The sequence below is a fragment of the Sceloporus occidentalis genome, unplaced genomic scaffold (assembly GCF_023333645.1).
Source record: "Sceloporus occidentalis isolate IW3139 unplaced genomic scaffold, rSceOcc1.0.p SCAF_31, whole genome shotgun sequence".
Classification (NCBI taxonomy): Eukaryota; Metazoa; Chordata; class Lepidosauria; order Squamata; family Phrynosomatidae; genus Sceloporus; species Sceloporus occidentalis.
Window position 1 is genome coordinate 10,638,422 of NW_028317011.1, and position 144,179 is coordinate 10,782,600.

Sequence of the window (144,179 nt, forward strand, 5' to 3'; positions counted from 1 at the left end):
AAAAAGCAGGACTGTCCCTGAAAAAGTTGGGTCTGTTGGCAGGTATGTGGATGGAAAAATGTTATAGTATGAAGTGTGAGTTATAGCGTTAATGCTAGTGAGTGTAGAAATGAAGGCCAGGACAAATAACAATAGGAAAGGTCCTTTGTGATTTTTGCATTGTACGTGTATGTGTTATGTGTGTTATGTGTGTTGTCACTTGTCACTGTGTTATATGTGTTATGTGTGTTATGTGTTATGTCACTGTGTTATTTGTGTTATTGTGTGTGTTATGTTTGGTTGGTTGTGTATCAGAAGGAAAATAATGAAATGGAAATGGAAAAGGAAATGGGAAAGGCGAATGAGTGGGCAATTGGCGACCCACTCACCTGTTTCACCCCAGGGCAAAGCACCCAAACACTGTCAGTCCTAGACGTTTGGCAGCAGACTTCCAGAGCTCAGACACTAGGCCCTAGCGTAAGCTGGCCACTCCGGCGGAGGTAGCAGGCGTTGCCACACCGCAAACAGACGCAGCCAGGGGGGAGAAACTGCCCTTACCATTAGGGACATTTAAGGCATGACACTAGCCAGGAAGCGAACTGGCAGAGAAGAGACGCTGGCACCACCACCAGCAGCAGCAGCAGCAGCAGAATTGGGTAAGGCGAATGAGTGGGCAATTGGCGACCCGCTCACCTGTTCCACCCCAGAGCAAAGCATCCAAACACTGTCAGTCCTAGACGTTTGGCAGCAGACTTCTAGAGCTCAGACACTAGGCTCTAGCGTAAGCTGGCTACATTGGCGGAGGTAGCAGGCGTTGCCACACCGCAGCAAGTGCAACCAGGGGGGGAGAAACTACCCTCTCCATTAGGGACATTTAAGGCATGACACTAGCCAGGAAGCGAACTGGCAGAGAAGAGACGCTGGCACCACCACCAGCAGCAGCAGCAGCAGCAGCATAGGAAAAGGCGAATGAGTGGGCAATTGACGACCCGCTCACCTGTTTCACCCCAGGGCAAAGCATCCAAAAACTGTCAGTCCTTGGCGTTTGGGAGCGGACTTCCAGAACTCAGACACAACGCCCTAGCGTAAGCTGGCTACATTGGCGGAGGTAGCAGGCGTTGCCACACCGCAGCAAGTGCAACCAGGGGGGGAGAAACTACCCTTTCCATTAGGGACATTTAAGGCATGACACTAGCCAGAAAGCGAACTGGCAGAGAAGAGACGCTGGCACCACCAGCAGCAGCAGCAGCATTGGAAAAGGCGAATGAGTGGGCAATTGACGACCCGCTCACCTGTTTCACCCCAGGGCAAAGCATCCAAAGACTGTCAGTCCTTGGCGTTTGGGAGCAGACTTCCAGAACTCAGACACTAGGCCCTAGCGTAAATTGGCTACACCGGCGGAGGTAGCAGGCATTGCCACACCGCAGCAAGTGCAACCAGGGGGAGAAACTACCCTTTCCATTAGGGACATTTGAGGCATGATTTCAGCCAGGAAGCGAACTGGCAAAAGATGCTGGCACCACCACCAGCAGCACCGTTGGAAAAGGAAAAAGGTGAATGAGTGGGCAATTGACGACCCGCTCACCTGTTTCACCCCAGGGCAAAGCATGAAAGTCTGTCAGTCCATGGCGTTTGGGAGCGGACTTCCAGAACTCAGACACTAGGCCCTAGCGTAAATTGGCTACACCGGCGGAGGTAGCAGACGTTGCCACACCGCAAACACGTGCAACCAGGGGGAGAAACTACCTTAAACATTACAGATAAAAAAAATTAACTTTCCAAGCTAAGAGCTGGGTAACCCAACTTGGGCAGATTGAATTTAAGGAAGGCAATCTGCTCCATCAGATGAGGTGCCATGCGTGAGCGCTGTGGACTCAGTATGTTTCCAGTCATAGAAAACACGCGCTCACTTTGAACAGTGGTTGGCGGACATGATAGTAGCTGCTGCGCAACCCATGAGAGTGCAGGCCACACACTCTTCTTTTCATCCCAGTAGCTAAGAGGATCAACATTAGGCGCAGAAGGAACTTCACAGAGGTAAAGTTTGACCATTTCAGCAGCACTACTCTCCTTTCTGCTGCTAGCTCTGTCAGATGGTCCAACTATACTCCCAAGTGCCTCTTCCCAAAACGCAGCTGCTCCACTCAGCTGTGTTGTGCTGCTTGTGGCACTGCTGCTGATGCTGCTGCTATGAGTAGCAGACCACATCATCTCTTCCTCCTCCTGCACCTCTCCCTCCTCGGACAGCATTCCCATTTTACGCTGCCAGTCACGCACCTTGTTGACCAATTGCTCCCGGTAGCTACTGAGAACATTAAATTTCAAAGCTAGCTTTCCCTTAATTCTTGGATCGCAAAGGCACGCTAGCATCATTTCGGGACTCTCTTCCATTCGTTTGCGAAGGTGTACTTTTAGCAGATCCTTCAGCTTCCTGACTATGGCTGCTATGTCAGGATGTAGAGTGCCACCTTGAACAGCCTCACGGTTTCCAAGGAACACATCCATCTTGCTGCCTAGATGGGAGAACACTGGGATTACCTGGGCCAGACTGGCAGTGTTTGAGCTTAAATTTTCTGTGGCATCCCTGAATGGTTTAAGGACTGCCACTAGCTGGGCGATCACTGTCCAATCCTCCCTATTCAATGGAGAGGTAATCCCAATATTGTGCTCTGAGGCAAGATTATGGATTGCCCTCTCCAAAATCCTCTCGAGCATGTCTAACGTGGAGTTCCACCGTGTACTGATATCCTGACGTAGGCAGTGTACGGGAAGACCTGCCCTCTCTTGCTCTTCCCTCAAAAGTTGGCTAGCCTTAACACTATGGTGAAAGTGCCCAGCGATCTTTCTGCAGCGGGACAGAACTACTGCTGCCACATTAGTTCCTTCTGACATCGCTGCCTTCACTACAAGATGGATGATGTGGGCTGCACAGCGCACACCAACAATATGACCATCTCGCAGCGCTTTCACCATATTGGCACCTCCGTCAGTTACCACAAAACCAACTTCAACATTGGTGCCCGCCTCTGCTCCCACCCAAAGGCTAAACATTTTCCTCATCGCATGCAGAATGTTTTGGGAAGTGTGCTTTTCATCCATCACTTCTGCATGGAGAAGGAAAGATCGGTAGCCTGCTGCAGCAGCTTCCTTAGACACACCGGGCTGCCACCAGTGTGCTGTCAAAGAAAGAAAGGCATGCTGGCCGCTAGGTGCACTCCACAAATCTGTAGTGAAATGAACAGACTGACCAGCAGCCTTGGAAAGCTCCTCTTTCACTGCTGCAACACAGGACCGATACAATGAGGGGACAATGTTCCTGCTGAAAGTGGAACGTGACGGAACTGTATATTGTGGAGCCACAGCCGCCATCAATTGTTTGAAAGGCTCCCCTTCGATCATAGAGAAGGATGCCCCTCCAACAGCAATGAACTGACCAATCAGTCGCGTTACTTTATTGGCCTGCTGTTTGGGCATTGACCTTTTGGATTGGAATGCCACAAATTGTTCCAGGGTGGGCTGGACATGCAGTGCTCCAACCTGCCTTGGTCTCTGGCTGCCAGCACTAGTTGCTGCTGCTGCTGCTGCTGCTATTGGCTCAGAAGAAGAAGCTGTTGGGGTTTTTCCACGGCCACCAGCTATGCTGCCTGCACTAAGTTTTCCCTCTGCATCTTTCCCCAATAGCACAGCGTTGTGTTGAGTGCTGAGGTGATGCTTCATGCTAGCACTGGTAAAATGGCCAGACACTTTCCCTCTGCTTATTAGCTTCCCACAATGTTTGCACTTTCCATAGCGCCCTTCTTCAACATTTTCAAAGTGCTCCCAAATTGGGGCGCGCATAGCCTTGGAGTGTGCCTTGGGTGCTGCTCCTACTGCTCGGGGTGGATGAACAGAGGCAGAACTAGTGGTGGTGGGACTGGTGGTAACAGTACTGGCCATAGTGGGACTGCTAATTGCTTTAGATTTGCTAGGTTTTGCTGCTGCTGCTGGTGGTGGTGGTGGTGGTGATGATCGTAGCGGAGAAGGTGGAGGCTCAGGGGAAAATTGTGCACTAGTCATTTGGACACTGCTCCCTGAGGAATCTGATTCCTGACCACTCATCTCCTCTACTTCCTCTGGCTCATAGTCTAGCTCTTCATTAGCCAGATCGAATGGAATTCCTGCTAGGCTGGAGCTAAGACTGATATCGTCGTGAGACTCGTGACTAGTAGTAGTGCGAGCAGGAAGAATAGACTCTGCACTTGGCCTCTCAGTCTCAGGCTCCTCTGCTACCTCGCTAGGTGGAGTTCCACTATGTGTAGCCCTCTCTCTAACTGTCTTTACAAAAATTTTGTAAGTACTTGGTGGCTTGCTAGAGGTACTAGGAGGACATGGCGTGGCGGTACCAGTGGGAACAGTAGGCACAGCACTAGTGGTGGTAGAGGCGGTAGAGGTGGGGGTGGTGGTGGTGGTGGTTTTCCCTACAAAGGAATGAGATCGCTTTGGTTTGGGACCCCTCTGAGTCTTGCTGCTAATTTGGCTCTGCTTGGTACCTTGCATGCTGCTGGTGGATGGGGAAGATGCTGCTTGGGGCAAAAGGCACTTCTTTTTAGTCACTGGGCTGGTACTACTTGTGCTACCCTTTAACTTTGAACGTGCTTCTGGTGCTTTAGGCTTTCCGTAAAAAACCATAGAGCTTGTGGGCCTAGCCGCACTACTACTGCCTGCTTTTGGTGCCTTTCCTTTACTTGATGATCCTTCAAGCAATGCTTCCCCAAATGATAAGCGAGAGCTTGGCCTACTTGGCCGACTAGACTGACGCAAAGGCTGCATCTTAGAACTGGTGGTGGTGGTGGTGCTGGTGGTGGTGCTGGTGGTGGCGGTGGTAGATGGAGCTTGTCCCTCCTTAGTCCCAAAAGGAGGATCCATTTCAAATTTTGTGTTGTGTGTGTAGTGTAGTGTAGTGTTTAAAAAACTATAAAAAAAATAAAAAAAAATAAAAATAAAAAAAAAAGGAAAAACGAATTAAAGACAAAAAATTAGAGGAAGTTCTCTTCAGTGCTACTGCTTAAAAAGTAAAACTATGCACTACTGCACTGTGCTGTGTGCAATCTGCCAAAGTGCTAAAGTTATTTAAATTATTAACTCAAGATTAACTATTTAATAACTAGCAGTATTTTATTTTTAATTTGAATTTACACGGGCCTAAGAGCTTAGCCTACTACTATGCTAGCCTAAAGCTATATTTCCTTACTATAAGTCTACCTCTAGGCAGACGCTCTCAAACCCACTAAGCTAAAGTGAGGTTAAATCAGATTCAGTATATGATTTATTAATTAATATTAAGTTATATAATATTAATAGATTAGAAATAATTTACTTATATATTATGTATTATAGATAGAAGAATATAGATTATGAATTAGAATTTAGAATTAGAATTATTTATATTATAGATTATGAATTAGAATTTATATTGTTATATATTATTTATAATATATTATAGATTAAGATTAAAGAAGATTAGAATTATTTTAGTACTACAGCTAGTAGCTTGAAGCTTTGCTTAGTACAGCTCGTCACAGTCAATTGTTCTTGAAAAGAATTAGAAATAAAATAAAATGTCACAGCAAAACAGTTAGCTTCACTGCTGGCTGCACTCACTAGCCCAACAAGTTCACTTCACTGATGGACTGAGGTGAGCAAAACACTAAGGGTACTTTTAATAAAATTGAAATAAAATGTAAAATAAATGAGAAAATCTTTGCAAAACAGTTAACGTCACTGCTTGCTGATAAAAAAAAAACACAGCACTTATGCGGCTGCACTCACTAGCCCAACAAGTTCACTTCACTGATGGACTGAGGTGAGCAAAACAAATGAAATAAAATGAAAGATTAATTAAGAAAAATTGACTTGGTCTCTTGCTGTTGCTAAAACAAAGCACAAACTATAGAGCTGCAGCACCAGTACTAATAAGATTAGCTGAACTATACGCTAGTAGTAATTATTTAATATTATTACTTTTATTTATAGCTAATTTAATTAACTATTAAGACAAGAAAGAATTATAGAATTATTGATATTACTGATTTTAGATTAGACACTAGTAGATGTCTTGAATGTCTACAGTACACTCTACACTAGTATACTATTACTAACTATAACTGACAAATATATATATAATTTTATAATGAATGCAATTATTAATTATATTAATTAATATTACTGATTTTAAATTAGACACTAGTAGATGAATGTCTACAGTACACTCTACACTAGTATACTATAGAATATATATATATATATATGACTGACAAATATATATATATATATAATAATGAACTATTAAATTATAGATTCTATTAAATTATTATTTATAAATTCTATTTAATTTATTTAAGCAGGACAGGCAATAGGCACTAGTGCCAGCCCAGGGCAAGGGCACCCCAGTGCCACTGAGGCACTGGGTGCACTGTCAACTCAACAGCACTTACACTACAGTTGATGACAAATTAAATAAAAAAAATTAAATTAATCAAATTATTATTATTAATTATATTAAGTAGCACTGAAGTGAGGATGAAGTACACTGTGAGAAATGGCAGGCTAAGGCTTACCAGTCTCACACAGAACAGAACAATCTCTCTCTGTAACGCTCGGATGCAGCACAGCAGTGTTGCCAAAGCAGTCACAGCGAAAAATGAATGGATCTCTCAGGCAAGCTCTGGTCTTATAAAGGCGCCTTCAGAATTCAAAAAACAGCAGCACAGGCATTGGACGAGACCCTTAGCGTGACGTCACAAGAGTGAGCTGATTGGACAGACGAGATCAGCTCACTCCTGTTTGAAATTTTGGCGGCTGCGCAGCAAAAACGAAGACGATCACGAAGAATCTTCGATTCTTCGTGGTTGTGAGTCTTCGTCTTCTCCTACGTTTTGCCGGCACTGTATTCTCTTCGGCGTGTCTTCGGAACGAACAAAAAAACGGCCTCTTCGTGCTCGTTTTCATGTTCGCCCGAAGACGAATGCGCAAGTCTACTTTATACCCTCCTATATGCTCCTCTGCCCCATGATATACCTTTTAACCCCCTTTATGCCACTCTGCATCCAGAAATGTCTTATACCCCTATATGCCACTCTGGCATATAGGGGGTTAAAAGGCATATCATGGGACAGAGTGGCATATAGGGGGGTATAAGGCATTTCTGGAGGCAGAGTGGCATATAGGGGGACACACTTACATACACACACATGCCGATTTTTTTTGTTTTTAACAAATACAAAAAACATTATACAGTACAAAAAATACATTATTTTACTCACCTTCTACTTCTCTTGACTTCCTGGTAGCTGCACACTGTTCTCCTCTATGCTGACAGGATGCCACTGACCTGACATCCGGTGCTGCAGCAGTCTGAGTGCGAGGGGGCGGAGCTTCCACCTCACGCTGCTCCCATCACTATGCAGCCATCAGACTGCTGGGAATGTAATCTAAACGGCCGATGCGTGCTGATGCCGCCGGCCGGAGCTACTTTAACACTTTTTTTTTATTTATATGGTAAGCTGGATCAGCTTGCCATATAAAGTAAGAAAAAAAGTATTGAAGCAGAGGCGGCCGGCGGCATCAGCACGCATCGGCCGTTCAGATTACATTCCCAGCAGTCTGATGGCCGCATAGTGATGGGAGCAGCGTGAGGGGTGAAAGGTCAGTGCGAGGGGGCGGAGCTTTCACCCCTCACACTGCTCCCATCACTAGACGGCCATCGCACACAGTGGCCGCTTTGATTAGATTTCGGGCAGCCTGGGGGGCAATTGCCCCCCTGCCCAGCCCGCCCCTGGCACCGAGGGAGGCGTTCAATGCCATTTGCAGCCGCTCAGCGGCTGTCTTCATGGTTAGTCTGCCGGCCGCCCAGCCCACGGACCTTCCGGCCCACCGGGAAATTTCCCGGTATCCCGGTGGGCCAGTCCGGCCCTGGTGAAGGCAGCCTATTCCCCTCAAATCCCAATTGTTATTTGCCTACATTCTACTACTTTTGTGCTCAAGGGGCATAGAATCTATCCCTGCACACACCATTCGAACTCGCCACCGCTTCTGCATCTTCCGTACTAACACAAACTATCGCAATCCATTTAATCTCAAACCAATCTGCTTTAATCGCAGCACTCCATTCTCCTGCTCCCTCTGGAATGCATGCTCTGTGTGCAACAAATTCATTGCTGTTCACACTGTTTAACCAACTCAACCTCCTTGCACTCACTGAAACATGATTAACATCTTCTGACACTACTTCTTCTGCTGCTCTCTCTTACAGTGGTCTACACTTTAGCCACACAACTAGACCTAGGGACTGCAGCTTTCAATTTCTGCCACAAATTCCCCTCTCTCTCTATCTCATCTTTTGAAGTACAGTCTGTCCATCTCTTCTCCCCAATTGCCACGCATGTAACTGTGATCTATCGGCCACTTGGCCCTACTTCCCAATTCTTTGACCACTTTGACAGATGGCTCTCCCACTTTCTTTCCTCCACCATCCCTACACTAATCTTGGGAGACCTCAATATACCGATTAATGACGCGTCCTCACCTACTGTCACTCTCCTCCATTCTTGGTCTCTCACAATGGACCACCTCCCTCACTCATTGCGACGTTCATCAACTTGACCTGGTGTTCTCACACCAAATATCCAATTTGTCAGATGACAACCTAACCAAACCTCTGTGACCTTAACACTCTACAGCTTACTAACATACCTCTGCAACTTTTCTCATAGCATCTCTACCTCCTCCTGTCCTGATGTATAACTATACAACAGCCTCAGTACTGGTTGCTCCTGTAACTGTGCAGCACATCCCACCTCAGCTATAGCATTCCAAAAGCGTTTACGTACCACTGAGAGCCTTTGAAGGAAGTCTCACTCACCTGAATACTTTACACATTACAAACTCATGCTCTGTTCTTATACATCAGCCCTCCATCTCTCCAAACAAACCTATTTTAATTCATTAATCTATTCACATTCGCATAACACTAAGTGTCTATTCTCCACATTTAACATCCTTCTCTGTCCTCCAGCACCTCCCTCACCTTGCAACTTTTCTGCCCAAGAACTCACCACCTGTAAGAACTGACCACCTGTAATAAAAAAACAAAATTGACACTATCAGGGATAACATCTTCGGGATTTTACACAAACTCTATGCTTTCTCTGGAATATCCTACTTGTTATATAAATAAACGTACAGTAATGTAATTATATACAGCTGACATAGCTATTTATGGTAGATCTGGTATTATCATCTGTTACAATAAAACATTTTTAAAAAGCAACTAAATCTCTTGTAGGAATTTGAAACTGTCTATTGAGGGATTTTCACATTGTAATAGCACACACGGAAATAGTTTTTTGTAACATTGTTGCTAATACTGGAAGATATCTGTACAATTCTACAACATAAAAAGCCACGAGATAAACCATAATCATTATATGAATAAAGGAAAAAAGAAAAAAAGGCTTTTTTCAATGGTTTCCACAAGTCCTTTGAAGTACTGTTTGATAAAATATCTAAATCTGTTCTTAATTATTGTGTCTGGCATTAAAAATAAACTGTAGTGGTTTTTAAAAAAAAAAGAAAATAATATCAAATATTTGTTCATTGACCTTCACTAGCTAATACAATTTATAATTAAAAATACTGAATGAATCATCTCCCTGTTTAGAAATTTACACATTAACCTTTTAATAGATGGAAATTTGAATGCTATGTTAAATAAATGTAAACATTTGCAATAGATGAGACAGATGAGTTCATATGAATTATGTATTCAATGAATAGTAAAATCACTTTCTACTTTTTGAACATATTTTACAAAGTGTTTCATTCTGCTGTGAGAAGAAAATCTATGGAAATACAAAAAATAGCCAATAAAATATCGATCAGACTGCAAAAATGCTGTTAATATGCTCTTTTTTTCTTTGTAGAAAAGAAAGGATTATGGCTTCTGCTGTCCCATCTGCCCCCCCCGTTGATACCAACAAGTAGTTTTTCAAAGCTTGTGGTTGATATAATGGGCAAACAAAGGAAGAAATCTTTTGGGCAGAAGTTTAATTTGACAAATGATATGGGGCAAGCAGCCAGAGTACAAATGCCACTGCCTGTTGGGTATCAATCACATTGCTATCATGTGCAAGTTATAAGGGTGCTCTGTACCACTAACCTATCAACTGTAAGTCCTACAGCCTCTCAAAAAGATTGAGTCATGTTGCTTAAGGAAGAACCAATATACTCCCCTCATGTTCTTGTTGCAATAAATACTGCTACACCACTTAGTACTAAAACAATGACAACATACAGGTGTGTGAACCTCCATATTTAATAGCCTTGAAAATCATTAAGGCCTACAGCCTGGCATGTCATCTGGACCTCAATTTAAAACTAAGTTAATCAATTTGTTTAAAGTCTTAAGAAGGAGTCTATTTAGGATTTGTTGGGGCCATACATATAAGTCCTGATACTATAACTAGAGATTTGCATACACGTGGATGAAAAACTCCAATGTATGGGCACACTGAGCAGCAGCCACAACAAGCGTAAGCAGAGTATACAAAGGCAACAACACCAATAACATTGTGTAGATCAAGAAAATCTACAGGTAGCATGTTACTGAAATTAACCTCATTACCTTTTAGAGCTGCTGATAGACGCTGTGATGGCTCAGGTGTAGACTGTGCAACTCCTTCCTATAATATGCCTACATCAGTCACTCAGAAGGACATTTATGGAGTGATCCAAAAGCAGTCGACATGGTAGCTGCTTACGTAATTGTTCACTAAGCAAATCATAATTTCCCTGGCAGCAATGCCAACAAACGTCTTTTCAGAGAGGGTCTTCAGTGCAGCAGACTTACTTTGTTACCAACTGCAGAATGTATCTTTCCAACTGTAAAGCTTCTCAAATTGAGGAAGCTAGGCTGGAGGACTAACAGGAGAGTGGCAATTAGACTATAGGGAGATGGATGATTAATGAACATCAGCTAGTGAAGCAAACTAGTTCTGTCACAGACACAAGAGGCAGACTCGGCTTGCGGTGGTATTGCTGTGGCAGGCTGGAACTTTTAAACATTGGTAGACATGACCAGCAACATTGCACAGAGATAATGTAAGTCAATAATGCAAAAGGTAAAAAGAAATGTAAAAAATCACATTTCAATTGAACTGAAGACTCATTCTTTACATTTCCGTTATACAAGAGGGGTTGTTGAAATGTGTGGTCAAAACTTATTGTAAGTAAGAAAACACCCATGGTTTTTAAAATAGTGTTTTAAGATAGTCACATCCAAATCCATTTAGAATGTAACATTTAAAATGTGCATGTAACAGCTGGGGATTTTCTTTTTAACATTTGTTAGATACTGTTAGTTTGTTTAGTGAGGTATCACACATATATGGCTATACTTATTATGTAGTGATATTAGGATATAAAATGTTGAATTATATTAAATGTGCGTATATAAAATAAATTACATTCATTTGCTGTCAGCATTTACTATACTTTATGTGTCTTTTGCCAGAGCATATGTGATGGGTAATTTTCTAATGATTTCTATTAGTAAAAGGTTTATATAACCACTTATATTATATAAGTGGTTTTATTATTTTTAGAATCATTGCATTAAACAAATATGCACCATAATGATTTCTCTATCCGATGTATTTTGCAAATGAATTAGACATAAAGAGACTCCTGCATCTTGAACGATGCTACTGAAATATCAGTGCTTGATTACTATGGTCCCATTCTTAAAAATCTGAAAAGTTTTTTATGAGATTTTCCATTCAACTTAAAATAATATTTTTAGATTCTGCATATGTTAGAATAGAGCCATCACTCAGTTCCCATCAATAAATTCATCAACGTCAAGCACAAAAAAGACACAAAAAGTGTCCATGCTGCAGACCTTCTGTATTTCTTCTTCTATCATTTAGGTGAGGTTAAAAGACAAAATGCATATTGGATAAGCAATATGTTCATCAGACCATGTCAAAATGTAATGATCTGTCTAGGTAGAGTAATGGAAGTTTAAGTTATCACTATAGGCAGTCTTGCTATTTGATTTGCCTCATTAAGTTTAAGAAATTGCTGGTTTGTAATACTCAATGTACAACATCCAGATGGCAAAATTGCTGTGTATAGCAAGATCGGAATTGTGTTTCCCTCTGTGATTCTTTGCGCTTTAAAAATTTCTGTATCACAAGAGACTGAAAGAGAGAAATTGTAGTTACATTGGTATTATAGTGCTATGTGAAATGAACAATGATAGACAAATTTAATGCTGGAACAAATTTATTCTAATTGCATTGGTGGTGTCCTTTGTTCTGTTCATCACATTGACATTATGTCACCTCCCTGGATGTGTGTTGGTTGCAACATAATAATTCCTAATAATTGTTATCCTGAAAATCATTCACAATTTTAGTAGCCCTTATCTGAACTCTCTCCAAAATATCTATATTCTCATGGTCTCCAGAACTGTACACAATAGCATTAAACTGCTGGTGCCACACTCCTGTCCATTTATCTACTTTACTTGAATCATTTGCCAATTATTCCACCACAATAATTAGTTTCGGACCATTGTATCACCTGCAAAGGACATGTGTTACATTTGATAGCTTTTGTAATATTGCTAATGAAACTATTAAGATGAATCGCTTCCAGTACTGATCCCTGAGTAGACATCCCACTGAATATACATAATTAACTACATCATTGTACTCCAAAGGAAGGATCCAATTATGTCACCAATAATAGGCCCATATCTCTGATTAACCTAGATGCTAAGATCTTCTCGAAAAATATGGCAGACAGACTTAAGTTAGTATTTGCAGACATAATTTATCCTGATTAAACAACTTTATCTTAGGCAGAGCTAGAGAGGACAATTCCCTAATTTCTGACATACAATGCACTGCTACTCCCTCGGTTTTCATAGTGCTTGATGCTGAGAAAACCTTTGATCTGGTTAACTGGAGATTTTTGTCAGAAATTCTGAACATATTTGGTTTACAAAGATTTTTTAAGAATAGTACTATGACTCTTTACGTAACACTGCAAGCCAATGTTATCGGTCCATTAATGAAATCTGAATTTTTTAGTGTTAATAATGGCACTAGACAAGGATGTCCTCCGGCCCTGAAGTTGGATCCCCAATCTATTGAACCTTTGTCAGCCTTAATAAGGAACTCAGGCTAGTTGAGAGGTATTGAGTTTTGAAGCACAGACATATAAGGTTGCCTTATATGCCGATGATATCTTGGTTACCTTGACCTCTCCGTGTACTTCTATACCAGCTTTGCTTTCCATTACTGATGAATATAGTAGATATTCAAATTACAAGTTAAACCCAGCCAAAACCCTACTTTCTTTCTTCCTTTCACCAGAACAGGTTAATCTTCTAGAGTTTTCTTATTAACTTAATTGATTATCTTGGAATTAATGCAATGTTTGACTTAAAATACTTATAAGCTCTGAATTGTTCATTTTTAATCCATGATCTGAAGGCATGCATAGACAAATGGAAGGACGTTGAAACCTCCTTGTATGGATGAATAAACATGTAAATGCTTACCTTGTTCCAAAGATTTTATATTTGTACAGAATTATTCATTTACGATCCCTAGTATTATTATGAATATCCTGAATAAATTGCTTGCAACATATGTCTGGCACTTTAAAGAACAGAGACTATCAATAAGAAGCAACTTTGTCTGGGTTTTCCTGATCTTCAAAAACTACATGAGGCATCTGTGTTTGCTTATGTCTTAGCTGATATAAACTTGAGATGGTCCAGACAAAAAATCGAAACCCCTTTTACCTTGGTTTAAATCATCTACTTGTAAATTGATAAATACATAATAACCAGTTACAAATAATGCTTTAAGGACTTTAAATAAATGCAGAAGTAAAGTAAATTCAAAGCACTTTGTATGTATAACCCAGGCATTCATTTAAATACTTGGTAGCAAAATTAAATAACAACATTGGTTGATATAACTAAGGAACATATTATTTTCTCATTCTAGGACATTCATCTTAAATTCCCTTCTATAAACCATGAGATATATGCATATATATATATAAGAAAGAATGTGCAAAGGAAGGCCTGATGGAGAACTATGTGTGGTTTGCTGTGACTATTGTATGTAAATTACCCCCTTGTACTAAAATACTGGTTATCCTGGTTATTAAATACACCTCATCATTGGTGCTGTCTGATGCTTAGGGTGGGCTCCTGTAATAACTCACTGTCCTTTTCAGGACAGTACATGCGCTGAATACGTTAAGCTATAGCTAGCCACAGCACCAACACAGCTCTGGTGCAGCACCATCCCCTCTCTTCAACATGGGTTCTGTTTGGCACCGAAGAGGTTAATCACTGGTGTTTATGCAAAAGTGCAGTTTGACGGGAGTAACCAGTCGGGGTACAGGGCGTCCCATCACAATGTTAGCAATGGAATGGTTTTACAAGTAATGGGTAATGATGGAAAATTTACAAATAATGCCCTGGTAATACCTTTAGTAGAGGCAGATGTGACATTAGAGGTGAACTATATGTAATCTGGATTATTTAAAATAGATGAGTAAACATAATACGTGATATATGGTTTTCATCGGTATATTTATGTATGATTAATTTATGATTTTAGTGTTTCAATTAAACTAGTTATGAGTGTAGCATGTATTGCACATTCAATTTAGTATATTACTTGTATATAAATATTCCCTTATAAACATTCTTAAAAACACAAATCTTTCTTGCATCCATCTGTGCATTTGTAAATGATTTAAGGGTTATGCCTTCATTGGCTACGTTTTAAATAAGTCTGTTGGAAGGAAATACATTCAAATTCCTGTTGTTTTTTAATATTATAATAGGGCAAAGTGGGGAAGAAATAAAGTCAGGAGTAATCAGGATCAGGAACACAAATATCCGCTACAGCAAGTAATTGGCAATTCAGTAAAAGGTTTTGTACATATTTTTTGATCTACTGTTGTATGCAGACTGTTTTCATGACAAGTTAATTTAAAATGCAAACCAAAAGATCATTCATCAGTGAATGTACATAATTATTTTCCACTGTTAATATTTCTCTGAATGACACATTATTAATTAAACCCATATCTTATAGTTAAAATTGCTGTAACGTGATGAAGTACAATACATAATAGTGCAGTTATTTATAGATCTTCTGTATTAAAGAATCTTCCATGAGTTTGTAGAAGATACAAGATAGTTCTATAAATGAGTTGCTCTAATTAAAGGGAAACTCCCACCATTTAGTTTCATATTAGAAAATATGTTGTCAAAAGTCACTCGAACACCATAAATGTACACATACATAAACATACTCTTTCTCCCACTTCTCATCTCCTTCTTTCTTGTGCCAGTAACCCCCACTCACCTCTGACACCATACATTAATATATACAGATATGTGTGCAAATGGGCCAATACATTTTTCAGTTTGTTTTTGGCTCATTCGTTTTCGGGCAGCTATTTTCATTCCCTAACCATTCGGTTTGGCTGAAAATTCAGGAGCATTTTTCATTCAGGAACCAAATTAGTTGCCCAGCGCCCACATTCACTCTCATTCTCGTTTATTCTCTTTCTCACCCTCTCTAAATATTTCCCAACTACTTCTGCTTCTGCCAACACTTCCGCATCTTCTTCTATCTTCTCCCTTCTCTTCTATCTTTAATCTTTGAATCTTAAATTTTCTTTCTTTGTCCACATCTCCTCAAACATAACCCGTCAACTTCCACCAATATGGCGGCGCTGCAGTGACATCATCTCCCCGATCCTCCAATCGGAGAATTGGACGTCACAGTAAGCACAGTCATTTTGCCCTCACGTGAACTAAGGGCAATATTGCGGCACTTGCAGTGATATCCTCTCCCCCGATTGCAGGACTGGGAGGACGTCACCATTTTGGCAGAAGTTGCCAAGTTATGTCCACAGAGATGTGGACGATGAAAGAAGATTAAGGATTGAAGATTAAAGATAGAAGAGAAGGAAGAAGACAGAAGATGCAGAAGAAGAAGCAGAAGTGGTCGGCAGAGAAGGTAGGGAAACGTTTAGAGAGCATGAGAGAGAGTGAACGAGAATGAGAGTGTGAGTGAATGTGGACCCACAAATGTCGGACGAAAATTCAGAACTTTGAAGTTTGTTTCCATCCGATTTGTGGGGGTCTGGCCTTGCTTCTAGGGCTTTGTACGAATACACAAATTTACCAAAATTCTGTAAATTTGCAATTGGTACGAATCGGAATGCACAAGTTTAACAGATATTTAGACACCATACTGTACTTTACATGACCACACTGGATGCTTCGATTACCAGACACTTGGGTGCAATGTACCTGTGGCACCTTTCTTGGTGGGCCCCTAATTCATCATACAGGCTCTTCATAAGCAAAAGAATGGTTCAGTCTTAATCAACCAGCTTGAGACTATGAGTAAGGAAAGTCTATGAAAGAAAGTATTTCATTGTACAGTCAGGACTTCATTAGTATTACTATAAAGACTAGGCTCAATGTGGTGTTTGAGTAGGGGGAAGTCATCCAAAATATCACTACCAGGCCAGCCTCTTTTGCCGTAAAGTAAAATAAAACCATTTTTTTTTGTTAATGCTAACTTACTGTACATTTTACTTGGAACTTGTGGAATCCAAATGTATGCAGACTTCAGTCAGTGGTGTTCATCAAGGTGTGTTTATTCCTGCATCAGTGATCCACATTTCCATGACAGATTACCAAGTAATCTCTTGCACACTATGCACATTGTACACACTTGTGCTCATTATACTGTATGTTTGCCATGTTTGAAATGAGATAAAGCCTGCGGTATCACAGACACAGTAGACTGGATGACAATTCTTACATATCAACTAGACTTGTGCATGGCTAGCAAAATAGTTTCAGACAAAATTTCTGTTGCAAAATTCTGTTGCATGAGATCGGCATGTCTGGCCCCTCCCCGAAGCGTCAACTTCTCTCCAGACCAGGCAAAGCACGGCCCGCGGGCCACATCCGGCCCGCTGAATAGCTCGGACCGGCCCGCAAAGAGTGTCCTGGTGACTCACCAATGAGTCCGGTGTCCCCCCCCGCCCCGGTCACTTACCTTAAACTCCTGTGTTGGAAGCGTTTGTCTCGGGTGCCGGCGCTTTACGCTGGGCGCCGGCATATGACGTCAGACGCCGGCGATCAGCAGTGAAGCGCCGGCACCCGAGACAAACGCCTCACGCTTCCAACACAGGAGTTTAAGGTAAGTGACCGGGGCGGGGGGGGGGGATCCTGAGAAGGGGGGGTTAGGGAGTTAGAGGGGAGATACTGAGAAGGGGGGGTTAGGGAGTTAGAGGGGAGATACTGAGAAGGGGGGTTAGGGAGGGAGGTCTTACTGTGTGTGTGTGTCTTACTGTGTTTGTGTGTGTGTGTCTTACTGTGTGTGTGTATCTTACTGTGTCTGTGTGTGTCTCACTGTGTCTGTGTGTGTCTCACTGTGTCTGTGTGTGTCTTACTGTGTCTGTGTGTGTCTCACTGTGTCTGTGTGTGTCTTACTGTGTCTGTGTGTGTCTTACTGTGTCTGTGTGTGTCTTACTGTGTCTGTGTGTGTCTTACTGTGTCTGTGTGTGTCTCACTGTGTCTGTGTGTGTCTTACTGTGTCTGTGTGTGTCTTACTGTGTCTGTGTGTGTCTCACTGTGTCTGTGTGTGTCTTACTGTGTCTGTGTGTGTCTTACTGTGTCTGTGTGTGTCTTACTGTGTCTGTGTGTGTCTTACTGTGTCTGTGTGTGTCTCACTGTGTCTGTGTGTGTCTTACTGTGTCTGTGTGTGTCTTACTGTGTCTGTGTGTGTCTCACTGTGTCTGTGTGTATCTTACTGTGTCTGTGTGTGTCTCACTGTGTCTGTGTGTGTCTTACTGTGTCTGTGTGTGTCTTACTGTGTCTGTGTGTGTCTCACTGTGTCTGTGTGTGTCTTACTGTGTCTGTGTGTGTCTTACTGTGTCTGTGTGTGTCTTACTGCGTGTGTCTTACTGTGTTCATAGCTTATTCAGTTATTGTAATAAATATTTTAGCCCATTTTTTAGCTCAAAATATTTTTTCCTTTTTTTTCTCCTCTAAAATCTAGGTGCGTCTTATCAGCAGGTGCGTCTTATAGAGCGAAAAATACGGTATGCACTCCGAAGCCTTGTTCATTTTGTTCACTTCTGTGCTGTGCTAATAGTTATTCAGGCCTTACTTATTCAAGCACCTCTACCAATGACGTAGGCTTGAATAACTTTATTAAACAGCACATAAGTTAACAAAATGGACAAGGCTTCGGAGTTTGTAGTTTGTAGAGGTCTGGCCCTCTAAAACCATTCCAATTTCTCATGTGGCCCCATGGGAAAATTAATTGCCCACCCCTGCTCCAGACCCTCCTGAGAACTCTGGCTCCACTTGCAGGTTGAATACAGGTACTGTACGAAAATGAAACGAAGTCTAATATCACCCATCTCTTTGTTAAGAACATTTTGGGTTTTCAGGGTATAAGCTGTTTTACTTGAGGGCACCAAGCAACCCTGAGAGAGAGTATAAAGAATTTTCACATTGACTCTTTTTTCAGCTGTACCTCTAGAAAAGCTGACATACAAGTGTCCATGACTATATACTGGTGGGGACAACTATATTCCAATCTTACTTAAAGTTAGAACCTGACTTTTGTTTATGCTCATTGCAACACTTAAACATATTGGAATCTGCCTTCATTTCAAAATGAAAGGAAATTCACAATCCGACATGGTATCCATGCTACTGAAAACAACAGTGCTGCCGGCCACAGGTTGTGCATCATTTAGATTACTTGACATTTGCGACAATGAACAATATGTACTTACAACCGAAAGTTTTTTAGCCTAAAGGGCTAATCACGGTATTATGCCTGTAAAATTGGCTCAAGTACCTAAGGGCAAAATGCCAGTAACATTGTCTTTAGACCATAATACTGGTTATTAATCAATTATATTTAATAGTGTATTTTACTTTGAAGGTAAGGGCATTTTGCTGTTAATTTAGCTTTAAAAAGCCTATAATAACCCAATGACATACCGCCCCCACCCATTCCTTGGCTCCACCATGTGTTACTCAGTTACCCAAGTCAGTTTAATTATGTAGAGAAAATTTCCGAAATTCTATAACGACAGTAGCACGGCTGAGATGGAGTTTTGCACTGTAACAAAACTGCTAAATGTAATTATTGCAACACAAATATGATGTAGGTGTTGTTTTCCTAATATCCAGAAAGGTTACAGGTTAGCATTTGTCTTTAATCTAATTGATTGCATTCAAATTACAGCAAATTACTATGGATGTATCTGCAAAATGTTTCTGTAGTAGCATAATTGTTAAGGCATTCAAGCAATTAATTTTCATTACATAAAGAAGATTAATAATGTTCACATTTGGATACCTAGCTGATAAAACTTAATAAGATTATTGAAAGACCCAATTGGTGATGCAACATTTTTTAGGCATCAGTGAAGGACTAGTGTGTCCCCCCCCCCGTTATGGGTGTCAGTTGCATCCAATTTATTCTGCTGATGTAGAAGCCCATAAACAGGGCTGGACTGGAGAAGAGAAGTGAACCTGGAAGTCCTCCAGTGGATAATTAGCATACAGGCCACTGGCGACTGAAATGTTGGTTAATAGTACTTTGCTAAGACCTTTTATTTACAATCATTGGTTATATGTGTGCATGCTTAGAGTGTATCAAAAGAATGAAACTCTACAAGTCTCACATCAGTAGTTGGCCAATTGGTGGAATCTATGTGAAAAGATGGGATTGTTAAATATCTGAAAGTAAATGGTTTGCATGATCAGAAATGGCAAGTGTTTACTACAGGGAGATGCTGTCAAACTAACTTATTTTTTTAAATGGGTAACTAAGATAATAGACCACAGAGAAGCTGTTGATATAGCCTCGATATAGTCTCGATTTCAGCAAGGCTTTCAACACAGTCCTCCATAAAAAACTTAGACATTTATTTCAGTCTTTGGATTAGGGTGTCCAAAAAGTTGAATGATTAAGGCAATGGTTGAGTGACAGAAGGCAGAAAATGGTAGTTAATGGTGTATATTTTGAGGATGGACACATTATTAGTGGGTACATCAAGGATCAGTATTGGGACCTGTACTTTTTATGATTTATTTTTTTATCACAGAAGGTCTTAATGGTAAAGTATGTCATTTTGCAGATGATACACAGATTTGCAACAGGGTAGACTTTCTGGGTGAAACAAGTCAAGTGGCAAATTAGTAAATTAGAAGAATGGTCGTGAGTGTGGCAGCTGTAGTTGAATGTTGATAAATGTAAAATAATGCACTTGGGATGTAAAATATAGCATTGGGGACACTGTTTTGTCATTGCCAATAGAAAGGAAGGACTTAGGAGTAATTATTTCTGATTGCTTAAAGGTAAGCAAGCAGGGTGTGAGGCTGTATAGCAACGTCTCCTTGATAGTTGGAAGTGGAGGTGGTTCTGCCACTTTATAGATCCTTGGTCAGGCTTCACCTAGAGTATTGTGTATAGTTCTGGAGACCTCATCTGCAGAAGTATATTGACACATTGGAGAGAGTTTAGAAGAGGGCTCCTAATATGTATAGCTTGGAGGAAAGAAGAGAGAGAGGACAGATGCAATAAAAAAAATTAAATACGTATTTGAAAAAATAAGCAATCTTAGAACAATAAATCAGAGGCTTAGAGATAAACATAATGTAAGAAAATGATACTTTACTGAGAGGGTAGCAGATAAATTAATCCCTTACATTCAGGGCTGGACTGGCCTAGCAGGATACAGGGAATTTTCCTTTTAGGCCATCTCTCCTAGGGCTGGTCTTGAGCCCAGCCACCTTATAATACATGTGCCCGTGTCCACAGCCACCAATGAAGCTACAGAAGCAAAATAGATCTTGTCCCTGTAGCTGCTGTGGCAGCCACAGATATGGACACACATATAAAAGCGAGCACTCTTGCTTTTACCTTGGGGTCATGTATGTCAGTCAGTGTATCATATGACAAATGACTTCATATTCGGTACAGCACTGACTGGCAGCTGTGCAGTGGGAATCGCTATGCGTATGCCAGATGCTGGTTGGCAGACATGATCACACACAGAGTGTATGAGTGCCAGATTTAAAGTTGCGGATAAGGTAAGGGTATGCAGTAGGGAGGGAGCTAGCGAGTGGAAGGGCAAGGGAGGGAGCATGTATGAATGTACAGCATGTTAGAATTAGAATTTATGAAGTCTATGGTGAACATGAATGTGTATGTGTACTTGTGTAGGCAATTTTGTGTGAGAGCATGGATGTGTAAGTGTTTGGGGGAAAAGGTGGAACAGACAGGCAGTGTGCCTAAAAACCAAGCTACAGTGCAGAAATGCAAAATGTTTTCAAGAATAACACAAAGTTTGAGTGATAACAATATCCTTTAACCCTGGGATACCCGGTGAAATGGGGCAAATGCACACCTGTAGCACACCAGAGGAATGGATGAGAGGCCTGAGAGAATGAAACATGGCAGTGACAGACGAATCCATGCAGAGGAAAACCAGGGAATACCAATTTATCTACACTACTAAATCAGGATTGGAAGATGACAGCCAGGAAAAAATAATAAAGTACGCCGGCTTAAAATACTATCAGAAATTTCTGTTAAAGTAAACCATGGGAAAAATATCCACACAACTGTGGGTGAACTGGAAAAAAATGAGTGCAATTGGACGAAGATACCGTGTTTCCACAAATGAAGAATCTGATGCATTCACTCTCCAAATACGTTACAATAAGTGTTAAACATTATTTTCTGGTTGTAAAGATGTTTCCCCATTTTTTTCTACCGTCATAATTTTTTTTTGCTTTTCTTATAAGTAAGAAATAGCTACATACTCTTTGAGCTGTGAAGATTTAGTAGATAGACAGACCCAATACAAATAATTTATATGGGGGTTAAATGGGTGTACTGAAACTTGTGTCCTGAAATGTAAAGTACCCTAACACACCGCAGAAACTTAGGTTGGTGCTCGAGGAAGCACAAAAATGTGGGCGTCAAAACTAAAGCGAATGAAGTTCTTAAATAATCCTAAAGTTAATTCTAGCCATATTTAATTGTATTACACATGTTTTGTCCAGAGTAAAAAAAAATGCAATGCAATCCCATTAATTCAGCTCCTAGATAAGCAATATAGTCATGAAAGAGTAGATAGGACTCACCAAACTTGGGGTACTTTGACATAGTGGCGGGCTAGGCAATATACGGTAATATAGTGTGACAGAATCCACAGTATTTGTGCCTTATATAGGCTTTATGAATGGTATTCGCTGGGTATGCACTGAATTCTTGCTTTGTTTTATGGAATTAAAAATGCATATGTATAATCAAATTATTGATGCACCACAGAAATAAACTGTTAAATTATGAATCAATGAATCAACTGCGCTAAAAGACTAACAACCAAAAACCCTCTAACAAAACTTTAAGTGCCGTGCCATGATACAATTAGGTTTTTTTTTAACATGTTTTTCACATTTAGTCAATATAATGTATACACACTAAGTCAGTAAAAATATACTTTAAGGTAAAGACATGCGGAAACTAATGCTGGTACATAGGTCAAAATCCTAGCCAACATCCATGTACCCATACAAACCTTGTGGTAGGCTATCCAGAGCTCTCCCACTTCTTAGTGGCTTAGTGTGGATGCAGAACTATCTGCACAAGGCAAAGTGCTACCCATAGCTGGAAACATGGCTTACCCTAAATAGCCTTAAGTTGATTGGAAGTAGGAGCAGAAGTGGGCAGAGGGGGTGAGGAGTGGGCAGAGGGCATGGCCAGACGCTGCACCTGCCCACAGAAAGAAATGATTCAGAGACCTGTTTGATCAACTGCCATTAAATACACCTGCAAAACTATCAGATAATTTAGATAATATTAATATTAATTGTGTTACTAAGATGCTGGAGACTCCGGTTTCCTGTAATATTATGGCACATTACAATGGAAAAATTCATTGTCTTCACTTTCTGGAAACAGATCTATTGAATCAATCTCCTAGAAAAGGCATTCTTAACCATTTATTACTTCAGTTGGAATCCACATGAATTTACCATATGAAGACTTTGTCACCGGATGGTTTAAATGAGAGGTTTAACTATTCCTCATTTATTTCATTCATATACATACATAGTGGAATTTTTCATGTAATGTGCTGATCTCTAGAGTTTGTGGAGTATACAACTTTATCAAATTGACCCAGTTAATCCATCCATATATTAGAGCTGATCAACAATATGTAGAACATACTAGATGTGTATTCTGGAAATATTGGGGGATGTTGTCATCGCATCTAGGATCTTCCCACCATGTCCAGTTCTCTTCTATACTTTATATGGAAATCACTAGTCCAGCAGCTCTAACACAAGTATATGTTAAAGATTTCATCATCTATCCGATATGCATAGTGGGTCAACCCTCCTCGATCGAAGGTTTAAGTATTGGGCCCTCCTCCAAGCCTTCTGGTTGTTGAGAGAAGGAAGAGGTTGTATATCAATTTGGGGAGTGCGGCCCCCAAAGAAAAGAAGAAGGGGCCTGGTATCCATGGTGGTCTTATCTTCACATTTTTGGCACTTGAAGCACCTTATTTCTTACAGTAGCATCACTGTCCTTGGGGCGTCAATAAAAAGAAAATATAAGAAACTGTATGAGGCTTTGAATATATACTATATATATATATATATATATATATATATATATATATATGCACAATTGTTAAAGGAAATACTAACTTTGAACGGTTTTATTTCCTTCTTGCTTATTTGTAGGCTGTCAGGGATATTCAGTGTTAAGCAATGCGTATAAAGCTGGTGGCATTCATTTTCAACTTAGAGGTGACAGTCATCTAGTTATACATTCTGTTAAAACACTTACATTATGTGCTGTGGGCCTTCAAATCACAGCTTGTTAATAACAGGAGATGGGGAAAAACTATATTTAAACTACAACACAAGAAATTGGTGCTTAAAGGATTAAAGAAGACTGAAGCCTGGCGCTGTGGAGGAATTTTCCACACATGTATTATTTCATTTTCACCTTCTTGTTAAAACCCTGTAGTTGACTAAATGTAGGAAAGTAATTGAACACAGTTAAAACAAATGGAAGGTATTTTTTTTATAATGGATGGGTGTTTATTAGATTTGTGTAAACCACAAATGGCTTAAAATCTATCTTTTGTAGAGCCAGAAATATAAAGTGAAGACTTAACAGCCTTGAAATGGTAATCAAATATACACCACATCAAAGAAAAAGCATACTTTGACATGAGACATGTAAAGGTCTCACCTGGTTGTGCTGAAGGATGATGACATCCAAAAAGGGTATTTGAGGATCAAGAAGCACATCAGACAATTACAACAACAGGGACTTTTATGACATTGTATTGTAAATACTAGACTTGTGCGTTTGCATTTGTACAAAATGCAAATTTACCAAATTTTGGTAAATTCAACAATTTGTATAAACCACTGAAAGAAATACTTCCGCTTATGCTGACCACTTCCACTTCTGTTAACCACTTCCTCTCCCATCATACCATTTTCATGGAAGTTGCCGTCGGATTATGTCCGAGGAGATGCAGACGAAGATAGCATATTAAAGACTGAAGATAGAATATGAAGCTAGAAGAGAAGGGAGAAGATAGAGTACAGATGATGAAGAAGAAGATATGGAAGCAGAAGTAGTCGGCAGAGAAGGTAGGGAAATAGGGAAACGTTTAGAGAGCGCGAGAGAGAGAGAGTGAACAAGAGTGTTAGAGAGTGAATGTGATCACTCGGCAACAGATTCCTTTCCTGAATGAAGAATGCCCCATAATTTTGCGTTGGAGGGAATTTTAGCCCATTCATCCGTGAGAACACTAGTAAGGTTAGCCACTGATGTTGGGAGAGAAGGCTTGGCTCACTATCTCCCTTCCAGTTAATTTCTAAGGTGTTCGGAGGTCAGGGATCTGTATTAACCAGTCAAGTTCTTTCACACCAAGCTCATCCAACCATGTCTTTATGGACCTTGCTTTGTGCACTGAAATAGAAAATACTGTTCCCACTAAGTTGGAAGCATAGCATTGTCCAAAATGTCTTGGTATGCTGAAGTACCGTATTTGCTCGATTATAAGACAAGGTTTTTTCAGAGCAAATAGAGGTCTGACTATGAGACTAAGATCCAGATCCCCCGCAGCGCTGCTCAGGACCTGGATCCTCCTGTCTGGTAACCCCCCCAAACTTACCGGTGCTTCTGACTCCCCGGTGTGTTGTCTGGACAGCTGCAGCCAGAAGGAGGTGCGGTTAGCAGCGGGGGTTGTCATATCTCTTCTCCATCAAAGTTTACAGTTGGCACAATTCTCCTGGCATATGCCAAACTTAGACTCGCCCATCAGACTGCTAAAACAGAGAAGCGTGATTCAACAATCCACAGAACACTGCTCCGGAGTTCAGTGGCCGCGTGCTTTACACCACTCAACCTGACTCTTGGCATTGTACTTGGTGATGTGAGGCCTGCATGCAGCTGATCACCCATGGAAACCCATTTCATCAAGCTCACGCTGCACAGTTTTGGTGCTGATATTAATTTTAGTGGATTTTAGAACACTTCGGCTATGGAATCAGCAGAGCGTTGGCGACTTTTATGCACTTTATGTGACTTTATGTGACTTTACGTGGTCTTCCACTTTGTGACTGAGTTGCTACTGTTCTTAAATGCTTCCACTTTCCAATAATACCAAAAACAGTTATCTTGCAGGAATTAAATTTCACAAACTGACTTATTGCAAAGGTGGCATTCTATCAGAATATAGTGTATAACATAAAGGAAATACTTTAATACACAATATATCAACAATTTTACCATTAGTATCTAATCATTAATATGCCTTATTAAAATAGTCATATTATCAATTATGTCGTACGAAACTCCTTTTTTTCTAAAGAATTGTTTGGGGACTTATGTCCTTTTGCTAGACAATGCAAAATATAATTATTTTCCAAAAAGTATCTAGATTATATTTAAGTGCAAATGTGCTCTGAAAAATTACTAATTTTAAAAGGTTCTACCTTTGGGCACAATATGTATTATAGTAAATAATATGAGAAACCTATAAAGAAGTGATAGAGGTGGACATCTGCCGTCCATGCAATAGACATTTCTCTGGGGCAACTCAACAAATATGTTGATTTTGATATTGTAGAAAGCTATGAGTGATAGTAAGACTGCTAGCTGCATCCCGTTGAGACAAAATGTAAGTGTTTAAAGTAGGTAGCACAAAAATACTGCCTGTAAAGCAAATAGTGCAAGCTTCAAGCTGTTTTGATATATGAATTTAGTTAAACCCTGCAAGCAGGGCAGCAGTTTTCACATTTAAAGGACTATTGTATAACACACAATCTATAGACATAAGGAGTTAAAATGAATAATAATGACATAAGTGAAATGGAGAAGCTTCTCCCTCTTGACATATTTTAAGTGTTAATTTACAAAAGGGTGGTGAAAGGGAAAGATCTGAAACTTGTTAAGTAGTATATGCTCACAGCAAAAAGATCAGCCAAAATTTAACAGAAAACAGGTTCCTAATTCAGGTTAAGCCCATTAAATGATGCTGATTTATATTCAGATTTAAACCTCTGCCTTATGGCTCAGTGCACATAATATTCTTCATATGCAAACTCTGCTCTGACTAGAAAGGAAAGCTTCACTGTGGATCATCAGTCACCTCAGACACAGTTTTTTTTCCCCTTCAAATATTTACACACCAGACATGCCTAGGGAACTGCTGTGTATTATCGGTAAAATAATGCAAAACTTGGAGTTACCTGCACTTCTAACAATGAATAATGATCGATACCATTTTTAGATATCAAGTTATTTCAGGCAAATAGCAAGTTGAGTTTTACCTTGTTTCATAAATCTACTGATCAGAACTGACTGTTACATTCCACTAACTACCACCAGAATTCCCTGAAGAAGTCACTTCCATATTTACAATTCCTAAGCCATTATGTTATTATTTAGTTGTGTGACAGTCTTGGACAAAGTCAACCTGGAAGGTGTCAAGTGCCAGATTGTTGTTATTGTATCAAGTGTATCAAGTTAGCCATAAGTCTTGATACATTTTCTGTATTTGGGTTACTTTATTTATGATATACTGTATGTTTAGGTCAGGGGTAGGCAATCTTCGGCTCTCCAGATGTTGTGGACTACATTTCCCGTGATGCTTTGCCAGCATTATGACTGTAAGAGCATTATGGGAGCTGTAGTCCACAACATCAGGAGATCATGACTGGGTAATTTTGCTGTACGAGGGAGGGGTATTTAAAATTATGATGTGCATATGCTGTGTATCTTGACAAGGGACCTGTCAACAACAATTTATTGCAACAATAAAGTGAATAATTATTTATTAAGAAGCCACATGAGTTATTATAAGCTGAAGGGCTGAAGGGCTTTAAATGAATAGTGAATGTCTGCATGCTCTTTGGGTGTTATTTGGGTATTCCAAGGTAAATGTCAGCATCTGTCCTTTAAAAAAATGTGTACCTATAATCTCTGACACATTTACATATCATAAAAATTGTCAATAACCAAACTTTCACACTTTGATACCTTTTGAGAGTTGATTTCTTTGTTGTGCTTATGATAGAGAGACCTCATTCCACTCAGAGCCTATGATGCATTTTTTTATACAGAAATGAAACAATGACACAAAAAATAGTCAATAAGTTAAAATAAACATTGTCCAAAAAGTGTTTTTACTGATGTCATCACCCAGGGAAGTTTAGCTAAAATACTGAATAAGCTGGGAGTTTTTTGTATATATTTTTTAACCCATACTTTCTGTTCAAAAAGAAAAACAAGAAAGTTTTAAGAAACAAATGTATATATCAAGTTGTGTCTGTCTTTAACTCTCATCAATATTCAGTAACACTCCTTTTTATACAATATTTTGTAATGCAAACAAAGGTATACTATACCAAGAGCAAAATAATTAAAACCTTTAAAAAATTTGAAGATCTGTAGTATTACTAAATTGGTAAATAATTTTCTTCTTACTCCCACTAGGCATCTATTTTTTTTACCTAGAAAGTAACCTCTTGACACTAATGTAACACATGCACATAGGTTAAATAGTTTTCTATCACTTGATTAGTAGTTATTTTTCACAGCTTGAAACATTTGTTTTATTTGAGGTTTGTATTACAGATTGTTATTATATGAGCAATTTTTTAGGATATTTGGATATCTGAGCTCTGACCATTTTTTTGATAATTCAACCATCAATTTCTCATCATAGTCCCATGTGACTTTATTAAGCATACAGAATGCTGGGTAGGTTTAGGATCATATTCTTGCTTTTCATAATAGCGACCATTTAGGGTGAAAGGGTCAATACACTTTAATCTAGTATTCCTTTATTCTTTTTAAGTGTCATTTTTTCTTTAAGAACATTAACAACACAGTTATTCAGCCATAATTCCCAAACTTTATTATATAAGTAAGATCATTCACATTCTGTAATATGGTCCATATGGCTAGCTGTTTGATGTCTACTTAGTTCTCCATTTGGGATTCATGATTTGTACTTCTAAATCTGATTTATATAAGACACAGGTTTTCTTCAGTGGCCTGACCTGGTACAAACACATTATGGATTAATGCAACCATAAATTATACTGGCAGTAAAGTTCTCTGAATATTTTACCTATGATTTTTTTTTTATGTTGTCCGACTCTGTATTTGTTTTAGGTTTTGAATATATTTTCTTCTGTGCTTTATTTAAGCTATGATATATGTTCATTTAAATAAAGGGTTTAAACAGTGTTAGGGTTTTTATTAAGTGCATAAATAAATATGGGAATAAAAAGTCCACAGTTTGATTATGGTTATTAAGCAGTCTATAAAATGGAGATTTTCAAATCAATCTTTTTGCTCTTGTTAAGCTAAGTGTAACTTGATAGAAAATACCCTAACAGCGCCAAAATTGTGAATACTATTTCATGTAACAAATTTTTCGTTTCCTTCATTTTACTAGAATACTACTTCAGACAAGATGTCAGTAACTATTTTGAGGTTATTTTTTTCTAAGGATAAGTGCATACAAATAAATAGGAAATAACAAGAAGAATGCATAATACATAATACATATATATACCTCTCTTCTTCAAACATGTCTTTAGTTCCAGAACATGGTATCCACATTTTTGCAAATAGGAAAAACAATTTTAACTAGATTGAGTTATAAGAATATCTGTTTACATTTATACATATAAACCAGCAGGCAATTGTACTACATTTTTCATACTTTATGTGATAAGTACATTATACCCAAGACAACTTTTCTTGGATATGACACATATTCAGTGTCATGTAATGGTCTGTTAAATAGCACTGTGTTTCTCAAAAGAGCAATTATGACAAAATGCACTGCAAAAAATAATATATTATATTTATTTAGGGAAAGATGTTAACATTCATTAGCACAATGAGCACTTCAAGTCATGCAGATATGGTTGCTGATTCTTATTGAATGGTAACAAGCTTGGCAATTTTAAATTTAGGATGCAGGTGTTCACCTCTAAAAAAGGAAGTACACGTGTTCCTTCCATAGTAACTTGTAATATATTACCAACCTATGCCTTCGGAAGTCCTCAAAAATACCTAACAAGAATAGGGATGTTACTGCTATAAGTCATTTCCTGTTTGATAATGACTACTGTAAATCTTATGTGCGTAATAAAGATAGGATGTTTACGTAAAATGACTGTCACAGAGACCTCTAGACTGTGAGCCCATTCTCTTGTGTTTTGATTTGTCTTTGTCCATTTATAAAAGCACAATACATAGTGTTTTTGCTTTTCTAGCAGGCTACATTGGATCTCGTTCAATGCTATCACCAACATTTTTCATGTCATTATTGTGAGGTGTTAGCTAAATGGATCCTAATCTGGACAAGGAAGCTCATACTTAAACCCTGTTGCTGCCTTGTCAATTTAGCCATAAAATATGAGCATTTTGCTATATGTTAATTTATATTATTATATATAAAGTAGACTTGGACGCCAGCCAACTCTTCCTGTTCGTCTTCGTGGGGAAAAAATCTTCGCATTCCATTAATATTCACACGTTCCTATGTTCGGTTCGGGAGAACATTCGTGTACATTCTTCGTGTTCGGTTTTTTTCGTAGTTTTTTGCCATTTTTTGTAGGGGTTTATACGGGGTTAATGCGGCACGCACTATGCAGCAGCTTTGGCACCAGGATTTAAAAGGTCCATACGAGCAACTCTATTGGTCGCCAGCAGGGGGCTCGTCTGCCATCGGAACTTAACTCCTTACGGTGAACCTAGGGATTTCTGCTTCCGTTAACCCCTGCATTGCTGCGTAGATAAGGTAGGCTACATGGGGAAGGGACCAGGGAGATTAGTTAACGAAGTCGAAGACGAAGATTCTCTGTGTTGTGTGTCTTCGTATACTTATTGCCGCTGCCATGTTCGTTTCTTCGGTATTCTGGCTGAACAATGAAAATGCAGAAGGGCCAATGTTTTTCTTGGTAAAAGCGTGTTTTATAGAATTGAGCTAAGATGTCTGAAAATGTGATGTCATCAAATTGTTTACATTTATGAAAAAGGAGGCCCTCTGGACCAATAGATATGGGGGAACTTGACTGCTGGCTCATGCATGTGGCTGCAGTAAGTCCCCTTACCATTGGTGGGTAACTGAGGGTGAGAGGTGACTCTTTCCTCTTTTCTTGTGCCACCAGCAAGCTGTCAGACATTTTAGCCTCCCTTGGGTTGCATCTAATAAGTTTACGTATTCTTTTGTATTTTGTGTGTCGTCATTTGTTCTGTTTTCTCCGTTAGGTTCAATATCATTTGGGTTGTCACAGCTGTGGTCTGGCTCCACTGCCCAGCGCAGTTTGCAGGTAACTTTGGATAATTTTGCCCATAACAGGCTTGGGGAGGCGTGTCCTGTGGGTGGCTTATGGCACATGCAGGGCTAGGACTCTTGGTAAATTGGTGGTTATTAACTGCCTGTTGGGCTTAGGGCTCAACAACTGGCAGGCAGTTTTTGGAATGTGGAAAATGTTGGTTATTCCACTAGCCCGGGGAATGGATATGTGAATGTTTAATAAAAGATGTGGCCAAATGCCGTATCCCACAAAAATGGTGTTCAGTGTCTTTATTTCACATGGGTTCTTCCAGGGTGGGGTGTTTTTTTTGGTTTTTTTTTTCAGGCCAACCAGCATCGAATGGTTCCAGTTATACATATACAGTACATACATGATATACATAGAGCACTTTAAGGTCAGTAACCTCTAAATGACTACTGGAGTGGATACACACATATTACAGTTTTATATTTACATTGTGTACAGGCACACGTGTCCAGCCAGTGGCCGCACACTGCATGATTCAATCTGATTCTGGAATGGCAGTATAGGGTGTTATCAACAGCTGGCCCACCATGCATTTGCCTGGTGTGCTAGGTGGCTAGTTCATGCCGCGTTTATATGATTGACAGTACTATACAGGTTCCATGGTGTTTCACAAAAGCATACAAGATATGAAATATGGGTCATGAGTATTGCATCTAAGCACACAACAATAAAATGTATACTTCCTGAAATATGACAACCTGAACCAGAACTGCTCGCAAGGCAGTGCAGTCAAACTGATTCAGCTCCTTTGGTAAGCAATATAGCCATGAAAAATTAGATATGACTCGCCAAACGTGAAGTATTTTTAGGGCTAAGCAAAATATGGCCATATAGTGTGACAGAATCCACAATATTTATGGCTTAAATAGGTGTTTTTGAAAGGTGTTCACTTGGTATGAGCTGAATTCTTAGTTTGTTTTGTGTACGTATTGGTTATTAATATTCAAGCAGCAATCCAGGAATTTGAATGTGTATGCCTTTTATGCTTTTTTAGGTTGCCCACTCCCCTTTCTGTATATACATGATGTTATATTTGTATAAAGCACAGAAACACTAACTGTATGCAGGTTTTTCCATATCTGGTCATATATTTATATTATCCTTACCATCATACCTTTTATCATATTTAAAATTCTCAGCAACTGGAGTGCCAAAGATTAGGTGTCCTGCTAACACATAGGTTAATAAAGACACTGATAGAACAGGAGAAGAAATCCTAAACTACTCTAGTGATCAGGTCATCCATGTTATCTGGGTGCTTGTGTAGCTTTTGGTATGTCATCTAGAGGTCTAGAACTGTCCCCATGAATCCAGTAGTCAGATATTGGCTCCTGCATTGAGGTGCTGATATGATCATAGGGAACACTCAGTTGAGGGATTATTTCCCTTATAAGAGCCACCATGCTTCTAGAGTAGATGTAGTAACATAGAAGGTAGGTGCTGTTCAGATACTTATTTGTTACTTCTGTTGGGAACATGACAGTATTGTGCACAATGTGTATTATGCCAAATGGATTGTTGCCCACGTTATTATCAGACCATCTGGCTAGGTTTGTCTCTGCAAATGGAAACCCTCCCAGTTGAGACTCTTAGTCAGTGTGTTTCTTATAATTTAGAAACAATAAAACAAACATAAGAGAATCCACCATGTGTGAAGTTACTCTGAATCAGCCAGAAGGGCAGGACAATAACAGCAAATGGATATAGCAAGCTGTAAAAACAAGACATGGGCTTACACAGATAATTCATAATCCCACATGTAATTGGTGACATACACCCATAATTAAAAAAATATATATTTTTATACTATAATTCTTTTGTGGGGCTTTTGGTTATTATATACCGTATTTGCTTGATTATAAGACAAGGTTTTTTTCAGAAACAATACCATTCATCTTATAATCAAGGGCGTCTTATAATCAGACCTCAAATAAAATCCAGATCCCCCGCAGCGCTGCAGGGCAGAGTGGCAAGCCTGGGGGCATAACTGGGGGGGGGGCAGGTTGGCAAATAAAAGGAAATAAAAACAAAACAAAAAATAATATTTACTAGTAAAACTTTTTTCCTATAGGGTCGTCTTATAGTCTTATATTCAGGCTTTTTCTTTTTTCCTAAATTAATATTCGTCTTATATTCGAGCAAATACGGTGTATATATACACCTGACACCTGAAATGTTATGGGTTTTGAAATACATACACACATGCATTCATGCTAGCTAACCCATAAACACAGATCTATTCTCCTACCAGCAGAATCCTTTGAAGACCATCCCTTGGGACCATCTTTTCACTTGAAGCTGTAGTTTGTTGGCTAGGTAATCCTGACACAGTAACTCTGACCCTTGCCTTTCCCTTACTAGCAGAGCCAAGATGCTTCCAATGCAGTCAATGTCTCTGTGTGTACCACTGCAAAAAAGAAAGGGATCCTATGCAGAAGATGAGCCCCTTTCTGGGCTCCCACATCACCCAGTACAACCAATACTGTATTCCGGCTGTGTAAAGCAGACAAATCTGTAAATTACAGCTAGTAAACAACAAGTAGTTGCTCCTTGCTACTAGAGGTCTTGGGGCAAATGATCCATTTGTCACATAGGTAATCCACTCCAGTCTTCCTGTAAGAGATGGGGACAGAGGCTTATACTTAATATGTATATGTAACAGTGAAAGCTAAATGCCATTCATTGTAAATATGAGTGTCTTCCTACTTTAGGCTTGCAGTCTCCAACAGCAAGAAAATGTAGTTGTAAAATAGCCAAAGGAAAGAAGAATAACTTTTGAACTCTGCAGTGGGGAACAATACTTCTTTCAAACAATGTACTTCATCTGAAAGAGAATTCCCATTTAAAGAAGGAAAGAGTTAAGTTGAAACATAACTCATAATATTTTACATTGCCATGGAAACAAAATGTAAGTTGTTAACTTACACTGCTTTGTTTCAAGTTTATTTTAGGAGCAGATAAAAAATAGGAATTATATGATGCACATGTAAACTGTAGTGTGATTTCTGAATGTTTACAAACATATAAATATGAATTTAGGATGAAAGACATAATTGGTTATGAACCATATATTCTATTTAAAATAAATGTATAATGAGGCAGTATATATCTTACTAGCAACAAAGTTTTACACATCGCTTATACAATATATAGAATATATAGATCATTGAAAAAACAATATTATTCCTGAAAATCATGTCATGAACCATACTGATTTGATTCTAGCATTTCTCTACCCTTGGTTGCTACGATGAAAAATTGGAAGCTGCCAACAGCTGTCACTCCTCTGCTAGGCTGTCCTCCTCTGGTGTTTTCCTAAAAAGAGAAGGGTCCAGAGGGCTGTTCCACTGTATATGAATAGCCCCTTCCTATGAATTGAGAGCAATGTGATTGTGCTTGCAGTGACGTCCTCTCTCCCGATTGGAAGATCGAGGAGATGACTTCACCGGAAGCGTCACCATATTGCCTTCAGTTGGTGCTTTCAGTGATGTCCTCTTCCCCAATTGAAGGATTGGGGAGGACGTCACTGCAGCGCCGACATTGTGGTAGAAGCTGCCGGGTATGTCCACGGAGATGCGGATGAAGAAAGAAGATACCAGATTAAGGATTGAAGATAAAACGGAGAAGCGAGTTTAGAAGGGAGAAAATAGAAGATGCAGAATAAGATGCATAAGCGGAAGTGGTTGGCAGAGAAGGTATGGAAACATTTAGAGAGCAGGAAAGAGAGAGTGAAGGAGAATGAGAGTGATAGTGTGTACCGGTTTTACAGTTACTTATTAAGTTCTCTGTAATCCACACAGGGTCACAGCCCCCCGTCTTTTTTTCCTACAAAGAAAATACTGGCAGCTGCAGTGGAGGTGGATTGCCAAATTAAGCCTTTCTGTAGGTTCTTGGAAATGTGTTACTTAAGAGCTTTAAGTTCTGGTTCAACTTGTGGATATATGTGTCACTGCACTTTTGGTAATTGAAGGACACTGAACCTGTGGTCCAATCGATATGAGGATTGTGTTTATGTAACCAAAGGAGTGCCAATATAAGCAGAAATAAGGGAGAGTGGATTATGTCAAAAGTTATTTTCTCAGTGTGTATCCCACCATAGACATGTGTAAGTAACTGGGTTTTCCTCGTCTCTGTTTTCTATAGTCTATTCTGAGAATAGGCACTTGTGTCCAGCAAGTGCTGTACGCATAGTTGAACTTGCTCTAGAAGCCTGCAGGGAAGGCCGCAAATGCTCCCCTGGACATTCGGGAGGTAAGATGCGGACGGCGATTGGAACAGCATCAATACGTTGGACCTGAGTGGAGCCCTTTGTACAATCATCAAGTAAAGAAGCAGCTTTGCTCACCACACTACTGATCACTTCCTGCTACACCTCATTCAAACACTGGTTTTCATTTAAGTAATATTTCCTTAATCCTTTTCTAAAATGCTAAAAATAAAGTTTACTGGCTTCTTAATGTGGCTGAACCCATGGTATATACAAAACATTGAATTATAATAGATTTGTATTGCTTATTTTAACCTGCACATGTTTATTTAGGGAACGTAACCGTGTAATATAGGATTTAGGTAATGGACAAATCCACTCCTGCATATATAAACTAAAATAGGCACTACTGAACATTCTGGACTGATTTGAGTGTTTGTTTTTATTTAAATCCAACATACAATTTAAGCTAGCATTATATTTTTCATGGTACGCAAGTTTAGCAATTGAGTACTGTTTTAAAATCATTTAAGTCAGTGAAGACCACATGTTAACATCTAATGACTCTGGCAGAGATCCAGTAAAGTCAGGAAGTTTCCTTAAGAAAGCCGATCAATACTTGAGACCTTTAGGTGCTGTACAGCTTATTGCAATAGTGTGAAAGCTCTTATATTTAGAAGCATTGAACTTTCTGTCAGTTTTTTTTCTATTTAGACTGAATAGAAAACTAACTTTAACCATGTAGTGTTCCTAATGAAACAGACATTAATTCATTAAACATTTATTAAAGCGAAAGTGTATATGTTTTAATTGTAAATATTACACACACACACATTTGATGACATTAATTGTTGGTATGGTGACTGTCTGAAAAATACGTAGATGGATAAATCATATTACCTATAATAGCATATTCCAACCTGGCAAATCACATGTGGCATCCACACGAGTTACCATAGATGCAATTTTGAACACTTTATCGAGCTCTAATATATATATATATAAAATGTGGCTCAAATCGATTTCACAATTAAAAAATACCTTATATATATAACAAATTAGTAATGCATTTCTTAATAGCTTTTCTTTACCTTCTACTACTACTAAGTATAGAGTAACTCTCATACTTTTGAAATATAGATTCTTCAAATTGTTTTGGTTATACAAGGGTTTGCAAGTGTTGGAAACATAAGCACAGGAGATTCAAATGCAAAATAACACCCCTATAAAATGCTTGCAGGAGTTTTATAAGTGCATTTGGCCTCCTTATTTGAGGGGTACATCCTGAATGAGCCAATGCATTATGGGGCCAATAATTAAGCAATGTTTTGTTTGCAGTATTTAATTGTGTCTTCCTGAGGAAATCAAGAAAACAAACAAAAACATGAATGCATGATGATGATCATAACATACCAGAGCAAAGTTGGCTGCAATTGTTGGATCTGTTTTGGTTCCAAGTGCTAAAGTTTCAACAGATGACAAGTTCACAGAGGAAGGTAATATATTATGGTGCCAATTCGATGTTGAGATCTTTATTTCATTCTGGCATTCAGCAAACAGGTGCATCTGAATATCTTCACATCTAATTACATGATTTGCATAGATCATATTTTTAAACATAGTTACCGTATTTGCTCGATTATAAGACGACCCCCCAAATCTGAATATTAATTTATGAAAAAAAGAAAAAGCCTGAATATAAGACGACCCTATAGGAAAAAAGTTTTACCAGTAAATGTTAATTCATGTAAACTATGTGAACAATTTTTTTTTAATAAAAGCAATGATTGAAAAAATATTTTGTTTTTATAAACTTTTTTTTCAACCTGCCCCCCCCAGTTATGCACATCTGCCCCCTGGCTTGCCACTCTGCCCCAGAAATGCCTTGTACCCCTATATGCCACTGTGCCTCCAGAATTGCCTTATACCCCTATATGCCACTCTGGCATTTAGGGGGTTAAAAGGCATATTATGGGGCAGAGTGGCATATAGGGAGGTATAAGGCATTTCAGGAGGCAGAGTGGTGTATAGAGGGTTAAAAGGCATTTCTGGAGGCAGAGTGGCATTAAGGGGGTTAAAAGGCATTTCACAGAGCACTCTGCCTCCAGAAATGCCTTATGCCCCCCATTTAACACTCCCTCCCCCTCCCTCCTCCAAACTTACCGGAGTCCCCGGTGCAAAGTCCGGACAGCGTGTAGAGCTCTACGTGATTCGCGTAGACAAGTTCCGCTGCAGTCGGGAGGAGGTGCGGCTAGCAGCGGGGGTTGTCTGCGTCCATCGCGCAGACCTTCCCTGGCTGTCAGAGATCACGGGGAACTCTGATCGCTGACAGCTGGGGAAGGTCTGCGCGATGGACGCAGACGACCCCGCCGCTAACCGCACCTCCTCCTGGCTGCAGCGGAAGTTGTCTACGCGAATTGCGTAGAGCTCTACACGCTGCCCGGACTAAGCATCGGGGACTCAGAAGTACCGGTAAGTTTGGGGGGGGGCAGGAGGATCCAGGTCATGTTGTTTGGCAAAGTCTAGTTTGTCCTTTCTATTCTTGAGGCTTATGAACGGTTTGCACCTTCTGGTGAACCCTCTGTATTGGCTCTCATGAAGCCTTCTCTTTATAGTAGACTTGGATAATGATACTTACCTTCTGGAGTGTGTTCTTCGCTTGGCTGGATGTTGTGAAGGGATTTTCTTTACCATGGAAATGATCCTATGATCATCCACCACTGTTGTTTTCCATGTTGCCTTTTCATGTTGCAGAGCTCAACAGTGCATTCCTTTTTTCTCAGAATGTACCAAACTTTTGATTTGGCCACTCCTAATGTTCCCGCTATCTCTCTGATGGATTTTTTTACAGCCTGTTTCACTTGCATTGAGAGCTTATTTGACCACATGTTGTGGATTCACAGACATTTTACCTGCTTAATTAATGAAGAAATAAAAAAGGAATAGCCCACAGCTGTCCTTGAAACAGCTTTTGAGTCAATTGTCTAATTACTTTTGGTCCCTTGAAAAAGAGAGATCTGCACTAAAAAGGTGGGTCCTAGCACTAAACCCTGCCTACTGAATTACGAATAAGCTAAACACAGAACCATGAAGGACATACCTTTAGAAATTATATCACGGTTTCTATCCTGATGCTCTTTCTGCTCATTAATACCGTATTATTAATTAATTATATTAATGCCGCACTTTTTTCCCTTAATTTAAATCTTTAAAGTGGGGATGCTGCCTATAATAGGGGTTTAGCATTTTTACCTTCTCTAGGGTGTCTGGAAGGCGTTTTCAGTAGTGCGGTCTGGCAAAAATGCGGTCCCTTGGCAACGCGAGCAAAAACTTTAGTTCTGCCCTGATTCTTGATTCTCAACCTTGATATAGATGAGGCAAAGTGGTGCAGGAAGTGGAGGTCACGTCTACCACATCTACATCAACATTGCAAGACTAAAGTTTAGGTAAGGAGGGTGTGAGCCTCCTACCATACATTAAATGTAAAAAAAAAAATATATATATATATATATTTTTTTTTTATTTATTTTTTCCCTTTAAAATAGCACCAAACTATAAGGGTGCAGCCTATAATCGAGTGCAGCCTATATTTGAGCCCATACGGTACTGTCCCTAAGTAGCCAGCTTATAAGTACAAAAATATATCAGTTTGTTAACTTCTGGTGCCTATATTGACTTCGCTACAGTCAGCCACACTCAGCTAACAATGTCTTGAGTCCTAATTAAAGTAATAATTTGCATTTTGTAATTTCTATGTGGATCATCTAATTGTGCTCTAATAAGTTATTAATTTTCTTCTTTTTTATCCTGTTATATTATCAAGTTTAATAAAATGGCTAATCATTTTGAGAACCAAGAACTTAAGGTATGATATAAGATTTCTATTTTCTTGTATTAAAGAAGAACTCCCACCAATCTGCCCCATTTTGTTTATTAGGCATTAGGTATGTAAGTAATACATACGTGTTTTTCAATATTTTATTTACCTATAGCTTTAACAGGAAACTCAACCACACACGATTCCCTGGCACATTTCAGCATCTTCCCTCATGACCATAAATCGGTATACTGCATTAGTAATGCTGACTGTGGCATTTTCTATGCTTTAAAGAAAGCACTTTTAAAACATTTTATTGGCTTTTGTCATTTATTTCTGATTGGCTAATTCAGTTTGGCTTTAATTTGATCCAAAATGTTAATGTTCTCGCAATGGCAATGGCGCAACATTGGGTACGTTCTATCCCAAATTTACTATGCACGTATATAACTTTATCTATATGAAAGTCAAAGGTCATACATTTTAGACATCTTGAATGTTGAACTTAAAAATGAATAAATATTAAAAATGATAAATATTACTATGGCTATTCCTATGAAAAATATACTGTTGTAAGAGAAATGAACCTAGTGTTGCATTTATGATAATCTCTAAAAAATAAACTGAGCTAAGAGCAATGGATTTGATGTATAAATAATTGTTAACTTGACATTCTGAGCTATAATTTGTTAAGATAAAAAGTAATTCTACTTCTTATTTTTGTAAAGATAATGTACAAATATTAGACAAAGTATTCAACAGCCTATCTAGTTTTCAGGGTAAACTCCCTTAATTAGTTGGATAGATAACATTTTAAATAAGTCTGATAATGAGTTAGATTGATAGTTATTTAAAAGGAATTTGGCTATTTAAAGTGCCAGAAGGAAGGACAAACAAAGTTCAAAACTGAACTATCTAGATATATTTTAAGCCATGAAAAAATGGTTTTGTATACTTTCCTATACAGATTATATTTCCTTCTGGTATGTGTGAAATACTGCAAAAATACATTTTCACCAGTTTTTCCTCCAGCTTAGATATTAAAAGAAACTTGTCTATTCAAAACAAGTTGAGTCATGTGCCCTTAAGTTAGACATTGCAGGTCTCCAGTCATGTGAACTTGAGCTGTTGCAAAGTCCAGCTTAATAACTGTTCAGTTGACTATGGAGTATATTGGTTGAGTTGGTCTTAGCTGCTGATGTCATGAAAGTCTGCAAGTCAATAAGCAGTCAATTTGGTCTTTACCTTTTAGCATGTTTAATGGCATTCTGGGTTTACTCTGAATTTTGAATAGGACAGTTGATTTTGCACCCCATAGATGCAAATTATCAAAGTAAATTAAGTTGTTTGTGTTTTTTTGGGGGGTGTCACTTTATATACCACAACATAATTAGAACATATATTATTCTACATAGTCAAATATTTAAACACATCTCCCATAACAATATAACTAAGATTACTTAAGTCAGCAGTCTTTGATTAATTGATTTATAAACAGACTACAACAAATGACCATTTTTTTTCTCTTTCAAGTAACCATAATAGACAAATAAGCTGCTGGTTACCGGACCCAACAGCTGGTTAGCTCTTTACATGCCTCAAAGTAGTCAAGCTTGTATAAGCAAGCCTCCTGCTGGGCTCCACCTGTTATAAATCACATTAATCAGTCATCTTTTTTTGTGATGTGAACCTGCTGGTCACTGATGCTTGCTGGCAGTTTTCACATGTTTACAATCTGTTGAGTCACTTATCAGCTCTGATTAGCTATCTGAGTTGAACTCTCATTCACCCAGCTTATTTGTGAGTTCAGTTGCTTTGTCGTCCCTAAGTCTGGCACCCTCAAAGGTATGGCAGTGTCTGCATAAACAAACATTTAACAATATTGAAGAAAAGACGAAGAAAAGAGGACAACACAGATCATATCAGACACAAAATTGACTGGCACCTCGCCAAGGGTCAACTTAATTGACCATAGAGAACATAAGTGGGAAGAGCACAATGATGAGGGTTTCTATATAACATGTTTCATAAGCCTGTGTAAAATAGTATTCCATGTATATTAATGAGTTTGCAAATATTATGCAGGGAAACATACAGAGAGTAAAAAAATAGACACTTGAGTAAACACTATATTTGCAGGAGTAATAAGAACAGGAATAATAAGGTTTTCTACTTTAGCACACTTAATCCATACTTGTCTATTGTACACCTCTTTAGATCATGTGTTTTCCAGTAATATCTGCGCACCACTAATAAAGTCTTTTAAGCTAAGGGTTCCATCCGTCTTTGTACCTGAGAACCCAAAATACTTTATGTTTAATAACCAGATAACTAACCACCAGCTACTTCTGTTTTACAGAACATACTTAGCAGTACATCTGATCTGATATGCATTGTTGCTTAAATAGTAATACAATCTCTATTATTAATTCAATATACCTAGATATGACACACATTCCATTATAATTAATACAGGATAAACATGTTGAGATGTATTTAAAAAACTAGACACATACATGTGAAATGTACAGTATGTGGAAATTATTTTATACAATGCGCATTTGTTTCTGGTGATATTCCATACTCCTTTCAAAATATATCTTTTGTCATGATAATGATATTCAAAATGTCCATTTATTTATTTTACTTTGTTTCTTCTAAGAAAAGAGTATGGAATGTTTTTTAAAATTTTTATTTGAAATAGATCCAACTTTCTATAGTGATGAGAAAAGCTAGAGAAAAGCAGGTTATCTAGACCTGACCTACTGTTGTTTTACACACACACCAAAAAAAGAAATGTTCTATATAATTAGGAGTACTTCTATGTTTAATAAAGGATGAGCTTATGTTATAGTAAATTTAACAAAATGTGAAATATATTATTCACGTGTATGGTAACCAAATTCTTAGGATGCCAAGTATGCCATGGTTATGTATAAAGAAAACTAACTTTGTAGTAAGCTCAACATTAGAAATGATGCTCATTGCAAAAAAGTGGTAGATCTCATTGCAGTGGCAAAACAAGACAGCAGAGGTCCCATAAGTTCCTTGGTGCCATTATTCAGCTTTTTACCTCAGTTTCCTCTCTCAGTCTCCCTCTGCTTTTATTTTACTAATCTTTTCCACCTCCATTTATTTTATTTGACCTTTACTTCTATATCACTGCACCGTGTAAGGTAATACTAAAGCCACCATAGCCAGTATGGTAAGGTGGAAGAGGCCCTGATAAAGACTGGAGATAAAACTATCAGTGAATATAGTTTGAGGGGATATTATTGACTGCTGGGATATAAATGGGCCATAGGTGTATGCTAAGCATGACTAACTTGAGATCTGAGTGTCATTTTCATATCTGCCAAATATTCATAGCTACCAAATACCGGTTTCACCAAAATGACATGAGCAGCATTGTGATTTTACATGAAGGCATAACCACAGACACAATAGGGCAATCAGTTTGGGAGTTGCAGGAGTTAGATTTTTTTCTAAATACTTGTAGATATTTCAGGGTTTTGTTATGTATTCTTTATAGTTTTTTTTTATCTTGAAAGGTTATATAGTTTTCTCCTTATTTCAAATAAAAACAAAAAAAAAAATAGTGCTTTACTGTCCATTAAATGTAGGTAAACATTTGTACTCTTTCCAAATGTACCATTCATAATTAATATGACTACTTAGCATATCGTTCGCATATGTTTACACTCTAAAAACAAATTCCATTTCCAATGTTTTTAATACTAAACAGCCCTTTATCAAAAAGTATATTACTGTGTTCGCGTCTGGATGTCTTGTCGATTTTACTTTTCAAAGACGTGTCGAAGAAACAAAATACATTTAGATTCCTCATTATCATTCTGAACAAGTACACTCTTTGTCTACATTTAGTGTAATGTAAATTATAATATCTAATTTAACTGCACACAGGAATAAGCGCTGCCTGATTGTACAGTCAAATACATACAAATATGTTAAACATATGAAGGAAAGGTAACCGAGAAGCAGAAATATAAAATTTCCTAGATCCTAATAAAACTATGACAATTTACTTGAGCTTGAATTATGAATTACAGCATTTCCTTGTTCCAGGTCTGGTCCGTTTATAAAAACAGCTCCAGCCAACAATGCCTGATTGTATGCTGGATTTGTGATGTAAGATATCACTCGTTGGAGACCAAACTGAAAACACTAAACTCATTTTCACTCTTGAATTAAACCAGTTAAATTCCCATGTCTATGGGAATAACAAAAACTGCATGACTTAGTGCTGTTGTTGGACGTTACAACCAGCACACTTTTCATGAAAACAAAATCCTTATTATTCCCAGCGTAAGTAAGCTTGTATTTTAGATTTTTATTAAACCTGCATCTTGCTTATTCTGGTAAAATTTGCATTTGCTTTGCCAGAAGTATAATAATGAAACATAATAAAAGGTAAGGTTTTATGTTACTTGTATTACTTTATTTTAGCAAATGGTTGAAAATCCATCATACATTTTCTTAATGTCCATTATTCATTTACTACATTTGCTTTCACTAGAAAAGTTGCCAGAATGTATTTGATAATATTTAATAAAGAAAAACATACATACATATCATACGATCTCATCAGAGATTTAAATAAGCTTTTTTTAATATTCATATCATGAGAGATGCATTGAGCATACTAATGTGCATATGAATAACATACAAATGCACAGCAAGATGTAAACATTTCATAGAATTTATTTAGAGGGTGAAAAGTGATAAATTGGCGATGTTTTAGTTTAGACAATCTTTAGCATTCAGTTCTTGATTGGCATAATATATTTTACATACTATGAAAAAATCTTCAAAATTGTAATAGTTAAAGCATAATTAAAATATCTACATGATTGATAGGCTACACTCGAGCTATATGCATAAAACACTTCATAAGTGCATTTCACCCCAGCCAAAATGGCTCTTTATGGAGCACCTTCACCTAGGGTAATGAATACAGGCTTTATGTCAGAACCCTTCGAAATACAATTGGAAGGCGTCAGGGGTGTCCTCTATCTCCCCTGCTCTTTGTACTAGCCCTGGAACCTGGAAAGCCTGCCACAAATGTGGGCAGGGTAGAGCACAAAATTGGACTCTTTGCAGATGATATAATGCGTCAACCAGAAACATCAGTATAGAGATTGAAATCTCATATTTTAAAAACAATTAAGGTAAAACCCAAGCCTCCTGATCTGTTTTGAAGCAGGCTTTCTGCATAAAGTTAAACGTCAGAATAAATTTGACCGGAGAATGGATTTGATTACTTACCTGGGTATCCAACTCTCTAAGAATCCAACTCATTTGTTCCGTTATAATTTCACAAAGCTCTGGAAAATACTAAAAACCTAGTTAGATGAATGGTCCAAATATGAGCGGACAGAGTGGAAGCTATAAAGATGATGACCTTACCTCAGTTTTTGTTTTGTACAGAAAAGAACTTTACAGGTGGTACTATGTCTCTATCCGCCTACACTACGCTGTAGACAGAAAGATTGGATGGACCATATTTGGTGGAGTTGCACACTTATTCAGTCATGGTGGATGTTCACTCATTAATGGAGAAAATTTTGAATTGCAAGTTGGATATGGACAATGAAAAGGCATCGCTAGACATTCTTCTGAATCATCTGAATTTGTATTAAAAGCTCCTCTTTTTACATATTACATAAACCGTAAAGTTATAAGTTGCTAAAAACTGGAAGGAGACGAGGGCCCCACAAATGTTAAAGTTGATCAGCCTGCTTGACTCCATAATGCAATGTGAGAAAAACATATACAGATTCACAAACAGCACAACTACATACAGGTGCATTTTGAGCTCTTGGAATAAATGAATGCTCCTGAACACTTCACTCTGATGGTGTTTAATAACTGAAATGAATAGACTCTGCATTATCGCAAGATTAGCCCAGGAACTATACGCATTTATCACTCAGGGTCCAACTGCAAGACACGTTATCTACTACCTTTATCTCTTTCCCAAGAAACTTGGATAGAAGCATCAAGATTGTCATACTTCAATAATTCCTGGAGTACTCTTTTTCTTTGTATCTATGAATTTGTGGCTGGATGATACACCCAATATAATTTTAAGTATATTATTTGGAGTCTATGTTCTTAATTCCTCTTTACCATTTCCATTGGGAAAATGTTTTGTTTGGATTGTGTGGTGGTGCAATTGGAGAGCAAGGTAGTCCAATACTCCATCCCTCTTCAGTTTACAGCAGGCCAGAAATTTGGGCCACCCGGGGCGGATCATATATTTGCCTCCCTACTTTAAAATGCAAAAACGCCAACACTTTCACTCACTCTTACTCTTACTCTCATACACTCACTGAACCTCTCATGCTATCTTACACTCTCTTATTCTCTCTCTCAATGTCTCCCTACCTTCTCCACGCTTCCAAGTCCTTTTCTCCTTTCAGCAGTTGGGAGACATTGTAAGAGTGGGAATTTCCAAGAGATTTGGGACCTCTGTGTGCCAGTGTGGCACTCCCTGATGAGTGGTACCTGGGGTGGAGCGCCCCCCAATTACACTACTGCCCATGTACCCAGGGCATGATGAGGCTCACGGAACAAAATTAGGCATTATCCACATGGACCTGTGTATATTGTCTGCGGGATGTTTTCCAGAGCCTGGTTTAGCTGCATCTGGCAGGGAGGTTTGTGAACCAAACCATGTGAGTTTTGCTCTTTCCTATTTACAGGCAAGGAAATATTTGTTTAAATAAAGTTTATACGAGTCATCTTTATTACTACTGAACTTAAGATGAATAGTGTGTTTATTTTATAATTTATTACTTTGTTTTTAAAAATCTAATGCTTACTTTCTACTTCGTTAATGTATGCCTTTTAGCTGCACAAGTAAAGTAAGGATAAGATTAATTCAAGAAACACAATTAAAATCAGATTTGTAATGTGATCTATATTTTTAAATTATAGTCTGTTGTACCTTAATCCTATCAAAGAGAGATTAAATACAAAAGGATCTGTAGAAGGGTTTAGTTGAACTTGAGCTCAGCACAAGATAATGTTTCCAATATTGTAAGAATGATTATTTGAAGTAATTGAAATAAAGCATTATCAACACTTACTGACGGTATTCTCACATTAATGATCCGTTTTAAAAATTGGAATAAGAAAATTTGCATGATATGAATAGATGGAGTCTTTATCTTAAGTCAATATCTTTTATAGGGCCAGCATAGAAAAATATGCCACATCAGTTGTCGGGATTTAAGTGGTCCCTCCATCTGAGGAAACATCCTGTAGACTTTGACAGCAGATAAGAACCAGTCGACCCATTTAGTTCTTCCTTTAAAGACTTTGACCTTAATCAGTCCTTGGTATTGTCATATTTGAAGGATAGCCATATACCTATGCCATGCACGTATAAATACCCTTACTGTGTTAAACTCTAGCACTTCTGCTGGGAGGCTGTTCTACTTATCTACCAGCATCTCAGTAAACTAAAATAAATGTACATTACATCTAAGCCTCTGACCCTCTAGTTTTAGATTATTGTGCCTTGTTCTAACATGCCTCCTCATTTGACATAAACCTCCCTTTTGTTCTTTTTAAAATTACTTTAAGAATTTAAATGTTTCTGTCACATCTCATCCATCTCTCTTTCATTTTCTCTCTCTTTCTCTCTCTCTTTCTCTCGCTCTCTCTTTCCCTCTCTCATCCAAGCTACTCATATTTTGATTGATTTGATTTTGCAAAACATCTACCATTTTAATACTGTTTCTAGAATGTGATTATCTTTCTGGAGATGGGGGGGTCACCAAAACTGTACACAGTACTCTAGGTAAGTTCAGACCAGAGAGCTGTAAAATGGCACACACACTTAAACTGACATAACATGACATACAATCATACATTCACTAACATACACATCTCATTTAAACTGTAAAGTCTCATGCTGTCTTTAGTGAAGCGGGATACTACAGGTAGGACACACAATGTGACAGGCCCCCGCTCAACTCCGCCTTCTTGAAATTAGGGAGTTAAAGAGGTAAATTGAGGACTCAGGATTTACCTCCTTATCCCTATTCCCAAAGCATGCTGATGTTTGTCATGGGACCCCCCTCCCCAGATCCACCCACCATTTAATTCCTGTTAAACCTTAAATAGTTTTTTCTAATATTATAATACTTTTTTTTTTTAAGTGTTTTTGCTACACAGTTCTCTGGGGTTAATGCTGTTGTTCTCAGATTGGCTTGTGATTTTTTTGAGGTTGGTGGCTCGCACATTTTGTGAGCAGCCAGACAGAAAGCTGCAGGACAGAAGGCTGCAAGAGCGGTGAGAAGTAAGAGGGGCGGGTGGGATGTATGTATATGAGCATGGATGTGTACTTGTGTGTGTGAGAGCATGGATGTGTACTTGTGTGTGTGTATGTGAGCATTGATGTGTACTTGTGTGCATGAGCATGGTTGTGTAATTGTGTGTGAGCATGGATGTGTACTTGTATGTGAGCATGGATGTATAAATGGGGTGAGATGGAGTGTGTTAGTGAATATGAGTAAGTGTGTGTAAGTTGTGTGTGTTTACATATGTTGTATGTCAAGGGGCAAAGAAGGCACAGACAAGTTGTTTGGGGGCAATGATGGCACAGACTATTGAAGTTGGGGGACCCGGGGCAATTTTCGTACCATTGCCCTGTGGTTTCTAGTTAAGCCCGTGCTCAAGGTTATGGAAGAGATCCACAGCAGACCTGTACCAATGGATACACATATCCAGCAGCATGCTATGGGACTCAATTCCTCCAAAAAATGAGCCATTTTGGTTGGTAATAAAGGTGATATGGCAGCAGTAGTGGCAGGGTACTGGAAGTAGGTCGACACTGGCACATATACATCCCCACCGTACAGGACACGGAATTTCCCTCAAAATTAGAAAACTATTTAAGTAAGTAAGGAAGGAAGATGTAGTACACTACAGCTTGACCAATCCACCCCACACCAGTAAGTTGATTGCACTAAAACTATTATTAAAAAATAATTTTTGATTTGGCTCCTCCAGCATCTCCTGGTGCTGACCTGGCTTGCCTGACTACGTGTGCCTTGCCTGAGGGCTCCCTGCCGTGTGCCCTGCCCTGAGTCCAGTGCCCTGTCTGTGGGCTTCTAGCCATATTCCAGCTGTGTTCCAGCCATGTTCCATTGTCTGAGGAGTTCCAGCCTTGTGCCTTGTCAGAGGACCTTGTCCACTCCGTAGTCCCCTATCCGAAGTCCGCTCCGTGGTCTCCTATCCGAAGTCTGCATCCTGCCGTGTTGCATCTTTACCCCATCATTGAGCGCCTAAACGCCTTGTAATGGCAGTTTCATCAGGGATCATCCTCATTATAGGAGATTCATACAAACGAACGAAACGGGTACTTTTCTTTAGAAAAAGTCTAGTATATCCTTGTCAATTGTATCATATTTTCAACAGTGAAGGATACAAGAAGCTCAGTTACCCTTATAGCCTAGTTACGATGTAAACTGTTAGTTAGTCATCAAAGGTAAAAATGTAAACCACAAACTGCACTTAGAATTAAATAATGTTTATTGATATTTGTAAGTAAAATAATGTGTTTTGCATCTCTGCATCTTAACAAAACATCTTCACCTGCTCCGCAATGAAGAATCATTGTCATACATGAGGATGTGTGCAGTATATTACTCAGTATTATTAAATGTTAAGACCCCCACAGTTTGTAGTTTTCTGTGGTCTGGAAAATAACTTGTTTATGCTAGCTTTACCTTTATATAAGTTCTTACATATGTTCTTTTAAGACATGAATTTTTGGGTAGGTAATATTGTTTGTTATGTGTTTTTTTTGGTAAGATTTGGGGTTGTATGTCAATGTTAATCTTGAAACAGGCTATTGACGTAATCCTACCTATGTACTGCAATGTGTTTGACACACACACTTGAGCAACCCATGCTGTATTATTAAAAGGGAATCAATATAATTGCTTAAAATTCTTGCTGAGAATCGAGAATAATAGCCCTTGGCACTTAAATTTTAGTGGTTTAACATTATCTGTACAAATAAAGGCTCTTTGTGCACTAAGAATATATTTATAGAGGCTGGGATCCATAGTTTATCAGGTGTGTTAGCATTGGCTGTATTTCAGGTTTAAATTTCCTGACACCTCTCATTCTTACCATGTCTCCTGTAGTTAAAGAAAGGACGCTATTGTTAAAGTCCTATCCACGAGACATAGTGCAAAGTGTGACTCTACAAATAAAGATGAGAAATTAAAAACATTAGATTAATACAGCACTATATATATATATATATATATATATATATATATTTACTCACAGAGTCCATTGCACACCATTCCAAATATTCCAAGCCCGGTGCTAGTAACCAGCAGTTTCCATACAAAACACTTTCAAAAAGATGGTCAGCACTCCAGGTCTTTAAATTGACAATTTCATTTTATTCAAAGTCAAGTTGACGTTTCAGTCATTGAATTGAGAATGACTGAAACGTCGACTTGACTTTGAATAAAATGAAATTGTCAATTTAAAGACCTGGAGTGCTGACCATCTTTTTGAAAGTGTTTTATATATATATATATATATATGGAATCATTTCATCCTATAAGACTCCAATACATTTTTATTCCATTTTATAGTGGCTGTAAGTAATAGGTTAGATTTTAGTTCATTTAAATGGCTCTTTCATTGACCTGTAAGGGAATGATCAGTTTAGTTGGCTGAAGGGAACCTGTAGTCATCATACACATATTAGTTGAGTGTCCCCTTAAAGTTAACACCTTTTGCTTCTTGCAAATACATGGAGGGTGTAATGGAATCCCTTTCAAAGCGATTGCCTTTTTTTCTTGACACCCAGCTCCTTGGCTTAGGGAAGCTTTTTGGATGAACACTATGCCTGCCAGCACACATGCACAATACACTTCATTGTCATTTAGCAAGACACCATTCATGCATGCACAGGAAGTACTCTTATAGATTTCAGTGGCAGCACTTTCCTGCCAGACCATGATGGGGCAGTGCTTAGCAGCTCTGGAACTGCAGCTTTTAAAGGTAAGTCGTTTTATTTATTTTTCTAAAAAATATGTTTTACTTATAAAGTGCTTTCAAATGCAATCCTCATTGATGGGGCTGCATAGGGGAACAGAAATATCCCTTTAAAAAATGTTTTTGTTCATTGCCAACAACATGTTTCCCAGGGAATGCTTTAAACACATACAATTGTGCTACTTAACATCTCTATATCAGGAACAATTGTTTTCACGATGACTGATCCGATTAATATTTTGCCGACGGCTGTTCTAGACGCTTAAATTATATTCATATATTGAATTTGTTGTTTAAATTTAATGTGAGGAGAATATGTCATCTAATACCAAGTAAATAAAACATTTTTAAGTTGCTAATTTTGTTATAGTTTTCTCCGTTGCTTGGAGAAATGGCTTTAGGCACAAACATTTTATGGCTTGTTTCAAAACTTAACTTTGCTGTCATCAAAATCGTGCCTTTGCAATTTGCCCTCATGCTATTCACTAGAGATGATCTCTAGATAAAAGGTTTTCTCATACAAGATTATAATTTAAACGAAATGCTAACACGCATAATGTCCCCCACCTCAATGGGGGCACAAGCAGGCCTTACAAGCAAACAGTTATGATTTTAAATATTTCCTTGTTTAACAGGGAACAGAATGTTACCAAAAATTTTCATTATGCATGTATAACCATCATACATATTTGTAGATGATGACAGAAAACTATGAAAGAACTTTATGACATTAAACCATTTACTTAAAAAAATGTTATAAGGATAGTAAGTTTACTAGTATAAGAGATAAAGTTAGAAAATGCCATTGGTCAACAATACACTGAGTGGATGATATTCTGTTGTGACTAGCAATCTCTCTAAAACGAGCTGTGGATCTCATAAAAAGGTACAAAAAGCATCCAGTCAATGTTTAAATAGTGCCCACAAACCTTATTAACCCCTTCATTCCCCTAAAGACGTACCGGTACGTCTATAAAACGCATCTCAAGAATCCCCTATGGACCTACCAGTATGTCTTGACAGCCTGGACTCCCCCCTGCCAGCCTGATCTCCTGTAGCAGCTACCGTCGCGAACGCCGGAAAACTGTTACAGGTTTAAATCCCTGATCGGGTGATCGGGCATTCCCTTCCGGGTCGCGCCACTGCTGACATCACCCGAAAGGTCATCGGAAGACAGGATATCCCCTGCAGGGTCTTTCTAGACCCTACTGGGATATCTGATCGCTCTGATGATGTACTGATCACAGACACTGTGGGGACTTGCATAGTGATCACAGTGTGATCGGTGCATGGGGATCGCAGGGAGTACATTTAAAAAAATAATTTAAAAAAACCCCTTACATCCCATTTCCCTAACACAATATTTAAAAGGTATAACCCTCCTGCCACTGTTCACAACCCCCAAATCCGTTAAGCCATAAGTATGAAAAATACTACCCTATAGGGTACTATATGTGAGGGATGGATATGGCCCTCTAGAAAGAAAAAAACTAAGGATGTGGGGTATTTCCGTTATCAGGAGATGCAGCTAAACAATTTTGGCCGTAACACATATCCTGTGCAAAAAAATCTAAGCAACACATAAGTGTTGGTGAAAAAAACGCAGGAAATAGTTTCTGCGGCCACCTTTGACAGTGATTGGTGGCCAAATAGTATGGGTTGTCTGCTTTACAGAAATATATACTTTTGTGGGTATTTATTTCAAATTAGAGTTGCAATCCCATCACACATAATGTAAAAATTATATGAATAATGTACAATTTATAGTTTGTTCCCTATAAGTGCTGGGAAAGTACTAAAATTCTATATAAATTAGGTATTTCTTAAATCAGGACACCTGAATTGATAAACTTAGAGTTGATTTTCCATCACTTTACCTAATTTTGTGAGGATTCAGAGGGGAAAAATATATAAAAAATGTGTTTTTTTTCTAATTTTCAATAGTTTTTACTAAATTTCTCCCCTGAGACTGATGGGGTTAAACCAGATCTCCTGGTTTCTGTTTGTGGGAAAGCTAGTATGGCATACAATAATGCTCCCAAATCAGAGCAGAGCAGTTCTTTTCCTCCACCATCATTGCAGGGCCTCCCCTGCTAGATTCTTTAGACCTCTCCATCAATTGTCCTTCCTATGATTTACCCCTTGGTTTGGCACCTAGAATGTTTAAATAACTATTATCAACCATTTGACTCAATTTAGCAAATAGGTCTTCACTATTGTGCCAGTCATGTGTATACCAGAATAAATATAATTTCAGTTAATTACATTTAAAGATAAACCATTTTAATTTTCTCCATGACACATTGCAGATTGTGTTCCTGGTTTAATTCGTAACAGTTGGAAATACTGAAAATGTTAACATTTAAAACTATGTATGAACTATCAAAGCATCTTTTTTTCTCAGGAAAATGGCATTCATTTATTGTGTTTATCCTCTATAACTTGTCTTTGGGAACAAAACACTCTCTTTCAAACTGTGATTACAATATGGAAGATGTGTTTGAATTTGTACAAAAAAAATGAAACAAATACATTACATGGTTGAAAATCAGCTATTCAATGCCCTCTTTATTGGAGAGTTAATCTTAGTGAAATTAAGTTTTGTTTAGCCTGGATTTTGGCTTTAAATAGAATTTACACTGGCTACAAAAACTACCTTTTAATTTCCTGCACATAGAAAAATTTTATAATTTCAACACACAAATAATTTAGGAGGTTGAGTTGGATGAATTTAATCAAATCAACATAGAAGCTATTATATTAACCTAACCTTTGTTTTTATTTGAATGTTTAATGTTCCATCATACTCACGAATAATATATTTATTTTTGGAAATGCACTTTTGATGCACTTATGCTTTTTAATGTTATTTATCATCTATAAATGCTGAATTTTATAGAGTTTTCAGTTACAACAAAAACATGTTAAGGGCTGTTCATAACTGTTAAAGTGAAGGTGGTGGTCTAGCACATAGCTCACCATGAAAACGTTCCACTATGCTGTCTGTGTGTGCCTGCTGCTGCTTGCTGGGAAATGACTGTGCAGGTGTTCCACACCAGCAGGTGATGCTATTGCCACAAGTACCAGAGGAGCTTTTCTTTCCCACTTCTGCCCAAGCTTACCTTCCCCTTTGTCTTTGCTATAACGGTGTCCATTATGTAGTAGCATGGATACCCACTAAAAACTTCCAAGGATGAAATGCTGCCCCTCCCCCCAAAACCATTATTATGCTATACAAGGATTAATAAATTCACTCTTTCATGCTCTGTCTCACATGGCCGCCACCACTGGGGTACAACTATTACAATTGTAAGGCGCCCAGCTGTCCTGGGGGTCCAACTCAGAAAACAAAGTCTCCTTTCTCTAAAAGAAAAAAAGCTCGGCTGCAGGACCACTGTGCTTGTGATCTTGATACTACAGGACTGGAGGACGAGCCTTCATGGTGGTTGAAAAATGGTAAGGTAAGGTGGTGTCAGGCCCTATCTAGGCTGCGGAGCTGCTTATCTCTGTTTTTTCTTTTTTTGCTAAAGTTCCCCTGACTGGCTACAGTTCCCCTGTCTTGATACAGTTCCCCCTTTGCTGTGGTCCATTCCTGGATTTCCTTGTTCTCTGCCGTTGGCTTCTGATTCTTGAATTCCGGTCCTGCTCTTAGGTTCAGCTTCTGTTTCATTTATAAATTGTGCCCCACCCATTTCTTATGTTTGTTTCAGTGTGCAGTCTTTATCTCTGTTCTGTGTTTAGATTTAATGTTTTACTTCAGCTTATTGGTAATGCAGTAGGCAGAGTTAAGTGCTAGGACCCACCGAATATTGGAGTACTCTGGCGTAGTGGTGGGCTAACCATACTATGGCCATATGATGTTACTAAATCTTCAATTGTTATCATATAATCCTAGGCTAGTCCTGTGTTTATGTATGTCGGTATTTTATGTATCTTTGCCCTCTTTTCCCTTAATCATTTGAGGATCTCGGTTCCTCTTCCTATGTCCCAGTTAAGATATCCTATCTTTGCTTAAAGGAAAAGTGTTAGAGGAGCTCAGCTCCTCACTAGATCCCGTGTACTGTACCATGTATGTCTTGTCACAGTGTTCTGTGTATTCTTATTTATGTTCGACTTGGTTGGTTATGCTTTCTTCTGTTTCCCATGTATTTCTCTCGCTATGTTTCTTGCTCGGTCTCCCTGTTTTTTGCTAAGTCCCACTTGCTCGCTCTGTCCCTCTTACTTGTTATGTTTCTCTATACCCTCTGCTTTTACTCTGCTTACCTTCCCTAATCCCTGCCTGCAGCATCCTGTACATTTCTCTGTAGAGCTATGTCTCATGGCTGCTCCAGGGTGCCTGCAGGATATTACCAAGTTTTGTTTTGTTCTGGACAACATCTGCTACTATGTCAGGGCCCTGGTATGTGGCCACACAACCCTGATGCTCAACACCCAGGAGAGTGCAATCGCCCTGCACCAGGCCCTGTCCGACTCTGCTACTGTGCAATAACTCCTGTATACCATCATTGGTCATTCTGGGTCATTACAATCATCTGTATGGACCCCACCCCTGATAGGTGGATTCTTGAAAAAATATATTTACAATTTGTAATGAGACCCCAGTACCATCTTTGCCCTCAAACAGCTTATCAGTGCCATCTTTGTCCTCACACAGCTTGTCTGTGTCCCCAAACAGATTATCTGTACCATCTTTGCCCTTTTGTGGAAGTTCACAAGAAGGCCTGGCTCACAGAGAAGAGGAAAGAAGACAAAAGAAAGAAGACATGAGGAGAAGCAGATATAGAAAGAAGACAGAAGCATGAGGCAAGAATAATGCAGATAGATTCACGGAGAAAGAGATGTGGAAACACTTCTCCCTCTCCACAAATCTATACCAAAAGAACATGTCTTCAGATATGCAAAAGAAGATATGCTCTGCATATAAAAACCTTGCACATTAACATGACATCATGGCCCTTCCAAGAAGGACCTTATATGAAAAAGATTTGAAATGTCAACCAATCATTTCCAAGTAGTGTTGAATAGCACATTCAACACTACTTGGAAATGATTGGTTGACATTTCAAATCTTTTTCATATAAGGTCCTTCTTGGAAGGGCCATGATGTCATGTTTTTATGTGCAAGGTTTTTATATGCAGGTTAGTCTTGGCAGGCGACCAAGTCGTTCGCATGGCCCTTTCACTCCTGATGGCGAACCCATAGATTTCAGTTCCCGTTAACCCCTGCGATGCTGCGTAGATAAGGTAGGCTAGGTGGCAAAGGGACCAGGGAGATTAGTAAACGAAGACGAACACGAAGATTCTTCGTGTTGTGTGTCTTCGTCTTCGTATACATCTTGCCGCCACCATGTTCTTATGTTCGGTATTTGGGCTGAACAACGAAAACTCACCCTTCCTGTTCGTTTTCATGTTTGCTTGAATACGAATGCACAAGTCTAGTTTCCATTGAAAACTATATCTATTTGAATGAATACTATAATTACACATTATTTATAGGATGCCAGCAGATGCCATAGTGCTATTACAACCAGAAGATAATTTAATTTTACATACTGGGACAAAAGGAGAAGAGCATCCTTATGTTCTATGAGACAGCTTTATACCTTGGGCAACTGACACCAGCATTTTATGAGATTACGGTCATAAATGAAATTAACATCAACTCATATAAAATTCATATTCTTTCCAATTAAAAAAACAATTTCAGGCATGCAGATATTTGTAACAACATATACATATTAAAATGCTGTTCTAAATATTGATACCGGATTATTTTTAAATTCTCAAATCCCTTAGCAATAATTTATATTTTATTTTGTCTGAATCAAGTAACCTAAAACCATTTTCTTCCATTATATAGACACTTGCTACTGTGCATAACAACAACATACTAATTTATCAAGAAAATGAAATAGTAATTTTATTGGCAATAAATGTGCTACCTTGCATCCTTGTTAGCTTTTACCCACCATTATTTTGTATTAACAAAATAAAGAATGATGCATTCTTATTTCCCCTGGGAAATATTTTTTTCTTTTGGTAGTAAGGGTTTATGGAAAAGAAAGATTACATTTTGAATACAACATACCACCCCTGATTTAATGTGAAAAAAACAAGTGTTAGTTGTTGGCTCCTTTGATTTATTAGGTGCCAAAACATAAGCCCGTAAACCACAAGATAGAAAGAAAACAGAATTCAAATGGTCAGCCCAGGCTTCCTGCTAGGTTTAAAGACTGCTAAATTCATTAGAGAAACTAACAAAATCAAACAGTGTGTACAAAATCTTCAGTTATTCAAGAAAGGAAGTCAGTAAAAACATCAGTTGTTGTTTGTTTTGATGATTGCTATATACATGGCAATGTGTACTTTTGGTGACCTTCATTTAAATAATAGATTAAGGATACTAACACTCTCCCAACCCAACTCTGGCTCGCTTTAATCTTTTAAGAGTGCTTAGTCCTAATTAATATTGGTATAATTTGTGCATATTTAAATAATATTTATACTTGTCACAGGCTTGTTATTTATGAGATACTTCCACTATTTATTCTTACTATGTGATATAATGGAAACATCTCTTGGATATGTTTCTGTATTAAAATGGCTAAAATACAAGCTTATTAGGGAGGCTGCAAGCTGTGCATATCTTAAAAACTGGTAAGTAATATTAATATAATAGTTGCATTATTATTTAAATGTAACTATTTATTATTATTTTTATTGATACCTGCTCTGATTTTCTGATGGGTCTTTGGATGTACAGATGTACATTTGTGCTTTGTATGTCATTGTTTTTAAAGCATGGAATTAAGAGAAATATATTTTTATATATATATAAATATCTTAAAGACTAATACAAATTGAAACCCTGGTTGTTAGATGTAACCTGTAATACAATGCCTTGAAGACTATATTTGTAATAAGTGGGAAGATGGATTAAAGTAAGGCAATAGATTATCTTTATGAAAGTTAAACATTCTAGGCAAAATTTATATATGTGTGTATATACATATAAATAAATTAATATTTATATATTTTTATACATGATTATGTATAAAAAGTCATAAGTACCATTGTGAAATTATATTATTCAACTAGAATGCTTAATTGTTCTAGCGCTACATCCTGTATTATGTACAAGAAGCCACAATATGAACGCAATACTTTCAACCATTTCAATATTTTTGAACGTCCATCTCTATATGCTTTACACATAGAGTTAAGCTCCAAAGGCATAAAGACTATAAGACTATGGAAATAAATGTAGGAGTTGCATCGGTTTTTGACATGCTACAATATTTGACTGGTGTGGAAAATGGCATGTGGAAAATAAGTTATATATCTCTTAGTATATCTCTTTATTCACACACACATGCTGCCTATGTTGCATTTCTGTTGATTGACCCTAGTATCTCACTAGCAATAGCATTGCAGGAGCACATGTTTTATTTTGTTCTGTAGAACTTTACTAATTGCACACAACACAAAAGTAATTAACATCTGGGGGGTCCAAAGTCTCTTAAAAGTTTACTAGAATTTTGTAGTTAAAGTTGTGCCTGCAACCTTACATTTTCTATGTGTGTTCTAACACCTCATAAGCTCCAGATCTGACCCATTTATAACCAGGCTAGTAATCCTTAATAAAAGTGGACATGTTCACCTTTGGGTATAATTTGCATATACATTCTAAAACAATTATCTCTGCAATATATATTTTGGATATCTCTTTAAAGCATACACACATTATGGGAAGCAGGATATTTTTTGGCTACTTATTATTAAGTAAAACTAAAGCCGTCATCCTGACACAAGCACTTCAACCTTAATTTCAATAAATAGAGAGGTAGTACAAAAGTGTGGATGAAAGAGTGAAAGGTAATAAATATATGTGATCCAGATGTTGGTTTTGTTACCCATGAACTTCACAACTTTCTCTTTTAAAGGTTCTGTTCCATCTATTCTGTTGGATTTATTACGTTTACCTGCATAATCAAATGCTACATTAGAAAACGTATATGAATACAGTTCAAGTCTTTCCAGAAATTGTTCATTAACCATGCCCTCCAGTGTTTTATTCTTACCAATTGATGGTACTATTTAAACTTTGTTTATTGAGGCCACCTTTACTTCATTTAGAAATTCACAGCAACCTTTTGTCTCCCAGCTTTGATATACCTGAGGTCCATAGTTCCATTCTTTTGAGGCCTATAAACTTGATGCTAGCAGATCCCATAAAACAGCATGTGAGGTTCCATGTTATTCTGCTTTGATCTTGTATCTAGAAATCTAACCATTGTATTAAAAAAAATGTAACACAAGAGTTACACGCTAAGCCTTGCACATTTTATGTATAAAACATTCATATAATCCTTGTATATACAGTACAAATAATTTACACCTCCTGTTGTTATTATGACTGCTACCAGTAATGTTCTGCCTGTCACCTACAGGCATAAATCTATTGTGTCTGTAACAAACTTAGAATATACCCAAAACATACCATTTCACATCGGCAAATGTCCAAAAAACTCCCACTTTTAATTTTTTAGACTAATGACTCCTGGGAGTTTCATTTTAGTTAAAAAAATCTAAAACAGTACAAATACTATCAATAGGACAGAACAGGAATTATTGGCATTTAGCAACATTAATGCAATGGATCTCTTTAAATAGTTGATCGTTTTTAAAGTTATTTCATTTTTTATACTTTTTGTAACATGATATATTGTTCTGTATAAAGATCTCATAATACTGGAATGTACCCACATATTTGTGCAGCACATATCCATTATGAATACCAGGTGCCCCTTAGAACTGATGTCAACCCATATTTAATGTTGTTTTTTCAGGAAACATTTTGACCGTAAGTTATAACTAATAGGAACTGGTATACTGTGTGAAATATACCCATTGCAATTTGACAATACATTTTATAAAACGCTGCATGATTTGTGCTATGCTAGCTTACTCATAGTGGTTCTATTCTATAAAGTATATCCCTGAATGGACCCCAGCTACTCTTTTAGGTAACTTTTTATTTGACATATTTAATACAGCTGGGATGTGACATAGTATTTCTAACTCTGGGAATATTAACATTTTAAATGATACTGTTTATAGTCTTTATACTTCAAATAATATCTAAACACCAACATATCATGTGCTCATTACTAACAAATGAAATGAATCTTTGTGATATCAGCTGAACACAAATTAGCAATAATTATGTGGGAGCTGAAAGAGAGAAACATTTATATCACAAGGTAACCATTTCCAGTGGAATCATTTTGGAACTGGTTTGCTAACATCCAGATAATAATATTTTAAGAAACATAAAAAAACCTAGAATTCATGGGATCCCTTACATTTAAACAAAACAAAAAAGAGAAGGGCGCTATTACATTAATCTAGTCTGCCTTTTTTGTACTTTCTGTAAGACCTCAAATCTTTCTCCTTGACCTTGTCATCTGCTCAAGAGAGGCTTATCCACCACTCCTTAGTGGTAAATGACATGTTATCCTCCAGTCTACAACTTAAATAATATTTCATAATTTGATTCAATACTGTAGCTGGATTCAATGTGTGCGTATTGTTTTATGCTAAGATTTTTGAAGTAAATGAAAAATGCTAATGTTTATTTGATATAAGCATCACAAAGCTGTCTGTATATCAAAGTTGGAAGCGTATATACAGTGAGATATCATATTTGTCTTAGCATGACTTGTCCTCCTGTATACTGTCAAATGCTGTGTATGTTTTGGACACATCTGCGTGGCAGATTGCTTTTGCTAACAATCACAAAATCCTGGAAAAGGCTCTGTAATACGAACCAATTGAAACAATACGAAAAATCCTGACAATATGTACCCAAGCTTTTTTCTTGTTTTGATCAAGACATGATCTGACGCAGTTATGTTTCAACACAGGAAAAAGCCATGACTTCTGCACCAATTTGTATTAAAAATACATGTGGGTTTCTTTTATTAGTTTTAAAACGAAATAGTGAAAATAGGAACTCTCTCTAGAAGTGCTCAATTGAAAATGGAACCGTCCTGTTGATATACAGGTGCCACATATTTATATTTCTATGTTTAATATGCATTCTTCTTCGATGAGGCTACATTGGCATTTATTGGCTATGTTACTGGCTCATTATAATTAAGATAACACAATATATTTAGCCCTGATTAAATATTCTTACAGTAGAAAAGTAGTAACGTTTTCTTCTACTAAAAAGTATTCCCAAACTATATTTAGCAAAACTCACACTTGTTTTATGTATGGTAACGATGATACCTTTATTGTCTAAGTGATGTACATTATAATAGATTGCAAGCTTTCAAGACTATCTGCGTCTTTTCTTCAGGCATATTCATATAATATGCCTGAAAAAGAGACCTAGATTCAGGGCCGGCCCGACAATGGAGCCGAGTGGGGCAACCGCTCCAGGCGGCACTTTTGAAGGGGCGGCACTTTTTTTTTAAGCGAAAGAGAGAGAAAGGGGCGCCGAGTGGTTTTCGCTTACCAAGCTGTCAGTACCCGCTCGGCGCCCCTCTCTCTCTCCTCTGCGGTGAGTCTTCCTGTTCGTTCTCGATGCCGGCTTGTAATGCTGAGTGCCGGAAGATTTCCGGTGCTCAGCATTACAAGCAGGCACCGAGACCGAACAGGGAGACTCGCCGCAGGACTGCTGAGAGGCAAGTACAAGGGGGGGGGGCGGCAGGGACGGAGGGAGAGGAAGGGTAGATAAGGGGGGGGCGGCATTTTAAAATTCGCCCCAGGCGGAATTTTGCCTTGGGCGGGCCCTGCCTAGATTGTCTCAAAAGCTTGCAATCCATTCATTACATGCTAGTTTGCCTATAAAGGTATCATCTTTAACAAATTTTACTTACCCTCTTTCTTTGGCTAACACGGTACAACTCTATACTTTTATTTATAGGGTCATTAAAAAAGTTATAACAAGTGTTTATTTAGAGTGAATGATGGTAAACAGATGCAGATATGTTCAACTTTGTCTTATTGATGTGTGCATTAACATAGATTACACTTTGTCTAATAAACAATACAAGCATAAAAAATAAAAAATCCCATATGCTGCAAATTCCATCCTTTACAAAGGTTTTTGAGATTGTACTGCTCCATCTCTCCAGTCTGTCATGTTTATTGTAGTTAATCTTTTATGTGGTATGCAGAAAGAGACAATAAACTTTGAGATGTGAGGCAGCAGTGAAATGTATGCACAATCAAAATTTTGTTTCCAAAAGAATACTCATGGCTACAGCTTGCAGAGATCACAGATAGAAGCCCTTAAAGTGTCACCATCTACATGATATGTGGTCAGCACTAGCTGTTTTTTTTATTTTGTTGCTGACCACGTATGTATTTGGTCCAAGGGTTAAAGGGTTAAAATAAGGATACGTGCTTGGATCAGAAATCACAAGAGGGTGCTATCACTCACTGATTTCTACTATTTGGATGTTGGTGGGCATTAAGGTTGTTTAAAGCAGTCACTGCAACACCAGATTTTTTTTCTAGAATGAATAGTTTCTCAGGTGCATTTATTTTTTTCTGTCTCCATTTTATTCAATTTGGGTGTGCGCAACAAAATTAGTTACATTTGTTCTCGGTTTAAAAAAAAAAAAAGTACTTAGAATGGAAAAATCTACTAGAGAGAGCTGGGTTATCATGCAAGTTTAATTGTTATGGAAAAAATGAACAAGTAAAAACAGAAGAAATATATAGTTTAAGTAGAGTAGTCCGACTCTGATGTTGGCAAGATACAGTATTTTTTCCATTACTAATACAAAGAATAAATTTGCACAATTCTCTGAATATAGTAATGAAGTATACTGAAAATGGAATGACATTTTAACAATTAATAATTTGCATTAGAATGATTTTATATGCACTCTAGTTAACATCCTTTATTTAGGAGGCTACATTCAACACTTTTAATCGTGTTAAATCTGCATGGTATCATCTTTTTATTACCTTTCTTTTGTTCTTTTCCACTTAATTTGTTAGCTCTTGTGTTTTTTTTCCCGTTATATTTCATTCTAAGTCCACAGAGATTTATTGTTTGTACAACGTCTTGCTTAAAGTGTTTCATGAACCATAAAAACTGACTTATAAGTTCTCTTTTTACTTTTAAACAGCCAAATATGATTTTGTTGCTGAAGCAGCATTGAAGAAAGAAGGTTGTAAAATCTAGACAAATTGACTCATAATCCCGCACAAAAATCGAGCGCAGCAAGTTAACGTCCCAGACAACTATACTGGTGGAATTTTAAGACACAATGTGCTCTGATAGATTTGAAACAGCCTTTGAAAATTACAAACAGCCATTTCTCTTTAAACTCTTCACAGATGTGTCATACCTAAGGACCAAACAGCCAGCACACCTATATTCTAAAATGAAAGGAACATGCAGTATAATAAGTAATTTGATTTCCACAAAAAGCTTTTAACTACTTTTGTGTATTTTTTTGGGAAAAAATCACATCATCTGGAGAAGTAATATGTTCATATTGCCATTATTTAAACTACTCAAATAGTGCATGTTAATGCATATCCAAAACAGTTGATCTATTAAGTCTTAAGTGATAAGAAACGTATTGTACAATTCAAGGGTCATTTATCAAGGTTCCACTTCATTAAGTCTTGCAAAGTGGCACAAGCACCTTTTATCAATTTCTAGTGGTAACCAGTGTAACAGTCTACTGTTCATTGTAATTTTATACCTCATTTAACCAAAATGATGTTAAATATCATGGTAATTTTTAGCTGAAAGCACATTGGGTCTAGTTGAATGCCTCTCTTGGAGAAAATACTTTTTAAAAATACATTTTAAACAATATTTCAGCTGTATGCAAAATATTAAAGGAGAATGCAGTGATGAAGGTGTTGAATCTATATCAATGTGATACAGAGATTTGCAGATGACTACTGTGCAAGGAGGTACATCAGTAAGGTTAGAACACAATGTGTTATGCCTTTTCAGTAGTCTTTAGTCTGTCTATTAAGTAATAGCCAATACAAAGGGGAAAATGTTGTTGATGTTTCTTAGTTTAGCCTTAGAAACTCGATCATTAGACTTGAGCCTATATTCTCCAAAAAGGAATAATATGCCAGCAAAAGAGAATGAAACAAAACCAAATTAGAGGTTGGACCTTTAGTTTAAGACAACTAGGGGTTAACTACCGGAGAAGGTTTTCTGCCTATAACAATCATTCCCCTCTTGATGGAGCCTTCAGGTACCATGACCACAGTGACCACAGGCTGCTTCTTGCAGAGCAAGCAAAACACAAGGACAAAATCTATCTCAAAGGCTAAAGGGTTAGGGCAGGCTGTGGTATGTACATCCTAGTTACTGAGATGTTAATTTGTATCAAAACAATGTATTTATTTCTGTTATGGTTTAGTATGTTAATTCAAATCTATGAATTGTTACTGAAGTAATGATAACACCAAGGAAGCAAATCCAGAGTAATTCACCAACTGCCCCAGTAAAGGCCTTACGTTTGTGCGGTCAATAGACTTTGATGATCCAGTAGGAACAATAAACTAACATAAAAGTCAACAGTAGACAAAAACTAAATATAGAAAAAAAATTGTGGGAATAAGGCTAAACCCTGGGGCATAAACTAATAAAACTAATGGGCAGGAGAAGATTCTGATACGTTTAGAACCATACAAGGCACATAAGTGAACATGATCACAGGGGGGTTATGTGACTTTAGTCTAACTGTGTAGAAATATTAACAATATCAGCATGTGTATTCTTATAGATATAATCTTCTTGTCCCCATGAATAGTTTTGTCATTTTAGATGATTTACATATGTTCTTCAAAAATCCCATTACAATTCAGAGTGGCAGCAGAGTTCCACATGGAAAACAGTAGGCAAGATAAATATGCCAGTGTTTTCATAATGTTAATCAGATTCTTCAAGTATTTCCAGGTTCTCCCATTCAACTAGAAGCAGCTGTAACTAAAATACCATTACATTATACCTTAAGCTACAAACTCATTTTAATGGCACCGTTTTATTTTTATCGTATGTTCTTGCATTTGACTCTGTCTGCATCGGTAAACTAAATGGAAATTTTATCTGGATGAAATCATTAGAAGGTGAAAGCATATGATTATGAACATTTTCTTTGTGTTACAAGCAATTGAAGCAGCAGGAAAACAGGGAGTATATTTAAAAGGGAATCTTTATGTGTTTTTCCACTGCACTAATACTGTTATAGCATGAGCTTTACCTGTGCTTAGTAAAAATAAAATGTCCTTGTGTTTTTGGCAATTCTGCTAAAGTGATTGTACAAAAACTTTGAAAGTCACCAGACCTCATTATTGATCCTGATGCGATTGCTATAAAAACAGGACTAGTTTGTGGAGGCCAGGTACAAAATAACCAGATAGCTGGTTTGTCCCCTGTGGGTCTGTGGGCATTGGCGATAACTTGATGTTTCGGGTTACAAGGTAGAGTTTCGGCTGCAAGTGACTTTAACAGCTAGTCTGTGCCATCATTGCCCCCACACAGCTGGTCTGTGCCCTCTTTGACGCTTGCCCCCTTCCAACATACAACATATGTAAACGCACTAATTACACACACTTATTTATACTCACTAGCACACACTCCATCTCACCCCACTTACATATCCATGCTCACACACACACACAAGTACACATCCAAGCTTACACACACACACACACATACATCCCACCTCCTTTATAGTGTGTGTGTGTAAGGGCAGTGTATGTATGTATATGTCTGTATAACAACCAGCCAATCACCGGTTGGCTGGTTGTTGTATACTGGGTAGAGGGGTAGTCTTATACGGCGAGTATAGCCCAAACTCTATATTTTAACTGGAAAAGTTAAAGTTGGGGGTCGTCTTATACGCCCAGTCGTCTTATACGCTGGACTATACGGTACCACCCTATCTCTCTGCTTCCATTTACCTCTAACTTGCTTGAACGGATTGTGTACAATCACCTTACTAACTTCCTCTACTCTAATTCCCTCCTTGACAATCTATAGTTTGGTTTCAAACCCCTTCACCCTACTGAATCAGCTCTAACAAAAGTCTCCAATTACTTGTTCTCTGCCAAAGCAAAAGGTCAATTTCTCCATCATAATACTATTGGACCTCTTTGCTGCTTTTGATACTGTTGATCACCACCTTCTTCTTGCCTCACTTGCTTCTACAGATATTTGAGATACAGCTCTCTCCTGGATCTCCTCATATCTGTCTAACCGCTCCTTCTCTGTCAGCTTCTCTGGCAAGACGTCATCACCCCTTCCACTTTCCCCCAAGGTTCAATCCTTGGCTTTCTGCTGTTCTGCTGTGTGCCTTGACGTGGCGGGTGAGCTTAATTATGCTTTGGACAATTCATATAACCAAAACCTCTCATTTATATTATGTTTATATATTTGTTGCCAACTTTATTAGGGTGAGAAGCGCAGACAGTATTTTGTTTTTTGTATACATTGTACAGCCAACACATTGTATTTGCAGCATGCTCACACTGTTTGGTAGGCCTCATATTATACATTTGTATTATTTGAGCCTGAGACTAGCTTAGTGCACCGACATTTTTTCTTTTCCCTGTTTGCACATATTTGAGGTTGTTGGCTCCTCATCAGTCTGGTTGCAGCTTGCTGTCCAGGGGTTAAATGGGAGGAGGTTTAATTGCACTTCCCCCAACACATTAATAAGGTTTTGGTAGCAGTATAAACTGCTTTGTGTGCCCACTATGTAGGAGGTGAGAGTAGGATCTCACCCTATTGAGAGTGTGCCTTGACGTGGCGGGTGAGCTTAATTATGCTTTGGCCAATTCATATAACCAAAACCTCTCATTTATATTATGTTTATATATTTGTTGCCAACTTTATTAGGGTGAGAAGCGCAGACAGTATTTTGTTTTTTGTAACCGCTCCTTCTCTGTCAGCTTCTCTGGCAAGACGTCATCACCCCTTCCACTTTCCCCCAAGGTTCAATCCTTGGCTTTCTGCTGTTCTCTCTTTATACTACCACCCACTCTGTGAAATCCTCCACTGGCTCCGTATTACCTTTAGAATTACATTTAAAATCCTGGTACTAACATATAAGGGCCTCCATACATTTCTGCCCTCATAAGCAAATACTCTCCTACTCTATCCTTACGTTCTTCCCATGGGCTAAGGCTCTCCTCCTAACTTATCACTTCTTCCTTCTCCCATCTACAAGATTCAGCATTCACCCTCCCAACATACAAGAAACATCTAAAAACGTACTTCTACAGAAAAGCATATCCTCTTAGCTGCTAGAACTTCCTTGTCACTGACACAACCACCAGACTACCTCTCACCCTTTTTCTGTGCCTTATGTTTGTCACCCTATTCCATCAAGATTGTACGCTTGCAAGCAGGGCTGTCTCCACCTAATGTATCGGTTTGCCTTAGTTTGTCAATTCTTGTCTTGTCATACCCCTTGAATATATGTATTGTATTAAGCACTGTGTAAATTGTTGGGGCTATATAAATAAAAGATAATAATAATATAAAGCCTGTTTTAGGTCAAGTGTGTTAACATAGGCTGTGGAGAAGAGTTCAACGCCAGGCAGACCTCTTAAAGGGGTGGCCATGCCTGGCAGTTTGCAGGGCTGGGGCTGAATCCTGACAACAGGCAAGTGTGGAGGATGGCCAGGTATTTGGTTGCAGTTAATACAACCAGGAAAAGTCAACAAGGCAGTATCCTGTTTTGTGGCTCGGAATGGAGGTGTGGTCGTGTGCTATTTCATGGTGGAAGATGGTGTTTACGTTAATTAAATCAGTTTAGATATCCTTTGCGGTGGTTTCCAAGATGGTGTTTACGTTTGACTCCCTACAGGCAGAGTTATATTCCATAGCCATGAGTGGTAAAGGGGAAGTTTATAGATATTACCCACTCACGTTGTTTCTCTGATCCTTTGCTTATTTCTGTATTCAATAAAGCTGTGACCTTCTCAATTGATACCCTTGTCTGTCTGGTTTATTTCATTGATAAAGTGAGGGTAAGGAAGAAGGAGTAATTTGCCTGTGCCCTAGTCATGATTTTCTACTTCATATTTATTATTTTCCATATATTTTAAAACATATTCTCCCCTGATTTGTTCATTTAACCACTTTATGGGCACTGTCCATTTTTATTATAAGATAATGTTTATAAAACAATATATTTGGTATGTGGAGAATTAGCTTTATTTTTGGGGGGTTTTTGGGGGGAGTTATAGAAGTCCCACAGTCTAGGAGGCTTATGAACACAAACTATTAAAAGTACATTGTGATGGTGGCAATATATATACAGTGGTAATTCAATATTATTAACATTAATACATAAAACATTTTTTTGTACTGCTTTTAAGTCTATGTGCTTTCGATTTTGAAAAAAGGACTCTCACTATTGCAGATTATGTCTAAAATATGTCTTAACACAATGAAGAAGAAAGTTAACAAAAGCAGAGATTTGTCAGTGAAAGGTATATCAGGAAGCTAATGCGGCTGAGAAACAGAAACATACTCCAGTTGGAAAGGATTGTTGAAAAGTGCTATTGTACCACTACAGACATAGTTTTGTAGTACTATGACACTCATTGGTTCAATTCAACAGGCAAGAATAATAGAACCATTCAGGTCTAAACAAGTAGATTTCAACACACATTGATGTACTGGAGACACAAGGTAGCTTTGACTTTAGCTTGAGCGATGATATCAAAATGAATTACTGAAAAGGTTGTTGATGGGATGTTATGTTGATGTGGTACAGAGGCAGTGCATTCTATATGCTTGGTAAACTGTTGATGAGTGAAGAGAACTGAAAGGATGACAGAATATTTTGTGCAAAACATGGAGTTGCAATATTAAACCTACTAGTATTGTTATTAAAAGATGGTTTACTCAAAGATATAATATATATATATATATATATATATATATTACAATTAATAGGCATAATGCTAAATGTACAACAAAAATAATCTTATAGAATAATTTTACTTTATTGCGTACAATATTTTATGCATATCTAGTTGGTAAAGCACCTATCCACGTATCAAGGGTATCTTGGCTTTTACGTTTGTTACATTTACATTTACGTATACTTTATTATGATTATTCCTTTACTTATATAACACCAAAAATGCATGCAGCACTTCTTAATGTACATACAAACAAAGTGTGTAACAAAAATAGGACTGATAGACTAAGACATACCAATACATTAGGTAAAGAGGGTCCTGCTAGCAAGCTTATGTTTCTAAAATAATTTTGTAAAAGAAAAAATAGCGTGTATAAAAAATAAGCACATCTTCCTTGTTTCTGTAAATATCTCATTAGAGTAATTTAAAGTACAGGTTTGCACTGTCCATCGGTGCACAGTGGGGCTGTACCCTTCATGCCTCCTACCATATGTGCCTTCCCCATGACTTATTAATGTTATCTAATACATACTAAGTACTGATAACGACAACTTGGACTCTCATGTATAAATAAATTGCATAATAACAATGCCTGATTTTAACCTCTGAGAGTAATTCTGAATTAGAGAAATTCAACGGTTACAAAAACATATAATCCTTTTTGCAATTTAGTTATTAGCTTGTGGAAAAAAAAGTTTTATTGATCAGTTTTACTCTCTCCATAACCATAATACACTATACAACAAATAACTCCTAATGTATTAATTGCTCTCTAATTCTGTGTTTATGTGATACAAAGTATCCTAAAGGAAATTAAGAAAATGGGGCCATTAGTACATTTTGACAGCTATTTGGAAATAATATGTGAATATTTGAGTTAAAAGGTAGTATATCCTAGATAGACATGAAGATATAATTATTACAGTATTTTTTCTCAGCAAGATACCTTAGTACAATGTCCAACAAAAGCATTGTATCATAAACTCTACCAGAGATCTCTGCCTAATTTCCATATCTTAAGCAATGATAATATAGTTTGGTATTTTACAGATAAAAAGTATAACATGGATTTAACTACAACATATGTAAGCATTGCTAAAATAAAATAAAAAAAAAAGCAGTTACTTTTCCATCCTATTTTTCCCATGATAGAGTATTTTTTCAGAAAATACTGAAAAAACAATTTCAAGTACAAGAACATAATGGCTTGCTTGCTCTCCAAATACATCATTCTGCAAGATAGCCTTCTCCAACAGCTTGGGCATGTTCATTCAGCATGTTGTAGTGTGTAAACATTGTCTAAAACAAATATAAGCCAGGTAATAGGATCAATGGAAGTTAGCAGAGATTTACTTCCACATTCTTATTTACTTTTCTCTAATAACCTACCAGCAAATTAGATACTTGAAAAACTACTACAAAGGTAAAAATAAAATGGCACCTTTGGCAATATGTTGTTGAACTTTGAACCCGTTACTTGCTCAAATAATGAGTTTCCAAAGGTAGCGCATGATCACACAATGCATTTATTTTAACAAGGTAGATGGACGCACAGCCATATTACAAGTGTATAATAGCAGCCTGTCTGTGATGTGTATGTGAACCTCAAACATATACAGTATTCAGCTAAACTTAAAAGTGGAGCTAATGTTACTGAATTCATTTTGTAAATATATGTATCTGGTTTATGACCTCTGGGTCATACCTGCTCAGTTTACCATTTAACTTAAAAGATTTTTTTACATTATTAGTGACAGCACAGTGAAAATGAAACATGTTACTCAGGAGGGATACTGTCTGAAGTTAATAGCATTAGTCAATTTGTCGACATTTTGATTTATGTCTGTATGTAAGATATCATTTAAATAAAATGTGTGGTTTACATTTTATTGTAAGCACGGGTTCACTATGTGTGGATATATATGTTTAACTGTTTACATTATATTTTGGTATTGTTGCTATAGCATCAACAAAATATGTAAATCATAGTGTAGGATCATTCAAAGACTTTGTTTCAGGAGATGGAACACCATGTATTGGCTATTAAAGGTTATTGTTTGGCTGCTTACCCGAAATTTCTCATGCCAAAAAAAGAACCAACAAGTGGGCTCCCAAAAGTCAGTTCCAAGTTAGTATCCTCTCGCGATACACTCTTTCTGTTAGTGATTAGGAGTCTCTAATACTTTAAGTAGCTATTATAAATAAAGATCAGTCCTTCATAGCACAGGTGAAAAAAAAGTGTGAAACCAGCTCTGACAAAAATTGTAAATCTTTACTCAGAAGAATCTTAAACAATAGGTCACTTGTACCAGTATAAAGGAAAATCTTCTCCACAATGCCAGATGTAAACCATAATACCAAAAACGTGCAAACCACCCACCTCCTCCCAGAAAAAAATGACCTGACAACCAAGCAGAGGTGCAACGGCCACAACTTCATTTAGATTAAAACAACATGCCAGCATCCATAACAAAGCATAAACTGGTATGAACAACGTGCTGTGAGCACATTACCTTTACAATACCAAGATAACCAGTCAGGCCTTTCTGTACTTCCCAATCTTTTTAGAGTTGTTAAACCAGGCTGGCAAGGAAAACACCCACCACCCAGCAGCAAGGGTTACAACCCCTGATGTCACGCGCACACGGAAACCAGCGCCTGGGAAACTGTATTTTGCCAACCTGATTAAAAAACGAATACTATTCTCCCGTAACAATTCCCTATTATACCCTTCCAATTCCTTGTGTCTCACAACAATACCAATACTTTTAAAAACTTTGATATTGACACATTTAACGTCTTGCAGCAATCCACCTGGCCCTAGGGATAACCTCAGACCAAACTAATTGAGCATTGTCAAAAGTAACAATCCTAACCAAGTCCTGTTTAATCACATTGATTAATTCTAGTTTTGTGATGGAGCCTTAGTCATTACCACCTGCATGGACTATAAGGACCATAGGTGATGATGGCCTGAAACAAAGAGACATCTGTTCAAGTAGCACTACATACTCTAAATGCCCCTCCAATTAATTTTTGCCTCCTCTAGTCCAAAGCCGATATTTTGCTTATAAGGCCTTACCTCAGCCCTTCAAGTCACCCAGTACACATAAGCATGACCCAGCACCCACACAGGAATGTCCAAACTACCTGTAATTGAAACAAAAGAGGCGTTCTCACATACTATTTATAGCAGCGCGACTTCCATCTACCTATACGCTGTTATGGTTTGGCTTCAATGTTGCTACCATTTTCTCTACTTGAATCTTCACTGCATTTCTGCTGCTTTGTCTGCTCCCCGCAGAGTTACACAGCTGAGCACTAACGAGCTACCTGCTGCCTGGTAACAATCTCCTTCTTTGTTACCATGGCTACTACTTGGACCAGCTCATTGAACATACCAAGGTGCTGGTGCACTTCCTCTTTGCTCTTGTGTTTTGCTTCCTGCTACCAAGTGCATTCGTTTGTGCCTGATTTCCTGTGTATGACCTTGTGTGGAGGTACAAATGGTATCACTCTACCATTAGATGAACTAAAAGTTTAAACTTTTGTGAGTAGGAATTCATTATATGGCAAGCATTGCCTATTCTCAGCTCTGCTTGTCCTTCATACATATTTTCTTCTTAGAACATAGACATGTCTAGGGAAACATCTTGATGTTAAAATAAGAATCAGTGCAAAAAATATGTAAACTCTGGCTAAAACTTTAAAAATAAGGAACATTCAGCCACATGACTTTGTTCACAAAATAAAACAACAACACTGTTTTCTCAATGGCATTGTTGAAATAGACATGCTTTGTTACACTTGACCATTCAATACATTCAGTCACATGACCAACATTCGCATTACGCCTAATCCTCTTGATGCATGGGCAATTTTGCTTTCTACTGTTTTAGAGAGAGAATTAGTAATGTTTATCAACAAGATAAAAATAGTGTCACATTCATGAAAAAATGGAAAGAACAATACCAAGGAAAAATAAATCATCTGAGTTTTATTCACTAACTCCAGTTTTCAGATGTTGAACATTTTAGCCCTTGATGTTCTTGTAGAACCCCTTTATTAACATTAGTGATATTGAGACGTTAATATATTCAACTTTCCTGCAACTCTCCTGTTTGGTGAATACACCAAAAATAATACGTTAGCATTCTCCAGAGTACCAGTGGCGACAACACAAAGGTTCAAGGGAAAGAAAATCAATACCATAGAACATTTTGTAGAGAAATGAACAGTAAAGAGGAGCGGCAAGGACTATAGACAAATACCCGGCTGCTATTTGACAGTAAAAACCCTTAGAAAGAAAGAGCATTGATGGAAAAATGGGTACCTCTCAAGAGCTTTGGAATGCATACCACAACTTTTTGTTGCCACATCCAGCTGAGTAGCAACCAACTGGACATCAGTTTTAGTATTACTAAACACAATCATTATAAAATAATCTCAAAAAAGATTAAGAAAAACTCCTAAAAACATTCTCAGTTAGTAGTTAGAGATTATCCAAAAGTCTAATTAAAAAAAAAAAGTCTTAATAAAAAAGTCATATTTATATCAACCACAAGGCTTGGTTCAACTTAAAGAATGATTAATATGCAGACCTTAGATTCTTTGGAATTAAATTACTTTTGCGTTTCAGATATCATGTCAAATGCGTATAACAAAAATGTATATTAATTTTTCCACTAAAAAACATAAAAAAATAGCTGTCAGGGGAAAGTTGACTCATTATGTAATGCTTTGAAATGATGAACCTTGGGTAAGATGTGATTGACTGTTACAAGCGCTGAAATGAAATTACAATGCACATAACAACTCGTTAATTTTGATGTCCAATTTTTATTTTATAAAAGTATAATTTAGCTGTTATTCACTTGTCTCTTAAAGATATCCATTTCTTGTTGGATGTATCATATTTCTTAAATAAACATTATAGCCTCATTTTGGCAGATGAAAAAGTATATGTAGAGTGTTTGAAAACATACATTATCTCCCAAAAGTGAGTAAACCCCTCACATTTTTGTAAATATTTTATTATATCTTTTCATGTGACAATACTGAAGAAATGACACTCTGCTACAATGTAAAGTAGTGAGTGTACAGCCTGTATAATAGTGTAAATTTGCTGTCCCCTCAAAATAACTCAACACACAGCCATTAATGTCTAAACCTTGGCAACAAAGAAAATGTCCAAATTGGGCCCAAAGTGTCAATATTTTGTGTGCCCACTATTATTTTCCAGCACTGCCTTAACCCTCTTGGGCATGGAGTTCACCAGAGCTTCACAGGTTGCCACTGGAGTCCTCTTCCAATCTTCCATCCTCCATGACCACATTACGAAGCTGGTGGATGTTAGAAACCTTGCGCTCCCCCACCTTCCGTTTGAGAATGCCCCACAGATGCTAAATAGGGTTTAGGTCTGGAGACATGCTTGGCCAGTCCATCACCTTTACCCTCAGCTTCTTTAGCAAGGCAGAGATTGTCTTGGAGGTGTGTTTGGGGTCGTTATCATGTTGGAATACTACCCTGCGGCCGAATGGAGGGGATCATGCTCTGCTTCAGTATGTCACAGTACATGTTGGCATTCATGGTTCCCTCAATGAATTGTAGCTCCCCAGTGCCGGCAGAACTCATGCAGGCCCAGATCATGACATTCCCACCACCATGCTCGACTGTAGGCAAGACACACTTGTCTTTGTATTCCTCACCTGGTTGCCGCCACACAGGCTTGACACCATCTGAACCAAATACATTTATCTTGGTCTCATTGGACCACAGGACATGGTTCCAGTAATCCATGTCCTTAGTCTGCTTGTCTTCAGCACACTGCTTGGAGGCTTACTTGTGCATCATCTTTAAAAGAGGCTTGCTTCTGGGACGACAGCCATGCAGATCAATTTAATGCAGCGTGCGGCGTATGGTCTGAGCACTGACAGGCTGACCCCCCACCCCTTCAACCTCTGCAGCAATGCTGGCAGCACTCATACGTCTATTTCCCAAAGACAACCTCTGGATATGATGCTGAGCACGTGCACTCAACTTTTTTGGTCGACCATGGCGAGGCCTGTTCTGAGTGGAACCTGTCCTGTGAAACCACTGTATGGTCTTGCCCACCATGCTGCAGCTCAGTTTCAGGGTCTTGGCAATCTTCTTATAGCCTAGGCCATCTTTATGTAGAGTAACAATTCTTTTTTTCAGATCCTCAGAGAGTTCTTTGCCATGAGGTACCATGTTGAACTTCCAGTGATCAGTATGAGAGAGTGAGAGAGCGATAACACCAAATTTAACATACCTGCTCCCCATTCACACCTGAGACCCTGTAACACTAATGAGTCACATGACACCGGGGAGGGGAAATGGCTAATTGGGCCCAATTTGGACATTTCCACTTAGTGGTGTACTCACCTTTGTTGCCAAGGTTTAGACATTAATGGCTGTGTGTTGTTATTTTTAAGGGAACAGCAAATTTACACAGTTATACAGGCTGTACAGTCACTACTTTACATTGTAGCAGTGTCATTTCTTCAGTGTTGTCACATGAAAAGATACAATACAATATTTACAAAAATGTGAGGAGTGTACTCACTTTTGTGAGATACTGTAAATATGGCTTATGACCTGCATCACCGTCTTGTTTTATCTTAATAATTTTACACTATAATCTATAAACTATAATCTGTATTGCTACAGAACAAATACTGCCCATACCATAGTATGTGCATCAGAATGTCATGAAAGTAGATAATGTCAGAATGTCATTAAAGTAGATAAATAACATGGAAATTACTTATATCAGAACTGCAGAGAATTAAAAAAAAAAAAAGTAGGAAAACAAATGTCCCCAAACCCAGTCATTAATTTACATTTTGTGCTTGTCAGAGCCTTAGCAAGTGTTTTGCATGTGCTTAATGGTATATGAGGGACAGTGGAACAGTAAAGTAACCTTTGGCACTGTAGAAGTTGTATACTATAATCCCTATTATGGAGGTGCAGGTGTTATAGCATTGCCCTCATCAGTATTCATTTAGCAAGACATAGATATGATACCATGTGCATAAGCATACAGTGAGCCTGACATATGTTGTACAGCATAAATCCCATTATTATAAAGTGATCCAGAGATTGATGGTTGTACTGCAAAACTCACATCAATATATATTAAGCAAGAAAATGACAGTGAAAGAGCATAACTCCGATTATTATAAAATAAGCCAGACACTGACAGTGGGATAGCATAATTCCCATGAATATATCGTGAGCTTGAAGATCGTACATTATAACACTCATCAATATGTACTGAGCCTGATAGTGGTACACCAAATCTCTCATCATTACATAGTGATCCAGACTCAGACAGTGGTACAGCTTGACTCCTATCATTATATCGTGATCCAGATATTGATGGTTGTACTACATAACTCACATTATTATATATTGAGCCAGACAATGACAGTGGTACAGCATAACTCCCATCAATATACAGCAAACCAGACACTGACGGTGGTGCAGCATAATTCCCATCATAAAATAGTACATATATAATAATTCACTTAACCAAATGTATCCAATATATCACCATGTAGCCAATACACACAGCTATTTAGGAAACATTCACAAGTAGGCACACATAAGAAAAGGTTAAGACAGAAAAAAAGGTTTAAAAAATGAATCTGGCTGGAGGTGATGTGAGTTGTTATGTTTGCCCATTTATACATAAGAAAAATAAAAGTACATTTATTATTATGTTGATGTTAATAACTGTATATTATATTTTTTATTGTGGTTGCCTCATGATCACTAGTCCTGTCATGGCAGTGAGTATAATGTAACATCTGATTATGTGACTCATCAGCAGGATTGTGGTAGCTGGCATCCTGTGTTAGAGTGTGTGCAGGAGCAGGGGGCAATTTAGCTTTGTCTGCCTTTAGGCCAAAGGGTGCCAACCCTACCTTGCCTCTGCAGTACTAAAAATGATGTTTATAATGTTGCATCTACTTTGTTTTTTGGGTCTAAAGGTATTATTTCAGTATTATAAGTGCCCAAAACAACACCCATAAACAGGGCTGTATCAAACAAAGAGCCCATGGACATACCAAAAAGATGGGATGTCCGGTAGGATTTGGACATAGTTTCATGAATTGTAGGATAAAACTTAGAAAGGTTAAATGATCTTAACATGTATATCTCGGAAGAAGGACATGATAAGTGGGATATAATAGAAATATGCAAATACTTATGAACTTAATACGGGAGGAGAGTATATTTACAAGAACAAAGACTACCACAATAAAGAGGACATATTCTTAGGGGGCAAATGTTTAAAAGTATTATCAGGAAATATTACTTTACCAAGAGGTTAGTGGATGCATGGCATAGTCTTTCAATAGAAGTGGTAGAAGTTAATACAGTGAAGGAGTCTAGGCATGCATGGGATAAGCATAAGACTATACTAGATGTAGAACTAAGGAAATATTCAGAAATTAGGGAGACTAGATAGGCTAGATGGGTTCTTATTTGCCAACACATTCTAAGTTTCTATGATTGTTACATAAAATGGAACATAACCCACCACACTAGCAGTTGTATTAAAATGAAAATGTGATTAAAAAGTTCCATGATAGATTTCATGTAATAAATGAAAGGGCAACGGGAAATACCAATGCAATCTATCAAACAGACAGATACATTTGTTTTTATTCATGGGGCTACATTCTTAGACCTGGAAAACTTCAAGATGTCTTAGCTAACAGCAAGAAAAGTGATGGCTTTGCAGTACGTTTTAAAGGAATTTAGTTTATCCAAAAAAGATATCCATATATATGTTAAAAAAACAGTTAAGGCCTCTCAGGAAATGCAGACATGCGAGACAGGGTGCATTTGATTTACATATTCATCAGGTATCAGAGATCTTTATAAATGCTAGTTCTCTAACTCTCTTATATCTAAAGATGATATATTTAAAATCCCACAGCATTGGAAATGCATTAGAAGTTCTGTTGTGCCTTACTTTCAAAACACACAATGTTCATTAGTTATCTGAATTTTAAGGCAAGACAGGAGGCTTCCTATTTTGCATATACTTCCTTTACTGACACCAACAGCAGCAAAGAAAGAGTTAAAGTACAAACGTCAACAACCAATAACAGTACAGCATGAGGCAGGTATATAAACCCTCAGCAACCCCCCTACTTCCTCTTTCTTTGCTGCTCACCAACGGCTTCAGGTCAGTGTACCTTTTATTGGGAGGTTTTCTTCTCCCTGATATATATTTCAATTTGGTGTATTTCTCCTCCTGTTTCGGTTTTGGGAGTTTACCTTCTCCCTGCCTCGTTAATTTATAGGCTTTTTCCCCTGTCCGGGGGTTTTTATTTTTTTTTTTCTGCTTGTTTGGTTTTCCCTCTCGGCTATTCTGCCTTTCGGAGGACCGGTTTTTTCCCGGTCTCCGTTTTCTCCCTCCCCTTTGGGGGGGAGGACTCTTTATCCCCTCCGTCCTTCTATCTCTGTGCGGTTTCTTCGCCTATACGGCGGGATCCCGCCTCGCGAGATCCCGCCGCCATTTTGTTGGTTCCGTCTCGCGCGTTTGGCGGCCATCTTTAGTTTGGCGCCCGGATATCGCGGGTTGCCAGTTCCTCGCGCGTTGTCTCGGCGCCATTTTAGTTTCTTCTCCCGGCTTTTCGGCAGTTTGCTCTTGTGTTCCTGCCGGCGCGCACGCTCGTTTTTTCGCTGCACATACCGTGGTGAGATCAGTCTATTCCCTGCTATCGGGTCATTATCCGGATTTCACTTCTGCTACCTCCTGGGTTTAAATTCGATTATTACCATTTGCAGGCTGAGCCCCTGTGTTACTTACCTATTTGCTTTACCAGGCTGAGTCCCTGGGTTAGCCACTACTATACTCTAAGTGTACTTTCTGGTTACCGGTCGGTCACTATATATACATACCATGTCTCAGGACAATCTACCTTCGCAAGAGACCTTCATGGCCTGGTTGGAGACTAAATTTTCTAGCTCCATGGATGCATTTATGTCAAAAATGGCTGCTAATTTCCCCCATGGGCCAACTCCTGTGTCCGCTGACCCGGTGGCGGTTCCCTCAGATTCCGACTCTGACAAGTCTGAAGAGGAACAGGCCAATGTTAAACGCCCTTGGAAGGGCAGCAGCGTGTCCGCTGGTAAAGGCAAAGCCCCCGCCAAGCGCCCTAAATTATCTGAGGCTCCCCATACCTCTAGCCTCCGGCCTCCTGGTGAGGATGGTTCTCGGCTGGAGCCGTTGTCCATTGTGGATGAGTGGTGGGCTGATTCTTCCAATGAATCTGATGCCTCTTTGAATCTGGGTTCGTCCAGCGATCTAGACTCACGCTTCATTCGTGAGTACCTGGTGGATGAGCCCCACCTGACCGACCTCCAGCAAACCCCAGGTGTTTCCATTTCCCAACATGTGGCATCCTCAACCACGGATCTTCCGGTGCTGGACCCTACTGGATCCTCGCTTTTCGATCCTAATTCTATGCGCCACCCCAGGGCCACCGAATGGTCCCCTCCTGAACATATTGCCCTATACATCCACAAATCGCTGCGTAAGTCTCTTCCCAAAGAAGCACGCAACAAACTCAGGGCCGAGTGTCCACGTCCTTCCATCCCGGACAAAGTCGCGCTTACCCCAGAGTTCGACCCTAAGGTGGCCGCGTTACTGGCGGCTAATAAGAGGGACCCCAGAAAGGGCCTGGAACAGGGCTTAAAAACGGCCCAGGATAAACTATTGGACCTGGTTGGTCCGGTTACTCAGATTCTGTCGCTGGCAGACAAGGCGTTCCTCCAGTCTACTCCTCTCGACCCTAAAACCATTAGAGACTGGGCGCTTAGAGTGGTATGTCTCTTGGGTAATGCCAACGTCGCTGTTGCGACGGAACGGCGTAAGGCAGCATTGCTTCGTATGGATCCTCGCTTGGCTGAGCTCGGCGCCACAGATCTCGGAGCAGCCGCGAACGGACTTCTCTTCGGGGACGCTTTTGTGAAGGAGTTGAACCGTCACGTATCCCTCCTGACTTCTTGGAACAAAGCCAAGTTGTCTATGCGGAAGGTCTTCCAAGCGGGACCTCGTTTTTCTGGCAGGGCTGGACGACCGCGGGGCCGGGTCGCCAGCCGCTCCTCGTCCCAAGGCTCCCGCCAGTTTTACCAGGGCCACTCGTCTTTCCGGAATCCCTTCCAGCAGAGGACTTTCGTCCAACGAGGGGCCCCTAGAGGCAGAGCCTCTGCCGGCTATTCCAGAGGACGTTCCGGATTCGGTAAGTCAGATTTCTGTTTACCCTTCTTCCCCTCCTCGGGTCGGGGGTCGGATCTCCCTTTTTTCCCACAACTGGGGGTGGATTTCGTCAGACCCGTGGATTCTCCAGACGGTCCGGGGTTTTCAGATAGATTTAGTTTGTTCCCCCGTACAATCCCGTTTTCCGCGCCCGTGCCGCAGGTCCGCGGTCGATCAAGCCTTAGTGGAAAAGGAGCTCCGCGCTTTGCGAGACAAGGGTGCTATCCATAGGGCGCGAGGTCCGATCGGTTTCCTCAGTTCGATTTTTCTGGTGCGCAAGCGCTCGGGAGAATTTCGCCCGGTTATCTATCTTCGGGCCCTCAACGCTTTTGTGGTTTATCGCCACTTCAAAATGGAGGGCATTCATCTCCTTCGGGATCTCATGATGGAGGGCGACTGGTTTACCAGGCTGGATCTTACGGACGCCTATCTGTCCGTTCCGATCCACCCGGATCACCGGCGCTTTCTACAGTTTCGCTGGGGCAGAAGCGTGTGGCAGTTCAAGGCGCTCCCGTTCGGCCTCAGTTCAGCCCCTTGGTGCTTCACCAAGTTGCTGAAACCGGTGATGGCCCTCTTTCGCTCGAGGGGCATCCGGTGTATCGTCTATCTCGACGACATCCTTCTTTTCTCAAATTGCAAGGAGACTCTTCGTTCGCACACAGACTTCGCTGTTCAAACTCTTCTCCAGTTGGGTTTCCTTGTAAACACGCTCAAGTCCGAGCTGTCTCCGTCCCAGCGCATCATTTTCTTGGGTTTCGAGATAGATTCCAGGGAGGCCGTTCTTCGACTCCCCAGGCCCAAGATTGTGGCCATTCGGAAGGAGATCCGTTCTCTCCTCCGCAAAGACTCCTGCTCCCTCCGTCTCCTTGCTCGGGTAGTAGGTCTCCTGTCGGCGTCTATTCAGGCGATCTTTCCAGCTCCCCTTCACTATCGGTCCCTTCAGCGCCTCAAGGCGCGTCACCTCCGCAGACTCCCTTCCTACGATCAGTCGGTTCGGTTAACTCACGAGGTTCGCCAGGAACCCCTGTGGTGGCTGCGTCACATGGAGGCGTGGAACGGTCGGGCGATTTTCGGTTCTCAGCCGGACTTTGTTCTCGAGTCCGATGCCAGTCTGCTCGGCTGGGGGGCTGCTTCCGACTCGGCAGCTACCGGAGGTCTCTGGTCTCGCGAGGAACGGGACCTCCACATCAATTGCCTGGAGCTGATTGCAGGCTCTTTCGCGATAAAGAGTCTGGCCAGGGACCGTTCGAATTGTTGCCTCCTCCTCCGCATGGACAACGTCTCTGCGGTCCGGTACATCAACCGGTTGGGGGGTGTGCGTTCCAAGTTCCTTACCGAGGTGACGAAGGAGATCTTCGACTTCTGTCTGGCCCGAAATATCTCTTTGCAGGCGGAGTACCTTCCAGGCTCGGAGAATCTCCTGGCAGACTGGTTCTCCAGACACTGGAGGGACGCGAGCGACTGGCGTCTCGATCACCAGGTCTTTCTGGCGCTCCAACATTTGCGAGGTCCTTTTCATCTGGACCTTTTCGCGTCTCGCACAAACCGTCAAACGGAGGCCTTTTTCAGCTGGCTTCCGGACCCGGAGGCTTTGGCGACGGACGCGTTCTCTCAGCAATGGCCGATCTCCGGTGCCTACGCGTTCCCTCCTTTTGCTCTCATCCCTCGAGTCATTCTCCATCTTCGCCGGGCGGGGACCTCTCTGGTCCTGGTGACTCCTCTCTGGCACTCGCAGCCGTGGTTTCCAGCTCTGCTGGAGATGTCGGTTCTCGACCCCCTGGCTCTCCCCTCCCTCCCATCCCTCCTTGTCGGTCCGGAGGGGCAATTTCACACTCTGGTTCTGGAAGGTCGCCTGCTGCTTGTGGCTTGGACAATCTCGGGGGACCCAGTGCAGGCTCGGGTTTATCGGAGGCGGCTCAATCCCTGCTCCGCGACTCTTGGGCTCCAGGTACCCGAAAGTCTTACGGGTCAGCTTGGAGAAGCTGGGCTGCTTGGTGCCTGGGACGGCGTGTGGATCCCCATTCGGCCACTCTAAATTGTGTCTTGAATTTTTTGGCTGACTTATTCGCCTCAGGGAAATCGTATCGCACGATCAACGTTTTTCGCTCTGCTATTTCTTTCGGTCATGTGGGCTTCTCCGGTGAGCCGGTAGGTAGGGCTCCCCTTGTTTGCCGTCTTTTGCGGAGTGTTCGTCTCTCCAGGCCTCCGGCTCCTCGCTACGAGTCTTTATGGGATGTGGCGGTAGTTCTGGAGTTTCTCCGGAACTGGCCGGACAACGATTCCCTTTCGATGCGGCAGTTGTCGGCGAAGCTCACTACTCTTTTGTGTCTCTTGTCGTTTCGCAGGGTGTCGGATGTTCGGGCGTTTGATTCGCATCACATTTCGTTTTCCCCCGAGGGGGTATTTTTCCGGGTGTTTCGGCGGACTAAGTCTTTATCCTCCTCTGTGTCTTACCCTTATCTCTTGGATGATCCCCGGCATTGTGTGGCCAGGTGCGTCCGCTCTTACCTTTCTCGCTCTGCTCCTGTTCGTCCTCCTTCAGTCTCCCAGCTCCTTATTTCTTACGTGAATCCTTTTCGGGCGGTCTCTTCTCCTACGCTGGCCAGATGGGTTCGCTGGCTTCTCTCTTTGGCTGGGGTTGAGCCCTCTTTCGGGGCCCATTCTGTTAGGGGGGCGGCTGCCTCTGGTGCTCTCCGTGCTGGGGGATCTTTGGGGGATATTTTGCGGGCGGCAGATTGGTCTCGGGCCTCTACCTTCCGGGCCTTTTATTTTCGGTCCGTGTCTTCGGTGGCGGTTGCGCTAGTGTCTGGCGTTAAAACTGCAAAATAGGAAGCCTCCTGTCTTGCCTTAAAATTGGGAATTATTCTAGTCTTGATGCCCGAATAATTGTAATTTTAATAAAGACAGGAGGCGAGTATTTTCCCTCCCGCCCTCTCCCTTGTTTAGATTTCTCCTTGGGTGAGTATTGGTTGGTCCGATATTTTGTTTCTTTTACGTGGGGTTTCCCCTCGTTTCTGTTATGTTATCCTGTGACCTTCGGGTTTTGGGGGGTTTTTTTGCCGTGGTTTGCTGTCATGTATCTCTTTCTCTTTCAGCTTGAATACTACTTCTGGCGGTCTTCGTCTGGCTGACCACTTTGGGACACGGTTTTTCCCTGTTGGAAGTCCACTGAGTTTGCTGTCCTGTTCCGATGCTTGTTCCGGTCGGATGCTACGTTGCGGTTCGCCTGGACTGTTGTTGGTTCCTGGTTCCTGGTTCCTGGTTCGCAGTCAATGAAGAGGAAGTAGGGGGGTTGCTGAGGGTTTATATACCTGCCTCATGCTGTACTGTTATTGGTTGTTGACGTTTGTACTTTAACTCTTTCTTTGCTGCTGTTGGTGTCAGTAAGTATATGCAAAATACTCGCCTCCTGTCTTTATTAAAATTACAATTATTCGGGCATCAAGACTAGAATAATTCCCAATTATAAACACCTGTTTCAGAAAATGACGTGCCTTTAAGGAGAAGATACCATAAACATGTATATACTGTTCCACAAACATGTGTTCCCCTCTGCTCCTCTCCTCTTTATCTCAGTTTTCCCAATCCAGAACAGATGGGCACCTTAACAGAAGCATGAAGCTACAGTTGTGATGGGAAGCTGTGTGCATTACACCTATGGCTCCCATCCACAGCAGCCCTGAATGCAATTCCTAACAGGTTTCTTTTGGTTTCTAAAAATTGGTAATTATACATAAAAAAACATAATACCCATGATAACAAGTTTGCTAATGAATAAAAACATTAGCGATACATTTTACATATTTTCTACATCATTAAAAGGATTACGCATATGTCTACATTTAATATGCATCTACTTCCTAGTAGATGAAAATCCTTCTATTGACTTCTATTGACATATTTATTCTGATATTAATCTACTCACATCATCTTCTGATTTTTGGATCAAGTAGGACATTAGACTGCTTTATCATACATTTTATGCAAAGCTATTAACACATTCTTTTCTCATTAGATTTACTTTATTCCAAAAGCAAGACATTCAAATAATTTCAGTCACATTTCTATTATTATTACTTGTGGATTTATATGGCATTATCATATTACTATGTACATATTCTGAGTAAAATCTGTGTTTTTAGGTTTCTACGTTAAGTAATGTCTTCTGGTTTGCTTTTATAATATATTAAGCAACAATAGACACTATTGAGTTTGCTACATCACAAGCAGCAAGAGCACTTTATTATCATTATGATTTGTTTTGACTCATGCGGCATTATGGGATAAAAGTCATGTCTTGGGTCCCATCTTTCACCCCACAGCCCCACTTTTTCAAATCAGTCCTTGGTAAGTTTTTTGTAGACTTTAAGAATTTCATTATTTGTGTTAAATAAAGAAGAGACTTTTTTTCCGGTACACTGAGCCTATTCTTTACTATTTCTGTTTTATGTTACATAACACCTCTGAATCAGAATTATGGAGCGTACAGAGACAAGAGTCAGCCACACAAGAGAATTCAACATTTTAGAGAAGCAACCTTTTAATCACTTTTTTGGTCTTCCTGTCTGGAAATATAATGTGCTTCAGACACATACTCCCACACATTTAATTTGCTATATTGTTCAAATAGTTGAATCAATGTTAAACCCTGATCGTCCAAAAAATCCTTTAAATGTAAAAGGGAATGTGAAAAAGAAAACAAGTATATGTTGCAATATTAAAACACAATAAGACTCAATCACCACAATTCCAACAAGGTTGATCAAAGTTTAGCTTCCAATTTTAAAAAGACTTGGGTATTTGCAAAGGTCAATTAGGGGACAATTTGGGAAACAAACAAGACTTAGCTTGCTTCATTTCAGTTGGGTGAGATGAGGAACTCTTGTATTCGTACAACACAGTGCTCATCCTGATTGCACATAAGTAATTAAATTCATTAGAAAGAATTAAAATGGTCCAATGGGCTACCTGCTGGTACCAGTGGCACTGACCACCTATCTATGTCATTAAAAGTTTCTTAACATTACTATAGAAACATACACTATATGACCAAAAGTATGTGGACACCTGACCATCACACACATTTATGAGACTGTTGGACATCCCGTTTCAAAAACGTGTGAAGCTTACAATTGTCTAAGATGTCTTTTTATAGTGTAGCATTAACATTACCGCTAAATGGAACTAAGAGATCTTACCCAAACCCTGACAGACCATTATATCTCTCCTACACCAAATAATGTGTGCTTCCTGAATAAAGCCTTCTTCAGTAACTATAAGATATGAATAATCCTCATTAAGTTATTTATATAACAATCTGCAAGTTACATAATGTAAGAAATATATTCTTAGTTTCTTCATGTGAAAAAGTTCTCTATTTTAGGTATGTTTCTCTTTTTGTGTGGTTCCCTTTATAAAAGTCCCCAGATAGGGACTGAAACATTATGTTTTCTTGTGTAACTAAGTATGTAATATTACATTTTTTATTCTTAAAATTCCTTGTGTGCTTTTTCCTTTACGTTTATGTATATTTCCCTAGGTAAACATAAGCTGTTTATAAGGTTTTCCCCTATATCTAATAGGGGAAATTACAAAAATTCACCTGGCCTCCCACTGGTTAACCATTTAAGGTTCCCTTTTTTTTTTACAGTTGTAACCCTGCATCTACCCATTTAGTACCCTTACCCAGAAAAGCTTTCCTTATTTTTTTCCTTACACCTAAATGCCTTGCTCTCATTCATAATGCTTTAGGTGAGAACATTAAAGACAGTATAATGCCTTAAATAAATTATACAATGGTTGATGTATCTGGTATCTATATATATTTTAATCTAAAAAATGGAACCTATAATAAAATTCATAACATTAAAATCGCAGGTTAACAGTAAAATCGTTTGATTCAATTCGATGATAAAACATAAGCGTTTCTGATTTACAATTTTCTTTATACTATATAATACTTTTTTCTTTAACAACTTTGCATGGGAGAAAAAGTGAGTAACTATTGACAAGAACCGTAACTAATGAATTGCTTTAGAATGTAAGAATGTGACCTCTCAGGTGGATCCACCTCATTGTCTTCAAACTATGACTAAGTATCACATTTTCTTTCTTCTCTTCCATGGTTCAATAAGTTCCCATATTTTTTAACACTGCAGATTTTATCCTATGGCCAATCATTAAGGCACGAAGGAAAAAGAATGTCATGGTTAATTATTTGAAACCATATTGACCCTTGTTGATCCTTTCCTCATAATAAATATGACCTATAGCAGCCTCCCTCTTGATCTTTGCACATAGCTGGCAGAGACACCCTGACAGTCCTTTCATCGCTGAGCTTTTAAAACATACTTTGCTGCATAACGTTAACACATATTCCTTTTTGAGGTTTTTAAAAATGAAATTCAAGAGGCTACCTTTCAACACACGCCAGCCACAATTTTAAAGATCACCGTTGACTGTAATGTGTTTGAAAAGATGCAGGCCTACCCTGTCATTGGTTTTGTCCTTCCTACAATCAAAACACAAATGAGTCAATTGTTTGTTAAAAGATGAGCAGGGTAGATTATGTCTTTTGTGTTATTCTAACCTTAGCATTCTTTAAATCAAATACATGCCACTTCTATACTATTCATGTTTTTTTTAACCGGAATAGTTGTGTCAGCATATCAGAGATTCAATGCTGAAGAAGTAATATTATCATTTAGACATAAAAATATACAAATGTCAACAGATCCATTGACAATCTTTGTTTTAGGCACTTAATAAACACCACAGTAAGGAACATAGCCCCTTTTTTATTATGTGTATTTATTCACAAACAATTTTCTAAACATATTCTCTTTATTATTATTATTATTTCTAGTAGCACCTTAAAGCTGGTGAAAGCAATTTGGTTAATTGTAGCTTTGCATTCAGGTGGTAACATTTTACTTATAACGATTCATACTGATGTGTTTTATTAGTTATTGGTCAATGAGGCTGGATAATCAAATTGATGAAAAATACTGTATAAACACCGAATAAGCACCAAGAAATGGTCTGTTTCCTGTTAGACTCCTGTTTTCAGAAAACCCAATTGTCCATCCGAGTTGCCATGGAAACAAGAAATAAATGCATAGAAGAAGTTGAATTAAAATGGTTAGATCTCCTCCTGTTAGTGTAGTTACAATGGTGGCCATGGCGAAGAACAAATGAATGAATGGGCGAAGATTTTCGTATTGCGGACATTTCTTTTCTGTTTCTTTTGTCCAATGTTGCATTTGTTCGTTATACGGACTAATGGACAAAACGGCAAAATTCGGCACAAAAACGCACTGTACAGGTCTCACATTACAGTACAATAAGTATTAAGAATCAAAACAAATGTGATAAGTGAGAAGAACCCATACTTCAATAATTCCAGTACTGATTATCTCATCATGAAGTAATTAAATCAAACCCATTTTATTCCCATTTTCTGTGTTTAGTTTATCCCTGATTTGTAAAGTAAAGTACAAATCATATTTATACATATGATGTAATATTTAGCAGCAATAAAATATTAAAGATATTGATTTTTTTTAGGTTTGCTAAGGGTAGGTTTTACTAAAACTAAAAATGTAAAGCTGTAAAGTATATTGTTTTCAGTAAGCTAATGATTTTATGTACTCAAAGTTTGTTACCTTAGCCCAATCTACTAGACAAACCTCCCTACTCCGGAATCACCCAGCTTGACACTCTGACTAAAGAAAGGCTATGGAGGAATGGACTTCATTAGCACTATTATAAAGAATCAGTTTAGTGTATCTGAGCAGGGAAAGCTATCCAAAATATTACATGACTGTCAACAATGGTAACCTCCAGGTCTACACATAAAAGAAGTATATTTGTCCAAAACCAAGCATTGTCAATGCTAGCCTACATATCTGTAGAACTTTATACGGAAAGAAAAAAAAAATCAATGGGACTTTCCATTTAAACTGAGACATTATAAATAGGCCTAGCTAATAATCTGGATTCACTCATTGCGCGAACATAAGCATTTGACTTCCGGCATACACGCACACACATAGGCCTTGTTGCCACCTCCCAGCTCTGACAATGAAATTGTGGAATTGTCTTAGCCTCTCCTACTAGATATGCTATTTTACTTAAAGCTATTGTTTAACAATCCTTGTTATCAGAATGTTGCTTTTTTGGGACACTAGGGTATACGTCTTAATTGAACATGACACTTTTCCGATATTTAACATCAGATTTTTTTTTCTTTCTGCTTAATTTATTTTCAGTTCATTATACTGCGCTGCTAACTCACAGAATTGATGCACAAGTAATAGATACTATAAAAAGTACATACAAAACCTAAAATTAGGAAAGATCATAAATAGAGCAAGATACGCAAAATAAAAATGTATTTTTTAATAAACATGCAGAGAGGATGTATGTAGCAGAATACATGACTCATATGTCAGCACTATATCCTGTCGATCCCGGTTCCAATCCTAAAATGTCCACAGACAAACAGCAATAAAAATATATCCTTTCTCACTGGTTTGCATACAGGTGGGAAACATATTTTGTCTGTGCTTGTAATGTGACTAAAAAAGGAAAGAACTGGAAACAACCTTTAATGGTATCATTAAAATGATTGTAAACATGCTGCTGATGCAGATGTGTGCTTTTATTTCCATTGATATACATTTAATTTCTCTGTGATGATCAAAACATTTGTCAGACGTTAAATATGTTAAGTATATTATCTGCATTATAGCCAAAACTACTTTGCACAGGAGCCAAGACAGCAATAAAAAAGCCAGACTCCCTGATTTGATCCAATGTCTCTCCTATTTACTTTGATTAACACGTACTTAACTTGGTATTTCTATCCGCCTTTTATTGCCCAGAAGTGTATAAGGATTGTATATCCTTGGTCTTCCTCTAGATTTTTAAGTATTCACAAGTGCATGGCTTGCAAGTGTGGACTAAATCACTGATGTTACATTTTCTCAAAAACAGTAATATTTCCCAATTGGTCCCAAACAGCAAATATTAATAAAATGATTAACATAACACTTTACATTTACTATACAATACATATATAGAGTGAGAGTCTTTTGCATTTTGGTTTCATACAAACTTGTTTTTTAATGAACATTGCCTGTTTTATGCATTCGTACGAATCTCCAATAATGAGGGCGATCCTGGCGAAACTGACAAAAACCAATAGCAAGTCCTGAAATTTCATTAGGATTCGTCCAATCGTTACCACCTTTAACCATCATTACAAGCAGTTTTGGTGCCTTTACAAGCCATTTTGGCCCTCCTTGATTGGAAGGGACTGTGTATAGGAGGGTACATAACATATCAATGACTGACGCTATTTTAACTTGTCAGTATCAGCAGTTACGGATTGATGAGAGCTGGAGTGTGAGGCAGTGACAACTTATTGATACTACTTATAGGGACTACATAAGACATTTTTCCCTATTTATTTTAGGGCAAAACTTCTAGATTTTTGGTCAATACACAAAATATACCTGTGACAAAAATTTGGCTGTGTTTGCATACAGTGGGTTTTAGTTGTTTATTAACTTCTGTTCTGTTCCTGAGTAGAACTTAGTTGATTAAGACAGTGTCCTGTACAGTGAGGTTGGATATGTGCCAGTGCCTACCTAATCCCAGTGCCATGCTTTACTGCTGCTGCTGCCATTTCACCTCCCTTACCCTGAGGGATCAATTCATCAAATTGGTCCAATCTTTGGAGAAATAGATCCCTCGGGGTAACGAAGGTGATATAACAGCAGCAACAGTAAAGCATGCTGCTGGATGTGTGTATCCATTGGTGCAGTGCTGCTGCTACTGGTGGTCCTGCAGTGTAAAACTCTTCCTTAACCTTGAGATGGTGCTGCTGTAGGAGAATGCACACCAAATGTAATTTCCAAATAAAAAAATGCCCTCCAATTTGCCTGAGCCGAACGGCCGAGAAACAAAAGTTGTTGGCCCGAAAACAAATGTGACATAAAGGAAACAAAAATCTTTGTCCACATCGATTTTGCTTGCCATGCACAAGTCTAGTAAATGGCACCACGGATGAAGCTGAGTCAATGCATTTCTGTACCAAATCATGCTATACATACGTAAATATATAAAAATACCACAATAAAATATAATACCGCAATTGAACAATGCAAGTGCATCATATAATACAGAAAAATAAAAAATTAATATATATGATCAAAATATCCAGATACCACCGTTCTCAAGGGGAAATCAGATAACTCAAAATGAAATCCTTGAGTCACTTTTTTTATTGCCCACTTAAACTCTGTGTTAATCATTTTATTAATCTCCAGGTATCTCTATAAGGCTGGCGGTGCTCAAAAAATAGCTGGATCTGAGACAGATGCAGGTATAAACATAGCTCTGAAAGTGTGCGTTTTAGATTCAGCGAATAAATCCTATCTCCGCAAACCACATCTACTGTTGCTTAGGTTAAGGTCAGGGTCTAACATTTCTAACAGATGTCACAAACATGATGATAAATTAGGTATAAATTAGGTATTCCAAATGCATCTGAATTAAAATATAATTATAATTATAATTGGAGGCAACCTAACTCTGGCACAACTCTCCATTCTAAAGATAATATACGTCAATAACTATATATTTGCATTTTTTGGCAGATGAAATACTTGCATTAAAATTCTATATGTTAAAGGTGTTTTATATAGTTTTAAATTTATTTGCAATAGTTCAGAAGACAAAAAAAAGAGACACCAAAATTGCCCCAAATCTAGAAATGTAACTCTACCTACAGCATATATTCACTGTATCAACAATTTGTTAAATTTAAATGTTCAGAAATGTTCATAAATCTGTAATGAAAATGTTCATCATATTTAAAATACACTGTTAGTTTAAGAAAGGTCTTGCAGATGCTCTTTAAGTGCTACTGATATTACTAAATATTACCATACATCCATTTTCTACAAACATTTTCACTGAATGACATTTTTCTTGCGTCATTCATGATTCTAATGACCTATAGACAATAGACAAAACAATAACAACTTTATGTTTTTTTTTTAGAAGGTCGCAGGTCGTGGCACAATATATTCTAATAAACTGCAACAACCTCTTCTATGATTCTGACTATGACCTGTCAGTGTTCACTAGTTATTCCATTGAAGGTCCAACACCTGTGTATCCCTTTGAAAATAATTCCTTTTCACGAGCTACATATGTGGACTGTTAGAGAAAACAAGTTACAAGACAGTTTTAATGGTGGTACATATGGAAAATGTTAGCAGCAAAAACTAACAGGAAAAATTTTTTTTTTTCAAGTTGGGCTTCAGATTCCAGCTCAGTCTTTTAATCTATGTGCACTTGAATATGTTTATTCAGATTTTAACATAGGTGATTCCAAAATATTTTGTGTTTTTGATGTTTTTTTGTCTTGTGATATTTTTTTAAGTGTTTTGAGCAGTTTGCCTCCAGGGTGTATAAATTTGATTGACATATGTGGTTTGTTGCTCACTTTCAAAGGATTCTAATTAACAATGCTCTTGTAACTCTTGCAACAGTGATTCTGTTGTAGATTTGCTAGTGTGCTTGGGATCATTGTCCTGTTACCTCGATTTCGGCTAAGCTTTAGATGTGGGACACATGGCCTCACATTTGAGTCTAGAATACTTTGGTATACAGAGTAGTTCATGGTCAACTTAATGACTGCAAGGTTTCCAGGTCCTGTGGCTGCAAAACAAGCCCAAATCCACCCCCTCCACCACCATGCTTGACAGTTGGTATGAGGTGTTTGTTGGTGTATGTTGTGCTTTCGCCAAACATGACGCTGTGCGTTATGGCCGAATATCTCCACTTTGTTCAAATGCAACTTTGCAAATCTAAGCCATGCTGCCACATTCTTTTTAGAGAGAAGAGGCTTTCTCCTGGCAATCCTTCCAAACAAACCATACTTGTTGTACTAATTGTACTGCCATGAACTTTAACATTTAACATGCTAACTGAGGCCTGTAGAGCCTGAGATGTTAGCTATTGGGTGTTTTGCAATCTCTCTGAGCATTGCAACGTATGCCCTTGGGGTGAATTTGTTGTAATGTCCACCTCTGGGAAGATTGGCAACCGTCTTGAATGTTTTCCAGTTTTTAACAATCTTTCTCACTGTAGAATGATTGAGCGTTACCTAAATTTTAGACCTGCTAAGGTACATATTGTTATTATACCCTGATATGTAAAACCATAGAATTCAAAGAGGGTGTTCTTTCTGTATAGACTGTATATGCTATAGTATAGATATAGTAAATTGACCAGATGGCTGCCATCCTACACCCTACTGGTCATGGGCACTTTCATGGACTGTTATGTTGCGTTAATCTGCAATAAATTACACATAATTGACTAGATTAATTTGCCAGAGATAAATCTTCAGCAATCCTTCCATAGCAAATGTGTAAAAAAAGCATAGTGGTCCATATCTATTAAAAGAGATAAAATGTACCACTTTTTTTTTTTAACTATTTTGTTTTTATTTGCTACACATAGAGATGATTGTATTCAATTACTACAATAACCTAGCCTAATTTGTGTATCAGACAGGATTAGTTAAATTGGTAATTGCTGCAGAATTATAAAATTGTACATATTTAGTGTTGCACATTGCTCCTTTTGTAGATACAATACAATATTAGCATTAAAGGCTATTTACAAAAGCAGCATTGTAGCATATTTCTTTATAGGAAGTTTTCTTTGGGGTATTCCTCTTTTCATGTGCCACCTTTTTCTGTTTCCCCATACTTTATAAAGAATAAATGTATGGAATGATTTCACATATGTCAAAATACTAATTCAAATAAAATGAACATATGCAAATTACTTTAAGAAAACTCTGCATGTGAGTATAAATACATTTTTAATATTGACAGGCATCCCTATAAATATAGAAACCTCTTAATACTATCTCTTATTCTTAGGTATAAAACAAAAAGACTTAAATCACACTTTAGCTAATGCATTTGAATTCCTTCAGTGATCAAAGCAGAAGCTCATGCTGAGGAGCAAGGCTTTATGGGGTGTGAATTTAAGTCTGGTGCCCGCATGTGAATAGACTCACCCTGTGAGTGTGGTGATCACAGGAGCTGACCAGTTTTTTATATCTTTGTGCTGATGGAAAGTCGTGCCCCATGAAGTTTTGATCCTGTTGACTGAATAGAACTACAGTGACACGTGACACAAAATTTCTACTTTTGTCTACACAGACAGGTTTGGTATAAGAAGGATTACACACATCTCTTCATATGCTGTCAAAGGGTAAATGTCATCATTCCCAGTCGGGACTTTCACATATAGACATGCAGAGAGATGTAGAGATAGATATAAATAGACAAATAATTATTTCATGTTCTTGTGCGCTATTATCTTGGTTTTAACTTACTGGCCACTATACATTGCACTTATGAAGTAATTTGCACAGTTAGCGTGTAAATTCAAATGAATGCCTGACTTAAAATTTTAAGCACTTTGTTAGGGACTAGATTCCATCCTAAATTCCATGTCACAAGAATACTTCCCATCTTTTACTTAGACAAGCTATGAGGCTAGGTTTACATAATGATATTAACACACAGACAGTCACACTAACACATCAGTAAGAATTTAATCTGCTCAATGATGTGTTGTGCCACTGTACATTTATATAAAGAAGCATTTTTGTGTATATCAAATCACATGATGCACAGAATTTTAACAGTATTTTAACCTAAATTGAGAAGGTAGCTACAAACTAACAAGTTTATGATTTAATACACTGTGGATAAGTATATTTCTGAATTCATTATATTTTCTACTTTTTATGCTATTGTAAAAATAAATATATTTCTGGTTCACAGAGTTTGTGTTCATTGCTCCACTGGTGAACCTCTACCTCCTTATCCTCAGTTCCTTTGATTAATTGCTTTAAATAATTCTAACCTGCTGAGTTGTCTCATGAAATGATATATACGTCAGTCGATAGATAATATTTGTGATAATAAAATAAGTAGTTGTTTTGATGATTGTTCTATATGATTTGGGAATTTATGTTAAATGAGAAAGATGTCAAAGCCACAATCATATGCAAAAAGGAACATCTTAAATACATTTAGTGTTAATATGTTGAAAATGTAGGCTATGTTAATTGATTATCTTAGCTGTCATGTTGATGTTGTTCAGGTAGACCCTTTTTAAATCAGTTCAAGTGCATATGTTTAGCAGTGGTTCTCTCTTCATAAATTAACAAAGAACAATGATGTCTAACATATCTGAGATACCAAAACAGGGTATTTGTTAAGATGTGTCTTAAAGATATCTTATAATATAGGTGTCAATACCACAGTGCACATAATATTTAAAAAAAAATAGATTTGATACATAAATAACATAACATTTAAGAAAACATTCATTATATTGTTAACCAGTAGGCATTGTTCAGAATATATATATCTGCTGTAAGTAGGGTTAGGGATAGCTAGAAGTGTCCTAGCAGCTTTGTATCTCCTAAACCAGGGTTGAACCTAATTACTGGTGCCTGGGTGCAGGGTTTCTTTGATGTTAATATCCACACATCTAACACCATATGCCAATACTCTCACAATAACACTATACACTGATACCCACACACTCACAATATAGCACCATGCACTAACACAAGCTCATTCTTACCTTGCACACAGCCTACCTTCAGATCAGTTTGCAGACTGCTGCGTTACAAGCACAGGATGACATAACTTGCATTAAGTGACCCCACAAACCTCTGCAGTTACTGGGGCATCTGAGTGTGGTAAGCCGCCTCAGAGTTCCCCTGCCCTATCCAAATGATCTAGTGGGGTAAAACAGAACTCAATGCTTGTGCAGGCACAGGAGTGAGCCTAGTATTAAGGTCGCCTAACTGCAGAATTTCTTCACCACCCAGTAATTAAAACACATACACATACTAACATACAAACACAAACCACTCTCCCTCACACACACACTCATGCGAATACCATGCACTAACTTACACACATTCTAACACCATATATGTTAACACCTATTGCACACAGTCTCTTATAATAGTCGTAGAAGCTAATAAAGTGAGGAATTTAAAATAACATTGGTACAATGGGTACCTCTATAATATTTTTGAATTATATTATATATTTCTAGCCACACCCCAATGGGTATTGGATAATATGTCTCTTAACCCAACTGCGAATGCACCGCAGTTTAGAACCATGGACATCATATCATCAATTACATGGAATGTTAATGGATTGAACAACCATATAAAGCATAAATTAGTGTCAAATAAATGCAGCCAATTTGAGCTCTCAAAAAAACCCCAACTTCTTAGCCGATAAACAGGACTTTTGAAATTCCCTGTAGGGTGTATAGGGGAATTACATCAAAAATAACAGGGAGAATAACCAGGATCACCTCCTGTTTTGGGGGACCGCAAAAGCAGTGGACATGTAAAATCCTATATCTCTTCCTTGAACAGGTATTGGAAACAGAAATTTGAAAGTCTACAAAATCCTTTCTCCTTGGCCTTTATCGTCCTTAGACAAAATCCAACTGAATATCCCAAGTTAAAATCGTTGTTAGACCCACACTTGCAGGAACATGCTCAGAGACAATTCTATAGCTGGGGAAATACTGTAAGTCGGGAAAACTTTTGGCATTTATGTACCAGAGAAAAAGCAGGCAGATAAACCGTTACCCACATCCAGTATAAAGAGGGGCACGTTATTAAGGATCTAGAAGACCTTGTGTGGTCTTTCAGTGTTATTATCAGTCCATGTATTCAGCGCAGAGGGACAGTAGGAAAGAGGGCATAGCCCTGTTGCAACTAGGAAAGTTGCTTAAGTTATGCAATTCCCAGGGAATTACTGAATGCCCCAATTCAGGAACATGGGGTTCAGGAACATACCCAAATTCTTAGCATTGCTAATGCGTGTACAGTCCTGATCCCTAAGCCAAACAGAGGTCTGACCCAATTAGCTACTTATAGACTGATCACCCAAGAGCTTAACTTGTTGTATAAGATCCTAGCAGATAGATTGCAGATTGCATACTCCCTGATACATTACACCCAGTTTAGAGGGGGTTTCTCAGAGGCTGCGAAACAATGGTTAATATATTGTATGTACACAATTGAAAGTATAATAATATCGATGCAGCAGATTTGTCCCCATGTCTGTGTTGAGTTGGTCAGACTGGATTTTGAGAAGATGTTTGATTGGGTGGCATTGGAGTTCCCTTTCTGCGTTTTTTTATGAAGCTCTAGTGCAGGCCCACTACTATGATAAATGTTAATGTCTTAAATTCAGCTCAGGTAATATTGGATCGGAGGGTTCGGCATGGTTGCCCTCTTTCATCCCTCTAGTTTGGCCCTTGATCCATTGATCTGACTTCTGATTGACACAGCAGATTTCCAGGGTATTAGGTGTGGAGGGTGTGAGATCAAGGTCTCTATATTTGTGGATAATATACTGTTACATGTCTCAGACCCCCAGGCACCTCTGCAGAAAATGTTAGCACTTTTGGAGGTAGTATTGTCAACTTGTCATAATGTCAGAAAAAAAGTCCTTTACTTAAGGACTGCTAGGGTCCTCCTGGGACATAGTGTGGGAGCCTCATTCCATTAAATACATAGGAATCAAACTACCCAAACAAATAGATCATTTTGCAATCCCTTAATATATCCCCAGTAATCCAGAAGATAAAGGTAGAAGGGAATGGGTGGAGGGATTTGCATCTGACATTTTTGGGTAGAGCAGCATTACTGAAGTTTACCAAGGCCTTTATATATTCGCTACACATGATGCCTGTGTTGCTCAGGTCCCGAGATGCCAAAATGTTAGAAAGCCTTTTTGCCAAATTAATTTAGAATGGCAAAAGGGCTTTTCAAAACGAGGCATAAGATTCAAGCTGTTTGAAATGCCATACTCCCAATGCGAATCTGTATCACAGCCAATGTCTGCAGATATAGTAATTTTGGAAATATACAAACTTCTCTGTAAAACTTCTTTATAAAACACTAGATTTGCCCTTACAGCAAATTAACCTGGAGTTGGCAGTTTGGGGCATAATCGATTAGACCTATAAGAGTAATAAATTGCAGCTTAGAATATTCTTGGATGCGGCAAGGAATGGCTTAGAGGCTATCTTAGATAAAAAGCAAATAATCCAAAGGTTCTTCTGGATTTGGGCTAAATTCCTTGACAAACTAAACAATACACTTAAGCCTGTGATAAAAAACATTCTGGTATTGTGCCATACTCATAGAGAACAGACCCCCGATCGTGCACATAAGCAATACCTGGAGGGGTCTGACAATTAATCCTTGCTGGTCTAACCTCCTTGAGACAGGACTTTTTCTGGGCTAAACAGCTTACATAAGCCGATAGATAAACCTTCCCATTTAGGCAAATTTCTTTTTAGTTTGAAATTGGTTTGTTTTGTTACAAATTTAATTGCTGGAGAGCCGGGTCTTGGATGACTTGGACGGACGATCCTTGCTGGTCCTCAAGTTTTCTGCCTCTTAGTCAACAAATTGAAAAAAAAATATTAATGGCAATTTTCTATATTTCACTGTACTTGCTAATTTGGCCTTTTTGGCAATTTTCTTCAAATGATCCCTGACATCACCACCCATTTAATGAAAATTCAAAGAAGGATATATAAGGAGTGATACATTTAGGTCACTTTTTAAAATAAAATAGTATGAGGATAAAAGGATACATCTAACACCTATCTTAACTTTTAGTTTTATCTGTTTTTACTTTTCTTGTATCACATGTAAATTAACATGCATAATACAAAATATCGATACAGGAACTTGGCAGGTAAATGTTGTAGCTCATATATTACTTCTTCATATGTGTGCCAATGGTATTTTTTGCATTGGAGGCACTTGTCTCCTGCCCCTTAACACAATGACCTTTATACTTGGACGCAATTCTCATCAGAAAACCATTCTCATCATCTAACCATCATCTAACCATTAAACATCTCACCAACCAATCTCTTTGATGGGTCATAAGAGTGTTTTTCAGAACGTTAAATCTTAAAATTGTAGTGATTGATCTTAATAATGACCTTCAAACAAAATGATCAATGTTTTCCTTCTTATTAACAGCCATGGAGCAACAATTGCTATAACTGATAGTATCTTGATGTTCTCTGGGCCTGCTAATAATTTCTTAAAGGTTAAATCTCTCAATTTTCTAAAGTGATGTTTCTAAAAAGCAGATGTGCTTGAGCCCCTACTTGCAAATTCCATGCTAAGTCTTTTTCATATGGTTTTAGCCACATCTTACTTACTCTACTATTGTGAGTTTACATCAAATACACGGAATGTGAAATCAAAAACTTAAACGGTTTATTTTACGGCCTTAATTTAAATAAAAAAATACCTGGATATTGAAGTGTATTTGGTATCTAGAAACAATGCTTACGTACAAAGAAAATTGTAAAGAAAGTAGTAGGACATTATCCGAAAACTATTCTAGTATTATACTTGTACCTAAATATTGGACAGTCACATTGAGCAGGGCTGGGCTGGCAACGCTAACAGGTTGCCTGATGACGTAAGTGGCATATACAGTTGCAGGCAGAACAGTGCCGCTCGGGTGGCGCTCTTGCCCGGTTTGCCAGATGCCCAGACCTGACCTTGAGCATCTTAATATGATGCTTTCCAAGATTTAAAAGAAAACAAACTGATATATCAATAGTTCATTAACAGGTGGTTTTCAGTACTACTCTGGCTATTGTTTTTTTAAAAAATTTTGGAGTTACAAGAATATTTTAAAAATAGCTACTTGTTTAGAAAATGAAACTATTACTTATGAATAGAACAAGTTTGTGAGGAAATGCTAAAACAAATATTAAGCTATGCATCCGATCATTAGGGTGGTTACTTTTTCAAATGACTATTCACCATGTAGAAGAAGGGATGTGAATCATTTTTTCTTTAGAAAAGAAACAGACTAAACTGGACTAAACAGTTCTTAACTTTTCCAGTTAAACATAGATAACAAAAGTCTGATCCTGTTTACATTTTCTAAAAAATATAGCATACTTTAATCAATATAAAATATAACATTATGAAAATAAATTAATGCCTAAAATAAGTTGTATATACAATGGTATTTTACATTTTAAAGGTATTTTAGTTACCTAGGCATTATGTAAGCATTAAAGTTATATAAGCATGTTTAAAAACTATGAAAACATAATAAACTTCAAATTAGGAGATATTTGAAGTTTCTCTTTTTTAAAATACTGTGCATTTGAATAAAAAGATGCCTAGCTCAGTTCAGCCCTCTTGACTGTAAAGGCTTTTAAATGTGTTAAAAATATATATTTATATACTGGAAAGATTGTGTCTATATATTTGATTCTTATTTAAATTAAAACAAAACAACAGTTAAAATTTGTTGTTTGAATCTTTCCCCATTCAAAATGTTAGCGGACAAGCAACAAAACAAGACTATTTGTCAAAAAAGGCTTTGACAAATAGGTTATTAAAATTTGACAAATTAGGTTTTATATTGTAAGTAGTGCAGACTTCCCATTTTAACATCCATGGTATCACCAAACGACATGTTGTATAGGACCCAGCATGAAGAATGCATTAATTGTAGTCGTAGATTATAGGAGAGTGTAGTTTTATTGAATGTCTCCAATGCACCAATTAAAAATAAACAAATCATTTATATGGCTGATATCTATGTCAGAAGATTTTTTGTTTGCATCTTTCATTACTCACTCAAATGCACCTGGAAAGTCATTTGTTGTATAAACAGTATACTCTTTTTATTTACTTCCACTTTTAATATGTTTTTTCATTATTTTTGTTTTATTGTAGTGGATTTTGGATATATATATATATTTTATTTTTTATTTTATTTTTTTTACACTATATCTGAGATTGATGAGATTCTACTGAAATGTATGTTTAGCGTTAAATATGTTGTGTTAGAAGAGTGAATTGTATAATGGAAAATGTTATTAAATATATTTGAATCATCGGTTATAAACTGTCCCTTGGCTCAATTTTGTCTACTTTTGTTACCCTTTATGAGAGGCCCCCATTCTATATGTTGGACAAAGGAAATGTTGGCTCTCCTGCTCTTCTTGCAGCTGTCAATGTCATAGATTCAGCAGCTCTGCTTCATGTCAGCACTACAGTCAATAAGCAGGGGGAACCGTAAGCCTTAGTCAGATGTGAGTGTTGGTCTTGTAACAATAAATTCTTAAGGATCCACAAGATTTTTATGAACAGAAACTTCTATTAAGCATTAGAATTTTATTGGCCTCAGTTTCTTTTCTGGTCTAATAAGATCACTTTAAATAGAAACAGGGCTCTAGTTTTTTTTGCACAAAATATTTATCGGTTTATTGCAGCCCTGATATTTTTAATCAATAAGCAATTCATTTATAAGCTTCATTTTGGGCACACCCAAGTAATACTCTTCAGAAAACATTAAATAAAGAAAACTTATATTGCATTAAATCAATTATCAATTTGGTTGGCTACTATTTACTAGACTTGGGCACCAGGGGGCTCTTCGTGTTCGTCTTCGTGCTCGTCTTCGGGGGAAAAAAAACCTTCGTATTCCGCGAATATTCGCCCGTTCCTGTCTTCTCTTCGGGCGAATATTCGCGGACATTCTTCGTGCTCGTTTAATCTTCGTTTCCTTCCCGGTTGCCTAGCAGGGGTTAATACGGGGTTAACAACACATCGGAACAGCGGCAGCTGCCGTGAAGGAACGTGTGTGCAACTCTATTGGTCGTTTCGGCAGGGGGCTGGTCTGGCATCAACGAGTGAATTGCAGAACGCACTTCATTCGTTGATGGCAGGCCAGCCCCCTGCCGAAACGACCAATAGAGTTGCACACACGTACTGAGGTGTACTGTACACAAAATGACCTAGAGACAAATGCTCCAAGGAACTTGGCCTCCGTTTATCATACACAATCACACATCCATAGATGTTTAATAAAAGAATAGGGATTATTTTACATTTTTAAATTGATTTTGGACCACTTGTAATACATGGCTAACATTTGCTACCTATTCACAATGGCATACTTTGCAACAACCTAACTTTTACTGGACAGGACTGGAAAAAAGCAGGACTGTCCACCAAAATCTTGGGTTTGTTGGCAGGTATGCGGATGGAAAAATGTTGGACAAAAACTAAAAAATAGCTTAGGGTTAATGTACGGTTATGTTTAAGATTAGTAGCAGTGCACTGGTTTGGTTAAAGAAGTATTATGTCTAAATAATAATGTAATTTTAATTTTAATGGGTTTTTAAAAAAAAATTAGGGGTTTATTTAAATGTATTTTAAAGTTAGATTTATTATTTAGTACTTTATTATTTATTTAATGTTTATACTAGTGCTACCTACCGAGCTATAACTACCAACGTGTATTTGCATACCTAGATAGCTAAATTAGATGGGACAGGACTGGAAAAAAGCAGGACTGTCCCTGAAAAAGTTGGGTCTGTTGGCAGGTATGTGGATGGAAAAATGTTATAGTATGAAGTGTGAGTTATAGCGTTAATGCTAGTGAGTGTAGAAGTGAAGGCCAGGACAAATAACAAGAGGAAAGGTCCTTGTGATTTGTGCATTGTACGTGTATGTGTTATGTGTGTTATGTGTGTTGTCACTGTGTGTTATATGTGTTGTGTGTTATGTGTTATGTCACTGTGTTATTTGTGTTATTGTGTGTGTTATGTTTGGTTGGTTGGTTGTGTATCAGAAGGAAAATAATGAAATGGAAATGGAAAAGGAAATGGAAAAGGCGAATGAGTGGGCAATTGGCGACCCACTCACTTGTTTCACCCCAGAGCAAAGCATCCAAACACTGTCAGTCCTAGACGTTTGGCAGCGGACTTCCAGAGCTCAGACACAAGGCCCTAGCGTAAGCTGGCCACTCTGGCGGAGGTAGCAGGCGTTGCCACACCGCAAACAGACGCAGCCAGGGGGAGAAACTGCCCTTACCATTAGGGACATTTTGGGTATGACTCTAGCCAGGAAGTGAACTGGCAGAGAAGAGACGCTGGCACCACCAGCAGCAGCAGCAGCAGCAGAATTGGGAAAGGCGAATGAGTGGGCAATTGGCGACCCACTCACCTGTTTCACCCCGGGGCAAAGCACCCAAACACTGTCAGTCTTAGACGTTTGGCAGCAGACTTCCAGAGCTCAGACACAAGGCCCTAGCGTAAGCTGGCTACACTGGCGGCGGTAGCAGGCGTTGCCACACCGCAGCAAGTGCAACCAGGGGGGAGAAACTGCCCTTACCATTAGGGACATTTGAGGCATGACACCAGCCAGGAAGCGAACTGGCAGAGAAGAGACGCTGGCACCACCAGCAGCAGCAGCAGCAGCAGCAGCAGAATTGGGAAAGGCGAATGAGTGGGCAATTGGCGACCCACTCACCTGTTTCACCCCAGGGCAAAGCACCCAAACACTGTCAGTCTTAGACGTTTGGCAGCAGACTTCCAGAGCTCAGACACAAGGCCCTAGCGTAAGCTGGCTATACTGGCGGAGGTAGCAGGCGTTGCCACACCGCAGCAAGTGCAACCAGGGTGGAAAAACTGCCCTTACCATTAGGGACATTTGAGGCATGACACCAGCCAGGAAGCGAACTGGCAGAGAAGAGACGCTGGCACCACCAGCAGCAGCAGCAGCAGCAGAATTGGGAAAGACGAATGAGTGGGCAATTGACGACCTGCTCACCTGTTTCACCGCAGGGCAAAGCATCCAAACACTGTCAGTCCTTGGCGTTTGTGAGCGGACTTCCAGAACTCAGACACTAGGCCCTAGCGTAAATTGGCTACACTGGCGGAGGTAGCAGGCATTGCCACACCGCAGCAAGTGCAACCAGGGGGAGAAACTACCCTCTCCATTAGGGACATTTGAGGCATGATTTCAGCCAGGAAGCGAACTGGCAAAAGATGCTGGCACCACCACCAGCAGGAGCGTTGGAAAAGGAAAAAGGTGAATGAGTGGGCAATTGATTACTGATTTTAAATTAGACACTAGTAGATGAATGTCTACAGTATACTCTACACTAGTATACTATAGTATATATATATATATATGACTGACAAATATATATATATATAATATTATAATGAACTATTAAATTATAGATTCTATTAAATTATTATTTATAAATTCTATTTAATTTATTTAAGCAGGACAGGCAGTAGGCACTAGTGCCAGCCCAGGGCAAGGGCACCCCAGTGCCACTGAGATACTGGGTGCACTGTCAACTCAACAGCACTTACACTACAGTTGATGACAAATTAAATAAAAAAATAAAAAAATAATCAAATTATTAATTATATTAAGTAGCACTGAAGTGAGGATGAAGTACACTGTGAGAAATGGCAGGCTAAGGCTTACCAGTCTCACACAGAACAGAACAATCTCTCTGTAACGCTCGGATGCAGCACAGCAGTGTTGCCAAAGCAGTCACAGCGAAAAATGAATGGATCTCTCAGGCAAGCTCTGGTCTTATAAAGGCGCCTTCAGAATTCAAAAAACAGCAGCACAGGCATTAGACGAGACCCTTAGCGTGACGTCACAAGAGTGAGCTGATTGGACAGACGAGATCAGCTCACTCCTGTTTGAAATTTTGGCGGCTGCGCGGCAAAAACGAAGACGATCATGGTTGTGAGTCTTCGTCTTCTCCTACGTTTTGCCGGCACTGTATTCTCTTCGGCGTGTCTTCGGAACGAACAAAAAAACGGCCTCTTCGTGCTCGTTTTCATGTTCGCCCGAAGACGAATGCGCAAGTCTACTATTTACTAGACTTGGGCACCAGGGGGCTCTTCGTGTTGGTCTTCGTGCTCGTCTTCGGCAAAAAAAAAAAACTTCGTATTCCGCGAATATTCGCCTGGTCCTGTCTTCTCTTCGGGCGAATATTCGCGGACATTCTTCGTGTTCGGGTTTTCTTCATTTTCCCCGGTTAAGGGGTTAAAACGGGGTTAAAGCCGCTCTGGGGCCAGGAGTTTAAATGTCCGTATGAGCAACTCTATTGGTCGTCAGCAGGGGGCTCGTCTGCCATTGGTTGATGGCAGACGAGCCCCCTGCTGGCGACCAATAGGGTCGCTCGTTCAGACTGTTAAACTCCTGGTGCCGTAATTGTCTGGCAGATCCCGCTGGTCTCCCTGTTCTATCATTTATTAACTGATAGAACAGGGAGACCAGTGGGATGTGCCGGGTAAGTTGCAGCATTGGGATTTTAAAAGTCTGTACGAGCGACTTTGTTGGTCGCTCGTACAGACTTTTAGGGTCCTGGTGCTGTAACTTACCCGGCACATCCCACTGGTCTCCCTGTTCTATCAGTTAAATGTCCATACGAGTGACCAATAAAGTCGTTCGTGCAGACTTTTCGGCTGCAACTTGCCCTGCAGATGCCACTGGTCTTTAACTAATTGAACAGGGAGGGAGACCAGTGGCATCTGCACGAGCGACCCAATGCTGCAACTTAACCGGCACATCCCACTGGTCTCCCTCCTTGTTCAATTAATTAAATGTCCGTATGAGCGAACAATAAAGTCGCTCGTACGGACATTTAACTAATTGAACAGGGAGGGAGATCAGTGGCATCGGCAGGGTAAGTTGCAGCATTGGGGTTTTAAAACATCAATGCTGCAACTTACCCGGCAGATCCCACTGGTCTCCCTCCCTGTTCAATTAGTTAGGGGTTAACTTTATTTTTTAGAAGGGTTAAGGGGCCGTGCAAGTGAGCCTATTGGTCGCTTGCACGGCCCTTTAACCTATGGATTTCCGCTCCCGTTAACCCCTTCGATGCTGTGTTAGATAACGCAGCATCGAAGGGGTTAACGGGAGCGGAAATCCATAGGTTCGCTGGCAGGGGTTACAAAGACCGTGCGAGTGAGCCTATTGTTCACCTGCAGGGTCTTCCTCTGGCATCAACCAATTGGTTGATGCCAGAGGAGGTCCCTGTAGGCGACCAATAGGCTCATTCACACTGCCCTGTAACCCGTGACGGCGAACCTGCGGATTTCCACTTCCGGGAACTGCCGCAAAGCCACGAAGACAAGGTAAGTTAGAAGAGGGGGGGAGAATGGTAGACGTGGTAGACATCTTCGTGGTGTGTGTCTTCGTCTTCGCCTACGTTTTACCGCCGCCGTCTTCTCTTCGGCGTGTCTTCGGAACGAACACGAAAACGCACTCTTCATGTTCGTTTCCATGTTCGCCCGAAGACGAATGCACAAGTCTACTATTTACCCTTTAAGCAACACAACAAATCAATCAATACATAATTTTCTTAATGCATATGACTATACGAATCTGCAAAATATTTTGTTATTATAAAGCATAACAGATAACCTTAGCTGGGAACGTCACCACAGACTCACAGACTCACAGACTTAGGGGGTGCGTAACAAAGCCCACTCCTGGTTTTGACCTATTCAATGCACCCATCTAGTAATTTAACAGCTTATCATCACCTATTTCTTTCACACACAAAAAATCCAAAATCATATCTATTAAATATTATTAAAATCCAGTTATAATTAGGACTTTTGTGAGACTTCACTGAGGCTAAACTGAGTTGACCTCGATAACCACTTGTAGCTAGACTCAAATTTGAGGAAAAAAAATAGCTCCTTCTAGCCCAATTATACCTGAATAAATGTAAGGTAGGGGTCTATGTAGCTATTAGAAATGATCATGCCTGCTACGGGGAACCTGATCCCGGTAATCAGCATATATAATGCTTAGACCACATAGCAGGAAACATTATCAAAGGTGTATTCCAGCAGCTGCACAGACCTCCATCTCCAGTCTAGGATAAATGCTACTGTGAGCCCTTAAGGTAAGCCTGTTTCTTTTGTTCTGACTTAAAGATGGTGTTCCATATGCATTTACTAAGATCATGAAAACAGCCTGTTACATTATTTTATTTATGTCGTGTAATTCTTATTTTTTCTAAACCACTTAAATCCATTCATATTTGTGAGAAAATATCTCTAACTTCTTCATTGTGTAGCCCTCACCTCGGCTTCATTCATGACACATTCTGTGACATGCACTTCTCATTTTAGGTTGATACATTCACCCCTTTATCTCATCCATACAAAGAGTGCAAAGTAGCCTTGAAACCAAAATCAACAGCATGGCACTTCAAACTCATAAAAGGTCTTTTCACTGAATGTCTTTTTTTTATATTGTGCTGAGCTATGTTCAAACACCAGAACCAATAGCAAAGCCAACAAGCAAATTATCACTCAGCAAAAAATACAGGCTGGACAGAGGTTTAAATAGCCTGCCTAAATGATGACAAGGACGGGTCATCTGCACTCAGTGGTTGCAGGTAGAAGTCAGTAATAAGAACTGTAAAGAACTGTAAAGAACTGCAGCAACAATGACAAGAGTCATACTTTGTTAAATGCTAAGCTGGACAGGAAACCTACCTGCATATGTAAAGTCCCAAATTGTTGTATATATATTGACATGAAGGATTAGTGGGGTACTCTTACTCACTCCTGCAAACCACTTTTTGTAGCCCTCCTCCTCTCCAATGTGTCAATATATGCACATTCCCCCACTGACCTAAACCCTGGGTACTGTATATGTTAATGATATTCAATGCCCACTCAAGCAGCCCCTTCATCAATGCTAATTCATGAGTATCTATTCTATTATGAGGCTATCTATTCTCTAGAGGCAAAAATCCCCTAATCATCTCTTACGAAAAAATTACTGCAGTTTTTCTGAAGTAATACTGCAGTTTTTTGGCCATTAAAAAACTGCAATACTGCACTTTTACTGCAGTATTACTGCACATTTACTGCAGTTTTACTGCATTTGTACTTCACTGTACTGCACTTTTACTGCAGTATTACTGCACATTTGCTGCACTTTTTTTTTTATATTGCAAACCTACAGTTGTACTTCAATGTACTGCAGCTTTATTGCATTTGTACTTCCGTACAAAAATAACTGCAGTACAACTGCAGTACAGTGAAGTACAAATGCAGTACAAATGCAGTAAATGTGCAGTAATACTGCAGTAAAAGTGCAGTATTGCAGTTTTTTCATGCCCAAAAAACTGCAGTATTACTTCAGAAAAACTGCAGTAATTTTTTCGTAAGGGATATGAACCTATTACTCTATATCTTAATGAATTACAAAGCATTCAAGTAGCCCTGTAAATGCTAAGCTCCTGGGCTGAAAATTTACACTGAAAATTACATTAAATTTGCCTGAAATTTTTAAAAATGCAACGTGGAAGCCATTTCTTAATGCTGTTTAATCTGTTTTGAGCTAACCAGTGCAGCCTACCTAACTTGCTCCCCACACTGTCTATCCTACTATGCACTGAACCAGACGTTTATTGAAGCCTACATAGTAAGCTATACTGTAATATCTCCTGCCCTAAAGCTAATAACTGGCTACATATATTTAATGACTACTCCATGCACAGTCATGCTGCCAATTGGTTGATGCCAGAGGAGGTCCCTGTAGGCGACCAATAGGCTCATTCACACTGCCCTGTAACCCGTGACGGCGAACCTGCGGATTTCCACTTCCGGGAACTGCCCCAAAGCCGCGAAGACAAGGTAAGTTAGAAGAGGGGGGAGAATGGTAGACGTGGTAGACATCTTCGTGGTGTGTGTCTTCGTCTTTTTACACTGAAAATTACATTAAATTTGCCTGAAATTTTTAAAAATGCAACGTGGAAGCCATTTCTTAATGCTGTTTAATCTGTTTTGAGCTAACCAGTGCAGCCTACCTAACTTGCTCCCCACACTGTCTATCCTACTATGCACTGAACCAGACGTTTATTGAAGCCTACATAGTAAGCTATACTGTAATATCTCCTGCCCTAAAGCTAATAACTGGCTACATATATTTAATGACTACTCCATGCACAGTCATGCTGCCCTTGGATCAATTCTTACTTCCAGGGCTGTTTTGTTTGTAACTTGCAGTTGGTTAATACAGTGTGTGCACAATGCAGTACCCTATTAATGTATACACAGATGAAAGTGAATTGTAAAATAAAGGCTATAAACTTTATGGGGAAAATGCCAACTTACATATTTTCTTTTTCTTTCTTTAGCTTCGGTGAGTGTGACAACTTCAAACTCATTTAGTACATTCTTGAAATGACATCAAATAAAAAATAATCATGTTCATCTATGTTCTATATACATGCTTTTATAGACCATATTGAATGAGGGTCTCAAAAATCTGTAATGCTTGGCTGGGTAGCACTTAAAAACCATGATGGACTCTTAGATTGCATTCAGAGTTACCAACAGCTGAATTCCAAACTAATTTAATTTTTTCAGAAGGCATAAGAATCGCATTTATACTCCTTTTAATTGGGGAGCACCGCAAGAGATGGAATAAAAGCTGGAACTGCATAGAGTATGTTTTCAATTGCGTTGAGAATATAATCTCTCTGCCAGTTGTACACTTTGATCAGAAATCAAAGTCATTTTACAATTTCTTCTTGTACATCGGCTTTAACTGGCATGCGTTTTTGAAACAAACTTAAAGGCCAATATCCAGTGGTGGTTACAAATTTTTTCCTCAACAGCACACATGTCCATACATAATCACACATATTTCAGCAATAGTGTCATATTATCAAAATAGCTGCTTTGTTTCAATCACTTTAATTAACTTTGCTTTCCTGCCAAAACCGAACAAAAAATAAGATTCTTTTTGTTTCTTGGCACTACAGAACTTAAACTAACCTCCTATTATTCAATTTGTGAAAGCATAGATTTTTTGTGAAATGTTCAAGCGACAAAAGTTCAGGAGTGTTGTTAGATAATTCAATTTATCTTACTGAAATTAGCCATTTGTCCCCGAATAATATGCGTGGTCCACTTCAACAGTTGGATAAGTTCAAATTGATTAGTTGTTGAAAATAGTTTAATATTTTATTTCTGCTTTTAGAAGAAGTTTTCCAGAAATCAGATAACATTTGACCATGGTTAACATAAGAACATTAAAAGCACCTAAAATAATTTTCAATTGTATTTACAAAATATGATGTGCATCAAAAACTAAAATAATGTTAGACTAAATCATTGTTCAAAAATGTCTAAATATAGAATGATGAGAATTTTGAATATATTTAGCTTACAGTAAAACAGGCTATTGTTTGTATTTAGAATATAAACATACTAGTGGTTTCAGTGATTGTTTCAAAAATATTTTATGCAAGTTTGGAGTAGGAAAAAATTCTGTCATTTGGGGGAAAAAATAATCATGTTTTGGAGAAGAAAACTCATATATCGGACACCACTTCAACATTTTCTTCAAAGAGGGAATACAAATGCCCCCTTTTTCATATAATCTTCACTCCACCAATATTTAGCCACCTTCCACACAAAAATAGGAACTTAAAATCATTTCTACTAATCTTTATACATGAAACAATTGCATTGCTGAAGATAATTAATTAAAATGGAACAGTTAACGAGTTTCATTCATTAGAGATTTTTATGATAAAAAATTACTTCCTTCCATACTCCAAGTACTCCTATAAAATTCAAGAGCTAACATGAGTATTTATAAGACCAATATTCTTATTTATCATGTTCAGACTATGTTCTGGAAACTTGGGCAATAATGAAAATGTATTTTATGCTTTCTGCCTAGTTTAACAGATGAGTATAAATTTCTAATTAGCATGACTTATGATTGGTAGCAAAGTAGTTTAAGAGACAAACACCTTCACATCTTCTCTCTACAGTCTAATGAAGATCATTAGGCTCCTCGTATTAGGTTCATACCATGTGGATTCTAATGAGATGATTAAAGAACTACTGATGCAGTGCAAGTCAAGCCTTTCACAATTAGCCTCCAGAGTTTAAAGACAAAAAAAAATTAGTACGTTTGTTTAAACTGCACTGTTATTTTAAATGTCTGATTCCAACTAGGGGTACATTACTTCTGTAGGCAACCTAAAATAGGTGGTTAAAATGTATGAAAACGTTCACTGTCTATGATGTTTTTCCAATTAAAATGTTGTTTGCATTGATAACATAATTTTATATATTACGTAACAACATTACACTAAAATCTAAATACGACAATTAACATAATTTGTGCTACTTCTCAAATAGCATAAATATTTTGGAAATAGTTTAAAAGTTCTCCTCTTCGAAGCTGGAGCCTTGGTCACAGAGTGGTCGGGCCAGCATTCTCTGATCAATTACCTTTCCTGAAGTTAGTTCTGACCTCTCCATGCTCCAACCCCTATCAACAGCTACCTAAACAACCAATGACAATCACAATTAACAATAAGAGAGAAGTAACTTAATGAGGGGTAATAAGCATGCTGATGACTTTCCAATTAATATACATATAAGGTGGGTTTTAAATAATTATACTGTATCTGGCTTATTTTAGATTTTGAGCCTGGAAAGTTTCTCTTTTGTGCTGTACAGGTCGTGTGTGATAGATCCGGAGGAGGAGGCTCTGCTGGACAGCATCCGGGAGGCAACGCATGAGAGGGGTGCTGCATTGCTGCTGGACTGGCTGGGAACACTGATGGAGTAGGTGGGACCTGCGTTGATAAGGAAAGGAGCCCCTCCAAAGAGGCCTGTCGGGCCGGAGGAGGGGTCAGTGGCTGTGCAGAAGCCTGCTTGGGAAAGCTGGAGCAGAGGCGGTTGTTCGTGACGTTGCATAGGGGTAGGTTCGAGCAGACTGGAAGTGAGGGAGGAGGCAGCTGGCCCTCAAGGCTGTCAGGGTGCAGTTCAGGGAGCCCAAGCAACAGCAGATAGCAGCAGGGAAGCATCAGACACTACCACAACGGGGGGCGCTTGTTACAGGGTCACCGTACCCAAGGCTGGGTACCCCTGTTTGAGGGCTGAGGAATCACCAGTCAGTCCCTCATACGGATAGCACTCAGCTATCCAAGGATCAGTCAGACCACCATTCGTAGTAAACCAAGAAGAACTCTCTTTATTACAAACACACAGAATTTATATACAATCTCAATGCAATGTGTACCGAACCCAACCCCCAATCTCATCAGCCACATCCCATCACAAATCCCATCAGTATACAGGAGATGTATCAGGTGAGGGGATTACAGAATACAATGGGTTCCCCCACCTGTGTTATCCCCCCTGTAGTGCGGGTGCCATCTGAGCAGACAGGGCTGTGTTGGCTGATTAAGAGCCCCAGCCAGATTATAGGATTGTCTCTTTGAAGGCTGGAGCTGAAGCCACATCAGTCTCTGGGCTGGTTACACAATAATACACAATATAAAATATTACCGGGTCATGGTATACGGAACCGGACAGAAAAGTGCTCCGTGACCCGGCTAAACTTCATATGACACATGAGCCAGCTAGCCTGGCCCTGTCACAGCGCTGTTACTAAGTAAAGGGGGAAACTAACAGGTGGCAAAAGGGTGCGGTAGACCCTGTAACATCCTGTTAGGGATAACTATTAGGTTTGTTGGTTGTTAAGTTGGTATGGTAGGTTTCAAGCTGGCCTGTGGCTAGAACCTGGGGGTGTGGAGTGTCTGGGTATACCCCTATTATAGATCTTTTCAGTGAATAAATTCTTATGACATTTATATTAAAGATGTGGACAGAATTTTCTCTTCAATAAAAGTATCTGAGTTTTTGTTTGGGTAAATTGATTGGGTTGGGTCCTTTGTCATTTCCACTTTCCCCATGGCCCATATGTGTCTTCCATGTAAATATTATTTGTATAAGCAATTGGGTATTCTATTCTATTTAACTAAAAGTCATTGTAGCTAAATCTTAGGCTATTCTAGATTCCATGGATGATGAGTATGATAAACATCTGTTTCTTGTCTATTCACAGTGCAGATCAGGGTAAGAAAATATATATGCCACAAAAAGTTAACCTATGTAACTGACAATTCCATTTTACTTATGAACATATTTGCATAAAGTGTTGCTTAAGTAATAGGTTCTTATTAAGGAACAAATGTCTACTTTACAATCAACGGAGTTTGATTGGAAAAGTACTTTGGAAAACCATAGGATGAACTTTAATTAGTGCTACAAAAATCTGATTTCACAAGTTGAGCCATGATGACACAGATGTCATATACTGTGCAGATTGGGTAACATAAAATGCAAACAATGCATGGATTATTGCATTTTCTTTGGTCTACAACCATAGAAATTAAATAACAGACTTAACTGTATAATCTGTCTTCTGCTGAGATCTTCTCTAAAGTGGAAGTAATGAACCTTGATGCATGACTAAGCAGCACATCTGTCCATAAGATTTATGGTAAAAGCTATAATTGTACAGTAATCTTAAGCTTTTTTTCAAGAAAATGTAGCACCATATATAACTGGACATGGCACATTTTTTAACATTTTGAATGCCAACAAAGAATTTTACTTATTACCTGCCACTCAATAAACCTGGAAAGGTAGGAACAGGTGATGTCACTTTTGAAAAAAATCTTAACAAGAGTGTCTGTTATGTTTCTAAAGGAAAATGTTAGGAGACTGCTCGTTTTAGCATTACCCGCCTCACTTTTTGTTTTTGCAAGTCAGTAAGTGTTATGTAATGCACTACTTATTATATCCTATATTATATTACATGCCTATTGTACATCATTGAAGAATATGATGGTGCTATAAAAATCATATAATAATAACTGTACACACAAAATGGTCAAATAAATTAGTTTGCATATCTAAGAATCACGATATTGAGATATCCAAAACATAAACCTAAATATTCTGTATCTTGATGTTTGAAAAATGTTTGCAGAATCAATTGACTAAACAGTTCCGCTTACTAATTTAGAATTTGAACAGTAACGGAATTTGCTGAGGGAATGAGACTATTTTCTTTCTCACGTTGTGATAATCTGGGTCTTGTGTATGTTTTTAGAAGAACATCCTTGCAAAGGTAAATAACGTTGTAAAATAGACAAAACTTCCAACCTGATTTATGTGGCCAGTGACAGACATAACATAACAGTTTGTTTAGTCAACCTGGGAACTGAGGAAGTGACTTAGATCTATCTATGCGACATTTATTAGTGTGTTGGGAAGGAAATGACATTAAAGACTATGCTACACAAGCACAGGAAAAACAGACAAGCGTTTCATTAGTCAGAATGCTGAAATACTGGCGGATATTCTAAAATAAATATTATTTGTTTGAGTGCTAACTGGTCTTTATAAACCTTTAATCATCCCACTTTGTTTATTGGAAATAAATAAATACATTTAAGTTAGAAAAGATCTTACAAACATACATTGTACTTAAAAAGAAAGGCATAAGACAAGTTTTTCATTCATTTTTTCTGATCCATATATTACTGTTTTTTATGCAACAGTTGATAAATATAATATGTTATGAATGTTATTTCTTGTTAGTACGCAGTGTTTTTGTTTTGAGTCTAAGGAAAAGAAGGGGGCAATTTTTTATGCTTTTGGACACAGAGTGTAGCCTTCTTGCAACCCACAACCAAGATGGCATAATAGGATATTAATTAAAATATATGGGCAAGGTGATCCCCCTATTACTCACAGTAAGGACATTTTACACAATGGAAGGGCCAGTGAGACTATTCTTTTTTTTCTATTGAATGTATTTGACTTTGTGGCTTGCATATACTTTTTATTGGACATTTTTTACTGTGGTTTAGGACTTTATACTGGTTGCTGTACATTAAATTACACAGGCACTTTACAACTTTTACACACATATCTTAGAGATCACATTATTTCTTATTACTCATGTTTTTTTGGATACATACATTTTTTGTTGAAACATCTGTGAGGATCATGTGGTGGGCCCACCTGGAGGGTTTACTTAATTCTATTTGGACATAATTATTTTGTCCTAATAAAATAATGGAAAACATGTCTCTTTCATTTTACGTTTAGATTTTCTTTATATCACAGACCAATGCTATTTCATATCTAGAGCTCATTGAAAAAGTAAGTTGGCAACATAAGAATAATATGTAATGGCCACGCATCATCTAATAACACATAACATCTCCTATCTTTTTTGGCTTCAAAAACTTTATATTATACTTTGCTTTTTAAATTGTTACTCTGAAATGTATTTATTACTATATCTATTTACTCATATTTCTAAATATTTATATTTGTACCTAAATATGTTTGTCCTACTTCAATATATATGTATATATATAATGCTAAAATTGAAAAGACCCTTTCCCAAACTGTTCCTATAAATTTTGAAGCATAGCATTGTCCAAAATGTCGTGGTATTTCCCTTTCAGCATGCCAGAACATTTTGGATAATGCTATGCTTCCAACTTTGTGTTTGAGGAATGCCCCTTTCTATTTTATCATGCTTGTGCCCCATTGCACAAAGCAAGGTCCATAAAGACATGGTTGGATGAGTTTGGTGTGGGAGAACTTGACTGGCCTTCACAGAGCCCTGACCTTAACCCCTTTGAAAACCTTTGGGATGAACTGGAACAGAGATTGCACTACAGGCCTTCTCATCCAATATCATTGCCTGATCTCACAAATGCTCTACTGGATGAATGGCAAAAATTCCCATAGAAACACTCCAAAATCTTGTGGAAAGTCTTCCCAGAAGAGTGAAAGCTTTTATAGCTGCAACAAGGGGACCAGCTTCATATTAATGTCTATGTATTTGGAATGCAATTTTATCAAAGTACCTATTGGTGTAATCAGGTGTTCCAATATGTTTGTCCATGTAGTGTGTGTCCATGTAGTGTAGTCTGTCTGTCTATCTATCTATCTATCTATCTATCTATCTATCAATAACACACACACTCACTTCAACACTATATGTTAACATACATACTCTAACACCTCACATCCACACACAATGTCTAACATCTTACACCAACACACAGTCTAACAATATACACTGACACCAGGGGTGGGCAATTAATTTTCCCATGGGGCCACATGAGAAATTGGAATGGTTTTAGAGGGCCAGACCTCTACAAACTACAAACTCCGAAGCCTTGTCCATTTTGTTAACTTATGTGCTGTTTAATAAAGTTATTCAAGCCTACGTCATTGGTAGAGGTGCTTGAATAAGTAAGGCCTGAATAACTATTAGCACAGCACAGAAGTGAACAAAATGAACAAGGCTTCGGAGTGCATACCGTATTTTTCGCTCTATAAGACGCACCTGCTGATAAGACGCACCTAGATTTTAGAGGAGAAAAAAAAGGAAAAAATATTTTGAGCTAAAAAATGGGCTAAAATATTTATTACAATAACTGAATAAGCTATGAACACAGTAAGACACACGCAGTAAGACACACACAGACACAGTAAGACACACACAGACACAGTAAGACACACACAGACACAGTAAGACACACACAGACACAGTGAGACACACACAGCCACAGTAAGACACACACAGACACAGTGAGACACACACAGACACAGTAAGATACACACAGACACAGTGAGACACACACAGACACAGTAAGACACACACAGACACAGTAAGACACACACAGACACAGTGAGACACACACAGACACAGTAAGACACACACAGACACAGTAAGACACACACAGACACAGTAAGACACACACAGACACAGTGAGACACACACAGACACAGTGAGACACACACAGACACAGTGAGACACACACAGACACAGTAAGACACACACAGACACAGTGAGACACACACAGACACAGTAAGATACACACACACACAGTAAGACACACACACACAAACAAACACAGTAAGACACACACACACAGTAAGACCTCCCTCCCTAACCCCCCTTCTCAGTATCTCCCCTCTAACTCCCTAACCCCCCCTTCTCAGTATCTCCCCTCTAACTCCCTAACCCCCCCTTCTCAGGATCTCCCCCCCCCGCCCCGGTCACTTACCTTAAACTCCTGTGTTGGAAGCGTGAGGCGTTTGTCTCGGGTGCCGGCGCTTCACTGCTGATAGCCGGCGTCTGACGTCATATGCCGGCGCCCAGCGTAAAGCGCCGGCACCCGAGACAAACGCTTCCAACACAGGAGTTTAAGGTAAGTGACCGGGGCGGGGGGGGACACCGGACTCATTGGTGAGTCACCAGGACACTCTTTGCGGGCCGGTCCGAGCTATTCAGCGGGCCGGATGTGGCCCGCGGGCCGTGCTTTGCCCAGGTCTGACTGACACCCTCACTCTAACACACACCACCCTGCCAAACTGAGTCTCTGCAAATTGAAGGTACCTTCATTACAGGGGCATTTGGGTTCAGTGTACACTTGGGCACAGTGGAGGCCCTTGATTCAGGTGCCACAAGCAGCGGCCTGGGCTAGACTGGCCCTGCCTTCATTGCATTTGCAAGGGGGACCATACAGCTATCATATGTATTTCAAGTATCCAAAATATAGCCTCTAATTATTTATATTTTCTTGCTTCCAATGAAATTTGTATTTTGTACTTCTTATGTAATTGTAATATCACATCATGTAAATGCATTGATGGCATTCAGAAATATAACATTTGCTACCTTAGACTTCATTGTCTACCAGGAGAGCATATATTAAACTTTTTTTCCGTTGTATTTGGTTTCTCCTGATGAGACTGTCAAGTAAGAACATTTGTGTATTAATGTTTAGACATAATTTACTTAATGATTATTATTTCTCATTATATTTCAGGGCCATGAGATCAATTTGCATATGTTACTAATTCCATAAACCTATTATGATGCAAGGCATTTTTTGCCCAGATATTCAATAAAACAAGATAAATATGCATTGTATTGAATGTTTTATCTATTTGAAAATGCATTAATATAATAAGAAAACATACTGTAATTACGTGATCCCTCTATTTTTTTATTTCATGCCATGTCGAGGACAAAGGGATGAATTTGCCTTGTTATTTTTACTTTTTTCTGAGCATACTTGAAAGTACAAAAAAGATTATATCTTATGAAAATTTCTTGGCATACTGTCTAACCTTCAAGAAGAGTAAATGTGGTCATGGCAACCATATCCACTTGCTGAAGAATTTCATAATAAAAAGATAATATAATTTGACAACCAAAAGTTACATAAACTAAATAAATTGACACTGATAAGAATCCTGAAGGTTTAATGAAACCAATGGTATATTAAAAAAGTATTTTAAAGTCCACTTAAAATGTATCTACAACACTTGGTTACTTAAGTTAAATAACATACATTGAGCTCTGTTCAATGTTAGATATTATTATAAATAAGTGAATAGCAATCCTCCATAGATATATTATGCCATATTAATTAAGATAGAATGCATTATTTTTTATCTTATTTATCTATTGAATGATTTCTATTCCATAACTTAGCTAAATGCATTTCCAGCATTGAATCCAGTCTATTATGTATATTTTTCTAAACAAAATTCCTACACAAATAATAGTATACTTAAAATCCTATTTTAAAATGTAATTGTGGTCTTATGGTCATTTATCTTATGTTAAATTAAAATGTTTTTCTTTGTTTTAATTATCTATTAAAATGCTCATACTTTCATAAGCATGACACATTTATCCATCTAAGGAAATATACATGTGTATCATATAAATCCAGAATGACATGCCTAAAAAGGAAATTTTTTTAAGATATGTGAAGATATAGTGTTCTTTATTTTTATATTTTGTATTGCTGAATTAAGTATATAGCAAGAAATGGATATAGGCTGTGAAAAAGTGAATCTTCACTATGTTCCCATTAATTGAAAAATAAAAAGTGGTGTTACTTTATTATACCATGAATGACATGCTATACTGTTTACCATACTAAGGGAATATCCACCAAATAAGTATATTGCAAACTGGGCCACCACATCTTAATATATCTGTGGACTATATGAACTCGGAAAAAATCTGGAATAACAATAGCAAGAACAAACTAAAGCTGAGAAAAGTTTAGGGAAACCACACATCGTCTTCAAAAGGACTTACTTTAATTACAATTTCTAGACATGCTGTAGTACTTGACTCCTAGATGTGCAGGTGGAGAATTCAAGGCTAAGCCAAACAAGCAAATGCAAAAATTAAATGTCCAGACCAAAAGGCTCTCAAGAAATGGGAAAACTATGCTGAGATCATACATCAACAGTAAGTAAAAAATATAATTTTTACCACACCAGATAGAAATGCAATAATTTTGATAAAGAGAATGAACTAGAAAAGCAGCCATCATTTATCATTAGTACCGAAATAACAATATACTGGGGTCCACATTTAATGCAAATGCAATGCAGTGGTGATGTCTGCAAACTGAGTCTCCTGGCTGTTTTAGAGAAGGAAGAGAATGGATGCTTCAACCAACATAATAAATACCAACTGCTTAACTATAAAAAAAACCCTCTGGGATAGGCATCATGAAGGGGTGGATCTAGCCTCAAAAAAAGGGCAAATAGCTGCACACAGGGGTGGAGTTAACCCCCAAACAGTCTTTAGTGGATGGATGGGGCAAATGGGCAGGGTATTTACTGAAGTATATGGGGAGTGGGCATGGCCAAACAGTTCCAATGCTTGGAGAGAGAAAAAAACTGGTCTGGAGACACAGGGAAGCGGGGCTTCAACCAGAGATTCCAGGTAAAATATAGTTAATTCTAGATTGCCTGTCTTTAGATACAGTGTCTGCATTTTTTATCTTGTAATACAGAACACTGGGGACAGTGTTAAAAAAATGCATACACTTAAAGTGTACCAGGAGCCAGGATTATTGTCCATTGTCACTGAAGTTTGGTTACACAATATCGGTTATAAAAAAAGAATGGTTGATTACTACTGCAGTATTTTCACATACATCCTTCCTACCTCCAAATAAATAATATATATAAAAGAGGTTTGGATTTTTTTTTTAAACCAAACAGTAATTTCAAGCAAACAATTTAATATTTTGGATACTTTAACTCTTGTGATTAAACTTTCTAACATTATGAATACCACAAGGTTTAGATTTAAAGTAAAACGAACCTCCTGGTTCTGTTACTTACATTATGAGGTCATTGAGTCTGTCAGGAAATAAGCTGAGCATAATGTCTCAAGAGTACTTCTTTTCTTGTGAGGAAGAATCGAGTAATGTGAACGGACTGTAAATGCCGGTTGAAGTGTGTCTTACCCCTGCAGGGTATGAATGAGTTTCCCACTGTGGGGCTGTTGCAGAAGCCATTAGGCATTGAATTTCAGTGAGTGCTGATTGAGTCCATTCCATCAGACATATTGTTTGCCTCTAAATGAGAAAATAAAAGATTGTTCATCTGAGAATTATCACATGAGTGGGGAAAAAGATCCTGAGGCACTTTCAGATGACGGAACTAAGCTTAATATCTTTTTTGTAAACACTAAGGGCTAAGGACTACAACAGAAATCACTGCCATTGTAACTGCCATATATTATGATAAATGTAAAAAATCTTAACTGTATAAACAAACACACCTACATACAAATGTATGTAAATACTCACCATATGTTAAAAAAGTGCATTTAGTAATGGATAACTAATGTTTCACTTTGCAATAGCTTACAAAACATTGCTGGTGTTACTAATCCCTACAGAAAGCAAATGATTATGTGTGATATTCCAAGTAAATCATTAATGAAAATAACAGTCTGCATATGCTGCACATGCTCAGTAGCATTCTTAGTAAATAGGAGCTATTCCTAAATTAGTTGGCCTACCTGCAGGCTGAGATTAACAATACATAAATCTCATTTTCTGTATCTACTAAAGGATGCCTGCACTGATTTGTATGCAGTAAATGCTGTGGAGTTCATAAAAATGATGTAATTTAGCATGAAGATAGGACCGGAGGGTTCCTTTACTACAATGTAAACACCAATTGTCTACGCACCAACTTCACTGCAAATTACAGGGTTAATTTGGGGTCTTAATAAAAATGGGGTATGTATTATACCTTTCAACTATGGTGGCAATGCTCCCTGCTTCTGAGCACCAGAAAAATTACATCATATCCTGCACTACGTGAATTTGAGGGGACAAAGGGAGTACAATATAGAAGGCTTTGTTGGTGGCCATGCTCACCGCTAATGGTCACCACAATTAGACACTTGCAGTGTGTATGGATCATGAGGGAGCAGCAGACCAGACCTGTGTAGGTGTGTGTGCGATGCATGGAGTAAGGTTATACATATTATACACATGTACTTAATTCCAAAAAATAAGCATACATTTGTACCTACATATTATATGCAGGTTCATATTATACCTGACATGCAATTTAATCATATAATTTAAAATGTATCTAATAAATCTATAATCTATAAATTGTTAATCAATTTGATACATGCTCTGTTTGCAAACATTCTACAATCATTGCAGACCAAGTACATTTCACATATTTTGTTTACCAGTCGATTTTGGTTTAATCACTAATTTTATTTTAAAGTGTTTTTGTGCATTCAAAAAACTCACCATGCTCATCCCATTCCATATATAACCTTTTTCAACTTTATTGGATTTGTAGTTCAATAGTTGCTATTTACTGTGGCATCTATCACATTCCTTTGAACCTGCTATTTAGTCCATCACAAACCTGTTCTTCTCATTCTTCAATCTATTTTCCTATATTTGAAAAGATGTAAAAAGACGTATAGCTGTAGATCTATTGATGCCATGAATTAATTTATAGGAATGAGAAAGAGAAAATGTGCGTGCCCAAGGTAAATCATAAAAAGAGCTGAGGAGAGATTTAGTACTCTATTGAAAGTGTAGTGAATCTACTTTACAGCAGTGGAAAATAAATCAGTCGCATTCAAATGAATGAAACAAAAATAGTGTCTAACATAGAAAAGCATCTTTATAGCATATTGTACAAGGGGAATGGTGACAGAGACAGAAATTTGTATGTGATATGCAAGAGCCCAAGGTTTCTGTACTGAGAACTTTTTAGTAGCATTCTTTTAAATGAGTAAATCTCGTCTCCAGCCAAAGGCGGTTGCTTCAGTACCAAGTGAATTAGACCAGAAAGAACAACACTGGGAACAGAACAAGGTACTGAATATTATTAGATGAAAAGGAACAGGGACTTGTTTTCTTAATTGGTAATTTTTTTTCCTTAATTTTGTTCCAGTGGCTCACAATGTGCTTTTTAGATATTATGCATTTAGTTTTGTAATACAAGGCACAAAGACAATGTGTCAATAGGATCAAACAACAGCACTTGCCCACATTTGTGGGAATGTCCGGAATTAAGAAGAAAACCTGTCAGGATGATGAACAGAAATAACTGAATGTTGCATTAAGAAGTAAAAGGACTCGCTTTACTTGCCGATACATGGCATCTAGTGATCTGTGTTAAAGTAAAAAAACACAGCTCCTCATTTGAATAATTTACCATTTCAAATTGGGATACACAAGCAAATACCAAAAAGATTGTAGCAAACATTTAGGGCTAACTGATTCCGCATTCAACGACTTAACACTATTGCATGAAAGAAGAATGTAATTAATTTGAAGCAATCGTAATTCCTAATTTGTTAACCAAATTGAAACTCATCTAACAGAATCTATAATGTATGACAAAGAACTACAACTTCATTATGGGTGTATCCAAGTTCTAAGTAAAGGATAACAAACGCACTGCACCTTGAATGAACAAATTAATATTTATAGTTTCCAATATATCGTCAAACTCTTTGGTCTTCCCAATGTTATCTAAACATATGAAATATCATCTTTACCAGTCAAGAAACTGGAGTAATAAAATAAAGAGGACATTTTTTGAAAGAGATTAAAAAGAAACTGGTAGGGTATGATGTGATGGCCCTGGAAAGACATTAAGGAAAGACAAAATGGTAAGACATCATTAAGGACAGTAGTGACTATTGAACGTGTGATCTAGACATAAAGAGATTATATTTCGTTTGACAATGGATGGAAATTACTGGCTTGGAAGTCCCCAGTTTGATTGCATATATCTTTAGGAAGTAATTAATAATTCTAAAGTTTTACTAAAGCATTATTTTACCTGACATAATCCAACTTTGTCTGTTTGTTAAAGTAAATACATTTTCCCAGTTTTCTCAATGTTTCCCCCAAGCAACAACATGAAATGTATTTACAGTATTACTTTGATTATGTTAAAATTTAGTTCTATTAGAGCTTCATATAAGCCTTGTAAGCTAATGTTTGAGGTCCAACTTTTTTCAATTATAATTTGGAAGCATAACATTCTCTTGTTTGACTCTGTTCTTCTGTTACATCCTAGGGTCTTGTGCTCTGAGTGCCCCATTTAATAAGACAGCTGAGTTCAAGGAAAGTCATTATGCATGAGATATTACTATATGGCACTTCATGGTAACATATACAAAGTCTTAATTTTCTCCTTATAACCTACATATTATTTTATAATGTTTAAACAAGCTAGATTTAATAATATTCCTTAGAACCTATTAAAAATATCACCATTTCAACATAACCTAAATGTTTCTTGACAATGCTGTCCATACAAGCAGTGTGCACTATCCCTGGCAAACACATCCAGTCTGGCTTAAATGAGAAATATAATGTGAATATTATTAAATGCCATTAGTGTATATAGTGGAGAAAAGAATAGTAGTTACTGTGAAGGGAAGGAATGCACCACACTGCAGAGTTTCTGGAAAAATGATTGTCTGGAACAAAGGTAGATACAGGGCTGAATTTCATTTCCAATCTTTTAAACTTGAATATTTTTTCGGACTTGTTTTAGCTATTAAAGGTCTAATAACAACTATAGGTTTTGCAATTTCCTTTGCTGAATGTTCAGCAAGTAACAAATTGATACCAATGCATGCAATATATAGAAGATTTCTCCCTGCTGTGGGTTTGAATGAAAGTTGAAAAAAGTGAAGCTGGTTTTTAATAAATTTTAAAGGGACATTTTAATGTCCCTGACATCCCCACCAAAAAAGCATATTAAAGTACTCGGTGAATACTTAAAAATGAATTATTTGACACTTTCTGATGAAATTCCAAAGTTCCATGCAAGGAACTTTCGCCATATTTCATTGTTGCCTGCAAATTCTCATTCTTGTACCACTCTCCAGCCCTTCTGTGAACAAACTGCCTTTTGCTACAGCCAAATGTTTAAAATTTTGACTCATCGGTCCAGAGCACTTGCAGCCATGTTTCTGCACACCAGTTAATGTGTTTTTGTGAATAGCTGAGTTGCTTGGCCTTGTTTCCACATCAGCGGTATGGCCACTTCCGACCAGACTTCTCCAGACAATAGATTTCTCTTCAGTAACTTTGTATTTTGTTAATTGATATTGATAATATTGATAATTATTTTTCCTGGTTGTATTGGAGACATTACTGTGAGAAACTATAATATCAAAACAGTCAAAAGCCAAATGTAGAGAATGCTAAGAATATCAGCAGCATTGGGAACACCCAAGCTGAAACTTTGACTATGAATAAAATTACAAGGAAAATGTTGAAATCAGTACATTGATATTCTCTGGATGTGTGCTACTCAGCAGAGCTATTCTGTAATTCTCCCTATACAGCAAGTATGTGTGAATATCTGATATACTGTATACTCTAAAATTCTAGTGATAATTCATGAAATTTGAGTTACAAGCATCAATTTTGTTGATGCTTTGTTGCTCACCTGAGTATGCCTGTAGGGTGCAAGTCTAGTCATTAAATAATCAATAAGCACATGGCTAAAATACATATGGCTACTAACATGAATCCTTTGAAATTCTTATGTAGCTAGTATGAAAGATCAAGTGATCTCTTCATATGTCCTTTATTAAGGAAATTTAATGTAAAGTACAATTTAAGTCTTTGAACATCATAGTAGATTTTCATAAAATCAAACGATCAATAAATAGTGGTTCTGTCTATAAAAATTTGTTCTCACTATTTGATTAATGTTATGTTTCCAGAAAATATTCTTTTTTTTTAACAATTTTTATATATGAGTCATAAGTAGAGTCCATTCAACATAATTCCAAAGCAATCCAATTCTGTTTTATTTGATTTATGTAAAAAAATATACTGAACAAATGGAAAATGAAGAATAATCTGACTGTAAAATATGTTCAATAGCAGACATGTTAAAATTGGCTGCCAAACCATTGCATGTAACAAGAAAATAAATCTGTTGCTTTCAATATTTAATATCTAATTTCCCAAACCAAGAAATCATGCATATTATTTTCAGATACAATGTTGAGAACCTTAGAAAAAATAAGATTTTTAGGTAGACATAATGTACATTCTCATTAGAACTACTTGAGTTACAATATTCAGTGCCCTTATAGAGTAATGAGGGAATTAGAACAACAGTAAACATGACATAATACTGTCTATGATCATACATTGTGTATGTTACCCTAACACTCTATCTTGAGTGAGTTAGGATAATCCATGTTATAAAGCAAAATTATTAGTTGTTTTTAAATAATCTATACTAATATTAGATATACTGCAATAGCTTGCAAATCATGTTTAGCTCCTACACACATTTTCCTCTTCCTAATGTTTCACATTAATCACATGCATAAGTACAAACCAAAGTGCCCTGTTGCAAAAATTCCCACAAGCAATATCTCCCACAATGCCACCTTTGGCCAAAACAGCTTGTGAGCACCACATTTACCCCAAACAGCTTGTAAGTGCTTTTGCCTCAAGCAGCTAATTAGTGCCATCCTAACCCCCAAATATTTTATCTGTGCAATCTTTGCCCCAAAGAGCTGGTATGTACCATCATTGCCCTCAAACAACTTGTCTTTGCCATCATTGTCCCTAAATAACCTGTCTGTGCTCTTTTGCCCCTTGTCCCCCTCCAACAAAAACTTTGGTACACATATCTAAACACCTTACTCATTCACTCAAACACATACATTCCCTCTCACACCACTCATGCTAACACACAGTCCATCTCACACATCAAATGCTCACACACAAACTCTTACACATTCATGCTCACACACTTACACATCCATGCTTTTGGTTTAAAAAACAATCTTTATTTTAAACTGAAAAGGACTCTGTCATACACCATAAACTTCTAGAGAACTATCTGGTCTTGGGTTCAGACAATAAACCCTAGAGAAACAGCACATGTTATTGTACATTAATAATAGTTGTGTGTGTGTGTATATATATATATATATATATATATATATATATATATATATATATATAATGAGTTCATTTGTCATGTTTTCAAGTTAAAAGTCATGTTGTGAATCAAGTTAAAGGGTTAAATTGACTGATTTATATATTGAAGGAGGTATGGGGTTTTCCCAAACTTCCTCTTGTGTTGGAACCTTATCCCGACAATTTGGGAGTTAACGAATCCATAAGCTGCTGTTAATTTTGGAAGTAAACATGCAAAGATGGGTTTTGCCCAACTTGTGAGAATTTGTTTGTCTTGACTACCTGCTCAATTGCACTCTGAATTTAATAAAAACATGCTAGAAAGACTTATAAGATTGTAATTATTAAAGGACAAATTATAATACTGACAAATGATTCATTAATTTACCCACAGACATTCTGTTTTAAAGACTGATATTGGACACTGCCCAGATGCACATCAACAAGAAAAATGTAGCTACGCATCACACATATAATACATAAAGCTAAAATATTTAAGGAATGTACATCTAGATTAATATATCAATATGCCTTTGCTAGAACTAGTTAATAAAGTTTAACTTTTAATTGTTAGACAATTAAAGGTTTGATACCTATATGTTTGGTACCTAAATGTGGATATATTTTAGGATTGTGAGGACAATACCCACACATTTGGCCTCAAAATAAAATGCTGATCTATAGGATAAACTTTCCAGGTTTTACTATACAATTCATAATAAAACATCATTATAGAAGATGCTGCCTTAAAGTTGTGGATGAACACCTATGAGCTACCCGGAGTCCATAACTTGCAACTAGAATCTTGTAGGAGTAGATTGCACCTGGCCATCAATTATTATGAGACAAAAAAGACAAAATTAATAGCCTTTTTTATCCACTTTGTTTTGTTTTGACTGTTCTATTTCTACGTCATCATCTTTTTTACAAACTACAAAGTGGATAGCTTCAAGGGAAGCTCAATCCAATTGGTAAAGAGCCAGTTTAATGACACAGATTTCATCTCATGCATATTTGTGTAGAACATAACAGTCTTAGCAGCTGCAGCAGCTGCTGTGGGTTGTCTTTGTCCTGAAACACTCCATATGCAATGCACTTAATATGCTTTGCAATTTCTAAACTTTATGCATTCTCTTATTTTTTCTTTTGCGTTGCATGTTAAAAAGAATATATTTGACTTTTTGGTAAATCAAATTCAGAATTGTGGCTAAATTTTAAAGAAGGAAATGTCTCTAAATAAATCAGTAGTAGCTATAAAATACTAGTTCTAAATATGTTCCAAAGATATATTGAAAGGCATGAATTATTTTCACTTGTCATTTTATTTGTATTTCACAACATTTCAACAGCATAGCAGACATAAATAAAAAAGAACAGAAGTGACATTACAAAGAGCCAGTTGAGGAATATCTTATATTATCACTTGAGTCATTGAAGTCGGAAAAGCAATATTTAGGTATAGGAATGTAGAAAATAAAATGAACAGTTCATCCTAACTCATCTTCTTCTTTTGCTGTATGTTAAAATATAATTTGTGTTGCCTTGACTATTTTTAGCTTCCTACCAGTGATTTTAATTAAATGAGACATGGCTGAATACGTACATGACCTACCCCTGGGATAAAGTTAAAACTCATTCGGAACTGGTGTACAATTGTTTTATATTCAGTTGTAATTTCATAATAACATAGCTGTTGTAAACAGTTTATTTCTATTGTAATAAATTAACCAAGACTCCAAGATGTTTACTTACTAAACAGTGAGACTTGGAAAGTTCATTCATCTCACGACTATTATTTAGAGCACCTAAATATTTATATACTGTATAACCCTGTTCAACAACTAGACTTGTCAGTGAGCCACAAAATTTCTGTTAACTGTGAGTTCTGTAGATTATAAATGCCTGTATAATGCATCAATTTCCTAATGTTTTGGAACATTAGATCCATTTAATGAATCCCTTTAATAAAAAAAAAAGAATGGGAATTTCCCCTAACTCATCTGATCTGATTTAAATATTTTGAACCAAAGCGATTTTGTGCATTCAGTTCTAAAGGCAGCCAGTTGCTACGTAAGGATGTCTGTCTGTCTGTCTATCTATATATCTACATTTCATTTGACAGCAGATTAGAACATTTCTCACTATTAAATTAGTTCCCTTCTCACCCTTGGGTGGTATGTGTCTTCCTCAGCCTCTGCCAGAGGCCTGGGAGTTTGAGGATACTGCGCAGTATCTTAGCTGTTCCTAGCACTGTACTCTTCAAGTGCACCTATGACCACTGGGACCACTTTGGCCTTCACTCTCCACATCTTCTGTAGTTCTTCTTTCAGGTCCTGATACTTCTCCAGCTTCTCATACTCCTTCTTCTTGATGCTGCTTTCACTTGGAACTGCTACATCTATCACCACCGCTGTCCTCTGGTCCTTGTCTACTACCACAATGTTGGGTAAATTGGCCAGTACCTGCTTGTCTGTCTGAATCTGGAAGACCCACAGGATCTAAGCCCTTCTATTCTCCACAACCTTGTGTGGAGGGTTTAGCCCATATTCTGTGCAGATGTTCCTGTACAGATACGGCCAGGTACTTGGTTGTGCCATTCGGTGTACCCTGTTCATGCGAGCATCTTCCATCCTGCCACTATGTGTTGGACTCTCTTGGAAGCCTCCCTACATAGTCTGCCCCTTGGGTCCCACCTGCTACGGTAGAAGCCTTCATGGATCTGGTGCTTGCTCTTGTGCATATAGATAGATAGATAGATAGATAGATAGATAGATACACATATAACAAATAAATTAATAAGCAGGAACACAATATCTCTGACCATAGATAAGAAAAAATACGAAGTAGTCCAAAGATATCCAAAAAATATATATATATAGATATAAATCTATATCTTTTTTTGTATTATGTTGTTTTGTATTTTGTTACTATGTCATTTCATTAGAAAGTAGATTGCAAAAATTGACATGTTTTTAGTAAAGTTTCTATAACTGGCAACATAAACAAGCAGCGTATGAGGATTTTCCTCTGATGCGCAGGTCCATGCTATTTCATAGTAAACACAGCTGCATCCTGCATATGCCTTCATCCCACCCCCTCAATATTTTATGTACATAGTGATTACTTTGGAGAATATTTAAATGTCATAAGCAAAGAAAGAGTGAGCCTGCAGGCTTAATTTGTCAGAAATTACTAAGTGTGCAATGGCAAGCCGTGTTAATTCACACTATTTTGTAAACTATATCAAAGCTTCATGAACTAAAACCTGATAGGGGAAGCAGTGGGAATTCTGTATAAAGGGAATACATGGTGGGTATGTTAACTGATAGATGTAAATACTACGTAAATAAGAAAAAATGAACTGTTATTTACTTTATATTTTAACAATGGGTTTGCTGATTGTCATTATGCTAAATTATGAAAATGTTATTATTGCAAATCCAGGTCACATTATTGTTAAACCTTTTTTTCTTTTTAATAATCAGGGAGACACTGTTAGTTGCCATTGTATTATATTTTTGATGTTTTAATATGACTAATTCCAGACAGAAATTTGACATTTGAATATCCAATGTTGTCCAATATGTATTCATGCAAATAAAACCCTTGCAAACTCCAAATTAGATCAACACATTAGACAACTGACCCTTTCCCCTTCTTAGTCATCCACTTGGTCCTGTTATTATAGACAAGTAAAGAAATTGGGCTAAAATGTTCAAGTTTTCAGTACACACATTTTTTTTTCTTCATCTATAGCAAGAAACGCTGAATATATTCATATCATATTTTAAGTGATACCTCCATAGAAGGTTAGAAGCTCACAACTTGACATTTTTGTTTTCTGCCAAGACTTGTATACTCATAGTCAAAATGGCACACATTAAAAGATGCTACATGTGTTTTATTTCTACATAATTCCCTACACATGTAATCCAAACTGCATTTAAGGGACTAAGAATGAGTGGGAAACATCTGTGTTTTCCAAAACATATAAAAGTGCATTGTGATATCCGAAAAAGAACAGGAGTAATATAAATAAGTAGAATGCAAATAAGATATCTTTTGGCACATGTCCGATAGTTCAGCTGTTTCCCCAAAATCAAGGACACATAAACCCATTGGAGCCCAATGAAATTAATGCCTCTCTTGGAATACTTTATGAGGTAACTTTCCATAATGGTTTACAAGCTATGATAAATTAAGTAAGAGTTCTAGGTTTTAGCTGAGAACATTACAACACAACTATAAAATCAATTAACAATAAAATACACTGTTGTACATTTTCGAGTATGTTGATCACATTGGCAAGTAAGAGACTGCACCTGTTTTTTTAACCCAGGATATAACTCTGTGTAGAGAGAATCTAATCTTTTAATGATTGTTTGCTGTGATTGGACTTGGAGGTCACTTTTAGCTAGAAAAAAATACATCTGGGTGATAAATAAAGTTCAGCTTTGTACTAAATGTGTGTGATTATTACAGCCAATTAGGAGCAAGGTACAATTTCCTGTAATTTAATTAACACAAAGCAATGATTTTGGTGACATCAACTTCCTTCTTGCATTAATGTAAAGCAGCGAGCAATGGAGAATGAGAATGAATTTTGGCATTCTAGTGTTTAAGGTTTTGACTAGCTAGGTTCTTATTCTAAGCATAATATTTATTATTTTTTAATTCCTAAACCTTTTGTATGGGAAATATGCTCTGCTTAGGAAAATAAACTCACTTAAAATTTCATATCTAGAAAGTTAAAGGTCAAGAAGGAGAGTTGAATAGTTCAATGAAAAGAACTCTGGGTAAGATAAAAACATGTTACATTTAATAACATAACTCGATAACTTGATTTATTGCAGGTTATCAGTTTTCTGCAACTATTAATAATGTGTGCATTCTTTGTTTTGTATCATTTGCATTGGTAACATTGATCACATTTAGTATTGTCTGGCATTGTTCTGCGAAACAATCATCATGCACTCCAAGGGTCAAGTTTCAACTTCATGCACAAACAGTACTGGTATCCCCCATTATTTCCTATGTCTCCAATTCTCCAGAAACAAATGCCTCCAATTATGTGAAGATGTATGATTTGTTTACCCTTTACACTAAAAGGTTTTAGTGCTTAACAAGTTAACAATACTCGCTGATGATAGGCACATGGAGCCCCTTGTAGCAGGACTGAATTTCCCCAACATGATATATGTATAAAAATATTTTATTTGTCCACAAATTAGATGTTTGACAGGCAGCGTTAATGGGCAACTGTCTTAAACTACTCAGGAACAAACAGGTTTTAAGTTTTAAACAACTGAAAGACAGTCACACTGTGCAGCCCAGTAGAATATCTGGTTTTGTCACCAATATTTATCAATGAAGAATAAAAGATGATAAGAGAAAGATAATACAAAATATTTGTGTTATTCTCAAATTTAGAGGTTTGGCTGGAAGCGTAAATGGGCAACTGTCTTAATAACATAAACTCCACACAGGAACAGAACATAATTTAATAAACAACCAAAACACACTGTGTGTAAGCACCCAAATGTCTAATTTTGTCACAAATATTTGTTTGCGTTGACCAAAAACTAACTAGAGGTTGTGCCCTCAAATAAATTGGGAAAAATGCCTGATGCAATCCCTGTATGGGGTATCAATAAAAAAAATAATTAAAAAAAATAAATAAAAAAAAAAAATAAAAAAAATTTATATATATATATATATATATATATACACTACAGCTTCTCCAATCCACCCCACCCCACCCCAGAAAATGATCTGCCCTAAAATAAACTATTGTTATTTCATTAACTTGCAGAATTGTATATGAATAATGAGCATCAATCTCATCCTCTGCTAAGCTGTCACTGTCTCACACTCCAACTCTCATCAGTCTGTAACTGCTGCTATTGACAAGTTAAAATGGCATGAGCACATTTATATATCTAATGCTTGTCCCCTCCCCTTGTAAATGCTAATTGGCCAGAGTGAAAAAAAGTATGAAAAAACTTTCACAGGTTGTTGGACCCATCAATCACAGCCATAACCATCAATTAGATCACCTCTCTTTTTTTGCTTACTTCTACCTATCCATCATTGATATGCACCCTCCTATACACAGTCCCTCCCACTTTACCTCATCAAGGAGCGACCAAATGGAGTGTAATGGAGCCAACATGGTTGCAATAGGGGCTACATGTGGTAACAAATGGATGAATTCTAATGAAATTTTGGCATTTTTGAAACTTGTTTTCATCAGTTTCGTCTTGGATCGCCCCTTGTTTTTGTAGATTCGTACAAAAAAACAAGTTTGTACATAACAAGTATAATGTTTAATAAGAGGTATAATTCTGACATAAGAAGAGTCCAACATTCAATGAAAGGGGAAAAGCACTAAGGTTTTTCTTTCTTTTGTCACATTAAGCTGATACATAAGATTGAAGAAAAAAAACAGGGTGTCACTTATTATTTAGGTCAACTGTAATGCTGCTTACTTTTTATTTTTTTTGCTCAGATCAAATGTGAAAAAATAAGTAATAAATAATTGCCTCAAATACACTCAATTTAATAGGAAATGACCTGTGGATTCCTCTCAATGTTGTGTATCCGGTGTGATACATGTTTTTTTAATAACCCCGCTGAATTTTCCAATATCTACCATCAGTTCTACAAATACATGATGAGTTATGTGCTCTTTCTTCCTACAAATCTGTAGGGATATTGCTGGCAAAATAAGTATTTAAAAACAAACAAATGTCAAATGTAATGATATAGTTTTGATTAAGAAAGTCAAAAGGTGCTGTTATTCCGATATCTTAGAATCAGTAGTGTTGATTTTTTTTTGTTGAGATTTTGAGGTGTGAACAAACTTTCCATGAAAGATGAGCGGACTTGTTTCCCGTATCCTTAAAACATTGATAAATCAATGAACATCCATCCTTTTTTATTTAGAGAAACTATTTGTGACTTTAATGTAAAAGTATGTATGTACTGTGTGTAAAATGAAATCAAAGAATAAAAACAAAGCATACAACTTAAGATGCAAGCTTATTGACATAACTAAGTTATTTTTTATTTTCCTTTTCAGCAAATATGTTCTATATCTCAATTAATAATATAGCACATGGACTTGAAACTGTATTTTTATTATGTACGCATGTTGGAGCCCATTTTGTATTTTGGTACGTGCATTCTTTAGTTATTGTAGTTGCTGTCTCATTTAAGTTCTTATCTGGTTAACTGTACTGAAACCAGGAAGCAATAGCATGTAAGCTTTATATACCTGTTCAATAGCACTCCCCTTAAAGTCACTAAAGCAGGAGCCAGCCAAATGTACACAAAACATCAGTATTAACCAGTGGTGGGATTCAGCTGGTTCGCACCGACTGAATGATCAGTTCGCGCGAACCGTTTCTTAAAAAATGATCAGTTAGCGCAAAACGGTTTCTTAATTACCGTATTATAGGCCGCAGTTTCCCCCCCTCTTAAAGTGGTTGTGCAGCCTATAATTGGGTTTAGGATCCAGATGGCCCGCGGCGCTGCAGGGGACTTGGATCCTCCTTTCGGGCAGCAGCGGATGTCTGTGCGATGCAGACAACCATGCTGCTGCCAGCGGCTCCACCCACCCTCCTCACTGAACGAGGCTGTCACCGCCCACGAAGGTCACTGAGTCGCGCTGGCCAGCTGACTCAATTCTATTTCGGATCAACGGGGACAGCTTCTTAAAATGCCACCCCTGTCGATTCGAAATAGAAGCGAGTCAGCCGGCGCCGCTCAATAACTTACGTGGGCGGCACCAGCGCTCCTCAATGACCTTTGTGGGCGGTGCCAGCCCCGTTCAGTGAGGAGGGTGGGTGGAGCGCCGGCAGCAGCAGCGGATGTTTGACAGCGGGAATCCAACATCGGGGTCTTCGGTAAGTTGAAGTAACTGGGGGAATGCTTGGCAGTGGGAGGATGGAACAAAGATGCCTATGGGAAACTGGGGGCAAAGGCAAATTCTGTCCCCAGTTTCCCATAGGCATCTTTGTCACTAAACATGGGACTATGGGAAGCTATTTAGTGACAAAGATGCCGATGGGAAACAGGGACAGAGTTTGCCTTTGCCCCCAGTTTCCCATAGGCATCTGGGACAGAGTTAATTAATGTGATTAATTAATGGTAATTAAAACTATGCACTGGTGCTTTTTAGATGATTGCTTGAGATTTTTTTAATGTGACAAATGCAATTGATAAAACATCAAAGGGGGCATCATAGATTTGTAAAAAAAAAAATACTTTTTGAAAAAAGGTGAAAACGGCATATACCAATTTGAGTCAAATATTTTCTTGCAGTTTTCACCTTGTTTTCAAGAAGTAGATTTACAAAAATGTTTAGTGGCTCTTTGTTTTATTAATAGCATTTGTCACATAAGCAATTCACAATCAGTTATCTAAAAAGCACCAGTGCATACTTTTTCCAGACTTCTATTGAACACTTTGATTAACTGCTTTTTATATATATATATATATATATATATATATATATATATATATATATATATATTTATTTATTTATTTTTTTTATTTTTTTATTTTTTTGCTAAACAGCTTGAAATTGTTCAAAGTGCATTTTTTACAGTATATTTAAATTATTTATGTGTGACTGTCTGAGTCTCTGTGTGTGAGAGAGACTGCCTGAGTCTCTTTGTGTGAGAGAGACTGCCTGTGTCTCTGTGTGCGAGAGAGACTGCGTGTATCTCTGTGTGCGAGAGAGACTGCCTGAGTCTCTCTGTGTGACAGAGACTGCCTGAGTCTCTGTGTGCGAGAGAGACTGCCTGAGTCTCTGTGTGCGTGTGTGAGAGAGAGAGACTGCCTGAGTCTGTGTGTGCATGTGTGAGAGAGACTGCCTGAGTCTCTGTGTGCGTGTGTGAGAGAGAGAGACTGGGTCTCTGTGTGCGTGTGTGAGAGACTGCCTGAGTCTCTGTGTGCGTGTGTGAGAGAGAGACTGAGTCTCTGTGTGCTTGTGTGAGAGACTGCCTGAGTCTCTGTGTGCGTGTGTGAGAGAGAGAGACTGCCTGAGTCTCTGTGTACGTGTGAGAGAGACTGCCTGAGTCTCTGTGTGCAAGAGAGACTGCCTGAGTCTGTGTGTGCATATGTGAGAGAGAGATTGCCTGAGTCTCTGTGTGCGTGTGTGAGAGAGAGAGAGACTGTCTGAGTCTCTGTGTGTGTGTGAGAGAGACTGCCTGAGTCTCTGTGTGTGTGTATGAGAGTGTCACGAACCGAGGACACAGGTAGATAAGGAGCCCAGGTGCAGGGGATACGAGGGGCTCTGTCTGTACCCCACGATGCATGATGGCTTGGGGTTGGTACAGACAGGCGCAGGAAATAACTCAAGGACAGAAAATGCGGAATAAGAGTTGTATTGCATATGATGGTACAATATATATACACAAAGAAAGTCACTTGGCAGGAAGCCCTCTGGTTGGGGCACATCCGGCAGGAAGCCCTCGGGTCGGGGCACACACGGCAGGAAGCCCTCGGGTTGGGGCACACACGGCAGGAAGCCCTCGGGTTGGGGCACACACGGCAGGAAGCCCACTCGTTGGGGCACACACGGCAGGAAGCCCACTTGCAGGGCACACGGCAGGAAGCCCACTTGCAAGGCACACGGCATGACTAGAAGCCCTCTTGCAGGGCACACGGCATGACTAGAAGCTAGACTTGTGCATTCGTCTTCGGGCGAACATGGAAACGAACACGAAGAGTGCGGTTTCGTGTTCGTTCCGAAGACACGCCGAAGAGAAGACGGCGGCGGTAAAACGTAGGCGAAGACGAAGACACACACCACGAAGATCTTCGTGATTGTCTTCGTCTTCGTCTACCATTCCCCCCCTTCATCTTACCTTGTCTTGGCTTCGCGGCATCGCGGCAGTTCCCGGAAGTGGAAATCCGCAGGTTCGCCGTCACGGGTTACAGGGCAGTGCGAATGAGCCTATTGGTCGCCTACAGGGACCTCCTCTGGCATCAACCAATTGGTTGATGCCAGAGAAAGACCCTGCAGGTGACCAATAGGCTCACTCGCACGGTCTTTGTAGCCCCTGACAGCGAACCTATGGATTTCCGCTCCCGTTAACCCCTTCGATGCTGCGTTAACACAGCATCGAAGGGGTTAACGGGAGCAGAAATCCATAGGTTAAAGGGCCGTGCAAGCGACCAATAGGCTCACTTGCACGGCCCCTTAACCCTTTAAAAAAAAGTTAACCCCTAACTAAAGTGCCGATGCCACTGGTCTCCCTCCCTGTTCAATTAGTTAAATGTCCGTACGAGCGACTTTATTGGTCGCTCGTACTGACATTTAACCCGGCACAGACTAACTAATTGAACAGGGAGGGAGACCAGTGGCATCGGTCTCCCTCCCTGTTCAATTAGTTAAAGACCAGTGGCATCGGCAGGGCAAGTTGCAGCATTGGGGTTTTAAAACCCCGATGCTGCAACTTACCCTGCCGATGCCACTGGTCTCCCTCCCTGTACAGAGTTAAATGTCCATACGAGCGACTTTATTGGTCGCTCGTACGGACATTTAACCCGGCACGGACTAACTAATTGAACAGGGAGGGAGACCAGTGGCATCGGTCTCCCTCCCTGTTCAATTAGTTAAAGACCAGTGGCATCGGCAGGGCAAGTTGCAGCATTGGGGTTTTAAAACCCCAATGCTGCAACTTACCCTGCCGATGCCACTGGTCTCCCTCCCTGTACAGAGTTAAATGTCCGTACGAGCGACTTTATTGTTCGCTCGTACGGACATTTAATTAATTGAACAGGGAGGGAGACCAGTGGGATGTGCCGGGTAAGTTGTAGCATTGGGGTTTTAAAAGTCTGCACGAGCGACCAACAGAGTCGCTCGTGCAGACTTTTAAAACCCCAATGCTGTAACTTACCCGGCAGATCCCACTGGTCTCCCTGTTCTATCAGTTAATAAATTATAGAACAGGGAGACCAGCGGGATCTGCCGGACAATTACGGCACCAGGAGTATAACAGTCTGTACGAGCGACCCTATTGGTCGCCAGCAGGGGGCTCGTCTGCCATCAACCAATGGCAGACGAGCCCCCTGCTGACGACCAATAGAGTTGCTCATACGGACATTTAAACTCCTGGCGCCAGAGCGGCTTTAACCCCGTTTTAACCCCTTAACCGGGGAAAACGAAGAAAACCCGAGCACGAAGAATGTCCGCGAATATTCGCCCGAAGAGAAGACAGGACCAGGCGAATATTCGCGGAATACGAAGTTTTTTTTTTTGCCGAAGACGAGCACGAAGACGAACACGAAGAGCCCCCTGGTGCCCAAGTCTACTAGAAGCCCTCTTGCAGGGCACACGGCACGGCTAGAAGCCCTCTTCCAGGGCACACGGCTAGAAGCCCACTTGCAGGGCACACGTCTAGAAGCCCACTTGCAGGGCACACGGCAGGTTGCCCACTTGCAGGCCACTTGACTTGGGAGTCCACTTAGTGGGGTGCTGGCCGCAACTCAGGAACACGGCAGGTTGCCCACTTGCAGGGCACACGGCAGGTTGCCCACTTACAGGGCACTCGACTTGGGAGTCCACTTAGTGGGGCGCTGGCCGAAACTCAGGAACATGGCAGGTTGCCCACTTGCAGGGCACACGGCAGGTTGCCCACTTGCAGGGTACTCGACTTGGGAGTCCACTTAGTGGGGCGCTGGCCGCAACTCAGGAACACGGCAGGTTGCCCACTTGCAGGGCACACGGCAGGTTGCCCACTTGCAGGGCACTCGACTTGGGAGTCCACTTAGTGGGGCGCTGGCCGCAACTCAGGAACACGGCAAGAGAGAAAGCATGAGCAGATCAGGAACCAAAGCAGGAACAAATCAGGAACCAAAGCAGGAACAGATCAGGAACCAAACAGGTAGTCCTCAAACGTCAATGTCAAGGCCCAGACTGCAGGGCTGGGCAGGTTTATAAAGGCTGTCTTGATCATGAAATCAACTGCAGCTGGACCTGATAACCAGTCTGAGTGGTTCTGAGTGGCAAGGGCGGCCACTAGTGGCTGAAAACGTAAAATGAGTAATACAAAGTTTAACCAAGTCCATACAGCGAAGGGTGAACGTTACAGAGAGAGAGAGACTGCCTGAGTCTCTGTGTACGTGTGTGTGAGAGAAAGAAACTGCCTAAGTCTCTGTGTGCGTGTGTGAGAGACTGCTCAAGTCTGTGTGCGTTTGAGAGACTACATGAGTCTCTGTGTGAGAGAGACTGCCTGAGTCTGTGTGTGACACTGCATGAGTCTGTGTGTGTGTTTGACACTGCCTGAGTCTGTGTGTGTGTGAGACTGCCTGAGTCTGTGTGTATGTGAGAGAGACTGCCTGTGTGAGTGTACGAGAGACTGCCTGTGTCTCTGTGTGAGAGAGACTGCCTGAGTCTCTGTGTGTTTGAGAGAGACTGAGTCTCTGTGTGTGTGAGAGAGACTGCCTGAGACTGTGTGTGTGAGAGAAATATGTATTTTTATGGGGTTAAAATAAGACATGGGCCCAGTAAAGTGATCTGTCAAAATTCCAAGTTCGAAAACTGAAATGTGCATGTTCCACTTTTGATTCTTGTCTGAGAAACATGACTTATCCATGCCTGCATGTATTGCTGTATTATGGGGGTATTACTTAACAAAAATTAAGACCTTTTTTGTTCTTACACATATCCACTGCAAAATGGATGTGAAAAATATTTTCTTTTTTTGTTACACCAACTTTGGAAGCTGCTGGTTTGGAATCAGCTGCATGGGACAAGTCAATATGTGTCTCAAATGAGACATGACCCTAGCAAACTGACCTGTCATAATCCCATGTTTGAAAACTGTAATGCACATGCTCCAACTTTGAAGCTGCAGTGCCAGAAAAACATGCGCTACCCATGCATAGGGGTATTCTTGTACTCTGGGGGGTCCACGTACACAGGGAAAGAAATCTACTGAAATATTGTGTTTGGATAGAATGGGCTTGTTAAAAATTAAAAATTTAAAAATTGTACTGTAATGTTTAGCACTAACATTATTAAATAAAAAGTTAAATTGAAGTATTGTGGAGAGGACGTCACCAAAAGCTCTGCTATTTTGAAGATATATTATTTAAGATAATCTTATATAAACTTCTGCCAAAATGGAAGAGCTTCTGGTGACATCCTCCCCTCGATTGGGGGTAAGATAGAGAGAGAGGAGAAAGGAGAACAAGAAGATATATTATATAATTTAAAACCTCAATGTACTGTATCTTCCAAAAAAATGAGGCCTGTAGTCAAATGTGTGCAGCTGAACCGTGCAAAGAGCTTGACTGACATATAAAGATAAGAAAACAGAAGTAAGAGGTATATGTTTTAGCTGGCTCAACTCTGGGTTGCAATCCTCCCTTCCTAATGATCTAGGTCATGACAGAAATAAGGGTTGAGCCCTCATGGTTTTCCCTGCTCCAGATACAACTAAACTTTCAACAAAATATTTTAGTTCAGCAAAGCAAATTTACTAGGAATTCCAATTGAGAAATGTTTTGGATATGTCAACAACCCCTCTTTCACAGCATATTAGTGTAATTCTGTGCCTACAATTAAGATAGATAAATCCATGTACATTGTTTAACAAACAGTAACTCAAAAAAAGAAAGATAATTGGCAGCCCCCAGCAAAATAAACACACAGACAGAAGCTGTTAGGTAAGAATTGGCCACAGATTTAATATGTGTAGGAAACAAATCCACCAACAAATTGTTAACACAAGTGAGAATTGCCATTATACAGTCCCCCATTTTTTTCCAATTACCCATTGACAGTGACATTCATCCTTCCCATACATATAACACCACAAAAACACAAACAATAGAACCAACCAAGAAAGAGCATACTTAGATGCACCTTTCCCACACAAGGTTCTGAGCCATTGATCAGCTTGATCACCAACATAAACCAAAAACACTCTGCTGCCTATTAACCAACCATTATTCGACCCTGAACCTTACACTAACCAGCCCCCGGGACAACGCCAACCGGTCTTCGCATATTAAAAATGTGTCACCAACCCAAAGATAACTAACAACATTGCACCGGGCATATCGCCTTCATTTCCAACGGATGAAACACCACCTTACAACCCCTTCTGAATGTATCCATCTTAGACTTCCATAGCCTAATAGACAACATCTCATTCCATACCTGTACACCTGACATTTGCAGGCCCCCTGCCCCCTTTATTCACACTCACCAGCTTTCCAATCCAAAAAGCACCAAAAAAACGCCAATGCAAATGTTGCCCCAAATAAACCTCAAAAAAGAATAGCAAATATTCAGGAGCAACCCTACAAGCTTCCTCAGGCTATACACTGATAAGAACCTCTTCTGATCTGGCACCCTCCTCTTTTTCCGAAGCTTGCTGCATCAAACAAAGCTTAATTAGATCCTTTCACCGGTGCAGCTTAAAGAAAAAATACCAATGTTGACACGGTGACAACAGCCCAAAAACAAACCACAGTAACACATTCAACCGCTTAGCCTTAGATGACGTGCTGCCAACTTCGTCCCATGCAACCCAAACCTTGTTATATACTGACCAAGTCCCTAGCACCAGCAACTCTCTTAAAAGTTCTGCAAAAACGTGGTCCGAAGCACCCATATCTCCTCCAGACAGCTCTGCCCTTCTTCCCGTGCCCCTGGAGCCTCTCTTCCTGAAACCAGGTCCACTGAAAACAAGAAAGAGCTTCAGCCACCTCATTCAAATAGCATAACATGAACCTAAGCAACAAATGAACCACTGTCCTTACACACAAGAAATGCACAATGAACTGGCTACTCACTTCCTGCTAAAAAACCCACTCCTAAAATGAACTTGAATGAGACAGGAGACAGAGTACACCTCCTCGTCGATATCATCATTGACTAATGACCCACAAGAATAAGACAGATGGTGAATAATCCTAAACCTCCCAACCTCTTTCTTGGGGACCACCCCCAGTGAAGAGATGTGCAAGTTAGGCAACGGCTCAACTTTAAATGGTCACACCATACCTTCACACTGTACCTTCTTGTGCAACTTCTCCCTCACCACCTCCTGTGACTGTAAAACCGACATTAAACACAATCACAAAAAAAGGAAGACAAAACCCTTTCACAATCCACTCTCCAATAAAGCCACATCCTCCTTATAACATCCTCCAACAAAGCCATCCTGTGCGAGGAAAAAAGCGGGGCCCATCTGTTTCAGAGGTCCTGCTGCTCCTCTCGGCCTTGTAGCTCTACGAATCCCCTCCAATAACGCCTCAACCACTGGATCTATCCTGCAAGACAAAAAGATGCTCTTCCAACCCAAAAGATTCAAGAAAAGCTGGTTAAAAATGTCCATATATAAATAGGACCTCCCAAAGTCCCATAAACCAATGTTCCTTAACTCCATTGTCTTAAGCTCACCTCTCCTCCCAGTTAAAGTCTACCTGCGCTGTTCCATGGGCTCCATTTAATGTGGAAATCAAGATACTTCTCAGGCAGGTGCTAAGGCAGACACATTTTGATTTAAAAATTGGGAAACCACACTGTTTTAATTTGCTCAAATGTATTAACTTCTTATAAGAATGGTGCATGTATTTAGGTTTAACGTAATGCTAGTTTTTACAAAACTGTATACTTCCTTTATTTAGCTTTTATCCAATCCATGTTAGTTACAACTAACAATTCCTTATCATGCTGCTTAGTGGTAAATTATAGATTGCCTGGGTTTTAATATTTTGTTAAGATAATGTGACTAACAAATTTCTTTGCTGAAAGGCCTTAAAGCAAAACTGTCACCTTAGTATCTCTCAACTAATTTTTAGAACTACTTATATCTTCTACTTTCTTTCATATAGTGTACTACTATAGCTGCCGCCAATAGCTATTTTATATCATAAAAGATAACATTTGTGTAAAGGTGGGAATTAGTTCTCAAATAGTTTCCTTTCTTCTGACCCCACACTTACAGAGACATCTGGGCTAATCGGAAACTTGAACAAAAAGTACTTTTTGTACATTTTTGTACAAACAAAAATTCTACAGATATGCAACTTTTCTTCCCATTCCATATTCTGATGATTCAAGCCACTGATTGGCTGAATGCATTTGCAGAAAGGACAAAATGGAAATTTTAAGACGTCTATTGTCTATCATATGCATTAAAGTACCGTATTTGCTCGATTATAAGATAAGAGCAAATTTATAATCAAGGTCGTCTTCTAATCAGACCTCTTTCTGCTGGGGCCAGGCTGCTTACCGGTGCTTTGGTCGCGATCAGCATCTCTGCTTCTAGCAGCAGGAGAACAGGAAGCTAGCAGCGTCCTCACATAACTCTACCTCCCCCCTCCTTCCTCTGGGGGCGGGGCCAGAGAAGTTGCTCGCACAGCCGGCCCTCTGAAGAAGTCTTCGAGTGAGAGATCTGCAGTTCAGGTAAGGGGGTGGGTTTTTGTGATTAATGTGTGAAGAATGTGTGATTAATGGAATGAGTATTTAAATGTTTGTGAATGAGTGTGTGTATGATAGCATGGATGTGTAAGGGGGGTGGTGGTGGTAGCATGGCATAGGGGGGCTGTAATCCCACTACTATCATCCCCAGGTTCCAGCATGTACTGGCTGCCTTGGCTTGATAGGAGTGTGATTGCTGTTAGCAGATATTTATATATATATATATATATATATATATACCTCCAGAAATGCATTTTAACCCCAGAGTGGCATATAGGGGTATAAGGCATATCATGGGGCAGAGGGGCATATAGGGGGTTAAAAGGCATATCATGGGGCACAGTGGCATATAGGAAGGTATAAGACATTTCTGGAGGCAGAGTGGCATATAGAGGGTTAAAAGGCACATCATGGGACAGAGTGGCAAATAGGGGATATAAGGCATTTCTGGGGGCAGAGTGGCAAGCCTGGGGGCAGATGTGCATAACTGGGGGGGGCAGGTTGGCAAATAAAAGGAAATAAAAAAATATATATTTTTCTCAAGCATAGCTTTTATTAAATATGAAAAAATAGTTTACATTAATTAATATTTACTAGTAAAACTTTTCCTATAGGGTAGTTTTATATTCAGGCTTTTTATTTTTTTCCTAAATTAATATTTTGATTTTGGGGGGTCGTCTTATAATCAGGGTCGTCTTATAATCGAGCAAATACGGTAATTGTAAGCTCGCAAGAGCAGGGCCCTCCTCTCCTTTGCACGAGTTTGTTAATGTTTGTGTGTTGTATGTGAAATTTGTTCTACTGACTGTAACAGCGCTGCAGAATCTGCCAGCGCTTTATAAATAAATGTAATGTAATGCAATTAAAGTGCATATGATGGCTGGACTGTCGTTTTAATGGGAAACTATAATCATGAAGATAAGAAGATCAGAAAGGTAATACGAGTGCTCCCATGGTATATGCATGCGGTAGGGTTGTAATACATACATACAATATATAGTCAACTAAATAAACTACTACTACTACTAAAAATGTGTGTACTTTGTCACGTACCGGGCAGGGAGATCCTCCGGTTCTCCTAGCCGGCAACCGCAGCCACCGCGAGGTAGGGGGAGACCTCCCGCTTCAGCCCGGCAGCCGCAGCTGCCACGAAGAAGAGGGAGACCCCCCGCTTCGGATCAGCAGCAGCAGCCGCCATGAAGAAGAGGGAGACCCCACGCTTCGGATCAGCAGCAGCCGCCGCGAAGAAGGGGGAGACCACCCGCCTCAGCACGGCAGCCACTGCCGCTACTGGGGAGAGGACTCCCTGCCTCCACACAGCAGCCGCAACCGCTGCGAAGAAGGGGGAGACCTCCCGCCTCTGCACAACAGCCGCAGCCGCCGCGAAGAAGTCCTACCTGACTTCGGTGTCTCCTTGTACACTGGGTCGTGACAGAATCAGAAGGCCATCATGAGACCCGCTTCGGTAGGACAAGGGTCCACAGAGGCTCGACTCGATGGGATGGATCACCGTCTGGATCAATTTGCTCAAGCTCTTCAGACCTTGCTTCAGCGTTCTGATTCTGCGCAACGGGCGCCTCAACCCGTGGTGGCTCCTACTCCGCCGCCTATGCCAGTAGCTATGGTTCCAGCTCACCTACCTCCACCATAACGCTACAATGGTGATCCTGCAACTTGTCGGGGTTTTTTGAACCAGTGTGATATACACTTTGAACTGTCTCCATTTGCCTTCCCTACTGAGCGTGCCAAAGTGGGATACATCATTTCTCTCCTTACGGATAAAGCCTTGGCATGGGCTTCACCGCTCTGGGAGAGAAACGCCTCTACGGTGCGCTCCTATGCTGAATTTGTTTCCAGTCTACGTGCTGCATTTGACACTCTGGGTAGGAGGACCACTGCTTCAACCTCCCTTTTTACCATCCGTCAGGGTTCCCGTCCGCACTTGGAGTATGCCATAGAGTTCCGGACCCTGATAGGGGAGGTGAACTGGACTAACGAGGCATTAGTGGCTGCCTTCCTAAATGGACTTTCCGTGACCCTCAAGGACGAGACTGCTGCCAGAGATTTGCCCAAGGAATTAGACTCGGTGATTTCATATATTTCCCAAATTGATCTGCGTCTCCGCGAAAGACAAGCCCAACGAGAGAGTTTGAGGTTACGTGACAGAGGTGGGAGACCAACTACACGTTTCATGCCACAACCTTCTTCTGCTGCTACCCGTATGACAGTTCCGGTTCGTCTGGCCTGGGCTACGGGATTCGTCGATACGGAGGCTTTTCTGGATTCTGGCGCTGCCGGCAACTTCATTGACTCGAATTTTTGTGATCAGCAACACATTCCCACCCTATCCCTGCCCGTACCGTTGCCTGTGGAGGCCATTGATGGGAGACCGCTTCTTCCTGATCGGATTTCCTTCCATACGGTTCCACTCAACCTTGCAGTGAACGCTTGCAGCTGCACCCTCCATTCCCATCATATTAGGATTTCCATGGTTGCAGGTACACAACCCTGCCATCGATTGGACTACGACTCAGATCACCGCCTGGAGTGTGTCCTGCAAGGCTCATTGCCTCACCCCTTTGAAGCATGCCACGGTAACAGCATCCTCGAGTGATACCTCTCTTCTGCCTGAGCCGTACCGAGACTTCGCGGATGTTTTTCATAAAAAAGCTGAGAAGTTACCTCCACACACGCCGTAAATGTGCGTTTGAGATTCAGAGAGTGACGTTTCTGGGATACGTCATTACGCCCACAGGATTCGAGATGGATCCATCTAAGGTACAAGCTATTAGAGACTGGCCTCAACCACTGGGCTTGAAACCTCTGCAGCGGTTTTTGGGGTTTGCCAATTATTACAGACGTTTCATCCGTGACTATTCTAAGGTCGCGGCTCCTTTGACGACCCTTACTAAGAAAGGGGCTAACACCCTGGAGTGGTCTGCCGAGGCCATTTCCGCCTTCTCTCGACTCAAGACCAAATTCACCACCGCTCCTGTGTTACGTCATCCTGACCCTCGTCTACCGTTTGTTCTGGACTATTATACCTGCTACCAAGGTCCTCGCTGCTCTACACCTTCGCTGCCGAACTCCTCTACTTGACCGCATCTCTGGATTACAAGCCCGAGCTCCAGCTGGTAGACTATTTGTTCCTGCACACCTCCGTACCCGAGTACTTCGTCTGTCCCATGGGTCCAGAACTGCGGGTCACCCAGGGCTAGCACGCACCAAGGACCTCGTGTCCAGGACGTTTTGGTGGCCAGAA